The 144,179-nt window shown below is 41.4% G+C and overlaps 4 protein-coding genes across 7 annotated transcripts; all 4 read left to right on the top strand.

Moving 5' to 3' along the window:
- Positions 1-1,611: 1,611 nt before the first annotated feature.
- slc7a5 (solute carrier family 7 member 5) lies at positions 1,612-20,015 on the top strand. Its single transcript, XM_051383233.1, has 10 exons — positions 1,612-2,428; positions 4,256-4,381; positions 13,698-13,803; positions 14,159-14,203; positions 14,294-14,417; positions 14,960-15,063; positions 15,195-15,291; positions 15,671-15,820; positions 17,685-17,862; positions 18,059-20,015. Exons 1-10 carry the CDS (start codon positions 1,846-1,848, stop codon positions 18,109-18,111), a joined length of 1,566 nt encoding a protein of 521 aa, XP_051239193.1. The 5' UTR covers positions 1,612-1,845; the 3' UTR covers positions 18,112-20,015.
- Positions 20,016-36,521: 16,506 nt separating this feature from the next.
- On the top strand, positions 36,522-48,707 carry klhdc4 (kelch domain containing 4). 2 transcript variants are annotated; one of them, XM_051383220.1, is made up of 14 exons: positions 36,522-36,758; positions 37,034-37,125; positions 37,503-37,581; positions 38,109-38,207; positions 38,763-38,899; positions 39,135-39,227; positions 40,261-40,423; positions 40,503-40,581; positions 40,686-40,894; positions 42,166-42,394; positions 42,532-42,720; positions 42,919-43,050; positions 43,422-43,622; positions 44,461-48,707. In XM_051383220.1, exons 1-13 carry the CDS (start codon positions 36,660-36,662, stop codon positions 43,592-43,594), a joined length of 1,773 nt encoding a protein of 590 aa, XP_051239180.1. In that variant the 5' UTR covers positions 36,522-36,659; the 3' UTR covers positions 43,595-43,622; positions 44,461-48,707. The 2 variants fall into 2 exon arrangements, with proteins under 2 accessions (XP_051239180.1, XP_051239179.1); XM_051383219.1 differs by lacking the exon at positions 44,461-48,707 and having other exon boundaries at positions 43,422-44,362.
- A 6,093-nt stretch (positions 48,708-54,800) lies between these two features.
- On the top strand, positions 54,801-105,834 carry jph3b (junctophilin 3b). Of its 3 annotated transcripts, XM_051383185.1 has the most exons (7): positions 54,804-56,673; positions 71,493-71,979; positions 74,917-75,282; positions 89,326-89,450; positions 92,682-93,679; positions 103,470-103,615; positions 104,840-104,928. In XM_051383185.1, the coding sequence occupies exons 1-6, from the start codon at positions 56,292-56,294 to the stop codon at positions 103,485-103,487; spliced, it is 2,376 nt and encodes a 791-aa protein (XP_051239145.1). In that variant the 5' UTR covers positions 54,804-56,291; the 3' UTR covers positions 103,488-103,615; positions 104,840-104,928. The 3 variants fall into 3 exon arrangements, with proteins under 3 accessions (XP_051239146.1, XP_051239145.1, XP_051239144.1); XM_051383184.1 differs by lacking the exon at positions 103,470-103,615 and having other exon boundaries at positions 54,806-56,673; positions 104,840-105,834; XM_051383186.1 differs by lacking the exons at positions 71,493-71,979; positions 74,917-75,282; positions 89,326-89,450; ... (1 more) ...; positions 103,470-103,615; positions 104,840-104,928 and adding an exon at positions 57,045-60,216 and having other exon boundaries at positions 54,801-56,673.
- Positions 105,835-107,601: 1,767 nt separating this feature from the next.
- Positions 107,602-142,168, top strand: zcchc14 (zinc finger, CCHC domain containing 14). The gene is made up of 14 exons (XM_051383374.1): positions 107,602-109,839; positions 112,322-112,546; positions 119,057-119,315; positions 125,411-125,481; positions 125,649-125,720; positions 126,079-126,146; positions 127,220-127,386; positions 131,138-131,174; positions 131,252-131,777; positions 131,972-132,069; positions 134,726-134,823; positions 134,982-135,134; positions 136,387-137,652; positions 138,092-142,168. The coding sequence occupies exons 1-14, from the start codon at positions 109,345-109,347 to the stop codon at positions 138,145-138,147; spliced, it is 3,591 nt and encodes a 1,196-aa protein (XP_051239334.1). The 5' UTR covers positions 107,602-109,344; the 3' UTR covers positions 138,148-142,168.
- The last annotated feature ends 2,011 nt before the right edge of the window (positions 142,169-144,179 follow it).

The raw sequence follows: 144,179 nt of genomic DNA, 5'->3' as shown, positions 1-144,179 counted from the left end.
ACAACTCTTGTGGTTTCAATACCCTGACATGCGCTGCACACTTCTTAACATTTAATCGCTGGAAACCAAAATATAAAAAATATATTTAAAAAAATGTTGTTACATAAAAAATAGTGTTAAAATGTGATGAAAGGTTTATTACACAACTGACACTTGGCTTCAATCCAGAAATGCTGCATAAAAAAGCAGAAATACAACAATGAAAGCACTAAGCTGAACTGTCTGCCATGTTTAACCTCTTGCTGCACATTTGTGTTGGTTTATATTGTCTTTCAATATTTGCAGAATCACTGGATATTTAGGGTGGACTTCCCTTTAAATGAGGGAGACTTTCTATATTTGGTATAAAGTTATAATTTAAATGTAATAAATTGGGTCATACCTGGGCCTTACAGACAAAAGGATTTTAAACATAAAATAACACTATAAGTTATTTTAACACAAAAATGTGTTTGTTTTACTTCAAAGTTGCGATGTTATTAGTTTGAACAATTGTTTTGAGTGAAATGAACTTATCTGGTTTCACAGTGTAGAATAAAGGGTGGGGTCACTGCCAGCTACAGTTGCTTCAACAAACTAATGACTAAATATTGCTGCCTGGTTATCGCCCTGTATTGTATTTATGTAAAGTAGTTTTTGTGGTACCTGTTGTTGCTGCTGTGATCTCAAGGATAGATCTCACTTGTAAAAGAGACTTTAATCTCAATGTGACTTCCCAGTTAAATACAAGTTATATTATTATTATTATTATTATTATTATTATATATAATTATGTTACAAGGTCTGTTTGATTCGTGATGTCAGTTGAAATTCATAATGGGGGAAAACAATGGATCTGGAGATTAATCAATCACTTGACAGTCAGTTGGCCAGTCTGAAGATACTGATCTGATTCAAATGTGGTGCCACGTGCCACATTTGAATATAATTTTGTCCGATGCAAAACACACTCATGCAACCAAGACCGGGCAATCAGATCAGATTTCTCTGCTAGAGAAGTGTGCGAAATAAATACTGGAATTACCATAACAGGTTAGTACTTCACTTTCAACATTTGCATAGCCGAGGATACAAAGTGACATCAGCTGCTGACAGAAACATCACATTCCCTGAATGAGTGAGTGACACCCAATATTTAACTCCTGGCTCAGAGGCATCTAAACCCTGGGCTACACAACGCTTTGAAGAGGATGGTCCATAAAATGGTCCAGATCCATAAAATGACACAAGATGTCTTGAATCCCCATTTCTGGGGGCTTCCAGTTCACGTGCCCTCAGGCTATTATCAGACTCAATGTCTGAGATTAGAGAGCCATAAATCAGTCCAGCTGGTTCAGGTGCTTGGCTGAAAAACTGGACAGACTGCTAACGGTTGAGTGCTTCCTGCTCCTGTGCTGTATTACTGGTATTTCCTTGTCCTTTTATGCAGAGATGAAGCCATGTAGACCCGACCGGTCCATCACGTGGGGCCATCTGGTCCCTCAAACCCAGATCAGATGGGAAGAGTGAGACGAGGCAGTGTGCTGGAGGGAAGCAGTGTCGCAGTCCGCCGCTAGAGGGCAGCGAAAGACAAAACTGACGAGGAGGAGACGCGGATCTCAAACAGGGGCTGGCCTTGACGGAGGAGGGCCATGATGCCAATTTACACGCTTTCTTTGTACGTGGATAGAGTAAAGACACGAGAAAGCACGCTGCTCTGACAGACCCACAGACACACCGCTGACTCGTCGTGGCTGAGCCCGGCCGGTATCAGACCACAGAGCGGACCGAACACAGAGAGGAACAGACCCGCGGGAAAGTGGGAAGCCTCGAGTGAGGAAGAAGAAAGAGGAAACTAAGCCAACGATGTCTGGGCTCAAGAAGAGAAACTCCAATTCCTCGGCAGACAGGGAGGAGGACAAGCAGGTTACGGAGAGGATGCTGTCCCCGGGCAGCGGGGATAAGGAGGACTCCAACCAGGGCGGAGCACCGGGAGGCGACGCCAAGAGCCCCAACAACGCCGCCGGAGGAGAGGAAGGAGTCACGCTGAAGAGGACCATCACCCTGGTGAACGGCGTGGCCATCATTGTTGGCACCATCATAGGCTCGGGCATCTTCGTCACACCGACCGGCGTGGTGAAGGAGGCCGGCTCGGTGGGTCTGTCCCTGGTCGTGTGGGCGGTGTGTGGGGTGTTCTCCACGGTGGGAGCCCTCTGCTACGCGGAGCTGGGGACCACCATCAGCAAGTCCGGGGGGGACTATGCCTACATCCTGGAGGTGTACGGCTCCCTGCCGGCTTTCCTCAAACTCTGGATCGAGTTGCTCATCATCCGGCCGTCCTCGCAGTACATCGTCGCCTACGTTTTCGCCACCTACCTCATCAAGCCCCTGTTCCCCGTGTGCCCGGTGCCGGAGAACGGGGCCAAGGTCGTGGCCTGCCTCTGCATCCGTGAGTATCATGCTGCCCAGGATGATGCAACTTTAGGTGTTGTTGTTGTGTGTTGGGGTGGAGTTACACTTACACGCACTGCCACTGTCGGGACACAGACAGGAGGTAACCCACCGACTCATCTCACACACCTCGGTCGGTGCGGTAGGTTTCGTACCACGTGTGATGTTGACGAGACACGCGCACAGCCTCAAACGCAAAAATGCCGCGTTATTACATCAGGTCCGCTGCTCATAGATGTCCCATTGGGAACAATGTATGCTCATTTCATTTACACATTCTCATTGATTTATAAATACATTTACTGAACATGTTTAATTTAAACTTTATCTCTTTGTAATAATTAATTCATTTAACTGTAGAACTGATGAAAAGACGACCTTATGCCTACAGGTCTAAAGATGCTAATATTATGACAAAGACAACCATAAATCCCAGTCATTCTTTGTGTTTTATTCTCACCAGGGGGCAGTTTGAGTTCCTATTGCCTGAGACCATCTATTGTAGGCTGCTAAATGATCATACTGCCTCTTTTTTAACTCTAAATTTGAGGATAACTTTGCGTTACAAAATATATATGAATAATAAATAATGTGTTATGTGTGAGATATTAATATGGCAGATTATGTATGAGGCTTAAACTCAATGTGTGTGAAGAAACAGGCAATATATTTTATTTATTATATTTATATTTGCCTTGTTTTGTATAGAGTCTTAACAAGATTAACTCTGGATTTATAGCCACTTTAGCCTATTGGCACCAGTCTGGTTGTTTTCTTTGACCGCCACACGCAACAAGTGTCTCCCCCCGCCCCCCGCACTTCAGCTCACACACTCCATCTCTTTCTGAATACATGATTCCACATGACATTGTGTATGCATATATATTTGTGTGTGTGTGTGTGTGTGTGTGTGTGGTGCCAGCTAGTAACCCTAGTGCCTAATCTGCAGATTGACTGAAGGCTAAATCCTGACTGAGACCACATGACAAAGCTGTGGACCGAGAGGCTCAGTTATCCGTGTGCGTGTGTGTTCTCAAGCTTTGCTTGCTTTGGTGTGTGTGTGTGTGTGTGTGTGTGTGCATGCCTGCGGTGTAGGCAGTCAGGGTCACTTAGGGGCTGAGAGCCAAATCTACACACACACACACCACACACACACACACACACTTACACTTGTTGTAAGTTATTGTTCGGTTTGACCTGTTTCTGTGGGAATTGGGATCAGTATATCTGTGTGTTCACTTGCACGCATGCACACACACACATATGCCCAATTATTAGTCAGTTGTGTGTGTGCATGCTTGTGTGAATTCGGATGCCAGCCTTGTGTGTGTGTGTGTGTGTGTGTGTGTGTGTGTGTGTGTGTGTGTGTGTGTGTGTGTGTGTCCAGCCCTCTACTGTACTCAGGCTCCCTCTCTCTTTGTCTTGCTCTCTTTAACACAGAGCCTCATTGTGCTCAGTCTCGTCTCTCTGTTGTGGCCCCCGATCTGATTTAGGAGCTCTGAAGGGACCTGCTGCTTTAGTTAATCACTTTTAATGGGGTCCACAACAGAATTAGGACCCGCTTCGACAACCCAATGAGTGTGTGTGTGTTCAGGAGGGGGTGGTTACCAGCTTTGTACATGTGTGGGTAAAAGAGACTGAAAAGGATTTGATTCCCTTAAGAATTTGTTTATCATCTCTGAATTCTTCTCCAGCTCCCAGCGTGCTTTGAGAGCCGCAAGGGGCCTTTTCATGTGGTTGATGACAGCAAACGGGGGAGGCACACTAAAGCGCTTATAACGGTGCGGCCACTTACAGTCTCCCCTCTCTCCCTCTCCCTCTGCAGTCTTGTTGACGTTTGTGAACTGCTACAGTGTGAAGGCGGCCACCAGAGTGCAAGACTTCTTCGCCGCGGCCAAGCTCCTGGCGCTCGGACTCATCATCATCATCGGCTTCGTCAAGATTGGCCAAGGTACTTTGCACGAGCCCTGACATGTACATGTTGAGTTGCCCCACCCAAATGAGACGGCCCCTTCCCTCACCACGAGTAACACGCCTTCCAACAGTTCTAAAGTATGAGACCTACAGGATCTACACATCAGCACTACAATTAGATACATTAATCATCCTATAATTAATGAACCATAAACAAAAAAAACGAAATTATTTATTTTTACTCATAATTTTAAATTTATATAATGCAGTTCATTAGTTAAACACAGTTCATTATTTGAATTCAATTCAATATGACTCTGTACACTGGCAGTACTATTCATCAGTTAATTATCAGTATTTTATCATAAAATCACATTGTATTTTGTTGAATGCACAATACTTTAGAATACACACATCTGTTAAAGTTAAATAATACCACTTAAATAGGGCATATCTGACATAAAACCCCTTTAAAGTAATATAGTTTACTATTTAAACCTACTACAGGGTTCCCATGCATCCTGGAGAACCTGGACATTTAGAGATTACTTTCCAGTCATTAAATGACCAACATTTACTGGAAATAATCTATGTATTTTAGCCCCTCACTCACATCACATACGTAAACCTAGGTTAGAGAAAAAACTGTGGCAAACTGTTGTTAAATCACCAGAGAAAAAACACTGCAGAAAAATCGGCTTTGGCGAGAACAGCGGAAAGTGAGCTAACGCGAAGTGTCCCGTAAACACTGACCGCCTGCCTGTGATGAAACTAAATCACTTAATCACAAATCTCCAGGGAAATGTCCTGGAAAGGTCTTGGATAAAGATTTCTTAAAAAGAGAACTCTGTGTTACAATTTGAATTAAAATCACTTTTAATGGTAAGGTGTTCAAGAAATCAAAGAATCACCCTTGAAAGCTGTTTGAATGGGTCTGACACAAGCCTTAAAATGTACAAGTAAGTACTATCACTATCCTCATTTTATATATTATCTATTATTTTACGACGCTACAAATTATATCCAGCTACATAAAAAACCTGAGAAGCTGGGAGTTAGATGTGCAGAGAGTCTCTGCTATTGAGACGATGCACTGTCTCGTCCAGTTGCATTGGTGCGAACTGGTTTCTGAATGTTTTACACCATGCAAATGCAATATGCAAATCACAGAAGCTGAAATTGTTTGATAAAGGTACAATGTGTGAGAGATGCCCTGGCCTACAAATCTTGTTCTCAAAATGTAAGAAAACATGTTTGTTTGGTACAGACTGCAAGTTAAATTTGCGATGTAAAAATGATCATTCCCACACTAATCAAGATACAGATCACAATCACAATACCATATATCATACTAATATCAAAACAATTGCAATGTGATGTTTTTACCATATGGTGCAGCCCCAACCTGAAACTGGAAGTGGTTTATTTGACTTGAGCACTTCTGTGTCTTTTGTCTATTTCTATGTTATTTTGAACAAAAAAGATGTTCTGATGACAGTACTGACGTGACTTTAAAATTGGTAATAATTACGAGGGCTTATGTCCAGCTAGTATGTACACCCCACAGTAGGTAAAGAGGTATAAAAAGTTAAACAGTTTCAATAGGCAGCTGGATGTTCACTCTAATGTCTAAAAAAAAGGTTCCATAATTTGTAAGATTAGTTTTTGGAACCCCTCAAAGAAAATGTTCTTTTCTCTAATTTAATGAGAAACTCCCGAAATCAAAGACAAATGAGCTGTGGAGATTCTGTTTGAACCCCAGTCACCGCATTGTAGAGCATTGTAGAGCATTGTAATCCATTCTGGCCAAGTTGATCTCAACCCTCCCTGTTGTCTTTGTGCCATGTGAGCAGTGAATCTGTGGAATCGGAGTAGCCGGTGTTCAGCTTCCTGGAGCAGGGCCGAAGCCTCATTAAGGCCACAGGATGTAGTGAAGTGAAACAATAGCTCCTAAGTAGAACACGGCTCCTTACCTTTGGAAATCTACTCATTATTTACAAGATGTCTGAGTCACACAAACAGTCTGAACAAGCAACAACTCGTGTCCCATTCACTTTTAGAGCATTGAAGGTTTACTGAAGAAGGCATATTGTGACTAATACAGACAGGATGTGGGCTTGGGGAATCAGACTCTGCCCCCTAGAGGAAGACTGTGCAACTCTCAGCCAAGACTTTGGGGTTCATTGGGTTCATGTCATAGAAATTAGACTACTATGGTTTGCGGTCCTAAATATTAAAAGTGGCATAATACCTTTTCTTCTTCCTTTCCAATGACAAATAACACTTCTGCTACCTTTGTGTGTATGCTGCCAAGCCCTATGGCTGGCTCTCTTCCTGTCTGCAGGGGAGCTCTTGGCTGCTGTACTCCTCCGAGAGAGACACAGAGGCAGACAGAAAGCAGTGCTAAATTCCTATAGATCAGCATTAGATCAGAGGGAAACTGCGCTTTGGTGGCACAAGAAAATTCGAGGGGGAAACCCTCTAAAAGGGAAGTCAACAAGCATGTGTGTTGAATGTGAATGAGTCAGTGTGAGGCACAGACCGAGACTTGCAGATTAAATGTAATGACAAAGCAAACAGAGTTACAGATTAGTAGCTGGGAGCTGACAGCAGAGTCAGTTTAGTCTGATTTTTACTCACAGTAAATTGTTGTTTAAAGAGAGACACCTTTGAGGAAAAAGAGTGAAAAGTCACAGAGTTTAAACTGAAGTGGAGCTCACACAGTCTGAGGGATGTTTGTAGAGAGCTGCCAACCACACCAGTAACCTGTCTGTGTGCTGCCTCTGGTTGGAGCTCACATATGACCTGTTACTCTTTGGCCTCACACCTGACATTGACCCTTGCCAAGCTGTAAGGTTCAGCTTTGAAAATCAGGGACAAGACAAGACAAGACAAAAGACAGTTGAACTCAAACTGCAACGCCAAACCTACAGATCAAAGCTCGAAGCATCTAGAACAATCCACACAATTGTCTAAATGTAAATTTAAATGGAAGAACCAAAAAGTATTACAGTGCTAAATACAATTTCAAAGTCTTCTTTTTTTAAAAGAATATAATAATTTTATGATTTACACAGAATGGAGTCAATACAATCAAGTATTTTTTTTCATCATCATTGCACACATTCACAGTGGTTGAACTGACTGAGCGTCTGTTTTTGCGGAGGTCGGAAGGTCACAGGTCTCACATCAGCTGACTGGTGGGCAAACAGGACCTCAACACTGACTGGAATTGTTCAGAAGCGGGCTAGAAAGCGATGAAGCCGAGGGGGGTTGGAGAGAGGGAAGGTTGGAGTGTAAGAGGGGGGAGATAAAGTGTGTGGCTTCTGAAAGCCGGCTTTTCACTGGCAGAGATCAGTAGTAGAGGGTCCAGACAAAACATACAAACCTGCTGCAGGATACAGAATGCATGGAGCATAGGGATGGACTGATGTGGTATTTTCAGGGCCGATACAGATACCGATTATTAGTAATCAAGGAAAGCGATAAAAGATATTTGGAACCGATATGCATTTTCAGTAAGAAATAAAAATCTTTTTTAGAATATAGAATACCCAGCGGTAGAGTGTAATTAATTAATTAATTAATTATTGATTGAATTTACTCACAATATTGTACTTAAGTAAGATTTTGAGTAGATTTTGTACTTTATACTTCCACTCCTCTACTCCTCAGAGGCAAATATTGAGTTACAAGTTGCTTTGCACTTTGGGCCATTCTGCTGTTTTATAACTGGTACTTTAAGTATATTTTGACGTTAATACTTTTGTACTTATTTTTACACTGCAGTAATGCTACTTTTTTATTGAGTAAAAAAAAAAAATCTGAGTAATTAAAGCATATGCTGCAAAAGAGAACTTTTCAGTGTTGTATTTAAAAAAAAAAAAAAAATGACTCTACTATTACTATTAAAGATAGTGCTGTGGATGGGAAATTAAGCAAGACTAATGAGTGGTGACAAACGTCTGCATCAGAGACAAAGTAGGACATTTTAAGATGTACTTATTTTATCGGCAATCAGATAAATCAAGGCCAATAATCGCTCTATCCCTAATGGACCACTGTCCCGTTAAATAGACCATGACCTCTTTATAGGGACAGGCAGTTTTCTGTCAGCTTTATGGAAAAAGTGAGTTAATTAGTTTCTCTAGAGAGACAAAGTTACCCTGATGTAAGGCCTGTTAAAGCCAGTGTGTGGTCTGATGGGTGTGTGGACATAATGATGGTAAACAAGCTCTAAGTAGTTGCACGTTCTGTAATTCAGCAGTGTAAAAGGTTCTGTTGGTGAGGGCTTAAGTTAGTAATTGGAATCAAATGTAGAGACATTGTATGTTGACTTCTGCCCGAATATTCGAATATATAGCCTCTTATATAGCAATGAATGCAACAAATAAACAGTATTCCCCTGAACACTATTAAAATATATAATCCAGACAAAAAGTAACTTTTGCTTATATCACATGTGTAAATGTACTTCATGGCTAAAGTAGGAGGCCTTAACTTACCACTACAGTGGACAAAACAATCAAATTGAGCAGTAAAATGAGGAATGCAGTTGATCCATTTACAGTCATATATGTCATGTTAGTGACTGCAGATGTTAATCTCTGACCTTTTGTAGCTTTATTTTTCAGACAAGTTTATCAGTTTAAGAAGTAACAACCTGAGCTTTGGCCACTTTGACAGTAAAGCAAATTGACTTTTGTGGATTTTCATTCAGTTGAATCCTTCATTTTTAAAATAGGCGCCTGAAATAACAAGCATGAGCTCGAACTGATCGTCCCCCTGTTCTCTCCTCAGTGGAAGAAGGAACTGATCATTCTCCAAGTAAAGTTAAGCCACATAAGTTGAATGCAAACCCTGCCTGTCTAATGCCTGTTTAGGTGTGCAGCCGGAGCATGAAGAGTAATTCTACTCATTTGTAATTCTAGTCCTTTACTAAGTTCAGGTTCAAAAGTGAGCTTGTGTAATCTGATGGCACACTGATCTTTTTCATCACAGTGTTTTTAATGACTGTTTAACAGAGACACCTCAGATTATCTGGATTTAAACAAGGACTGGGTGCGTGGCTGTGATTACATCAACAAACTCCCCTGACAGGCTTTCTTTACTGCAGCGCCACTACAGCTGGAGCGGGGGTTGGTGAGGGAACTATCTGATTAAGGAAGAAAGTGACACACAGATAGGTATTTATAGATAGTCATTGGATCTCTTAAATAAATTAAATCATTTGGTGAAAGTTGGGGAATTTTATCAATGGGTCAAGTTACAGAAACAATCAAGGAATGCCAGCTTTACCAGGTTAGCTATATTCCATTACACAGAGGCTTAAAGTTTAGGGATGGCTCGTTACTACTTTTTCATGTCTGATACCTATGCTGCAACCTTGAGTGTCTGCCGATACCGACACCAATCCGATGCAGTCTTTTTAAGAAATACATAGCACCAAGTTAGTTAACCCTTTGTGTAAAAGTTTAGGCTAATGGATCGTATTGGATTATATATATTTTTAATATATATTATTTATTTTTTATTTTTTTTGCCTATCTGATTGGCACATCTTACTGCCAATAGTTACAAGTTACTTGATAATTAATAGAAAAGAGCAGAACTTAATACAGCGGTATCATAGAAGGAATTCCTGTACAAGTTCTGTTGTGGAAACAGTCCCAGTTAGTATAAACATGGAGAGATATGGCAGCTTCCGTCTAGTCGCCATGGTGATTTGAGTTTGGTAAAGTTAAACCAAACTGACACCACACACACATGCTGCAACGTATTCACCCTTTGTGTGTGTGTGTGTGTGTGTGTGTGTGTGTGTGTGTGTGTGTGTGTGTGTGTGTGTGTGTGTGTGTGTGTGTGTGTGTGTGTGTGTGTGTGTGTGTGTGTGTGTGTGTGTGTGTGTGTGTGTGTGTGTGTGTATGAGGTCAGAGTCTGCTGCTGTCTCAGATTAGTGGACATTGTAATCAGATTAGCTTCAGTAAACTCAGTGTCACACCTGCCCACACTGTTTGGAAGTGAACCGCTCACAGAGACTGATGCCTTGTTGACCGGCCATGTAAACTTCCCTCTGATTTACTTCACTTTCACCTTCAGGGATTTCCTTTCTCTCCTTCTTATTCTTCATCTACCCCACACTAACATGGTTTATTTAATAAAATACACAGTTACACTCACAGATCAATATTTTCGGACCTCGTGTTAAAGTCCCGGTTGACGTCTTAAAGTGGTTTTGCTCTGCACAGCTCTGCCCGAGGTGTTCATGAGTAAAACGTGTGTGTTTGTGCAGTGGGAGGGTTCCATTCATCTCAGCCTTAAGAGTAGGGCTGATCCACGTAATGCCTTAGCTTTTACCTGATCCACTGCCTCTTTTAACTGAATGGAAACTGAGTCACTGCCACGTCTGCTGCCAGATAGTGAAGATTTGCTGTTAGACTGAGCTTCATCCACATAAAGCGAGTTTCTCATCCAAATTCACCATGTTTGTGTAATATCTGTTCTGTAATCCTCCTCCTTCTGTAACTTGTTGCAGGGGGAAACAGCTAGCCCTGGCTCACTCAATGCTTAAACATATAGTACCTACCAGAACCTCTAAAGCTTGCTAATTAACTAAATGAATCCAATTTGTTGTTTTAGAGGGACTTATTGGACGGAGGGATAAAACAGTTTTTTTGTCAAGAGATACTACATTTAATTAGTTTGTGTATCAATGAAACAAATAAGATACAAAATGCTAATTAGTTAGGTTTAGTGGTGTTGGTTTTTACTTTGGACAGAGCCAGGCTAGCTGTTTCCCCCTTCTTCCAGTCTTTCCTCTAAGCTAGGATAATCAGCTCGTGGCTCTAGCTTCACACAGACATAAAGGTGGTATTGATATTCAAATCTAAATTTCCCAAAACTTTTAACTATTTCTTTAAAGCTGCAGCAGGTAAGTTTTATAAAAACTTTGGTATCTTTCTCAGCTCTGATTGGTTGTTTTCATTCAGGCCCCGCAGATTCTTGCACACTCCATTAGGAGCACTAGGAGGATCCAGAGAAACCTGATTTTTTTAATTTTTTTTGTCAGGATATAGTGAAAGTTTCAGCAAATATGACAAAATATAATTTACCTGCTGCAGCTTTAAGGTGTATGCTTTGTAGAACAAGAGCGTATCAGACAAAATAAAGTAAAATTAAAGTGAGTCAATAGTCATTGTGCTTTTTAAAGCAAAAGACTTCAATCTTTCTAACCCCTGTTATTAAACCAGTCCTAATTTAAAGAGGTGGGAACTTGTCTTTTATTCTCTCTCTGTGTGTGTGTGTGTGTGTGTGTGTGTGTGTGTGTGTGTGTGTGTGTGTGTGTGTGTGTGTGCGTGTGCGTGTGTGCTTTGTATGCATATTTCATTCCGTGTGTTTCTCACTGTCACTGCCTGGCACTGGTATCATGTGACCAGCTGATTGCAGTTCAGGTTGTTTCCTGACCAGTGTGGTGGAAGGTGATGGAGGAGTAACAGAAGAAGGAATAAAGCTATAAATGGCAGAGTGTAAGAGCAAAGTTGACACAATGAAGGAAAGATATATTTGTGTATTTCCACCACAAATTTGTTTCTAATACATAGTCGCCAGATCACTGAATAATAGCTGGGCAGAGCAGGGTTGAAGGAGGAGCAGGAGTCAGGGATGAGTCAGACTTTACCGCGATAGAAGCTGGAAAGGTTAGAACCAAGTCAGGTGTGTCGCTGAGATGTGAGGTGAGCTGTAGGTTTGGAGGCAGACGGTCCTGAGCGATGGTTCTGTTTATCTGTGTGTAAAGAAATGGGCAACCAAGGCCTGAGGTGTATGTACGCCACATGAGGTCTTCATGTGTCCATCAATTCTTATCTTGTTAAAAAAAAAAAAAACACACTCCTTTGCACATATCAGTGTGGGAAACAACTTTGTTTAAAAGAAGTGACATTTAGTATTTTGTAATTTTCAGTAAATTGAATCAAAACGAACCACCACGCTCTGTGATTTATTTAAGAGCAAACAATGGCTCTAGGCGTCGCCACAGCTGCTAGGCTTTCTGAATTTTTAACAGGTGGAAGACAACTTTAAAATGAAACGTCAAATATATACAGCAGGCCTATATGTCAACATTTCATTCATTTCTGCAGAGAAAACTTAATTAAAATGTTACTTAAAATTAATTATTATTTAAGATATAAACCTAATTAGATTAGATTAGATTAGATCTAAAAATCTGACAAGATTAGAGCACAGTGAAGATCTGAACACAAGAGCCATTAAAACAAAAAGAGTTAATAGAACAAGGAAGGGAACCCTAAATTTGTTAAAAACAAGCCTATTAAGTATGTTTGATTTGTTAAAAATATGTTAAAAAACCTCCTCTCTGATTAATCTATTAAGGAGAAAGCTCCTGAATGTGATTACTTCAACCTAACTGATAGAAACATTTTGGTGCTTTTTATGAACAAGTTAAAAAAAGGTATGCCGAGCAGCACTGAGCGGGTGGGGCAACAGAGTCACAGGATGCTGTGGTCACACATGTGTTTGTTAGCAGCGCAGTAATAAGGCGTTTCCCACGCTGCACAGTGGCTTAGTGCTAACGCTTGCAGTACCAACACTGCCCCAGGCTGTTGGTTTAGCAACCGTCGCTGTGTCTGAGAATGTGTGTGTGTGAGGGTGTGTGTGTTGTGAGGAGCAGCTCCGTGAGGAATGTAGCACAGAGCCCCTCAAACCATTAGCAACCCGGAGGTCGCGAAGAGGGGTTCTGATCAAAATATCGTAAATCGGGATGGACCACATATCAAGGCTGAGTCGGTCCTGCAGTGCACCCAGTGCCGTCCCTCCTCTCTCTCCCCTCCTTTCCTGTCACTCTCTACTGTCACTATCCACAGAAAGCGTACTGCCAAAGGAAAAAGGTAATAAACGGCTGAAATAATAGAAGTAAAATAGTCCCTCAACTACTGTTGCCCTGCCCGTGAGCAAGGCAATAAACCACCAACTTTTCTCTGTCTGTCCGTCTCTTCCTGGGGCCCCTTCTGTTTGTCTGTGGTGTGATCCGACCATGCCTCAGGTCAATCCACAGAGTCATGCCGCAGTCTCAGTTATTGACCGTCTCAGCCCGTCTTAACTCCATTTCATTCTGCAGGCCTTCACTGATCCGCATACTGAGACAGATTTAAGCCCCCACCCCCCTTAAAGGCTTTTTTTTGTGTGTTGGGTAAATACAGATCATTGTTTTGTTTATAGTTCCACATTTCAGGTTCTCCAGACTGTCTGGTTACTTGCCTGCAGAGCAATAATGCAGACAGATGGATTTGGCCTTTTTTTTTTTGTCTTAACCCAGTTCTTTCTCCCTGTTTCTCCAGGTGGCACAGATGGTCTTCTTCCAGAAAATTCATTCAAAGGGTCAAAATATGAGTTTGGCAGCATTGGCTTGGCCCTCTACAGCGGCCTTTTTGCCTACGGTGGCTGGTGAGTTAACACATCCACCTGCCTGTGTGATCATGTTCCACTGCACTGCCCATTCATGATCCAGTTTCCAATTTAGGATCAGACAAATTCATCATTCATGATTAATTTGTTAGTGCCCCAATATGGCCGAAGGATGGAAACGAACATATAGAAACAATGGATCATTAGTCAATTAAATAGAAGACTCTCGAATGTTCACCAGGCCTACTTCCTAGATTGTAACTAGATTGTGAGTTTATTCCCCTGGGGATCAATGAAGTCTCTATGAGTCTCTATTTCTTTTCTTTTCTAAATAAAGGAGATTGTTTTGTGTAAAAGTTCCTAACTGGACAATGTCTTTGATTGTTGCTTACAGGAACTACTTGAATTTTGTCACTGAGGAGATGATTGAGCCTTACAAGTGAGTGTTAATAAGTGACTTGAATGCTTTTATGATCAAATACAGACTTGTCGCTAGTTGTAACTAAGAGTGTTTGTGTATCTTCCCCAGAAACCTTCCTCGTGCCATCATCATCTCTCTGCCCATTGTGACAGCAGTGTACGTTCTGACCAACCTGGCATATTTCACCACCCTCACCCCTGAGCAGATGCTCGGCTCACAGGCCGTGGCTGTGGTGAGTGCACACACTTTGAGCTACTTTCTTCGTATGAACAGTGCCAAACACAGCAGATACATTTTACTATTTAGTGACCTTTTAAGCTGAACACACAGACCCAGAGGTCATAAATGTTTTCCTCGTACATCATTGATTAGTTGCCTAAATCATAGCTCTGTGGCTTCCCTCTGGATATACTCTACTTTTACAACATGTAGAATTATTAGCAAAGTTAGAGCCAGCATTTCAAATGTCGACATTTCACTGTGGTCAGTATATTTAAGGTGAAGTAAAGCTGCACCAATGTATGGTTGTCAAATTCAACTTCAGCAAATGTATGCCACTGACCGATTGCAAAGCGTCTGAACAGTGTTTCAATGCTTTCTCTCTTTAAGACTTTCTGGTGTGACTGCATCTACTTTGCTACTTGACTTATTTACACATCTGTACTGTGTGTGTGTGTGTGTGTGTGTGTGTGTGTGTGTGTGTGTGTGTGTGTGTGTGTGTGTGTGTGTGTGTGTGTGTGTGTGTGTGTGTGTGTGTGTGTGTGTGTCCTCCAGGATTTTGGTAACCAACACCTAGGTCCGATGGCATGGATCATCCCAGTGTTTGTAGGTCTGTCCTGCTTTGGATCAGTCAACGGCTCTCTGTTCACATCATCCAGGTAACACACACACACATTTAGTCATTTGTGTGGAGTAACCAGGTTTGGGGAAACAGTCAGAGCTCAAAAACACAAAACATCAAGAATGTATCTGTTCATACCCAGTATCCATGTCGTTCCTTCCCCATCAGGTTATTCTTTGTGGGTTCCCGGGAGGGTCACCTGCCCAGTTTGCTGTCAATGATCCACCCCACCCTGCTGACCCCGCTGCCCTCACTGATATTCACTGTATGTACTCTAATTTACTGTACACTGAAACACAGATATCTTACAATGTAATTGTATAAATCTTTTTTAATCCTTTAAATCAGGAGGGGACCACTGCACTGTATTACAGTGGTGTAACTTGGATGTGATTGTATGTTGCTTTTATCTTTTAACTATCTTCAAAATTTTTATGAGCCTATCTAAGTGAGGTTCTGACAGACTTCTGTTATTGGAGCGGAGAGCAAAAAGGGGCGGGGCTTAGGAAGGAAAGCATTTTTTTATGGATGGAGTCTTTGTTGCAGGGCATCCTCAGCAACAGAGTTAGTGTGTATGTGTAAAGCACACAGCTTTACCAGAAAGAAGATTTGCATTGCTCTCCTAATTGCTTTTCTCTGTCCAGTGCTTGATGACACTGCTCTACGCCTTCTCCAACGACATCTTCTCCGTCATAAACTTCTTCAGCTTCTTCAACTGGCTCTGCATCGCCATGGCAATCGTCGGGATGATGTGGCTCCGTTATAAGAAGCCAGAGCTGGAGCGACCAATCAAGGTGAGCTTAACGTGATGGAGTCAACCAGTCAGAATGAAAGAAAGAAACAAGGAGTACTGGTGTGTGGGTATGGCTTGTTTCCCCCTCTGACTTTCTGATGATGATCATGGACAGACACACACAGACAGTGGGAGACAAGTGGACATGAAAGTCTTTGTCACCATCAGCTCCCACTCGAGTTAGCTTTGGCAGCAGGAAATATTTCTTCTTTGGCTCATCCAACCAACAAAGATCCATTCAGCAGAGCTCAGATGAATAGGGACTGATCGCAGATTAACAGACAGAAGAGAAGCTGGATGCTTGTCAGCTGGTGTTGAGGCCTGCTGGGTAGAAGTGTGTGAATGTGTGTGAGTGTGTGTACGTGTACGCACAAGAGGAAGAGCACTATACCTCCTGACTAAACCAGTTGCTGCAGGACTCTCCAACACACAGAAGACCATTGTGCCATTTTTGCACTTTGTTTGCATGTGAGTGTGTGAGCTTTCATGTGTGATGCTAGTGTGTGTGTCCCTTTTTTAGAGCCCTGACTTTACTCATCCGCCCGCTGGCACGCCGTTGTATTTTGGTTAGAGGCGGAGTCTGTTAGGGCAGTGAAGTGAAATAGGCAGATAGATCTGTTAGCCAGCACTCTGTGTGTGTGTGTGTGTGTGTGTGTGTGAGACTGAGTGGTGGGACAGTGGTGGCACTGTCTCTCTGCTGACCTCCATCCCTCTCTTCCACTCTCCCACTCTATTTCTTTCTCCTTTCTTTGTCTGTCACATTCCTGCTGTTCAATGGATTCGGCGCAGAGCTGCCAGACAATCACACAATTAGATGAACTAATTAATCACGTTGGTGAGGCATCAGCAACCTGGTAGATTCATAATATCTTCAGTATTCATTCAGTCTACATGGCCAAAAATATGTGGTCACCTGACCAGACTTCTCAGACTTTCTTTGAGGGCTTTCCACCAGATTTTGATGCCTGGCTGCAGGGATTTGCTTCCATTCAGCGACAAGAGTGTTAGCAAGGTCCAACACTGATGTCGGGGGATAAGGGCTGGCTCTTAGTTGGCAGTCCAGTTTATCCAAAAGGACTGATTAAACGGTGTACAGGTCAAGTTCTTTCATGCCAAACTCAGAAAGTGTCCATTTCTTTATGGACCTGGCTTTGTGCACAGGGGTGTTGTCATGGTGACACAGGAAAGGGCCTTTCCAAATCTGCTGCCACAAAGCTGGAAGCACACAGCCGTGGGATTAAGATGTACCTTCATCAGAGCTAAAGGAATATAGTCTTAATTATGAGAAACATCCCTTGACCAAAAGTTTACAACAGTATATGGGCACAGTCCTTAAAATGGCTACAATCTAGGGTTGGGTGATGTCTTCAAATTTCCCAGCCAGCCACTGCCAGCCCTACAACCGGCAGTTGCCACTAAAGTCGCATGTGTGCCCTGTGCCACCCGCTACCCCCAAATATTTCTCTCAAGAGTTGCTGGAGACCTAAACGACCTAAAAGGAGACAGAGCTACACTGACTTCACTGACATGTCTTTTCCAAATTCCAAATCTCTCTCTCTAATTTCTTTGATGGCTCTGCACAGTTACAATATTTAATACCATAACTGGGTCACTGAGGTCCTCTGGTGCGTGTACTTTGGTTGCACTTTGCTAAACCCTAGCTTAGCATAGAGACTGGGAATGGTAGCCTGGCTCTCCCCCAAGGTAAAAAAATCCAGCTACCAGAATGTCTAAAGCTCATTATTGAACAAGCATATTGTTTGATTAATCCAAAACAACAACAGTGTGGTTTTATCTGACTCTCAAGAAAGTCAAGAGAGTCAAGAGTGCGGTGGAACTGATGATCATGAATCTTCTCCCGGCAGGTGAATATTCTGCTGCCAGTGAGCTTCGTGCTGGCCTGCATCTTCCTCATCATCGTTTCCTTCTGGAAGACTCCAGTGGAGTGTGCGATCGGCTTCGGCATCATCGCCACCGGAATTCCCGTCTACTTAGTCGGCGTGTGGTGGAAGAGCAAACCCGAGTGGCTGCAGCATGGAATCTGTGAGTACAACACCTGTCTCTTCTCACGTCTGCCTTTCTCAGTTACTTCACCTGACACTGTGGTTAATCATCACTCTCTGTGTGTGTGTGTGTGTGTGTGTGTGTGTGTGTGTGTGTGTGTGTGTGTGTGTGTGTGTGTGTGTGTGTGTGTGTGTGTGTGTGTGTGTGTGTGTGTGTGTGTGTGTGTTTTTTGCAGTCTCGACCACAGTCATGTGTCAGAAGATGATGGAGGTGGTGCCTCAGTCCTAAAAGCCAGCGGCCAATCGGGTTGCACCAACCCTCTGACCTCTGGGCTCTGACATCACAGCTGATGAAGCTGGACCTCTGTTGACCCCTCTCAACCCAATCTCTCTCTCTCTCTCTCTCACACACACACACCCCCGTCTGCTGGGTGCTGATAAGGACCTGATGAAGACACACAGGCGATTTTTGGCCACGGTGTCTCAGCGGTCTTCAACTGTTTTCCTTTTGTTTCTTATGTTGCTGACATTTGGGTTGTCATTTGAGTATGGACTATTTTTAGTCACTAACAATCATTTTTCATAGGCTGTTGTGCATTGTCGTTTTTATGATGCATTTCAATGAATTTGTTGGGGTTTTTTTTTTTTTTACTGCTGTTATTTTGTGAATAAGTTCATGTAAAATATCCTCCCTCATCAGAACCCTGTTGTATTTAACAAGCTGTGCCTTATGTGGCAAATGAAGGCGTACCTGTCAGGTATGGCAGTTGCGGTTGACGGAGGCTGCGGTCAGCCCTGGCACTGACCTGCAAACAGCTATAAACGGAGCTCTCTCAAGAGTCAAACCTTTGCAACCAGGAGCTTTTAAAAAAAAAAAAATCCCGGAAGAATTTAATTTCAATCTCCTGCAACCAACCTTTGCTTTCAAGTAGAAGTTGGAGGTTAGCTTAGTCAGATATTCATGAGACTTCGCATTGGAAACCTGTGGTCCTGCAGTATTTACAATTCTTCTAAAAGTATTGTGTTGTTGCTTGCTGGTCGACGGTGCGACATTTCGGTCACTGTAATGTCCGTTACCACTCAGTGTCTGTCTGTCTGTTGACTTTTAGCCCTGCCCTTTGTTGTTTTTTGGTGACCCGGTCTGGTTTTAAAGTCGTCTATGCTGCTGTAGGAAGTGAGTGAAGATGAATGGAGATCTTGGTGTGTTACAGATGTTTCCAATTTTTACATTGAGACTGTTGACAAATGTCTCCTGTAGGCCGTGTTCAGCTTTCATTAGACAGCTGAATTATACACATGCAGATAGGTAGTCAGTAATTTAATGTTAGTTAGTATCTATGCTCAGTTGTCGGGCTAACTAAATTGCTCAGAGCGAGTAGGAAGTTTTCTGTTAAGTCATGTTTTTTGTTCAAAGCCTACCTACATATTTCTGTCTCAAGCATTACACTGGTGGTAAACATGATCCAGTATAGTTATGTCACCTCACAGGATTTCTGGGTATTGGAGTTTAATTGCTATTGAAGTTGCATTGCTCTTTAAATCGTCCTGTGGTCAGACTGAGGGTGCTGCATATACCGGAATGGGAAATTGTATTGTGACCATCGCTGAAAAGTGGGTCAGAATTCAAATTATGTGCTTTTTTCCTGCTGTTGATTATTTTTTGGGTCAGCGATCTCAATTTCACTGGGGATCAATATCTCAGTGTATTGAGCCGGCTCACAGAGCTCCGTTACATGACACTGACAGTGTTTTTCTTTTTTTTAAGAGACAGTATGAACTGTTTTTATTTCTCATCCTCATGTTTTGTTTTTACACGTTCACGCACAGCGACAGTTATAACTGTATTATTAACGTCGACCCTCCTCCTGGCAGCGGACCAAAAGTAAATGTCACTGCGGGGGCGTTGTTTCCGTAGAGACACAGTGTGAGCGCTGTAGAGGCTGTGGAGTTGTTGCCATGGAGACAGCGCTGGTGGATGTAGGAGGGGCTAATGTGTATGTTTTAGAGGTAGAACCTTTCTAACACTCCAGCCATCGCACGAAGCCGATGGGAAACTAACCTGAATAGGACTGTAGAAAGTTTATTTATTTATTTTTAGGAAACTTTGTTGTTCATTGTTATAAGTCCTTCTAATTTGTTTACAGGGCATTTTGTGGAAAGTGCTTTACAAATAAATCTTGAGTTTTTTTTCCACTCTTGTGTTCTGTTGTGTTTAGTTTTGGTCTATGTTTTGTCTCATCTGTTCTATATTATTTATTTTATTTTATTTTTATAAATGGGGCTAAGAGAAATATAATACTGGACTTCCATTCATCATATAGCCAGAAAGACTCCAGATTTATGCTAATGTGTCTGCTGAATGTGTAAACGGCTAATTGTTTGCTAACATTTTAGCCATAACAGCTTTACAAGCTGATTATACCAATATTTTTCTACAGCTTGTTGCACTGCCCTCAAGTGGCCAGAATATTTAATGCAGCTTTGAGGAAGATGAGAAGATGAAAATTCTTTCATTTCATAGCCTCAGTGTGTAAAAAAGATGACAGGCACTGCTGTCTACAGTGAATCTGATTGAAATAAGTAGGAAAAAGCATTTACAGCATCAAATATTACAGACATCTTAATATCGAGTTTCTGATTATGTTGTGTGAGCTTAATTCTTGTTATTTCTTTAACTCCTTTATGGATTTAACTGATTTAAAAAACAAAATTACTAGGGGCTAATAGTCTTGACCCGCCTCACGAGTGAACTTTATAATCATTTGAACCAGAGTTAATATAGTTTTGTATTTTTCATTGGTTTTTATTTTTATTTTGTTCTTAATTTCTGTCTTCAATTTAGTTTAGTTTCAGTTATTACAATATAGTTTTTGTGTTTTTCTTTGTCAAGGGCAAGATTTAAGAAGTTTAGAATATATATTATAATACAAACAAGTTTTAGTTTACTATAATAACCTGGAACTCTGTGTGATTAGTTATAAATACAATTGCCAGTGGAGTTCCTTTAGTGTGCAGGCAGGATGAAAGACAAGACACACCCTGCACAACGTACCAAAAAATAAATAAATGCACTGGAGTATGAACAGTTTACCCTGAACAATTGCACGTTTACATTGTAAGTCTTATTAAGTCTTTAAAATGTAACGGATGTCAAAATCTGCACCACAGAAAAACAAACAATTCAAACAATGGGCCTGTACTAGAGAATGCCCTCTTACTGTAAGTGGTGCCAAAAACAACACGCTGCGCTAAAACATTAACTCGATGACACCAACTTGAACACAACACTGGACCTCTGCCAAAAAGCCGTCAGCTGTGTACTTAGACTGGCTTCTGTCCTTTACCTATCCGTCCATAACTGTTTGCCTTCGTTTATATGAAATTGACAGGTGTAACACTACCAGGCCTAAACAGCGCCAGAGTGGCCGCTGCATTAGATGTGTAAAGACGAGTATGTGAGAACAGGAGGAAGGACGTAGATGCCCACAGCCATTAACAGTGTGATTTAGTTGTACCCTTTTGTCTGTGCTTTCTAGACTGAACATTGCCCCAAGTATACATTTCACATTTTGGTCTAGACGTTTGTAAAATCCAATCTTGAGATCCATTATCCTGGATGAACTGTGTCTGTACGATTCAGTGGCATCCTGCGGTGAGGTTGCAGATAAAATGTGAGAGGCTCTATCTAGAGCCAGTGTTTGGTTTGTCCATTCTGGGCTACAGTAGAAACATGGTGGACTCCGCCAGAGGACCCACTCTGTAGATATAAACGTCTCATTCTAAGGTAAAAAAAAATGAGAACGATCAGATGATTATACTCTAATAAAAACATATCTATGAATATTATATTCAATTTCTGCCAATAGATACTCTAAAATCTTACACACTGCACCTTTAACTCCAGTTTCACTTGGAACATTACTGTGAACATCACTGTGGTCGGTGCCTACAGGAGTATAACTGTCAATCTGCCTCTGTAGCTTCCAAACCACAAACAGGAGGGAGGAGCCAATTATTCTTTTTTTAAAGGGTTAGATTAGCAAAGGGTGTCCGCTAAGTGCTTTTCTGTTCTTCAAGCCTTACTCTGCCTTCAAATGCTCTTCTCACACTCGTCCTCAGTGCTTTGGTACTCCACCATCTATCAAAGACTAGCAAGCAGTCGGAATTTCCTGCACCCCACTCCTGTTCCCATTTGTAGGTCACAAATGAATGGATGTGGAATGCCAAAGCCAATGAATCGCCTTGTCCTCAGAACCTGTACTATGCAGATGTAGCCATTGTAAGAGTTCCCCTGTAACCCTACAGCACAATAGAAACAGCTTGCTGCCTTCTTTCTGCTGAGGAGGGATAATTGCAAACACTATGAGTTCTGTGGTACAGTATGAGCACTTTAAAAGCCTGTAAAAGTTTAATTTCAGATAATTAACAAACAAATACAATGCAGTGAAGTCAGTTGTTCTATGACTACACTGATCTGGATTAAAAATGTGATGAGAGCATGAGAACAGAGAAACATTCAACCACTGTGCTGCTGCTGCTTTTATTTTTCTTTCCTTTTTTTTAAATATTTGTATGACTTTGTATTTCTTGTTTTTATTCTGGAGAACAAAAATAAAGACAGAACAAGATAAAAGCAAATTGTGTTTCTCTCATAGTATCCATTAAAAGTACCAGTAGACACTTCACATTCGAAATGAATTTTTAACACAATAATCAGGGAGTGTTTAATTTAGATTTGTAGGACCAGTGTGTAGGATTTAGCGGCATCTAGTGATGAGGTTTCAGATTGCAATTAACTGAACACCATTGCTGTCCGTATTTGATGACCTAGGAATGAGAATGGGCTGTGAGGTGTGAAGGAGAAACTACGGTGGCCACAAAAACACAAACCGCCCTATCTACAGCCAGTGTCTGGTTTGTCCGTTCCGGGCTACTGTAGAAACATGGTGGTTCAACATGGTGAACCTGCAGCATCTCATTTTAAAACGACTCATTCTATTTTCCTATTTTCAGGTGATTATACTCTAATGAAAACATACCTATTAATATTATATTCCATTTTTTCCAGTAGATCCTCCTGAATGTGACACACTGGACCTTTAATATACCTGTCCATAATATGAATAATGATGTGTACTGGCAGTACACAGTGAAAGTGGGACTCTGTAAGGTTGGTTGCTGAGGTAAACATGACACACAGCTGATGAATGTTCATAGACCCAAACAAGCTAATCCTCTGAAGTATTCAAAGCATTCAGTGCAGCCTGGGGTGGAGATAGATGACTGATCCACAGTCAGTTTTACAGCATCATGGTAAAGGTAAGGTGTGAGGACGGGAAAGCTGAATTTAGGACTTTTTGTTAATAGTTTCAACACTCGCATATCTTTTTCAATTACGAACAAATATGAACAATGAACAAATATATTCAACTGATGAGAAATGTGAGTTTTTGGCGATTAGACCCCCACCATTAGTAGGCCTATAGTAAATCCCCTAATGGAGTCTAGAAGTGTACATAGATGGGCCAGTCACTTTCACCGGCCTATTAAAAAACCTTTTCTAGCTATCAGTAATGACACATTTTAAACAAATGTAAATTAATAAATAGCTATGTTTATTATTTAATTTTAAAAATATATATATATATTTGCATAAACCAGACTACAGGGACACTTGAGCATGTAGACAATAAGTGGATTTTATGGGGTATTTTTTACCCGTGCGTGGAAGTGTAAAGTACAAAGGTAGTGTCAGAATGTAACCAGTCTTTCTCTCAGATTGCGAGAATGTTTGAACGTGATAAATGTAACAGCGATAAAGGAATCCTTTTAGAGCACATGTCAGTGTTTATTGATACTCTGTCAGAGGAGAACACTCCTGAAAGTGATCTGTGAGGAAGTAGTGGTAGCTCTTGCTTTCTTAACAGACATTCTCTCTCTGTATGTAGGGCCCTGAAGAGGTATATGCTGTGGGGTAACTCCTATGCTGGAAATGCTTTTTCATTTCACAAGCTTTAAAGTAGAACTCTGTAGCTGAGAGGCATCTGATCCGGCTCACTGTAAAAAAAGGTCTGTATATTTTACAGTAAAAAAATCTATCAAACCATGACAGTAAAAGACTAAACTAATAAATAGGTTAAATACAGTTTCTGTAACAGTAAAATACTGTCATATCTCATGGCAAAACTTTTTTTAATATAGCATTGATATAATATTTTCACATGAAAAAATGGTTTCTTTTAGTTGTAAAAACTTGTTTTTATACTGTAAAATATGGAATAAAACTCAAACTTTAACTGTAAAAGCAACAGTACTAATATTCATTTACCGTAATAGTAAAAAAGTTCTATAGTTTTTTTAACATAAAAATAAATTATTTGTTATTAATTATATTATTATTTATTGTTTGTGCATACTGTTAGAAGATGTTCAGAGAGCCCTGTTTGAACCATTAAATCCCTGTACCACACACACCAACAGAGCCTAATGAGGACTTGAAACCATGGCAGTCAGAAACTGTATGTTACTCTGAAAGAGTGTTTTAGGAAATTGCGGTATAGAGGTGGTTGCTGCAGGTTGCTGCAACATTTCACAGAGAGGCCTCAGCTAACCTCAGGGTCCCTGCCTGTCTCTCCTCAGGACAGAGCTAGCCAACTGAGGGTTTCTTCAAACAGCCTGAGAGATACTTATTTGAGAGCTGGTCATGAGTCCGTTGTTGGAAGAATACCTACATGTGCATGTGTTGTTTGTGTAGGCATAAGGGTATACACGCCCCAGTTATATTGGCTCAAATGTCTGTGGATCCAGCTGGAGTCCTTGTTATATTGGCTCCTTTACTTACAATGTTGGTTGTATATGTTAACAGGAAATAAAGCTTGGAAAGCAATGGAATTTCTCATTGTATATCAACACATTATGAGGGAACGTTGGACCTCACTGAAATTAATCTTCAGTTGAATTTTGATTGTCTTTGTATTTCCCATCCAATCTTGGATTAAAATGCATCTGCAGACATAGGCCTGCTGTTTTATAGCCCTGCCTCTTGGATCAGTGAAGAAGAAAAAGTCTGTAAATCTGCCTAACAATGATCTGATGAAAGATGAATGCCTCGCCTGAACAAGTTTCTGTAATAAGAAAGACTAAATCCCAGGAAACAAGTTGAGGAATTTGAATAATCTTCAATTCCAAGACATTCTTAATGTCCAGCTGTGGGCATCTCCTACAAATCATCCTGTGATCAGCTTTGACTTGTAGGTCACAAAATGAAAAAGAAGAAAATCGAATAAAATGGTCTGGTGCCTGTTGCCCATACTATTGTGAAATAACCACTTTAACTGAAATCAACTTACAGATATACCACACACTTGTAAAATGATTCATTATGTATAATAATCAGGGACACAATATAGATGAGCAGGAAAATAAACAACAAAATATATCAGCTTTGCAGGCATCTCAATATATATATATATATATATATATACATATATAAAAATATCTGCTAGACAAATGGTTTTACATTTACACAACTACCTTTGACGTCTCCACAATTTTATAACTTAAACTAATTTACAAGTAGCTACTGATAGGAAAATGCTTAAAAAATAGGGCATTCAAAAAGAGGAAGTGGAGTCAGATATTCATCTCTTTTAGTATTGTCCGGAAGTGGCATTGTTTTGGATCAAAGTTGAAAAATTGGTCTCTCAGATTTTGTCCTTTAATCATGGTGATTGGTGATTTAATGAGGGTGTAGAACAACATGATCGCATGTAATCATAATAATTTAAAAAACCCTCTAGTTCAACTAATTAAACATGTTGAACAGCAATAAACAGAACATGTCTATGACATATAGACTGTGTTGTGTTGGGTTTGTTTGCCATTAGAGCACCTTGTTTTCTACTGAAAACACACCAACTGAGCACCATAAAGACACTGTTTGCAGAACAAACCATAAGGAACATTATACAACAATACAATAACAGAAAGCATTAGAACCATTTGGCTGAATACTTTAGCATGTCAACTGTTCACTGCCCCATTAACTTTAAGGTGTGGTTGTGGCTCAGTGGGAGGTGAAAGCATGTGGGTGTGAGCCAACGGAGTGCACCGTACAAAGGATTGAACTCCTGAAAACTCACTGATCTAGCCACATTCCTTACTGAGTCATAACACACACACGTTCTCCTTGTGCTATACATAATCACATGCAGGTTATGCGAGTATGTTTGCTCCAAAACAATCAAGCAGATACATCAGTAATGAAATGATCATTGCAAGAGTAGAAATGAACTATGTTTAGAGGCAAAGAAGCTGGAGTCCAACTGGATTATTGGCGCTCAACTAATCACGTTTGATAGGCTGAACAGCAACAACTCACAAGTACACTAATGCGTAATTGTAGTGATTGCTGTAGCTGCAGGTTTCAAAATATAAATCAAGTGCTTTATTAGGAACTGATTTTTTTCCTTAGTGTAACACTAAAAAACTACTTTATTCATAACTACTGAGAAATTGTTGCACAAATACTCAACGAGGTGTGGGCCTAAACTTATACATATTGTGTATTGTGAATTGAAAGGTCGAGTGTGTAACAATTATGAGGATCTATTAGTAGTAATGGAATATAATATTCATAGGTATGTTTTCATCAGTGTATAATCACCTGAAAATAAGAATGTTTTCGTTATGTTAGAATGAGCCGTTATTATCCGCAGAAGGAACGTGTCCTCTGGCGGAGTCTGCCATGTTTCTACAGTAGCCCAGAACGTATAAACCGAACAATAGATCTAGATAGGGTGTCTCTTACATGCTTTCTCAAGGCGAGTGGTTTGAGTTAGTTGCAATCTGCAATCTGCAATCTCACCGATAAATGCAGCTAAAACCTACACACTGGTCCTTTAATACAAAACATATCAGAACTTTCTGTATAGTTCACAATTTTTTTCACTAAGTTCAGACATATTAAGAGTGCATCTTTTTCAGGGCAACTGTTTCAGCTGCATGTAAACATCATGTGCTCGCAAAACTGTAAATATAGAAAAACTGCCAGCAGGGTCACTTATGCTATGAAGAATATTTTCCTCAGGGTGAATAGATTAATGATCTTTTACAACCCAGTCTGTTGCCAAGTACTGAATAAAATAGATGATGGAAAGCATTTGTTCCAAGTCTGTTGACCCACTCAAATATTACAGACTTACAATAACAGTGAGACTGAATGGAGAGATGTGGTCTCCAGAGAAGGCTAATATTCAGAGTAAGAGCTGTTAAGTATTGCCTTGGGGTCCTTGCATTGTTCATGCTGGTACACTGGCTTACAGCTTACTAAACTGTCAAAACAGGTTTTTAATAACTATTTCATTAATTAAAGGATCACGGTGTGGGATTTAGTCACATCTAGTGGTGAAGTTTTAGATAACAACTAACTGAATACTGCAGGCGTCTGTGTTTTGTGAAATAGGAATGAAAACGGGCTGTGAAGAGTGTAGGAGAAACTACACTGTCCACAAAGAATGGGAAAGGCCCTATCTAGAGCCAGTGTTTGGTTTGTCTGTTCTGGGCTACTGTAGAAACATGGTGGTTCAACATGGCGAACTCCAGTGAAGGTGACGCGAAGCATCTGTAGATAAAAACATCTCATTCTAAGGTAACAAAAACACAATGATTATTATTTTCAGGTGATTATAGACTAATGAAAACATTGTTATGAATATTATATTCCATTGCTACTAAATAGATCCTCCTAAATGTTACACACTGGACCTTCAACAGTGTATGTTCAATGACAAAGTTACATCAATCGATTTTGTAACAAATAATCAAACTAATTGTGACTTATTTATTATATCAGAAGTGGATGAGAACGACAGAACAATACCCAATCTTTATTAAACATGGCCTCACAGCCAGCACAATGACAAACAGAGTTTCCTCTTACTCACAGGCCTATCTGTTATCTGAATAAAACACCAAACTCATTTCCAAGCTCAGCCTTAAACAAGCTGCAGCCTTTAAACCAGATGAGATAAACCAGGCTGTGTAAATGTCAAGAACCTTTGTGTGAAATGAATAAACATTGTGTCATTCTTCAGAACCCAGCAGGGGACACATTTGGCTATTTATCTGACTTCACTTTAGAGTGGACGTTTAGGTCTGCACAAGGCACTGCAATGCAACCCCAACAGGAAACTCCACTTCTTCAGAAGCTGATTTAAGGTGAATATACTAAAAAGTAACAAAAGTAAAAGTATGTACTGTGTAGAATAAAATCATATATATTATGTTATTTGATTATAACTATGGAAAAAACAGTGGAGATAATTGAAAGTACTTAATGTACTGTTAATCTATAATGTTACATCTTAATTTATTAGTTGTTTATTTTTTGTTTTAATAATTTGAATCTGCAAAGTTAGTGGTAAAGCTGTCAGACAGTGTGGTCGATTAGAAAGTAAAAGTAAAAAATATTTTCAAAGTAGAAGGGGAGTGGAAGTACAGAGCAGCATAAAATGGTAAAAGTGACATAAAGTACTATAAGTAAGTAAATTACTTTCTATCAGCGGTGTTAGGTTGGGACATTTGTCCAATTTTCTGATTTCTTTTGTATCTAGCACACAGATCATGTACCTTTTGACTGCTACACAAAATAGACAAAATCACAATACCACCTTCTTTCTATTCCATTTTTCTTCTACTATTTCCTCTGCTGCTGCTGCTGATAAAGGCTGTGTGAGAGGAAACCAGATAGAGCGGTGGCTGCAGGGCCAACAAACAGTCTATATCCACACTGCAGGGAACACTGACAGGTGTGAGCTCTGATTTTCACTTCCCTATATAAACAGAGAGAGAGACACACACACATTGAAACATCTACATGTATCGTCATTTACATGCTCCCTGGGACACACATATGCATGGAGGCTCACGCTATAACGCACAGACACACACTGGGCGGTGCACTGGGATCAAAAAGTTTACTTGTGTTTGTCTTTCTCTATTGTTTGTGAAGTTTAAAGGAGCACAGAGGAAGAAGATGTGACACACAAACACACACACGCACACACACACAAACACACACACACACACGCACTCACACACACCGGACCTCTGCATTTTGTTTGTATTTTTCTTGTTGCTGGATTTTTAGAAAACGTATGCCTTTTGTTGTTGTTCAGAGGTATCAGAATATGTTGTATTATAATCATCATGAACACATAAGGGATACCTTGTAGCCTGTTATTCTAAAGCTAAAAATGTAGGCTACTTATCATTAAAACCATAAGAGTCCAATGTCCCAGTAAAGTGTTAAAGGAAATAGGTTGGATTAGGACCGGGATAAATCTAGAGGGGACCAGTAATGTGGGCTAACTAAAGAGCAACCTCAGTGGCTGGCAAATTAAACCAACACGAAGCAACAAAAACTGCAGTTCCTCTAACGGCCACTTAAGGTTGGTCCCAGGAATGAATGATCGCCATAGATCCCCATATTAAAATGTTCAACTTTACAGCAGAGATAAATAGTACCTGGTTAAAAAACGGTGTGGGTCTCTGTAGCTAAATTCTATCAAGGCTTAAAGTTATGCACAATTAAGGACATGGCCGCTCTGAGTGACAGGTGGGTAGGTGTTTTTGGTAACCAGGCTTCATTCACCCTGTCTTAGCTCCACACACACTCCATGTATTTGCACATTTTTGGATTAGCCAGCGCCACCGCACTTTGAGCTTCACAACAGCTCTTCAGAAAACTACTGCATGGGTGAGGTCCCACAGACTACGTCCATTTTTAAACATACAGCCTATGGGGGCGAACCGTATTGGGCTTTGCTTCAGGCTGTACATTCTTTATTTGTTTTCTTGCTTAGATTGAGAGGAGAAGACTTAGACTCTTGTGTCTGTGTGTTATATAGTTTTATGCTAAGATACTTGACCTAGCTTAGAATAAAACCTGGAAACGGGGGAAACAACTAGCTTGGCTTTGCCAAAGGTAAAAAATATGCCTGATACACCTCTTAAGCTCCCACAATGTATTATGAACAGTTTATCTATCTGCTCAGCACTTCAGCACAGCGCCCCTGCTGGTTGTCTGGCAACCTCGCTGTGACAACAAGACTCTGGGAAGTCACTGTGCCAGGCTGTTGTTCATCTAGAAATAGTTAGAACACATATCTCCCCCTGTTTTCCACACTTTAGGATGAACTAAGATCATTTTGTTCCAGCTCTATACTTAATGCACAAATATGTTTGTATTCAATCTTCTCATCTAAATCTTTCCAAGTATGCATATTTCTTATTTATTTATGGCCAACTGCAGTCAAAGCAAATCAAAGACACACAAGTGAAAATCTCATGGCCAATGAAACAACAGAAACAGATGCTTAAATCTTTATTGGATAGATTGGATTTGGGATTAGACTGATGTTGGGGTAACAGTTATAGATCCAAAATCAGGAAACTAATATTGTGCTGTAAGAGCTGATGGATATTGAATAGCTTATGTGTGTTGGCTTAAATTAAAGTAAATTTCATCAGGGAAGATTGGGTTCTTTGTTTCGGAACAAGAGAAGAATGATATCAATTTTCCATATTAGTCTACAATTCTGTGTGTATTCTTGATCCGTTATTTGTGTGTATGCAGCAGCAATGTCTATTTCTAAAACCTTCATAATCACAGGCTCTTTTCAGGTGTCAACATCTCTGCTCATCTCATCACCTCTGTCCTTTATTCTCTCCCTCCGGCATCAGTCACGACCAGACGTTCAGGCTAACAAGCAGACGGCACGATGCTGAGGGCAGTATTGACGCAAGGATGCTGAGTCACAAATGCGATTGTGTGTGTATGTGTGTGTGTGTGTGTGTGTGTGTGTGTGTGTGTGTGTGTGTGTGTGTGTGTGTGTGTGAGTGTTCATGCAGAGGGGCACAGGTGTAAGCCAGCCATCTGTTCTTCTGTCTTCATCACAGTAAACAACATTTGTTCAAAGATGTGCATGTTCCCTTTTAGCAGGCCGACCTGAGCTTTAAAAGTACCTGTGTTGTCAAGTCCAGTTAAATGATCTTGAATTAACTTCAATCAGATCAGGTTAGGTCACACTGGGTGATGCCAAGCAAAGCCAGCTTATTTCAGGTGAAAACTAGTCAACCCATGTCTTAAACCCAGAGACAAAACTAGCCATGTCTTGTGAAATTGAATAATCAATCAAATCTCAGAACAAGTAAATAAAAGCAATCAATTCAAGGTAAGGTAAGTAAAATCAATCAAATTAAAGCCAAATAAAATTAAAAAAAATCAAGACAAGTGAACTCGAGTCAAGACATGAAAACGACTAATTAAGGCTCTGTTCCATTCAGGTCAAACAGTCAGGGGGTTTCTGTTGTGCATGTTGGCTCACTGGAAAGACACTGCTACACTAAATGGAACAGAACCTCAATTAGTATCAATGGTAGCACCTGTGTTAACCCTACAATTTCATTCTGTGAAAAAGGTATATCAAGTCAAGTCAAACAGTTAAAGTAGTTAAAGTCCAGTGAATCAAGTCGGGTCAAGTCAATTGGAATCAAAGAAATTCAAACCAAGTCAATGAGGCAGATCAAGTCAGGTCAAAAATTCCCCTCAAGTCAAGACAAATCCAACCAAGTAAAGTAAAATTATACTCAAGTCAAGTAAAATCAAACAAAGGCTACAGCAGTCAATTTTGTAGCCACTAGGTTACATTATTTCTCTGTCTGTGGCAACAGGCGTTGTACCAGAGGATTTAAAAGTTGCCAAAGTTATACCTCTATTTAAAGTGGATGATCCGTGTTGTTTTAATAATTATAGACCCATATCTATTTTGCCATGTTTTTCAAAAATATTAGAAAAAAATCATATACAAAAGGATCCTTTCTCATTCAATTTTTTACAAACATCAGTATGGTTTTTGGAAAAATCACTCCACTTATATGACTTTGCTTCATTTGATTGACAAAGTTACCTCTGCATTAGAAAATAATTAATTTATTTGTAGTATATTCATCGATTTCTCAAAAGCTTTTGTTACAGTTAACCATCATATTTTACTGAAAAAACTGCATATATGGTTTTCATGATCTCTATTTGATCGTCTCAAATAGAAGACAGTTTGTTTGTATTAAGTGATGCTATTCCAACAAAGCTACACTACTTTGTGGGGTCCCACAGGGATCCATTCTTGGACCATTATTATTTCTAATTTATATTAATGATTTATCAAATGTCTCAAATATGCTTTCTCCAATAATGTTTATTTATTCTCACTCAAATTTCAATTCTGTGATAAAAAATTTGAATGTTGGTTTAACTAGATATGCTACATGGTTCAGTTTAAATAAGTTATTTCTGAATATAAAAAAATCTAACTATATAATATTTTGTGGCAAAAAATCATACTTTTTGTAAAGTTATAATTCAGTCTGTTGAGTTGTCTCAAGTCTCAACAACAAGATTCCTGGGAATCTTTGCTGATCAGAGTTTGAATTGGAAAGCACAAATACACTGGGTTAGCAAAAAAATTAAAATAAATCTATCGGTATAATTGATTATGATTAGTAATCTTCTTACCACAAACTGTCTTCTTACACTTTATTACAATTTAATTCATCCATATCTTTCATATTGTAAAATAGTTTGGGCAAGCACCTTTCCTACTTCACTCCATAGAATTTTGGTTCTTCAGAAACGTTTTGTTAGGATGGCAACCCGATCTCACATGTCTCATCTCTACCTCTTTTTCAAAAACTCTTGATACTTAATGTTCATGACATCAATATCTCTCAAATATGTGTTTTTATTTATAAGGTATATTCAGATCATGAAAACTTTCCAGAGCACTTTAAAACTTATTTTCAATTTTATTCTCAGGTTCACTCTTATCCAATGCGACAATCTTTAGATCTTCATCCCCCAAGATTTTTTACGTGCAGAGGACAATTTACCATTAAATTTAGGGGTACCAAATTATGGAATACCTGTTCCCATCTGGCAAAAAACCTTTTCTCTATTATCAGTTTGTTATTACTTTATGTAGTTATGATATTCTCTGTATGTCAATTTTCTGTTCCTTATAACTATGAAATTGTAGGTGGAGGCTTTAAATAAGCCCATCTGGGTTTTTTGTCATTTTTAATGTAATTCAAATCTGTGCAAAAATAAAAAAATTAAAAAAGTTAAGTCAAACAAACTCAAGCCAAGTCTAGACAAGTCAATTTAAGCCAAGTCAAAGTAAATCTAGTCAGGTCAAGTTAACTCAAGCCAGGTAAAATCAAACTAACTTTAACAATGTTGTGTGAAATAAAGTCAAGTCATATAACTTCTACTAACGGTTAGCTCACCTGGTAGAGCTGGCGACCATGTACGGAGTTTTTGCTGCAGCGGCAGGGTTCGAGTCTGACCTGCGGCCCTTTGCTGTGTGTCATCCCCTCTCTCCCCCCCCTTTCCTGTCTGTCTTCAGCTGTCACTATCAATTAAAAGGCAATAAATGACCCAAAAAAAATTGTCTCATGATGTCTCACAAAAGAAGACACCATTCACATTACATGTCCTCTTTGAAATGTGCATAATATTGTAGAGAAATGTTTCTTCTTTCACAGTTCAGTGTAAACTCTTACACAGTGTTTCTTTATTTAAGCATCCTTCACACGTGGACAAGCCCTGAAAGACATTCCACTGAAACTGTATTGATGGTGTGGGCAGAAAATGTACTTGCATTTAAATTATAACATGCCTGCTGTAGTTAGTTATAACACCTGCATCTGTTGCATCCACCACCATATGGGACAGACAGTAATTTCAAGCATGGCATTTTCAGCCATTAGAAGCTTGATGTATGATGTTCTCTATGTCTCACCCTATCTGCTGATCTGTCTGATCACACCAGTATAACTCATATCTCAAGGGCTCTTGTGTGCCACGTCTTTGTCTATAGGGCATGCATTCATCTTATTTCAGTAAGTCTGCAGACTGGTCTCAAGAATAACAGTCTGGGAGCCAGTATTGCTAATGGGCCTGTCTCATAGATCCCCACATGACTCCAGTGGGGTGGGGGCACGTTTCGTATTTGAACATAAATACTGTGTGAACATGTAGTTCATCATGTTATTTAATTGCTTAACAGGATCTCTACCAGCACTAAAATGTGTGACTGCCCTGAGGTAGAGAAGATGAAGATGTGGTCCCCAAGGCTCTTTGCTAATCGTTACTTCTGAACACGCTGCTTCCTCCCTCTCTCTCTCTGTCATTTACTACATAAAGAACACAATCAGGAAGAATCATATAAAATACACCTGTAAATGGAAGTAAAACTTCACTTGCATTCTCTCCCTTACTCACATGCAAACACTCTCACTCTCACACTCGCAGGAGCTCATACCCAGGGTGCCTCACAAAAGCACCAAAGGTTAGCAGTCAGGAGTGAGTGCTGGGCAGAGCAGTCATGTGCTGTGTGCATGTGTGGTCAGCTGATGTGTGTGTGTGTGAACGTGTGTATGAGCTTTTGTGCGTGTTTGTAGATGCTGGGAAGGAAAATGAATATCACAATATGTTGACAGATGGCTGGAAAGAGCTGACACCCACAGCAGAAACTGGCCTTGATGAATTCACAGGTCAGTTGTAAACACTGTGTCCTTCGTTTTTAATCACTGTGAACAGATATGAAATAATTACAAGTGATGGAGATGAAGGATAAGACATTGCATTTAACCAGAGAGAGCCGATTCCATTCAAAAGAGCGGAAGGCATGGATGAGACATCCTCACTGATATTGTGAAAGCAATTTATAGCAATATATTGCAATCTTTAAATCAAAGCACATTTAATTCTGCAGTGGGCAATATTTCTCTGTAAACAAAGCAGACATCATTACTCAATATATTGCTTTAGTTGGACACGTTATCTCTTTGAATGTCAGTCACTAACATATTTTTCAACTTCTAATTATCAGACTAGATAAACACATTGGCTTTGAAGTTGTATGTTGAAGGTTCTGAACGGTCCAAAGAAACACACATCTGCCCTCTTCTGGTTATAATGTGTACTGTCATCATGTTTTAAAGTGGTCTTAGCTCCAATTTGCTGCATCTGTATGGTGTTCAATTGATCTTTGAGAAAACGAGCTCACACAAATGTCAGTATCTTCTTATCAAACCATCACATTTTATCAGAAAATGAACAAATGTTAAAGTTGCAACTTCAGTAAACAAGGTGGACCACTGCTGCTGTGTGTGTGCAAGACCTGTCAAGAGGGTTTTTAATGAGAAACAAATGCCATATTAGGGTGTTAAGACACTGTCCTGCTCATTAGTACCTGTCGTTTCTCTCTGTGACATTCCACACATGCTGAAGATAAATGGACACGTGTGTTCAAACATTCAAACAGACCATCAGGGGGTCAACATCAGGTTGTCTGTGTGACAATTACTGACTTTGTAATTTCATTCTTCAATCTCATATGTAAAGAACTAGTTTGAATATTTCCACTGATATAATCCGTACATGGTACATATCCTTAAACAAATTGATGTTCTATCAAATACAGCAAACGTGGCACATGGTAGTATTCCAGTACAGAAATACTGAGACTCAAATGGGTCACTGAAATGTGTGTGTCTCTCTCTGTGTGTGTGTGTGTGTGTGTGTGTGTGTGTGTGTGTGTGTGAATGTGTGTGCATGTGTGAGAGAGAGAAAGAAAGAGAGTGAGAGGGAGGTCAGTAGGGACAAACGGTTATTTTTTGTCCCTGACCCCTAGTGCATTCATCTCTCTCTGCATACTCACATGAATTTGTGCAAATATGTGTATATATTATGTCATATGTGAAGTACATATTACATCAGGGGAATAAAACAACCAACATTTCAACATTTCCTGCTTTTGCCCTGGGTTTTCTGGCAACTAATATAATATTCAACCATGAAAGTAACCACTGTCTTTGAGATAAGACACGAAGGCTCTTTCTGGGTTCAACCAGCTGCTTTTTACAGATAAAGATATATTCATATACATAGGGGTGGATCTAGAGAAATATTCATGGGGTTGCAAGAGGGTGGCATGGAGACTTTAAGGAGTGCCAGAAATATATGTTGATTTTATCAAAAACAATCAAATGAAGATATTTGAGCTAAAAAACTTTACATTATTGTGGCACATTAGTAAAGCTTTGAAATACACTGATCAGCCATAACATTATGACTACCTGTGCACCCTGGTGGTCAGTATGTTCTGCAGCTCTATACCAACAAACTGATGCACTGTGTGTTCTGACACCTTTCTATCAGAACCAGCATTAACTGTTTCAGCTCGTCTGTTGGATCGGACCACACGGGCCAGCCTTCACTCCCCACGTGCATCAATGAGCCTTGGCCCCCCATGACCCTGGCTCCGGTTCTCTTCCTTCCTTGGAGCACTTTTGATGGGTACTAACCTGCAGACCGGGAACCCCCCACAAGAGCTGCAGTTCTGGAGATACTCTGACCCAGTCGTCTAGAAACCAATACATCAGATCCATTTTATAGACCTATATAGCCTACATGTATTACATTTAGCCTAGGATTACCAATTTTCAGCAGAGCCTATTAGATGGCAAAACACAAAACAAAACAAAACAAACAAACAACAAACAACAAAAACCTGAATGCTATATCCTCCCACACGCCAGAGGGCGCTGCTATATACGTCCAGTTTGTTGCCGGAAGTAAATCCCACTTGTCAGAGGAAAGGACTCGAGATTCTGCATGTGTGTTTGTTTAGATTTCCATGTGACACCAACTTCATTTAAAACTGCAGATAAAACCTCCGGACTACCGCCGTCTGTCAGTGTATCACAGCAGTGATGGGCAAAAAGGGCAAGAAAGAAAAGAAGGTGAAGGGAGCGGAGAAGACTGCCGCCAAAATGGAGAAAAAGGTTTCAAAGAGGTCCAAACGAGAAGAGGTACCGTTAACACCCAAACTAACAGTTATATGATTATATATTTGTACTTTCCATATCACACAAATGACTCTTAATGTGTTGTGGAAATAATGTATAGCTTAACTGAATGGTTTATAACAAGTGTATTAAAAATGAACTTCAGTAAAGAGTTAGTGCAAGGTAACACAACTGTCTGCAGTAGTACCAGGACCCAAAGCATTAGCTCATTTTTAAAAAGCCATTTACTTTCTTCTGGTTTTGTTCTTCTCACCTTCCATCCGTCCTTATTTCTCCAGGAGGATTTGGAGGCTCTGATTGCTGAGTTTCAGAATTTGGACGCAAAGAAGACCCAAGTTGTTGAGACAACATGTCCACCTCCATCACCGAGGTGAAACACTGCATCACTTAAGTTCAGCTTTATCATCCCTCACAGCCAAGTGAAACACAGAACACATACAGGCTTGAACACAAAACATAAGACAATCCATCAAAACAAATGTATCATCATCAATAGGATTTAAAGGTCTAAGACATGAGACACAGAATCAGTTCTGATCCCGGTGGAGCTGATGGAGCATCTTCTCGCCACCTGAGAATATCAAACCAAGTAATAATAGAAAATGTAATGACTACTACATACTAGTTTAGCTTCCAAAGGAAGTTGCAGTTGCTGCTGGGCAGATTGGTGTTAGATGGTGTTGTTATGATAAAATGCAGATGTTTGGCCGGTATAACGTTTACCATCTTCATGTTTATGATTTCCAGGTTGAGTGCGTCTCTCTCTGCCCATCCTGAGAAAGATGAACTCATCCTGTTTGGAGGAGAGTTCTTCAATGGAAAGAAGGTAGCAAACAATAACATAGCCAAGACCCCCACAATAAATGTACATTGGACCATGGACCCCCAGTTTGAAAGGATTTTGTCTTAAGGAGTCTTTTTTTATTTTTATTTTTTTCAAGATAATTAAGTGTTTACAGTCAATCAGTGATCAAACTAGTATCACTATAAATTATAGTCAATAACAACAGTCAACTCTATTTCATGTTATTACAACTTCTAATAAATGTGACCCCCTACAACCCACTCAAGGACCTGGTTTGAAAACCACTGCTCTAATAAATACTTCTCTGTAAAGGAATTTATAGAACTTGCTACTTTAGATGCACACTTGGGGAGGATTTTGCTGTAGTAGAAGCTTCTTTAAAATCTATCTTTGTTCTTAATTTTTGATTTTTGTGTATCGCCACTGTTTCACAATGGTCCACACTGTACAAACTATATGAAGCTCATGAGCTCTTCTTTTCTCAGTTAGTACGGTAGAGCATGAATTCTATTAAATTAATTCTTCATTCACATGCCTTTTGTTTGCAGACGTACCTGTACAACGATCTGTATTTCTACAACATCAAGAAGAACTGCTGGGTTAAATCAGAGATCCCCAACCCTCCTCCCCCACGCTGCTCTCACCAGGTAAAGCTCATGGGATCCTTAAGCCTCTTTTGCTGCACACACTGTTAATATTTTCGGCTCTCATCGAAACATCGAGTGGTTTTCTTTTGCACCATTTGACAATCCAGCTGCCAGCAAACAGCACGTTCTCCTCTGTCCCTCTGCGTGTGTAAGAGTATTTTATTCAGTACCACTTCCAAGTAAAAAAAAAAAGGATGTGACTAGTATTAATCAAATAGCAGGTGTTCACAGTAGGTTTACAGCTATATTTGATAGACGTTGCCTGGTAATGCTACATTTGTTTCATTGGAACATCAGTTTGTTTGGAGGTCTTTGATCAGTTATGTGATTCTTCATTTAAACCACAAGGGGGCAGACTACTGTAGTACAGATCAGAGGAAACTTAGAAACTTATCAGCAATGTCATCACTGCTGATGGCCTGTTGCAAGAAAACCAATTAAATCTGAGAACATCAAACCTCCTTATCTCGCTCTGTTCATGCAGCCCTCTTCCTCTACTCCTATATGTTCCTCCCCTCTGTCTCACTTCTCCCTCTCTCTGTTCCTTCCCCTTAGGCAGTGGTAGTTCCCCAGGGCGGGGGACAGCTCTGGGTGTTTGGGGGAGAGTTTGCCTCTCCAAACGGGGAACAGTTCTACCACTACAAGGACCTTTGGGTGCTGCACCTGGCTACACACACCTGGGAGAACATCAAGTATGTGCACAGGGTGATAAAAATAGATGTAATGGTGAACAGAAGGCTGGATAAATGGAAGTAATGATGGGATCTAAGGGTGGCCAGAAATGTAAATGTAATTTATGAGGAACTCTGAACTAGTTCCTCCTGTCCTGAAATGTAAGCCCAATCAGCATGGTGATTTTTGCTTAATTTTGAATCATTTTACAGACATCTGCAATCAGAAATGATTTCAGGTTTTGTGTTTTTCCAGGGCGCCTGGTGGTCCATCAGGTCGCAGTGGCCACCGGATGGTCCTCAGCAAGAAACAGCTGCTGGTCTTTGGAGGTTTCCATGAGAGCACCAGGTAGGCAGAAGGTTACTGAAATATAAACAAGGAGAATGTGTCTGTAATGGTGTGGACGGCGGGCAGGTAACAAGTTTGTTTACATTATTACTTTATGGGTGAAAGTTTTTCTGCTTTTTAAGATAGTTGGTTGAACCTGACTGTTTTCACAGATTATCTGCCTCATGAAGAATACCTGTTGCAATGCTGTAGCTAATGGGGATCCTAATAAACTAAACTCAACTCATGGTAATACTGTCTGGATACAGTGAAAGTTTCAGCAAATATGACAAAAAGTTTTAAAAAGCTTTAATGCTGCAAGAAATCAATTAACCCCATAGAAATCAGCAAAGTTTCATCATCGTATGGACAATACATCAATTTAGTTGAATTTAGTCGTGGGGACCTACTTGTACTGCCTGTACAAGTATAGAATTAGTGATAAGTGCAACTCCAAGTGGTAATATTAAAAAGACTGCAACACCATGGTCTCTTCTATGGATTTGTTGACATTAAGAAAAAGAAACCATAACACTGTACATATATCTGAAACTTAAAGCTGCACTACTCAATATTTTTATGTTAACAGTGGGTCAAATTACTTCTCATCTCTGCAGAGCATTTTAGTGTCTTTCAGCTGATTGTTTTGTTTATGGTTCAGGTTCACTACTTTCATCAACCTTGTTTCTGGCTGCAGCAGTTAGCTACCTGCCCAAAACAAACAATGACAGATGAAGTTAGCGATTAGCTGGTGAACACAGTGGAACATCTAACTAAAGAGACTTTAGCGGCTTCTTTTTCTCAGAAGCTAAAAATAAAGCGAAAAGTAGAGTGACTATTGTAGTAACACTGGACATGTAGACAGAATCACGACTCTAAAAAAGGTTGCTCCATAACTGCTCGATGTGTAAATGTGGAACTGTTTGCTGGTACATATAGCTATATCAACATTAGGCCATAATGTGTAAACAGTAAACAGTAAAGTGTTCGGTTTATTTTTTCAGCCCTCTCCTCTCCTCCTCTCCTCTCCTGCTTCCCCCTCCTCCCCCTGCAGGGATTTTATCTACTACAATGATGTCTACTCTTTCTCCCTGGACACCTTCTCCTGGTCACGCCTTGCTCCGTCAGGCACCGCCCCTTCCCCACGCTCCGCCTGTCAGATGACCCCCACGCCCGACGGCACAGGAGTCATCATCTACGGGGGATACTCTAAAGTGGTGGGTGTGCTTTTCCCATATTTATAATGTATTATGTTTTGTGATGTGGTCTGCCTAATAATTGTGTGTGTTTATCTAGAGAGTGAAGAAGGATGTCGACAAGGGGACCATCCACTCTGACATGTTTCTTCTAAAGCGAGAGGGTAAAGACGGCCAAGGTACAAAAACAATTTAAGACAGCGCAAATGATAAACATGAATAGCAATCAACCACGTCATGTCCTGTTGGTATTTTTTGTGACTCGCCTGATTCTGTCCTCCAGAGAAGTGGTCGTGGTCCAGGGTGAGCCCCTCTGGTAGCAAGCCCCCTCCACGCTCTGGGTTCTCCTTGGCGGTGGGCCCAGCGGGGCGTGCGGTGCTGTTTGGTGGGGTTTGTGATGAGGAGGAGGAGGAGTCTCTGGAGGGCGACTTCTACAATGACCTCTATTTGTACGATACAGTGAAGAACCGCTGGTTCCCTGGCCTGCTCAGGGTAAGCAAGGCTGAACCTGCTTCAGACTGCGCTGTTCAGTGAAAACAAGTGATGCTTAACAAATCGCACTCCATCTCTTGATCATTTCATCAAAAATCATATCAATGCCTTTGCTTTGTGCATCCTCATTACAGCTGTCCCCGACTAAAAGATGCCTAGTCAACTAGTGGTTGCACGTTTATGATATTAATGGAATTTTTAAATACATATGTACAGGTATACATATTATAGCAGCTGCCTGTTAAATGCTAACGGCAAACAGAGTAATGATTCTGAATGTGTCAAAACAACCAGCAAGGAGACTGAACATATAGTATTTATTTTAACACAGTAACATTGCCTAAGTCGCACTGTTCAAAACACGGAATAAATGACTTCCAACTTCACAAAAACAAATACTGGCAAATGTATTGATATGATGGATAATGTTAACAGTTACTTACAAATAAACTCACTCCATTCTCTCACCTCTTCCATTGCTAGTTGTGCAAACAAACCTCTCCCTGTCTTTCGAGCTCCCAGTCCAGGTAGAGTCAGCTGCATAGCCAATGGCAGCTAGAAAGAGAAAAGGTCTGTGTTACAACAATCCCTGGATACTCCTCCTGAACGGAGTTTGATGTTGTTGGAGTTTTTTTCTACGATTATCCGACTGATGAAAAGTGGGTCGACTTAGTCTCTTAGTCTATTGGGGGCAGCCCTAATCCTCGTTACTGTGTATAGTTTTTTTCTGGTTTATCTCCTTGTTGGTCTAAATCTAAAACCCGAGCTTTCTAGCTTTGAAGGAAAACTTACACTTACTCCTTTTATAGCTATTCCCCCCAAGTAGTTTTATGGAATGAATGCTAATTTGTAAGCTCTGTGGTAATTTATAGAGCACCTTTACACCCCCTGTGTTTTTGTTGACCTCCAATGGAATTCGGTATGTGCACTGGTGGCTTCAAGTTTCTACATCACACTGTACAAGTTGATACTGGACCAGGACTGACTTTATAACTATTTGTGATGTCACAAATCCTGCTGGTAGGCCCCGCCCCTTAAAATCTGATTTTCAATGAGCACAGAGAAACTTTCCACTTTCAGCAGATGAATGTGAAAACATCCTTCTAGTGTCAAAGTTCTGTAGGGACAAGAAGAGACACTGATTAAAGAGTGGAGGGGGGCTTTAAACGAAGTCCTGACTAGAACCTCTGGCACGTGACCAAGAATGAAGTAATGCTTAAGGCTTCGACCGCTGACTGCAATATTTTATGGTTTTGTTTCTGTCTGTCAAGGGAAACAAGTCAGAGAAGAAGAAACGACGGAGGGGGAAGAAGGGTGGGGCAGAGGGGGAGGGAGCAGAGAACGAGGAGGAGGAGGGGCAGGTGGCACCTCAAGCACCCACTGAGGTCATCAAGGAGATTGTGACGGAGGATGGCACAGTGATGACCATCAAGGAAGTGATCCCTGGAGCTCAGGAGGATGAGGAGGAGGAAGAGGAAGAGGAAGAGGAGGAGGACGATGGCAAGAACACATACACACACACACACACACACACACACACACACACACACACACACACACAAAACTAATTTAAAATGTAAAAAAGTCAGAAAAAATATACATAGGCTGGACAGCTATCACGTTTTTAATTTCCACAGGTTCAGCCTCGGCCCCTCTGGTGGAGCCATGCCAGAGGTCCAGTGCCATGGCAACGGTGCGTCAGGGCAAGCTCTTCCTATACGGGGGGATGTTTGAGGTTGGCGACCGCCAGTTCACCCTGAACGACTTCTACTGCCTGGACCTCCACAAGATGGACCAGTGGGAGGTTCTGGTTGAAATGGACCCGAGTGAGTAAACAATGTCAAGAACGTGTAGGGAAAAAATAAATGAAATGTATCCAGCGTCAGCTCAGCAGGGAGTCCTAAAGCAGCCAGTGTGCTGATGCGTCTTGTCTGAAAATCTTGTGACGCAGGAGAGCAGTTGGAGGGTTATAAGATAGGAGAGGGTGTGAGGTTTCATTTGGATTTATGATTCTTTCTCCACAGAGACACAGGAGTGGCTGGAAGAGTCTGAGTCAGAGGATGATGATGAAGAGGAGGAGGAGGAGGAGGAGGCGAAAGGAGCAGAAGGAGAGGAAGAGGAGGATGAGTCTGAAAAGGAAAGCGAGGATGAGGAAGGCAAGGGATTGTTCTGCCTCTTCACTGTCTACACTACACTTATCACCAACCTCCCAAACACATTTGAAACCATCTCCAAAATGAAATCTTGTATTATTACCTAATGTGGTGCTACATACCTCTCTCCCCACAGTTTGTAACCGTTATGTCTAAAATAGCTGGAATTCTCCTTTGACATAACATAAGAACTAACCTGAACCTCAGCCACTCCTGTTTACTTGAATCTATCACATATGCTTGTTCGACCCCTCAAAGGTGATGTTTGATTTGGCAGGAAACCAGCTAGAAGCTGTTCTCACTAAATTTCACCGTGATTATATGTATAAATGTTACGAGCAACGTTAACCTCTCTACCTGACTGCGTTTTCCAGATGAAGAAGAGCACCCCGCAGTGCAGGAGGGAGAGACAGTGACGGATTACCAGACCCGTACAGAGCAGTACTGGATAGGACTGGCACGTGCCAACATGGGCCCCGACGCCAAGGACAAAAAGGTCGCCAAGGTCGCCCTTGCGATGTCTAAAGTCTTCTATGAAGACCAGTAGTGGGATACGCCAGAGTGTCTGAGTGACTGTGAGTGTGCTGTTTGTGTGTTTGTAAAATATTTTTTGTAATTACCTTTTATAAAACATGTCATTTGAACTGTACTGAAAATAATTCAGAAATGCAAGTTGAACATCATTCAATTTTAAAACAGAAAACAAAAAAAACTTAGTTTCTTCCAACTGATCAAATGAAGTTTGAATTTATGGACTTCCCTATATTGCTGCTGTCAATTTTGAGACCAGTGTGGTCAGACAAAGTAAAGCACAAAGGTGAGCATTGAAATTAAATTGCATGTGGTTTTGTGCGGAGGATCAGTGATCTCACAGAAGGTGTTTTACTAACAGAGAGCTGTGTAGAAAACCACCAGAAGCACCAGAATTACATTAAAATTAGCTTTTTCTTTTCCCAGCGGAGCAGAACAAGCTGTAAACACAACAGTGTCATACTATTAGCAGCTACATTAGCATTTATTTGAACTCGTTTTTTGTCAACAGTGAGCTGAAAGACACTGAAACATTCTGTAGAGCTTTGGGTTTGTTACTACAGGTGACACCTTCCACATACAGTCATTTGATGCATTGGTATTATGATAATATTGATAAGTTCGGCTTTATGGCCCAATAGTTAAACACATTAGTATCTATTGCATCCAAAAATTGTTTCCTGCTGCATGAGGACATGGAAAATGCAAACGAACGATTATGTATCAGAGTAACGGAAGTAATTAACAAGTAAAAGCAAAAAATAAATTGATGAATAAACCACAATGTGCTTTTTCTTCAAATTTTATTTATAAAATCTGATTTTCAACACTGATGTAAGAAATCCAATAGCCCTACTGTACCATGTGCTTGTGTGTTTCTAGATGGGGTTTGTCCATGGGGTTTTGAGGACAATGGTAACGGCTAGAGCCCTACACCGGCCAAAAACTGCAGCCTGACTCCGGCCAGAGACACCGAATATCACTTAAAGCTCTCTATGATACACGCAAAAACACCCACGCTACTAATGGGTCTATTTATTTGAGGCCTCAAACATAATTACCAATGCCACCAACAATAATGCCCACTAATATTAATAATTAATTAAAGCTGCAAGCAGCGTGGAGCGGGACCTCGCACTCCACGCAACTCGGGGCGTTCTGCGGCCGCGTCACGTGCCGTTGTAACACGTGCGGACCACAACATGAAAATTTCACATAAATCAGCTCAAAATAGCCACGCAGCACTTACTTCCTGTTGCCAGTAGGTAGCGCTTTCACTATATCTGAATATTGTCATGTAGACGTGTTCAGGGCCGGACTGTTATTGAACATGTCAAGTTTCATTGAGATTGGACCATGTACTCTGAAGTTGTGAGGACTTGTTCAGGGTCGAACTGTCATAGAATATGTGAAGTTTAGTGGAGTACTATCTGTTTAATGGCCAATTGGCAGAATTTGACACGTCGTCACCGGCATGCGGGTCGAAGTACAGTCACTAATAGCACAACTTTTAATTAGCACCATTTTTTGACTGTACTGACCAATTTTGAAGTAGATCCGATAAATTCCCTAGGAGGAGTTCGTTCAAATACAACGCAAAAACACGTTGAAAATCACTGCGAAATGGCGGAAATGACATCACTGCTTGACATACGATTCAACCTGGCCAAATTTGACAGCACGCCACGGACACAACCTTTAATATATGTGCATAAATAGCACAACTTTTCATCGGCAACATACTTTGACTGTAATGACCAATTTTGAAGCAGAGCAGATGAATTCCCTAGGAGGAGTTCGTTCAAATACAACATGAAAAATCACAGAAAATGACAATTGCCACGCCACGGACACTCCCTTTAACGTACATGCACAAATAGGACAACTTTTAATCAACAACATTTTCTATCTTTACTGACCAATTTTGAAGTAGATTGATGAATTCCCTGGGAGGAGGAGTTCAAATACAAGGCGAAAAATGGCCGAAAAGGGCTGCGAAATTCAACATGGCCAACTTTGACGGCACGCCACGGACACGCCCTTTAATGTACGTGCACAAATAGCACAACTTTTAATTAGCACCATTTATTGACTGTACTGACAGACACTGACCGAAGGTGAAAAATGAAAATCAAAATTGCCGACTTCCCGTGGGGTTTGGGGTATGGGTCCAAGAGGCTTTTTTGTACGTATCGGCATGTTACACGTGCCTTCCGAGTTTCATACATATCAGTGAAACGTGGCGCCGGGGCTGCTTTTTTAAAATCCTGTAGGGGGCGCTACAAACATGACAAACACTATTTTTGGTATGTGAGCTACAGGCACCACTCTACACGTGTCCTGTGAATTTCATATTCATAACTCTTACGGTCTCTGCATAGTGATGTATCTTGCCACCAGAGCGCCACCTTGACACATTTTTTAGGGAGCCTTAGGGAGCCATGGGCAAGCATCGTACCAAGTTTCTTTTTAATCACACGTGCCGTTGCATAAACTTCTTCATTTTGAAGAGCGCCACCTTGTGGCGATGGCCTGAAATTGTGCACAATGCCTAAGGAAGACATGGGGAACTATCGACCCAAGTTTGGCATCAATTGGACATAGCAATGTGGAGAAATGGTCCACTTCCTTTTTTTTGACGAAAAATCAACAGGTCCTAGAAGTCCTAATTTTATAATGTGCTTGTTTTTTGAAATATCAAAATTCTTTAAAATACTTTTTTATTAGGATGGTCCCCAGATCTTACATGAAAGATTCTGTGCGAATCGGACAAAGCGCGTAGGAGAAACACGAAAAAGTAGTTTATGGACATTTCGCGCTCTAGCGAAGGAAAAGTTATAGGTGACAGTGGGCATGGCCTATATGGGGAGATTCAGCTCCGTTCACTGAACTTGTGGATATAAGGTTTTTGAATGTGTGACAAACTATGCAGAAGTTATTAGCCTAAACACACTTTTTATGATAGTAGCGCCACCTAGTGGCCAACCTGAAAGCAACGCATAAAATATCCCCATTTTTACCAGGCCTGACAACTTTGCCAAATAAAATTGACTTTTCGTATATGTTCAGGGGGGCAAAAATGCAGTCAAAGGGGGCTAAAAATAATAATAAGAAACATAGCAAATACAATAGGGACCTCCAGCGGTCGCTGGCTCGGTCCCTAATTAACTGTCAATAACAGTGAAGCATTAGCATATAGTATAGAATATAGACAATCTATGTCATCCTAGGCTGGGCAATAAAATAATAGTGATTTACAGATGGGTGACAAATTAAAGGAAAAACCAACATAAGTGTTAGAAACAAACACCAGTGTCTTTGTACAACTCTCCGGACCTCTACTGGAGGGATGACCACCATTATTCCAAAAGATATTCTCTCATTTTGTGTTTTGACGATGGTGGTGTAGGGAGCTGTTTAATACGTCAGTCTAAAATATCCCATAGGTGTTTGATTGGGTTGAAATCCGGTGAATGCAAAGGCCATAGCGTGTGATCCGCATAATTGTCATACTAATCAAACCATCCAGTGACTCCATTGTGCCCTATGAATGGGGGCATTGTCATCTTGGAAGAGACCACTCCCGTCAAGTGGACCCAAATCAATGCATGAAATGCAAACCGAAAGAACATAACGAATCAAATACACCCATCATCATCATATCTGTTGAGAATTGAGCGTGCTATGAGTGAATCACCATAACTGCCCTTTGGGGTCTCCACAGGCAGTCCACGATGGAGAGGTACTCAGTAACAACACCATATGACAAAACATGAACCTTACTACCTGTGTGCTTTGATAAACAAAGTGGTTAGATTTGAAATAAAGTAGTTAAATTCAACCTTTTTCCCATCTAGTCTTTAATAAAAAGATCTCATTAAAAATCATCAATAATTACTGATATCAACTGTAATGAAACATTGTATTATGAAAGTCCTACGTGATCCAGTAAGCATAAGTAAATAAAGATTTACCTTTTTTTGATGGTAAATACCTTTACAGAAACTGATTATTTTTGTAGTGGTAATCAAATCAAAAGTCTTCAAAAATGCAGCTTTTCCTCACTCCCTGTGGCTTTGACACAAAATATATGAAACAAAATTAATAATAATAATCATAATAATAATAATTACACACCAAATAAAATAAATCTTTTAACATTTAATTTGCTAAAATGTGCATCATACGTTACGTCCTGACTTTCCGCCTTTTCCCAAGCTAGGCTAGCTATGGATTCAAAATAAACAAGAAGAAAAAGTCTGGGAGGAAAATAGAGAATTTATTACTGCGTGGACAGATTAGTTTGCTTTGACAACCAACTGGCTTATAAAAATAACAATAATAAAGACAACATTAAGGACACAAGAAAAAGATCCATAGCAATAAAAACAGACAAAATATACAAAAATACAACAACAAAACACTGTAAATACATAGCAATACACATGCAACTTCATAAGATAAAGGCAGGTATCAATAAATTGCACCCACATACGAACTGGAGCCAGTGGCTACAGTTTGGATGAAAACCTGAATGAGTTCGACTCAGGATTGGCCATAAAAATGCAGACAGCCTGCACAAACAGTATATTTGTACATAAGATTCTGTATCACAGCAGAGCAGGTAGGCACACCGACATTAACAAGCATTTGGCTGGTACTGCAGCATGATGGGGAATGATGGAAGTTTAAGAAGCAGTTTCATGGCAACATCACTTCACAGTCTGCATGTTGCTTTTTCTGTAGGAGTGCCACAGGTGGGCAGTATATAGCGGGGAACGGGGAGCTCTAAATAAAGTAAACCTTTTAAAAAATTGTTTACTTGATCTGCGGTGGTAAATTAGCATTATAAGGCTCAAATAAATTCTGTGGCTCCAAACTGATTTGTTGGCTCTTTGATAGAAGAGGTTGCTGACCCCTGACCTACCTTTTAACAACTTGCAAATATTGATTGAATGTGCAAGGAAAACCAACAATGTAGTGCTTGAAAATTGAACAAATTAACATGTATGTGGGAGTTATGAAACTTTTCCACTTAAAATATGTTGTGAATAAAGGCCCACAAAAATAGCAGACTGCAGAAAGTAAACAAAAGTACTGGTTAAAATAAAAATGTGGTATTTCTTAACTTTCCTGCTTTACACTGGTTGCCTCTGTCCCCATCACTTCTGATTACTGGGCCCTTCGTTCTCCCTATAGAAACACAACTCCTTCATAGATGTGATGGTTTGGTGTGCCCCCTGCAGATAGCTCGCAGCAACACATTTCCTTTGTCTGAGTTTTACTCCTCTACAACAAGCAAAGGGATATGAGGAAGGTGAGCTGATGATGATGATGAACGATGAGTATTCAGGAAGCATCAAAACATTAGAGGGATGTGAGGGGATGGAGGGCCGGGGTGTCGGAGAGAGGAGAAGGTAGAGAGGGAGAGCAGGTGAGAAAGATGGGATGACAAGACAACGACGGCTGGGAAGAAAACGGAGAGGAAGAGGAGGAGGAGCGAGGGATGCAGGGAAGGAGGAGGGGATGAGTGCACGATGTGTGAGGGAAGACATCAGTCACTGTGCGAGCACCAGCCTATCCCTCGGTGACCTATTTTATCCTCCATCAGCATGCTGAACGAGGGATGAGAAGAGGCTGATGAATAATAGAGGAGAAGGAGAGATGGATGAGAATGAGGCTGCCTCCCTCTCGTTCACTTCTCCCTCCTTCTCAGCCCCTCTTCTCCCTTTTTCCTGCGACCCCCTTTTTTATTTTAACTCCGGGACAAAAAAAGATTTTATAAATAACTAAAGAGATTTTTTTGGGTGCACTGCTGACGTGGGGGCACGCAGCGTGTAATCGTCAGAGATACGTCTGTCGTGAGTTTGTGTGTGTGTGTGCATGTGTGTGTGTGTGTATGTGTGTGTGAGAGAGAGAAACTTGTAGAATATGGTATGTCAGATTTAGGCAGGGGTTGATATTTCTAGCTTTTCTTAACTTTATATATATATATATGTATATATATAACATTTTATGAAAGAACATACCATCAGACTTGGTATTAATAAAGTCTGGTGACCCAACATAAAGTTCCCTTTTTGACCATTGGATGGAAACCACAATATACTATATGTTACTAAGACTTGCAAGCCGATCTTTCATTATTCTTCAGTGTTTTTTATCCTAAAGTACACGATTACAAGCACACTTAGGTAAATACTGACCATCCACAGGAGTGCCCTTATTGATTGCTTGGAGATGTCACATGCTGTACAGACAGACCAGATGGAGAGCAAACACAGTAAGGTGCTGGGTAAGGCTGCCTGACAGAGAAGAGAAAAAGACAATTTGATCTCAGATTGAGCAGTTGCTATACATTTTCTTTAACTTAATTTTCTGATCTAATCCAGAGGCACTCGTTAGAACACTTTTCTGCTCTGGGTGTATGAGGTGTCATATAGGCCATAATTCACCATGCCATGATTTTTACACATATTAGTAAAACATCATGTCTATCATAAGTTAATTACTATAGACCATTTAGCTCTGCATTTTAACTGTGTTTAAGGTAGCTACTAGCTAGCAGTAAGCCACCTACTGCCAGAGCCATCTATCGAGTTATCTAGTGATGGCAAGTGCGGTGATGCCTTTGTTGCGTTTAACATCCTCGCCAGAGGGTAAATATTATAATATATATAAGAGCTCTGGTACCAAAACTGTCTGGTAGATACCAGTCGTACAAGAACCGGTGCAATATTGGCACCATGTTTCATTACCCAAAATATAAACTAAACAGAGCAGGGATATTGCTGGTCAACCGCAGTCAAGAACGCCACCATACACATGGATTAGGAGACAAAAAACGAGAGAAACAACTACTATTTTAGATGGGACACGCCACTGAAATGCTAGTAAAGTTACTGCTGCTAGATTAGTTATGTAATCTTGTTACATCCTCTCAAATATATTCTGAATCACTGATTTAATGGAAACATAACTTCACTGAAATGACTTACAGCTGCTGACTATATAGCTGTCTCAAATGCTATATATATATGTTTTATTTGACAACCTTAACTTTTTTATCCGAGTTAAAACTGTGAATTGAGACCTATACGTCGTCTCATACATATAATTTCACTGATCTGCAAAGTAATTACACAGTAACCATTATCCACGATTGTGTCAGTGTCTTCTTAGCTCTAATTGAAATTCAGATGTTGTCATGGATTCGTGAGCGCAGATACTTGCGTTACTAACTTCTCTAAATCCTAATCCCTTTGTCGTGGTCAGGGAATCACACTAACCATGTCTCCCCCCGCCCTCCTTCTCATTCACCTGCTCACCGTCTTCTTCCTCCACTTCCTTCCCTGTCTCTCTCTCTTTCTCTACTACCAGTGTGTTTAGAGGCCTAAGCTTTAATCCCCTAGCCTCACAGTGATTTTATTACTGTAATCTGGGTTGGAATTGGCTTAGCTCTCCCAGACACTGGCAGACAGAAGGACAAGGACAACAACAGCAACAGGACAGCTGTAGGGAGGAGCTGAACAGGAAAAGGAGGATAGTGTGAAGAGAGAGGAAGGGACTTTGTGTTCTGAGAAGGAAGGATGAGAGGACGTCAGAGAGCAAGGAAGGAAGTCGGCAACGTAAATAAAACTTTAATACATTACCTCAACCGTGAACATTATTTCTGCCTGAGTCATGTCAGACAGATTTTCTTCAGCCATGGTGATTGTTTAACAATGATGACACCAACTCCCATGATCCCACACTAATTCATAACGTCATCAAACTACATCTTTTATAGTTTTGATGTGAGAGCCCTCCAGCTGCAGAAATGACAAACTATGTTTGAAATAACTTTAGTAACATTTGTATCACCTGGTGTTTCTGTTCTGCCCACACTGAGATATAAGGATCGGTCAAGTGATGCACTCCTCCTCCCTCAACTGAGATGTCCTTGAGCAAGGCACTTAGAATAAATCCACTATGGATGACTCAGACCAGAAAAGTGCTGCTCAAAAACCCAACTAACACAATGCCGGCAAGTAAACAAAAGAAAAAACTCAATCAAATAAATACATATTTCTCATGGTTAGTCATGGCTGAATCCAAATAAAAAAGGTACTGCTACTGTCTCTGCCAACACTTAAAACTGAAAAAGAAAAGATGAAATAAAAGTCACACCGTTGTCTCCACCGCCTGCGCAGCTCCCAGTGGGCTGTAATTCCTCATGCAAACCAACTTTAGCCCTGTGAGAAAAGTACAGCCCTCTCACTCATCTGAATAGAGCCGATCCGTCTTCACAGCGGGGGCGCCAACACCAACTATACAAAAAAGTTGAACCAGTCAACTTTTGCTGCAACACAATACATGCAAGCATATATTCCTGGAGGATTACCTTATAACATGGACATATTACATGAACGTATTTCTATGTTTACCTCGCAACCTTTACGATGAAACATAAGAGTTGTAAAATCCTGTCTGTCTGTGACTGTCACAAACCGTTGTGTTTGGCATCTGATGAGCCTTGAAAAGCATTAATCTGTTCATTGTCTCACACCTACCTTAAACAACACACAGCCCCCTCTGCTTCAATCGGTACCTCCAGGAAGTTGCAATGCTGCAATCGCGACAGTTCCCGGGAATTCTGCACGACCTTGCCATTTTGTCCTATCACCGCACATTACCGCAAATTTGACCAATCGTTGTAGTTGTGAAGATGCAGACCATGCAGACATATGTGACATGTGACTGTTTTCAGTCTAAATCCTTGCTATAGTGATTTTGCCTTAGTGGCCACAGTTGGTATTGATTGCAGGTCATGTGATGCCCTGTGGTGCCATACACAGTCTTGCTCAAAAGTGAGCGCTGCAAACCCTCTGATATAAATAGTTTATCATCAAAATGTAATCCAAAGGTCCAATAAAGTAAGTTAAGTTAGTAAATTATTTTTGTGCCATTCATGTGGGTAGGCAGCCAGCAGGAAGGACTCTATTGCACATGCTCTATTGGCTCAAAATGTGAAAACCTTTCCGACATGTCCACCCAGTTAGCAGCTTACATTAGAACTACTGGGGCATCATCTGGGAACATGGTATGTACTTTTCTTAATACATCCATAGTGTGCCCCTTTGTGCAGACATCTGCAGCTGAAACGCAGTGCAACCCTCAAAATGACTATCAATTGAAAAGAAAAAAGCTTCAGCGTTGCATTGCAGCGGTAGTGCAATCTAATCACAGCTGAAACTACATATTGTGTTTTAAATTCAAGTAAACCCCAGTGTTGGTTGAACACTTAGACTTGTGGTTTGTGACGTGTACAGAGTTTCAGTAGTGAGCAGTGCAGCAGCCGTTTTCTGCCTGATGTGATGATTTGCCCTTCAACCCTCAACTGTGAAGGCAACGCCCCTGAATGGGCACCAATAATAGACCGTGCACTGGCTGACCATTATAGATTAAAATTAAAAATCGGAATCAGTCAATGGTGCAATCGGTCAATCATTTTAAAGACCCACTTAAACTGATTTCTTACCCTCAAAACCATGTGCTGTAAGTAAATAAAATCCATTTTACACTGACGTGTGGGTTTCCCTGAAGCATCATATTTCTGTTAGTGTCCATATCAGCTAATCAATAGGAGGTCTGTGTGCTGTTTCTTTCTCAGAGAGTAAGCACTGCATATAGACCGTCATTAACAAACATCCCTCTTTCTTCTCTGAAAATATCTTTAGCATTAAATATCCATTGGGGAACCGTCACCTGTATAATCTCACATTATTTAATTTTATCTCGGATTGAATAAATGTATTTGCAATATGACAAGTAAAAATATCTGATTATAGAAAGCTTTTTATTCACAGGGATTAATCTCTCAGACTATATGGAGTTGTCATCTGGAAAATTGGGATTAACAGATGGAAAAGTGCTGCAGAATTTTGCACATGCAGTCAGTAGCAAATATGACACACTGTTTGCCCTTAATCTTTTCTGTACAGAAACAATGCCCTGGTTTCTTGTAGTTTTTAAGTGGAACTACTTACTCCTACTGAAAAAAAAGTTTTCTCATAAAGACAATGAGCTTTGTAGACTATGCAGTTTAACAGGGAGACTGTCACTGTAAATATGTCTGTAATTTTTAAGTGCTTTCACCATAAAAAGCTGCATGGCTACGCAGCCTCTGTCTACAATGACATGTTTCACATGTGTTTTTTAGTAATCCATCTGCTGACAGAACAGATGTGCTTTGGTTTTAATCAATTCAAAATCTTTACACCACTACTACGATTACTGTGCTTGGAGTAAATGTGATGTCTTGGATGCATTACAAGGCAGTATCACAGATTTTTTTTCAGAATTTGTTTGGTCTCAAGGGCAAAAGAACTGTTGTTGCACTGTCTGTTATAGACTGTGACCAGAAGAAATTGATAGTATCATAAAATGACTACATATAATTGATGATGAGTGTCGATGAGTTTAGCTTAGCATAAAGACTTGAAACAGCGGGAAACAGCTAGTTAACCTTCCAAGGCAGTTGGATTCATGAGAATGCATCTTGCCAGGCTTAAATCTTTGCGTTTCTGGCCAAACTATGTGGTACCGGACCAATCAGCATCTTTTGAAGAGGTACTGGTGCCTGGTTAGCATAGATGCTGCTAACAGAGAGTATTTCTTCATTGAAAGAAGAATGACGACTTGATGGAAAAGATGTTTTCGCTCTTTGACTGGCTGTGGTAAGAGTTTGACTTTGTTATATGGTTTATTGATCTGATTGGTTGAAATTTACCTATGATAGACGGTGATAGACAAATGGTTCATCCAGTCAGCTGCCAAGTATTTTTTTGAAAGTGTCTGCCCTTTTCCAGCAGTTTCCAATGACGACTCCCCATATGGGTCTGTGTAACAAATCATCAGACACAGTCAGGTTAACAGAGTGGTATCAATCTTCTCATCTAACTCTCCACAAGAAACCAAATAGACGTATTTGGCAAAATGTTGAGCTGTTCCTTTAAGGTTCACCTGTCTGCTGACTGGAAATGCGTATCGCTACCACTGCAGTCATCTTTAGACTCTTAGATCAAGCCAATCAACTGAGACTGAGACAAGATGCTGTAAGAAAAGACAAAGGATGAGTGCATGATACAAAGCTACAGGTGAGGGAGGCTTGTGGCATGTGTGTGTCTCTTTAAGAGCTGGAGCGTGCTATTGAGCAAGGGTGGGGGGGGTGGGGGGGATTGGTTGGCTGCATTGGAACAGTCCTCTCTAATGAGCAGATTTTCTGAGAGAGACATACACACACACAGATCAGGAGAGAGAGAGAGAGAGATACTGAGATCCAGCCATAGGAGAGGAGGAGAGGAGATTGTAAGACCAAGACAGCAGGCAGGAAGGCAGGCTGTGCGTCAGCCGGCGCTCCGTAGGGAAACATGGAGACAAGCAGGAGATGCTGAAGAGGACACAGCACACCATAACAGGATCATATAGATGGATGTTATTTCATCAAGCAGGCAACTGAAGGCAACCCACGCAGAGGATAAACCACTTATGGACGCAGTGGATTAAAGACCTACAGACAGACAGAGAGAGAGAGGGAGAGGGGGAATAGAGGAGGAGTAATTAATCAATTCAGTTGTTTATTTTCGTTGTCTGTGTGTGTGCGCACTTGCTGTCAGAAAGAGTGTGTGTGTGTGTGTGCCTGCCTGCATAAGGCAGCAGACTGCATTGCTGTTCTCCAGCAAGACAGGACAGACAAAAAAAGAAGGCAGCCAAGCAGATTACCTTATGTGTTTCCCCATTTTTCTGTCTCTCACACTCTCTATGCATGTGTGTGTCGCCTCGCTGTGCGACCAGGCACAGTGTGTGTGTGTGAAGGCTGAGAAGAGGATGTTGAAGCCTGAAGTGAGCTAAAGATTTTGAGTTTGACTTTAAATGGTCTTTTTTCTGTCTGATCATCAGGAGCGGGCTCGAAGAAAAAACTGTTTCTGCGGAGGAGAGTCTTTTTCTTATTTTTTTTCTCCATCACACAACATGTCAAAGCTCCAGTTTGGGCCGTGGTGCTGATCAGGGAGCCTAAGGGTGGCTTCTATGCTGGAGGCTTGGAGGTTTGAAGGGCTGCCACCGGGGAGGCTTCTCAGCTCTAAACCCCAGAGAGGTGGAGGCATCATCAGGTAGGAGGCGACTGAGCGGAAAGCAGGAGAGGGGTAGGAGGAAGAGTTGTGCGTGTCGTAGACTGTGTAGGCAGGCCGATGGCAGGACCGGTGGAGCTGTCTGATGCTTTAAACTCCTGCTGAGAGAGGATAATGGCAGCTCTGGGCCCACTCTCCTCCTCTCTCACCCGCATCTGCCACAGAGGAGCTGGAAAGTGCTAGCCGATGCTACAAAGATCTCACCAAGAGGATGGTGTGAACAGCGTCACCCTTCCCCACCACACCGGGAGACCCCTGACACCGCTGTGAGGGGCCAAGTCTTCTTGTTCACCTCGTTTCTCCTTCCTCTTCTCCAAACCAGCTGAAAACGAGGGGTGGCGTTGTTTGATTTGTGTGGGAGTTCTCTCCCTCTCCCTCCCACTCTCTCCTCCTCCTCACCCCTGACCTCACCGACCTCCAAACTCAGCTCCATGGATTGGTTCTAGCACCAACCTGTCCTTCTTTTTCCTCCCTTCGTTTTCTTTTTCTTTTCTTTTTCTTTTTGTCGAGGCTTCAGGGGAATTGCCAAGACCTGTTTCATGCATGTCCACTGGCGGCAGGTTCAACTTTGACGATGGGGGGTCATACTGCGGAGGGTGGGAGGAGGGCAAGGCGCACGGCCACGGGATCTGCACGGGACCCAAGGGCCAGGGCGAGTACTGCGGGTCCTGGGCCCATGGCTTCGAGCTGCTGGGCGTCTACACTTGGCCCAGTGGGAACACCTACCAGGGCACCTGGGCTCAGGGCAAGAGACATGGCGTGGGCGTCGAGAATAAAGGCCGCTGGGTGTACAAAGGCGAGTGGACGCACGGCTTTAAGGGGCGCTACGGCCTGCGGGAAAGCACAGGGACGAGCGGGAAGTATGAAGGGACGTGGAACAACGGGCTGCAGGACGGTTACGGAACAGAGACGTACTCAGATGGAGGTAAGAGGGGGAGGAGAGACACACGGGCAGATGCATTGTGGGTTGGTTTGAGAGTGTGTATGTGAGGATGTGTGAGGATTTGAGAGTGAGTGACAACTGTCCTGTATGAAAATGACTTATTAATGGAGAATGATTGACAGGTCAATGACAGTTACAGACGTGATGGATGTGCAATAGGAGGAGTTTGTCTAGAGGTCTTCTCGGGTCAACCTTTCTTCTGCCTTGCCACACGCACACACTCGTACAGAGGCAGGGTTTGCATCAGGTCAGGCTTTGACAAGGATTCTCAAACTCTACTCTAATTTTCTACATCTGACTCTTCCTTTCTCTTTTTTTCCCCTCCTCATCTTCTCTTTCCTCACAACCTTCAGCCCTCACTTCAACTACATGAGGACACACTGTGTTTGGAGGCCTTCGATTCAGGCCATGCATTCTTAAGGGATGAAAAAAAGGTTATAGGGACAAAGGAGGACAACAGCTCCCAAGTCCCAAGGAAACAAAGTGTTTTAGAAAACAGATTGCAATGTTGTAAAAATAAAATCCACGCTGAAATATGTTTTCACCCTTGATTCTCCCACTTATATGAACCATGCCAGTTTAATTACTCTTGTAAATAATCCAAATACACCACAGAACAAAAGATTCACACTTCTTCGGCAGTGTAGGTGGCTAATTTTCAAATATTCTTTCACTACAAATGAGATGTAATTAGTTGTGTTTTTAGTTATTCCTTATCTAGACAAGACAAAAGTCTACAGCCATTAGTGGCTCTGTGTGGCTACCTGCTAAAGTCAGCATGCTGACATGTTGATGCTAAGCTGGTATAATGTTTACCATGTTAACCGTCTTAGCGTGTTTAATTGTAATTAGACCTACACACAAGTAGTACAGCTGAAGCTGTTGGGAATGGCATTCCTTTTGCAGGTATTGGTCATAAAATATTAAGTAAATTAAAATTTTGACCTGATGGTGGCGCTATATAAAAGTTAAAACAGTTCATTCTTCTGGGGGAACATGAATATCTGTTCTAAATTATATGGCAATTCATCTTAACATTTCACTCAAAACCACAAGTGTGAACCTGATGGTGGCGCTATAGGAAAAGTCATTAGGCTTGAACCAATCTAACCACTAGCTGTTGAGGTATTTTAGTTTGGACCAAGTTGGTAGATTGCCTGACAATCCACCTGACCAACATCACTAGAGCCCTGCCGCTAGCATGGTAAAAAGGTACAGTTTAGAATAAGTACAGTATCTTCTGGTGGAAATTACCAGAAAGATGCAACTGCAATACGACTGTGACACACACATATCCCTGAATCTTTGTTCATCAATTTGATGCATGTAATATATCCGTGACTTATGCTTTATGATTCGCAAGATAAAATGTAAGCCTCTTTGCACATGTAAACATATTCCAAAAGACCTTTAATTTATAGAATATCTTTGGATTAGCATCAGATTTGCCCTGAAATTGAAATCAATGAGTCTCTTAGACCAGGGCTCAGTTCAGTCACACACCATATGGATTCCGGCTGAAAATAGATACACACACCCGAGCATACACATTGTGTGTGCAAAAATGCACACACACACACACACACACACACACACACACACACACACACACACACAAAATCTGGTGGCGTGAGTTGAGCAACAGAGCTGACAGTAGCATACATGCAGTTAAAGCTTTGTTACATAACTCTACAACTAGCAGGACCACACACACACACACACACACACACACACACACACACACACACACACACACACACACACACAGTCCCGAGCAGCCCGATGAAATCCTTAGACCAGACTGGTTTTGGGGGTTGAATCAGGACAAAGGAGAAGAAGTCAGCTTGATAGATAACCAGACAGATGGGGTGGACGGACAGAGGGAGGGATAGATGGACGGACAGATGTACAGATTGATGGGTGAATGGATCAGTTAAATTATGAACAGATAATAGAAAGATGGCTGGCTGGATGGTTGGATGATTATCATGATTGCTATAAGAGATAGGCTCTAATCAGGGGACGAGTGAGATCATTACAGAAAGAAAGGGAGACAAAAATGGACAGCAAAAAAAAGGTGATAAGAAAACCTCCCAGAGAGGGACGTGTTGGAGAGACACTGTAGCTATGAAGTATTTGAACCTACATACTGTAGATGCAGCAGAGATTGGCCTAGTAATGAATGTTTATCTTGCTCTAACAGTACACAGTGTCCTTATTATAACAGCATGCATTTGTCCTTTCATATAAATCTATAAGGAGACATCCTTGCATGTCAAACATTTTTTTTTCATAGAGAGTAACTGATCAAGCTCAAAATAAGTGTCCAAAGGGGGGATGTATTTTCTGCATTGATGATCTGTTTCATGCATTGCCAGGACGAAGCTTACCTCGCTATGGCTGACTTACTCAAACATGTCTCTTTCTAGTGATTTTCACATGGCACATTTCCCTCCCTGGGTAATCTTAAACTACGTTAATTCAGTCTCTTTTCACACTGTCCGTATCAGTTATCTTCATTCTGTGTTCTTTAAAAGTCAGGCATTCACAAAGATGAGGTAAAAGACAAACCATATAGATGTCAAGGGGCTAATGGTGCAGTTCTAACAAATTCGAACAGCTAAAAGTTGAAGTGAAGCATTGTATAGCATGGAGATCTATGTTCTGATACTATTTTCTCCTTCTTGATACTGATTCAGATTCCTGAACTTTGCATATTGGCCAATACGGAGTACCAATGCAATAGCTGTGCATTCAATTTTCTCTTTTCTTGAACAATCATTGTAATCATACTACTAAGCCTGTATGATTGCTATCATTGTTGTATGGCTTGGTTCAGGTTAAACCCTTTGTCAGAGTCAGGTCAGGGTGGGCGGGCCATAACTTCACTATCCTTAGGGGAAAAAACTGCGAACAGGAAACTGCTGGGACGTAGCAGGGTCCCTTCTCGGGGCTAATACATTACGTGGTATCGGGGTAAACACGTGTCCTCACCGATACGCAATACCTTATTTTAAGCAGTTTTAGAGGAATTTCTGACACTGATATTGGTATTAGAACAACTCTAGTTGCTATATTTATTAGGAAGATTAATTCTATCACCTCATAAAGTTAACACACTATTGCCTAACATTTATACATTCAGCGGACAAGGGCACCATTAGCATCCATTCAGATTTGTGCTCTTGGCCACCTGACAAATTTAAAGTTTGAAGTTGTTCATTTTATAGTAGTAACACTGATTTGGCAATGTCATTTGCTAATGTGTAATTATGTGAATTATATGTTGGTTGTTCAGTCATTTAAGAGTTACTGTAGTGAAGTATTTTGCTGCCATCCCATGCTGCACATTTGTTCTTAAAGGGCTGTGACAGCCATGTCATCAATACAGTTTTATAGTTACACTGAACTCTGTCATAATTTAACAGAAATGTATTGCCTTTTCTTTGAATTACAGTAAATGCCTGAGAAACTGTTTGCTTAATTTGGCTTTAATAAAGAAAATTAGTACCACCTAGAAATAAAACTCACTTGTCAGACGTAGTTTTGTTGATTTAATGGATCTTCATTGTCTACTGGCATTAAAAGTACAGTAACTCCAGACCAAAGTCTTCTTGCAAATAAGGAATAAGGGAAAAAGGTGGGCTCATATTATGCAGACTATATATTAAGTAGGGGTGTAAGAAAATATAGAAAAATATCATATCGCGATAATTTGTTTTGTGACACTGTATTGTTTTTATGTTTGAACCCCAAACCGCCAGATAGCAGTGCTATAAATGTAAACTGAGGGCAGTATATATTGGATGTTGCAGGGACTGTGATAAATACCAATGTAGATGCCCACTGTTCTGGTTGCATAACAAACACAGATTGTATGCATATGGTGGTTTGTTTTCTTTATACTATCACAGTTTTCCTAACACTAGATTGAAAAACATTGCGATATATCGCCTTACTTACAGTATTGCAATATATTATGTATTGAATCGTAACCCCTGTATAGTGATGCATATTGTATCACCAGATTCTTGCAAATACACTGCCCTAATATTAACACAATTTGATTGTTAAATCAAAATGACAAAATTGTTGAATGTGATGTCCAAATTTGGCACACTGAAATAAACTTTACCATGGAAAAGTCATAGTTCTTTAAGTAATCATCTGATATGGCCAAACGCAGGTCACTCTCAGATTAAAGCTGACAGTCTATCTTCTATCATGTCCAAAACAATAAAAGTAAGGAGTCAAACATTCAAACATGCTCTGCTGCCTACATACTTTTGGAACATGCAGTGCACTTTGGAGCCAGCTAGATTCCCCACAGTCAGGTCTAAACTGACTGCCAGTCCCCCCTCCAACTACACCTGATGCCACATTTCTAGGAAACACTCCTCCTCTATCTTATCATTGCTGTTTGGCTTTTTCGTTCTTCTCCTATGTTTGCCAACATTCCCCTCTCCTCTCTCCTCCCACCTCTCTTTCCTCCCTCGCTCTACTGCCTTTCCTCAGAGCCTCTCTGTACAGTAGGGTTTCCATAGCAACGCTCACCGACATGCAGCAGGTCAGCGTGTCACGAGGGACTCAGTGTTCCTCGCTGCTATTGGCTACCCAGCCGGCTCTGCTGGGCCGTGATTGGCTGGCTTGGCCTTCCGGGCTAATGGTGTTTACTGAGATGAAGAGCTAAGCTGACTGATTACCAAGCACACACAGAGAAAGAGAGAGGGAGTGAAGTAGAAAAATGAAAAGACAGCTTTGGTAATCATTTTAGTGAGAAATGAAGTGAGTCACAAAGGGAGAGGCAGAGATTACAACTGTCACTGTGTACAACAGTGGCAACAACTAAACATTGCGGCAGTAGTGGCTGTGGTGTCTGACAATCTAATACACCAGAGTCAAACCCACAGAAACTCTTTCCGTTATCCCTTCTCACACCCTAAATGAAGACTCCACCAAACACTGAAAAGATAAGACAAGTGTGACAGCATTCATACCAATGCACATTAAATCACAGATGCTTCATGAAACTAGGATCGTGACATCTCAGCAGCATCCTGGAACCTCTCTCCTGTCCCCCAGCTGTTGGCAAATACGCTACAACAACATTATAATTGTCCCACATTAACATATCTTGCTAGCCTGCTAAAGGCTGCTATCAGTGCAGTAATTATTCAAGCTCGGACCATGTTATGTAAGCTGACATAATAAATTCTCTTCTCATGTTTAAATACAACCAGCAACTTCATAAATTATTATCTAGACTGAGATATGATAGGTGAGCCAAATTAAGTCAAAAAACCTGCTTGGATTGGGTCATGTAATGGTGAGACATGAGCTCCTGATGGCTGAATTTGCCGCCTATTTGAGTGTGTGGGAGGAAACTCTTCAGCTAACAGCACCACTCTGTTTTCTATCATGCTGTAACTAAGACATGTTTCTCTGGACCACTCAGCTATGGAATGTAATATGCATAACTAAGTTTTCATTAGCCTATAATCACCTGAAAAAAAGAATAGTTGTGTTTTCGTTACCTTAGAATGAGCCATTTTTATATACAGAGGGAGCAGGTCCGCTTCTACGGAGTCCGCCATGTTCAACTGGTGTGTTTCTACGGTAGCCGAATACAAACAAACCAAACACTGGCTCTAGCTAGGTCTGTTTGTGTATTTTTGTATTTTTTTGCGTCCATCAAAGTTTCTCCTTTGCACTTGTAAGGGGAGGGTGAAGCGAGGGAGTTGCTATCTGAAACTACGCCACTATATGCCACTGAATCCTACATACTGGTCCTTTAAGCAGCTTCCCAACACACTCAGTGCTATATATCACAACTGTGTCATACTTATGACATTGAAGACAAAATTATTTTAGACAAGACCAAGACACATGAGGTCAGAGTCTCAGAGGACACCAACAGGCCACAGTTCAAGTTGCTCTGTCAGCATACATGAGTGCTGCTGAAGTGTCCTTAACATGACAGTAGGTCCCTTTGGTCCTGGGACGTAGGTCGCTAACAAGAACCATCCAGACTATCCAGGCCATCTTGCTGATTTGACCAACCTATCCCTATTGTCTTTTTATCCTTGCGTCTTGTACAGGAATATTATTAGCCAAGAATTCTTTCAAGACATGTATTGAGTAATTTAAACTTAGCCTTGATACTAAATATCCTAATGCAATTGTGGTGTCTTGACATTTATAATGCTGTTCCAGTGCAGAAATTCTGCACTTGGTCTTTGCATATTGGCTGTTGAGGCTAGTATATCCTAAAAGTTAGGTGCAACTCTACTGGTCTTCTCATACATCTGTTGATATGCATGGGACAGTTATGTCCAAATTCTTGTGTGCTGTCAGTTGTCTGCAGGAATAGAAAAGGGGACAGCAGGTATCCTTGACCCCAGTCCTCTCTTCAACAGCATATGTGAGTTGCCCTCTATGGACTACTTTGCACGCGACTGATATAACACAATATTGAAGAATAGTCCAAAGGGTCTCTCTATCCATGCTGTCAAATTAATCAGTTAAATGGATCATTGCTCAATCACCATACACAGAGTTGTAATTTGGCCAGCACAGTACAGCTCTGTGATGCTCCTGTCTGAATGCTGACTAATTCATTTATTCTGTTCAAGATGATCCTGTTAAGCACTTTGCCTAGTATGGATATGAGTCTGAAGTCGCTCAGTTGCTGAGGTTGCCCTGTTTTGCAATCTTAATCTGAAAGTGAAGGTCTCCACCCTGGATTTAAAATATGGATGTGGAAAGGTCCTGCTGCCTTTCCACATTTCTTCTTTGTTTGGTTTATTAGATTTTTTTCGTTCCCATAAATGTTTCTGGTTCCTTATATTTCACTGGTCTTTCTGACTTCTTTTACTTGCCTGATACTTTCTTAGCAGCCATGCTGCTTGGTCTAATTTGACTACCAGGTCATGAGTGTAATATACCTTTTTCACAGCAGCCATTTTGACATGAAATAGTAGGGTAAATACAGATTCAGTTCAGTTCAGTTATCTTTATCATCCCCATTGGGAAACTTGATTTGCAGTCAGGGGCACAAACAAGGAAGCAAAAAACAAAAACAGCAAGTACAGACAAAAACGTGTTACAGTGTAGTTAGTGTAACAGAGCCTTTACACTGAGCCAGCATTCATAATAGCAGCACCCTGACTTGAATGGAACGGAGCCTTAATTCGTGCCATTGGTAACACCTGTGTTTACCCAACTAATTCTGTATCAAAATGGCTGCTGTGAGAAAGGTCTATTGCTTTTGATTTTTTTATGCTCTTCTTCACTGATCTATTCATATTATCATTTTAATTGTGTGAACATTAAGGGCACCATAGAGTATTTAAGTACTAGCTGCACTGGTGCACTTTTTTTGTGAGCGGGTCCCTGATTTGTTTTGTATCTTGTGCACATGCAGTAGCAGCAGTGACACAATACACTTTCCTGCCAGCAGTTTCACGCCTTTCCAGTGATCTACATTTGGTGTGGTAAAGCTCCAAGTAATGTAGACATTTGCCAACAAAAGGCAATGCAAATGTAGATGTAAACAATGCAGGTTACCTTAAGGTCCATCCTCAATACTTGATACACTTGTTCTTAGTAGATACAATATGTCTTTTCTTTAATAGACCTTTTTCACAGCAGCCATTTACTAATGATCATTTCATTTTAAAACCTGTATTTACCCTACAATTTCATGTCAAAATGTCTGCTGTGAAAAAGGTCTATTGCGCCTGTCTTCTCTGATGCTCTTCTTTACTGATTCACATTAGCATTTTAATTTACGTGTGAACATTAAAGGTACCGTAGAGTATTTAGGTACTAGCTGCACTGTGATGCAGTATTTTTGTGAGCAGGTCCGTGATTTGTTTTGAATCTTGTGCACATGCACTAGCATACAGATACATGCTCAGTGACTAAATACACATTCCTGCCAGCACTTTGATGCCATTCGGTGTAGATACTGTGCCAAGCAATGTAGAAGCAAATGTGGACGTAAACAATGCAGGTTTCCTTTAGATCAATCCTCAGTACTTGTTGTTAGTAGATACAGCATGCCTTTTCTTTAACAGCAGCCATTTTGACAGGAAATAGTAGGGTACACCTAGTACACCAATTTACCAATGATACTAATTAAGGTTCAGTTCCATTCAGGTCAAACAGAGTCAGGGTGCTGCTGTTGTGCATGTTGGCATACTGGAAAGGCTCTGCTACACTAAATGGAATGGAACCTTAATTAGTATCATTGATAACACCTGTGTTTACCCTATTATTTCATAATGGCTGCAGTCAAAAAGGTCTGTTCTATTGGTTCAGAGCAGTGAGTGGATCTTGATGAAATTTCAAATACAGTACTTTCTCAGAAGGCAAACATCTAATAGATCAATCAACCCATTTGTTGCTGAAGGCACTGTATGTGTTCTTACCAGCCACTTGATGTCACCTTATTTTAGGTTATTTTCCATCCTAAAAGGCATAAGTGAAGACTATCCATTTGTATTTGGACAAGTGACTATTATATACAGTGAGCTCATCAACACAAAAAACATCGGTCACAAAACGTCAAACAAGTGTGGACATTTTTAAATGTTCAGGCAACAGCGTGTGGTCATGGGTCTTTTTTATGAAATGTTCATTGGATAAATAATCCTCAAATGGAAATCTGAAAGACTCAGACAGAAAAAGGGCCTAAGCAAAATCTCTTAAACGGATAACGGTCCCACACAGTGATTTACACAGGCAGAGGTTTAGTTTTGAACTGACTTCCCTTGCTTTTAGCGTTCAGTGATTTAACCATAGTTCAGCTTGTTTGTATGCATGCCTGTCCAGCGTATATCTGCTATGTGTCTGTCTAGCTGTTCATCCTGCCTGTCTGTGTGCCTCTGTGCCTGTCAGTTGTCTTGTCTACATGTCTTCAGTTACCATCTGTCTCTCCTTTTGCCTGAGTAGTTGTTGCTTTTCTCCCCAGCGGATGTTTCTGGGTTACCTGATCTTATGGGTTATCCTGGCAAATTGTTTGTCTTTTCTTTCTCTCTGTCTTTGGTATGTCTTCCACCACTGTATGCACTTCATAGCAAGTGATACAAAATATAAACCTACTGGCATTCAAGGACATACACTGTATGTGTATGTGTTGTGCACTAGATATACTTTCTCCTTAAAGCATCGCACATTATACCCCCACATCACTTCAGAAAAAAGTAAAACCATAAATGGTGGAGTCAGAGAAAATCCGCCTCCTCAGCATTTGTCGTCTTTCTTCCCACAGACGCGCTCCAATTGTGCAGCAAAGAAAGTATTCAGAAGTGTCGCTTGCATTCTGCTTTGGTGTTTTTTTTTTTACAGGGCCATTGCTAATACGCACCTCCTCGACCAACAACAACAACCCCACTGCAGGCTTTAGCTTATGTAAGGAGAGTGGTTTGATGTTTGTAGTGAGGATTAGCGGTGCTGTCTGAAACATGAAAACTCTAAATATCTATCTTGGAAGTCTGCCCTGCACCACTACTGATACAACACTGACTGGACATACTAATGAGGGAGTTTGCCCTGGAAGCACTTGGGATGGCACAGTGCTGCAACCTCTCTAAAACTCATAATTATTAGGGGCTGCATGAAAATGAATCGCAGGGGAGGAGGGTTAAGAAGGGTTACATATTTTTTGCTGAGGCTACTCTGACTTTTCTTTTGGGAGAGCAGGGGAGGGTCATTTTTTCTCACCTCAGTTTTCTATTTTTGTTGTTCATTTAACTGTTGCAGATTAATTGAAGAAAGAAAATTGTTATTCCATCGACATATTAAGGTTAAACGCCTCTTTTAGTCATTAATGGTGAATTGTATTGTATCATTAGTTTTTATTTGTATTTTCTTTTTCTTTTTGTTTTCAATTCAGTTTAGTTTTAGTCAGTTTCCAGAGTCGGTTTGCTCTTTTCAGTTTAGTTGTACTTGTTTAAAAATGTTTGATTTTGGTTTAGCTTGTATTCATTTCATTATTAGTTTTAGTTTTTTTTGTAATTATAATTATGAGCAAACTGAACACATTTCCTGAAAATTTTTAACTTTATTTTAGTTGATTGTTTTAGTTTGTTTTAGTTTTTTCCCCAATTCTAGTTTTTATTTTTATTTCAGTTAAATAAAATTATTTTTCCCACCTAGTTTTTGTTTTGTTTTTTTGTAATAATATGTATGTAATAATAATTTTGTAATAACCTTGACCAGAACTACTATTAAATTGTTTTCAGATACTGGGGGAATGGCAGTATAAGTCAAGGGGAGGGTGTAAATGAAATAAACTTTTTTTTAAAGTAAACATAACATTCAGCCTCCCCTTCCCACACTCCTAATTGTCCTACAATCCCTTGTGTTATTCATAATCTGTTCATTGTTGTTATAATTACACATTTCTTAGCTGTAGTAATGGAGCGAGATGGATGGATAAGAAATGAAGAAGTAAAATCGCCACAACTGAAACCTCTACTGGCACAAATGAGCTGACAAAACTGTGTGAAACTTGACCTTGTGTTGTCTAATCTCACTCTCCCTCCCCATTTCTCCCACATACACAAACACAGACACTCCTCTGACATGCAAGTGCTGACATGGTGAAACAACACATTAATAATTCATAAAATAACCAATTTCAACTCCTTCACCAGCCCTCTTGCTCCATGCTTTCTCTTACTTACTGCTGTGCTTCACAAATCAATAGTTTGAGGTGTTAAGTAGTAAACAAGGCTACTATGCAATAATATAGGTGCGCATGAAACGATCTATATTACTGCATAGTAGCCATAGTAGCCTTAGTTAATCTTAAGACTTTGACTCCTCTGGAACTAGTGAAGTAATGAATAGTGGTCTAGCAGAATTTGCAGATTTTGAAGTGTCTCCTGCTGCCATATCCTTAGAATGAAACACAGACCCTAAGAGACAGTAGTTTTTAACCTAGAAATAGAGAACAGACGCGCGCATTTGTTAAAGAGACAATTATGAATTCAGCCTGGGGGTTGGCGCGTGATCAAATCGCTGTGCCTCTGTGATGTTTCCGCAGCTTTGATCTCTCCGCGTTAACTCTTTCCGTGCGGCTGCCTCATGCCTGCAGTAGCCCCGGCCTGGGTTACAGGCCCATATGATTTGAGAGTGCTTCCTGTTGGCCTCCAGGCAGAATCAGTGAAATCGTTTTGGCATGTGAATTCTGAAGCGGATTCTCCTCACAACTGTAAGCCTGGGGTTGAGGCCTTTACACACTTGATCTAGAAGTCTATTTTTTTCAGTACAAGTGTGACAGGTTCATATTGAAAATGATGAGTGGAGGACAACCTCATCTGAAGCTGCATATCTGACAAAAATGTTCTGTTTTTCTCTGTGTAAAGTGTGTATCTCACTCTGCCAGACACTCACCATGTAATGCACTGATTTCAGATAAAAACTGCCAATGGGTTTTATTTTGAAGGGAATACCACCACCAGCAGCCTGCCTCTCAGACTGTATTTTTCAGCACCATGGAGAGCGACAGGCCCACATTGGAAAAGCAGCCTAGTGCCCCACTGAATATTTTATTTACTCAGGCATTACTGATTGAGGGTGGTATAAGCTTCCAAGAAATCATGAAAAAGCAAAAACCCACACACTGCTTCATATATATTTATTCACTCACACACTCAGCTGCCAGTTTCTTAGGCACACCTAGCTACAACCAATGCAGTCTGATACAACAGCCGTGCAATAAATTCTGCTGAACTTTATTGTGTTCAACTGAAGGGTTTTCTGCTATTTACAGCAGTCTAAATGGGGTGGACAGAGTATTAGAAACACTTACTAACCCTTAGGTTGCTATAACACAGAGTAGTTTCATTCAGTGCTGTACAAATGAGGGAAACATTATTATATAACATTTCTCATTTTATCCAACATATTTATTGGGATGAGTGACGTCTGAAGTTTTAAAATGATCTTTAGGTAGCTATAAGACAACCATACAGAAAAAGTGTAGAAAGTTTTATATTTCAATTCTATGCTACAGTACATACTAACTCTTTACAGTATAAACTACATACTAATCTTTATACTGTGTTTTGCAGTTAGTGTACAAGATATGTACATACTTGACAGTTTTATAGTAACAGGAAATTAATAGCTGCGCTCTCAGACGTCAATCAAACTGCAATTTAAAGGACTAGTTCATTATTATTTTATTTCTTTCGGATAATTAGATGGAAAGACTGATACCACTCTCTGTCTGTATGGTTAATATCAACTTACAGCCAGCAGTTGGTTAGCTTAGCATAGCATAAACACTGGAAACAAGATCGAGATCACTAGCCTGTCAGTGCATATAAAGCTCCTAACGTGTTGTATCTTGTGTGTGTGTAATCTGTATATTAACTGAAGTGCAAAAATGCAGGATATGTGGGTGATGTGCATGACTGTTTCTTTGCCAGGAGTAGTGACTGGCAAAATCTCTGCTGGTTACCTAGCAACACAACAGTAATTACAGTCTTCAGAAGTGCCATAAACTACAACAGGTATGGATTAAAGAACAAGGTTTAACAAGGTTACTTAATGAGCTTTAGAGATGCTGATAAGTAGATTTTGTTACCTTTGGACAGAAGCAGGCTAGTTGTTTCCCTGTTTTCAGTCTTTATGCTAAGCTAAGCTAACCAACTGCTGGCTCCAGCTACATATTAAACAGACATGAGAGGCACTTATATTCTCATCTAACTTCTGGCAAGAAAGCGAATAAGCATATTTACCAAAATGTTGAACTGTTCCTTTAAGAATACCATTGCCAATTAAACTTGGCAAAATGTTTTTTTTTCAAAAATGTTGTGGTTATTTTTGGTTTTCTGGGTTTTTCTTGATCTGTTTCATCACTATTCACAGTTGAGTTTTATTTTTTCCCCAGCCATGAGCAGCCCTTCCATTTCATTTCAAGGGGTTTTTAGTTTGTATATTGTTGTGAGTATACTTTATTTTGTCACTTTTCCGGTGTGTACTTAGAACCTGCTTCAAATTAGTACGTAGTAATTATTGGATTTGGGACACATCTAGTGTTTTGTTTTACTTTCAACTCTCAGTATGTTATCAGAAATGTGACCTGTGGCACACAGGTCTGATTCTACCTCTTTCTCCACTGTCAGCAGAAACTCTGTCACACAGAAACACAGGTGATGCTCTGCCTGTCTCTGGATACTCTGGACTGTCTCACTCCCCTGCTCAAGTGTGCTGGTGGCCATTTAATGACATGGTGATCTTGTCACGCTGTTGCACGGGTGTTTTTGTGTGGGTGTATGTGTGTGTGTTCTTTGATCTGTCTGTCATATGGTCGTACAGCTGTGCACTGACATGATTACAAAGGCTTGGCCAGATGTGCTGGCCAGCTGTCTATGACACAGACTGTTTTTGTTTGTGTGTGTGTGTGTGTGTGTGTGTGGGGGGGGGGGGGGGGGGGGAGGGATGAGAGGCAGCATATCATCCTAATGACGAGGGCAGGTTCGGAAACAACACCACTCAAGTTTTTTAACAGCACAGTGGATGTGCCTGTTGTGCCTGTGTGAGTGTGTCTTAGAACGTAAGCAGGAATACAATTGGCTTATAACATTGGCTTCATTCACCACTTCCCACTTCACTGACACTTGAGCCCACAAGGGAAATGTGTGTGTGTGTGTGTGTGTGTGTGTGTGTGTGTGTGTGTGTGTGTTTTGCGATAGAGACGTGGTTGCAGTCCTTATATGGTCATGTAGTTTGGTTAGAGCGGGTGCGTTTGCTACAGAATGAATCAGAGTGCTGTTACATCAGAGGTACGGGCAGGCGGGATGGATCACTTGCACTCCTATTGGAACACACACTTCCGTTTGAGTGTGTGTGCAAGAGAGAGAGGAATGACGGAAACGCACACTCAGATGCCCTACTTTTCAGCAGCATGGGGATGTAAGGACTATTATGCAGCAGTATGTGCGGGTTGTGCAGAGACATGGTGTGAATGAATGGGAGTAGATGGACCGACAAGAGGAAGCCACTCCCATGTACAGTACTACTGCTCAACTTCTCCTCGACTTTCCACTTTCTCAAATTATTGAATCAAAAATACGACTGTAAACACATCACTTCATAAAGCACATAAAGAAACTTATAGTGGAAACATATAAAATGTGTTGCTGAATTAAAAGACCAGTGTGTTTAGTGGCATCTAGTGCTGAAGTTGCAGATTGCAACCATTTGAATACAGCTTTGCCTTCCAAGTGTCTAGAAACAGAAAGGCCCTATCTACAGCCAGTGTTTGGTTTGCCCCTTCTGGGCTGATGAAAACATACCTATGAATATTATATTCCAATTTCTGCCCATAGATCCATACACACTGGACCTTGGCAACAAGGAAAAAAAATCCATACTGTGGTCATACTGCACCTTTCATACAGCCATTGGCGGGTTGACCTGTTAGGGGGCTCCAGGGTTGCTGTTAAACCCCAACTGACCCCTAAAAACACTCATTCATTCAGGAATATCCACCAAGTAAGCACAATATAAAGTATAATATGGGAATAGACTAACAGGGCCAAGGATTTGATATTGGATCTTGATCCACGTTTCAAACTGGTCTGGTGTGGCCACTGACCGCTGTTTGAAAGTGGGATTAAAGCCTAGCTACCCACCTAGCGTTAAAGGAGCACTGTAACAGAGGCAGTTAACCAGACATACACCTGCCAAACCAAACTTCTGAGTCTTCATCCTTGAGGTTTTTTGTCCTGTAAATAAAATATTAAAACATTTTTTACAGAAGTTTTCTCCTGTTTTTCCAGGAACATTTCAGGGCCAGTGGGTTGGCGGGATGCGGCATGGCTACGGAGTTCGTCAGAGTGTCCCGTACGGCATGGCGGCCGTCATCCGGTCCCCGCTCCGTACCTCCATAAACTCTCTCCGCTCCGGTTCAGAGCACAGCAATGGTACAGCTCTGCTGGACCGGACCGGGGCGGTGGTTCCTGGTCCTCCTCCTGTTCCTGGCACACTGACCACCAGCGTGTCCATGTGCAGCACGGGCAGCAGCGGCAGCAGCCCCGCTGTGTCTCGTGGAGGTTTCGTGCTGACGGCACACAGCGAGGCTGAGCTGCTGAAGGGGAAGAGAAAAGGCGGGTTGTTCCGCAGATCCATCCTGTCCGGGCTCAAGCTAAGGAAGTCCGAGTCCAGGAGCTCTCTGGCCTCCCAGAGGTCTAAACAGAGCTCGTTCAGGAGCGAGGCGGGGATGAGTACAGTGTCCTCTGCTGCTTCTGATATCAACTCTACTATCAGGTAAAAACTGGAGAAGATGATGGTGGGGACGGGGCTACCTCTACTGCAGGTCAGGTAGCCGAATGGTCAATAGTTAGTGAGGTTGTCTTCAAACTGAAGGTCTAGAAGAAAATCACAAGGGTACAATGAAAGGAAAAAAATTCATTTTATATTACAACCCAATACCCAAGGAATAACATCCATATTTGAAGATTCAGCACCCCCTAATTTACATCCAATGGCAACGTTCAGTGCTAATTCAGGAAATGTAGTAAATCTGACTATAATGTAGGAGACTGGAATTTGTGTCTTATCACAAACCCACAATTACTGTGTATGAATGTCTTTATACTGACTATAACTATGATATTTCCGGTATTGGCTGCGGTCTGCACAGCTATTGGCCACTGCCTGCCACATACTTCTAGTGGGTTATTAGTGATGATTGAGATTTTCTTTGCCATAATTAAAATATGTCCCTAACATTAGCTACACTGTAATGTCCACGCAAAGCTTATGTAGAAGGCAAGAATTTAATAATAATGTTGGCATTGAACGTAATCTAGGTTTTTGCAGAACTGCCATTGTGGAGGTTGTTGTCTGCCACTATGGTTGTATATTATTATACACAAAATAAAAGGTTTTACTGATGCTTCTCTTACCTGAGCAACATATAGAGAATTTCCATCCAATTTTGGTGCAAACCAGCCAACCCTTTCTCGAGTTCCCTGGCCAGAATATTCTGTTTCACACAAAAACATGTCAGTTTCAAGGCCAATTGAATGGCAACCTCATGTCCTGCGCATCCTGGCTGACACTGAGAAGAGTGTGTCGTATCAGTTCTGTCATGAAGTAATGAAATGAATGAAAGTAGGGAGCAAGGTGGATGGAGAGGACAAGGAGGGATGACGTACTGAGAAACTGAACTGTCCTTCATCTGGAGGACATCAAGGCAACAACAGGCACCTGTCCTACTTTAGTGTCTTTAAAAAGGATTGGCATGCAGTCCAAAGAGGCCTATTGGTCTGTTTACTGCTCAGCTGGACCAGTGCCTGATAAAAAGTTTCCGGTTTAACATTGTAATGTCCAGTAATAAGCCTGTTATCTTTGTTACTCTGCTCTGCTGTTGTCCACTCCAGTTTTCTTTCAGCATTTTCTCATCAGTCATGTTGGGCATTGTCAGTAATAGTGTATTTTTAGAGGCACCATTTACTTGACGACAAGAGTCAGCTGCTCCTAACCTATGTGTTATCAAAGTGGCTGACAGCAGCTTATCAGGTCTGATTAATTATTGGCTCTAGAAACTTCTAGTTAGCTAAACATGTAGGAAAAAAAGCCTCTGTAAGAGCATAAAATACAACATTTATAATTCATTTGCATGTAATGTATTGCAAATGATCAATAATTTAATTATGTGTTAGTTATTTTTATCATTTGATGCTGCATATTATGAACATATTACAGCGATAAATCTTATCGCGGGCCAGTGAAAACTTACTAAAGGGAAGTCGAGATCTAATTAAATGGCCCGAGGAGCCAAGATGAAAACAAGTCTATGTGAATCTTAGCTCAGCAAGACACTTATTATTCCCTACCAACTTCAGAGGAACTGTACAGTGGCTGATCGTGAGGGAGTGTTATACCAAGGACTGGTACAATATGAATAGACAGGGACAAGGGAATGGGGGAAAATATCTGTGAGGCATTGTCAGTGTATTGTGTGTTCTCAAGTTTTTTTAGATGCTTTCTTCATAAGACATTCTGAAAAAAAGATTTTTTTTCATTTTGTGACTGTTGGATTTGATAATCTGATTCAAAAAGTTGTTTCTGGATGTTTTGCATTCTAACATTATTCAACAATAGTTCAACATTTTGCAAAATGCCCTTGTTTGCTTACTTACTTACAAGTGGAGATCGATATAGCTGTCACATCTGTGTGAAGTAGACTTGAGTCAGGACACGGTTAGCCTAGCCTAGAATAAAGACTGGAAACATCAAGCCTGGTCCATCACCTTAATTTACAGGTTGTATCTCATTTATTTGATTTATACACAGAAGTCGGATGGATAAAGTAGTTTGTCAAGAAATTGCTTCAACACGCAACTCCCCCTAAACAAATTAAACAAACAAGATACAACATATTAGATAGTTGAAACAAAATGTAAACATCCTTTGAAGTAAGGTACTGATGTTATGGCACCTATGTAACATAATATACAACCTTTTCGTAATCCCAACCAAGTAGTTTTTGTGCCTAAACTGCGATCATTTCACAGCGTCAACCGTGCAAGCTTTATTTTGAAAGTGTAACTGAACATTGTATATTTATAATTGCTAACTTGATCTCGGAGGTGTGTGCATCCAGACCGTTAGAGGGACACCTACAGCATCATATTTACAAGTGGAACGCCACTGACCAAGCGCCAGTATTTGAGGAGGTGGGAGTGAAAATGTGTTGTCATCAAAGAGTATCAATGATATAAAATGAAGTAATTAGTTTATCTTCCCAGTTTCAAACTGCGCCTTTAAGAAAATACGAACCGGCTTGATCACCTTATTTTGTTTGTAAAAAGACCTCGTCTTAGGTCCACAGCGGATGGTGGTCTTGACAAAAATAGGCACTACCTAAGTTCAGCTGAAGTTCTTGGGTGAGTTTGAGAACAGCAGGATCTTCCTTTCAGTAGAAGCTGGGTGTTCATTTGATGAAGTATCAGGTTACAGAAAAAAGGACGGAAGATGATGGGATGTGGTGAAAAAGATACTGGGAGGCTGGTAGTACTCGTTAGCAGCCACTACTATTAAAGGGTCTATCTGTCATTGATGAACAGCACTCTCACTGTCACATTATAGAGCTCTCATAGCTCACCTGCCACCAAACCTCTTTGTTCTCCTCAAGGTTAGATGTAGGATTGTTGATTGAATACGCAGCCAAACCAATGTAACCTTTCACCTTTCCAGTCTTGGAGATGCAGACACAGAGTTGGCTGCCGCTGACGACGATGTGGACGCCACCGCAACAGAGACCTACTGCGGGGAGTGGAAGAACGACAAACGGACAGGGTTTGGTGTGAGTCGGCGGTCTGACGGGCTGCAGTATGAGGGGGAGTGGCTTAGCAACAAACGTCACGGCTACGGCTGCACCACATTTCCAGATGGCACAAAAGAAGAAGGGAAGTACAAACAGAACATCCTGGTGAGCGGCAAGCGGAAGAACCTGATCCCCCTTCGGGCCAGCAAGATCAGAGAGAAGGTGGACCGAGCGGTGGAGGGAGCGCAGAAGGCAGCCGACACTGCCCGGCAGAAGGCTGAGATCGCTCTGTCCAGGTAGAGGCTTTATGCTGGTTTGTGGATGAGTCTGTATGTCTGTCTTTCTTTTGTTTGTTGTATCCCTCCATTCTTTTCCTTTGGTTGGAAAAAATGCAAAAAGGCCTGGAATTTAGGGTTAATTGTCTGCCTGGAAAGAACATCTCATCTTACCCAAAAGGCGATGATACTCTTTATAAGCCAAATAATTGACTGAATGGCTAATTTCCGTCTGTCACTGAGTTCATTATAGTTGATTTTTGTTTAAGGGACATGGGAATATTTTGTTTTATGTTGCCCCTCGATGTCGTTTTCTGTTGACATGGAGACTGTGGTAGGGGATGCTAGGTGCAGTTAACTTAATGTTTTTCATGACGATCAAAGAAATATGTTGATTTCAGTCAGTTTACAATAACCTTTGCAGCTGTGTCAATCTCTCTTTGTATTGTACCAGTGTCCCCTCCCTACTGATGGCTCCATTTGTCTGAATCGTTGGGGGAGTTGGCTCTAACTGTAAACACTTGTGGATGGCTCAATTCCACATTATAATTGAGATCAATTAAGAACGGGATTAGGGTTAAGGTGAAAGTAGGGTTAAGGAGGCCGTGGTACAAGTGAAACAGCAAGCGAAGCGAGACCGTCAGGAGCGGTTAAGACTTTGATGAAGCTGCTCTGCTAAATGGAAATGAGAGCCTGCTCTCATCGTAACTCTGCTCATTGAACTAAAACAATGAGCACAGTTGGGGTTATGATGTTAATGGGCGTGCCCTGACCTTCTTTACTGTAGCTAGAAACTTTTGAACAGGAATATAAAGTAAGAATTTTAGTTTTTCAGCTCAGGACTCAAAGCAAAACTTAATTAGCTGTCCTGGGACTTGCAGTCATGGATACACATTGATACTCTTGTCACAGGGGGACCCATCAGAAGTAGGCCTATAACCCATTTTGGTCCCAGACCTTGTTGTTTCGAGGAACCAGGTTATAGGGCCATGGATAGGCTACAGTAAAGATTTTTTAAAAACATCATATCAAGGCTTTACAGCAAGGTTTGGATAAGAAAAGTGTCAAGGAGAACATTTACACCACAGAGACCAAGACATGGATGCAAACTGAGCAAGCAATTTGGCTGCTAGCTTCACGGGAATCCCAATCTACAGTTAAATTTATACCCGAGCCAGTTCTGAAAAGTAATACAGAAGACAAGTAAAATCTCTAGTTCCCCAATGGCTGTACTGGTATTTAGAAGTGACTTGATATGATGTATTTTAACAGATCCTCTGGCCTAAAGGTTGGAGAATCAGGCATTTGAATGGAGGGTCAATGGTTAAATACTTTGGCAGGGAAAAACTGGTGAACAGTTGAATCAGTGCTCGGTACATCAGTTCAGTACACATAGCTATGAAAAAGTAGGACATCCCTAAAAAGATGTATTTACAGAAATAGTTTGACATTTTGGGAAATACACTTCACTTTCTAGCTGAGAGTAAGATGAAAAAATGTATACAACTTTCATGCCTGTATGCTAAACAGTAACTAGAGCCAGCAGGTGATTAGCTTAGCCTAGCATAAAGATTGAAGGTAGGGGGAAACCGCTGGCTTGAATCTGTCACCTCCAAAACTCACAGATAACAGGGTGTGTCCCGTTTCTTTAATGGGTACACAAACAGAAATCTTAAAGATACAATTTGTGGTTTTGAGGGGGAGTTTCATGCTAGTTGTAATGCAGCTGCCTCTAGTCTATCTAAGCTAAGCAAATCTAACCTAGCTTTATATTTAAAGCTGCACTACGTAACTTTTATAAAAAATAACTTGTTGTCATATTTGCTGGAATCTTCACTATATCTTGACAGTAGTACGTGATACCAATAATCTCTGGCTCCTCCTAGGACTTTGATTTATTAATTTTTTTGGCCTTTTATTGCCTTTAATTGACAGTGACAGCTGGAGATAGACAGGAAAGGGGGGTGGAGAGAGGGGATGACACGCAGCAAATGGCCTTGGTCCATGGTCGCCAGCTCTACCAAGTGAGCTAACCGGGCGCCGCCATCCTAATGACATTTGGAAGTATCCAATGGGGCTGAATGAAATCAACCAATCAGAGTCGAGAAAGATATAAAAACGCTTTTGGTTGGTAGCTTGAAGATTGGTGATTTTTGAGTCTCATTCCCAAGGTCCCAAAGCATCTGTATTTGACGCCCTGAGAATAAGACTCAACTTTGTCAGACTATTTGTTTAAGGTGCTGGCCATTGACAGTTGTCCCACACAGATTGCAGCTCTAACATAAATGGTTTGATTATTATGACTCCTAGTATAACGGCAAAACGTAATTTTACTGTAAAGTAGGCTTTAGATTCCTGATGAGATTGTTTTTCCCATGCTAGACTTGTTATGTAGTTGAACCTCAGGTTACGATTTGTTTGCAACGAGTGCGTATGCTAAGTTGACCCTGCAGTTGAAAGTCTGCTAACTCAGCATACATTCAAACCTGATCTGAGCTGTGTAGATATGTGCAAGAAGCCGACACTGTAACTCTCAGTGTTATCTAGGTAGACACCTATCCTCACAGCGCCAACCCACAGGTTTGCCTCTGCTGGGTTATCTTGAACAACAGAGGTTCAGTCCTCCGAAGGAAAGATGTGAGCATCAGTTGGGATAAATGGCTGCAGTGAAAGCAGCCTCAGACAGTGTGTTAATGACACTGAGTATGTGAATGACCCGGTCGTTTGAAAAGGGGTTAGGGTTACTATCTGATTAGCAGTTGACCTTGTGACAGATCAATAAAGTAATAACATGTTGCACACTAACATCATGGTCATTGGTCAATAACTGTAATGTACAGTGTACTATATGTCCTTGTGTTTGCATGTGTCCAAGAGTAGATCACCGGTTCTCTGTCAAGGCATAGATGGACAAGCTTGTTAAGATGGGAACAGAGAAAATACAGAGACGAGCAGAGTTAGAGAGAAAAAGACAATAAGAAAGTGAGACTGAAAAAGTGGGAGAGAGTGAGAGAAATTTCCGCATTATGCCAACAGTGTTGGCAGGCAGCCTGAAAGAGAGCAGAGAGGCTGAACTAGAGGCTCACTTACACACACACACACTCTCTCTCTCTCTCTCTCTCTCTCACACACTCTCTCTCTCTCTCTCTCTCACACACACACACACACACACACACACACACACACACACACACACACACACACACACACAAACCTGCTCTTCCTTATATGCTTATAAGCTTACTTGCGTACTAATGTATGTGCATGCAGCTGCAGATCAAGCCTGTGTTTGTAGAGCGTACATGCAAGAGGATACATGGGCTGAATGACTAAAGATCCAATCCTATTAGTCCTGATAACAGTCTGCTTCTGCTGAGGGCAGTCTGACCACATCTCGCTACAGCTGCTCACCTCGCTCATCTCACACTGTTGATAAGTCACGCACAAAGACAAAGAAACACGAAAAGAAATGTAGTAAAATTCAAGTTAAAGAACATGTCAGTCACTTGGTTGCTGTGATTAGGTCTCTCCCCTCTTGTATAATCCTACATTTCAAAGTTCCATTCGTAGCTATTCATATGTTTTACAGCCATTGTAACAGACCTGCAAAGAACAGATTGTCATATACCATAATACTAGCGCACTCATACATAATACTCTGATGGATGGACCAAAACTTCACATGCCTAATTTTATTAGAAGCTCATTCAGTACACTGTAAAAAAAATCTGTAAGTTGATGAGGTTTTTCCCCATTTATTTTACCAATTTTTCTGTATTTTTTTTAAATACATGGAAATATTAACAAGATTACAAAAATAGCCTGTGAATTTACAAGTCTAATTTAAAATAAAATGAAAAATCTGTTACTGTAAATAATCATTATCTTACAGTACATGTGTAGACATCTTTAAACTTTAAAAAGTCAATAAATTACACAATGTTTGATGTAAAATTAAAGCTAAAAACAGTATTTTAATTATAGAAAATTACTTTAACAATTTTTTGTTATTTTACAGTTTTTTTTTACAGTGTATGAATGACTGCCAGGAGTGACAAGTGCTCAGTTTTGTTAGGTTGTATCTAATATACAGCAGACTGTCACTTTCACTTTATAAATACCAAGACTAACTGAATAGTGCAGGCTAACTTCCCATGTTTAAATGAAACTTTAATCCAATGTAGGAAATTCATTTTGTAAACAACTGCATCAACAAAGACAGTACGCATATATTAATGTATGAATACTGAGTAACGTTGCAACAAAAAGTGAGTGGGATCCAATCTGTCTGTGAAACATCAGGGCAAAGTATTCTGCCATCACAGGCCAGCTGGGGCAGCCTGTCAGCACATTTTTTTAATATTGTAATATTCTTCAGAGACTTCAACAGAACATCACGGCTAAGCAAAGTTAAGTATCCTGTCGTAAAGGATGCCAAACTTCTCTGCCCCTGGTTCACGTCCTCTAATATGTAATCAGTATAGTGAATATGAATTATATTTTGAAAATGTCCTGCTGTGTGTACCTGCACAGCAACAGTTATATAAAGAGTTCATAGGCGTGATTTATCCTTACTGTACTAATAGAGTAAGTAGGCAGTGATATAAATTTAATATGCAAAGTGGGTAAACCAAGACCTGCAACTGGTCATCAATGCAAGGCAATAAACAACCACATCTATAAACATTTTATTGCCATCAATTTGTGGTTTTATATTCTTATGTTATACACCAATTTAACGCTGCTAGCCATCCTGTGCATATTTGTGTTTAGTTTAAGTCAGGATAAAATTTTGTGTAAACTCTATTCCCTTCAATAAAAGTGGTTGATATTTTGTAATAGTTTGACAGCTCTGGTTTTGAATAAGCTCATTATTTGTCTGCATATGTTTTTTATGTTCACTGAGCTTGTTAGAACTGATCACAGGAAAAATAAATGTGAATTCTGTCTCGGCTGACGGAACTGAAACACACAGTAAATGAACCATTTCCAAAAGAAAATGAGCCTTTTTGTTGTGCATTAGTTTCCAGTGTGAGCTATGGTGTTATCCACCAGAATGAGTGAGTGCTACAGTAATTCATGACCAAAGACTTGTGGTTTAGCCAGGTTGGCTCGCACAAATAAACAAGGCAGAGAGCCACAAGAAGGCAAAGATAATGATCCTTACTAGCTTCTTTATTATTATATCTCTTAATGATGAATTTCTCATGAGTTAGAATAAATAAACTGTATTTATCTGTCATGTTTTTGTGCTTTCTCACCATCCTTCTACACTGCAAAAACAGCCCTTCTAGAAACAAGCCAAATATTCTTAAATATAATGAAAAGTTCTTGTATTGAGCAAAAGAAAAATCTGCCAATCGGGTAAGCCAATTTTGATAGACTAGAATTCTTAAAACTAACTAGACTGTAATTGGCCCTAAAACTAGGAAAAATGCCAACAATTTAAGCAAGTTGTGCCTATTACAAATAATGAAAAGTCACTTCTTAAAAGAAGTATTTTAGAACCTAATGTGTACCTTAATCTAAGATGATTAATTAGCAAACAAAATGTACAATAAGACATCATTTCTTCAAACAGCATAATAAAAACAGATGACTTAATCTTAGATGAAGGCACTATAAGCATTTCTTTTTCAAGCTTCATTTACAACACTGGGACAAGACTTCTTTCTCTTTAAGGTCCAGTGTGTAACATTTAGGAGGATCTGTTGGCAGAAATGGAATATAATATTCATAAGTATGTTTTAATTAGTGTTTAATCACCTGAATGTAAGGATTGTTGTATTTTTGTTCCCTCAAAACATTAAAAAACTAAAAGTCCACCATGTTAACTACCATGTTTCTACAGTATCCCAGAATGGACAAACCAAACACTGGCTGTGCAGTAGATAGGGCCTCTGCTGGATATTATGCACATCATTGTTGTAACTTGACAGTGTACCTCAGAAAACACACAAGATGTCTTCTACTTCACTGTAAAGTCCGTCCTGAAGTTGATACTATTTGTGATGTCACAAATCATGCTGGTAGGCCCCGCCCCTTAAAATCAGATGTTCAATGAGCACAGAGAAACTTTCCACTTTCAGCAGATGAATGTGAAAACATCCTTCTAGAGTCAAACTCTGCACAGACACCATTCACACAGCACACTGTAGGGACAAGAAGAGACACCGATTAAAGAGTGGAGGGGACTTTAGGTTTTATGTCTTATTAGTACAGGAATTGGTCCTACACTTGTTTAGCCTTGGCTAAGAACAAACTCAGGTACAAACATGCTAGCTAGCTACATCAATTGTCTTCCAACAACAAAGCTGTCCTATTTACATATTGTATCTTGTGTATTTAACATGTAGATGTAGAAAAGAAGACACTGGTTTAAAACATTTGACAACACTGAATTATTATTGGCTACTAATCGGGTTTTCCCACTTTCCTGACCAAACTCCACCTCAGACACATTGGCAGGGAGTTAGCTAACACGTTAAACACATCAATAAAACAATTTTGGAATTGTTGGAGAGCGTATTTCTGTTCGGTGGAGCTGTTTCCCACTGTTTCCTGCCTTTGTGCTAAGCTAGACTAACATAGGTTGGACCTTTTCCTGGAAAGAGATAGGTGAAATTGAAATTGATCTTGATATTGATATGACAGAAAGCAAATGACTTATAATGGTGACATATTCCTTTAAACGCTATAACATTTATCTCGCAGAAGTTGTATTTCTCAGAAATACAACCATCTTCCCATACACTCTGGTTTGGACCGGTATGTTTACAGTAGTTATATATATGGCAGATATTATCTGTTTGTTTTAATCTGCCCCTGATAATCCCTTTAAGTTTTTCCCTGAAAAGCATTTAAGTTTACAAGTAATTCTTCTGTTCTGTGTGTTTGAACAATGTTTGCCTGAACCACATGAGTTGTAATCTGGTCCCACAGGTGGATCTGGCAGGTTTAAGACATTAAAGGGACATTGTGTAGTGTTTTAAGTATTTCATTAGCTAAAATCAATGTCTTCATTCATAAATGTGTCCTCATTGGTGTAAAATTACCTCTGCCAATGATCTGACTTATCCTCATAAGCAAAGAATTTCTTATCTGTGTATACATTGGACGGGCAAGTCCATGGATTGATTTTTTAAAAACTATAATCGCAGAGAGGGACATAAAGCACTAGCCTACCTGTCTAGCTAATCCACAACGCGTTTTCGTTCAGAGCCAGCGTCACGTGACTGAAATCAGCTATAACGGAGAAGGATATCAGTGAGTGAGATCAGTAAAGGAGGATCATACTTATGCCGAGCCACAGGAGAAGGAATCCTCATCGCCAAAAAAGCGACAAAGGGAATTAAAAAGGCAACGTGACCGGCAAATTAAAAAAACAAGGGTAAACATCGGGGTAGCTTTTCCCAGGTGGAAAGAGCTAATGAAGGAGAAAGACTTTGAAAGGGACGCTGAAGTTACCTGCTTTCTCCTCAACAGGTACGTTAGGCTTCTTGGTACATAACGGCTACCGTAGTTGCAATACGCATTTGAAAAGGCGAGGCACTAGAGAGCACTATTCGTTTGAATGCAAAATACAAGTTCACCGCTAGATGGGAGAAATTCCTACATAATGTCCCTTTAAGAAGAGAAATGAAGACACACTGGCAGGTCATGCAAACTTCAGCTAATGTATGCTGAGGAGGATTGTGCTCGGATGTTTGGAGGGCAGGAGCTCATGCACAAGGGGGGGCTTAAATTATTTTTGGGGAGGGACAGAGTGTCCTTGTTTAAAGTAGGGTGCCATTTTATGCATGCTTAAAGCAGATAAACCCAGATCTCGATACAAAAAGTACTTAAGTGAACCTGATTTATGACCAAGAGTCTATAGCCATGGTCCCAGCTCTGTGAGGCACAAAGCTAAATGCTAACACATCAAAATTGCGTACTAACATGCAACCTGCATTAGATAATATAGCCAGATTGGTTTTATATCCATTGAAACATCTCACATCTACATTTAGAAATAGTCAATAGACTACATTTATAATAGATTTGAAACCATAAAATGTTTTTTCTGTCTGAGATGAGGTCTTTGAAACAGAAGCAGCATAAAGTGAAATTGAATCTTGTGGGAAGGAGGAGGTAATGTGCAGATTTAACTAATTTGCTGAGTATCAAAGTGGTGATGCTCTGAGCATTTGCCAAGTTCAGTGCAGAGAGTCCAGGTAGATGATGCAGGTTGCTGGTTTTAATGGCAGAAATCCAACTACAACTGAAGTGTACGTACAGTACAACTGTAGCCTGGTCTTTAAACCAGCTCTTTCTTTGTGGTACAGCCATGCATACACACAGAAATGTCTAACCCAGATTTAGACAGCAGCATAGCCCGGGACAGGACAGCCTCTCTCTCTCTCTCTCTCTCTCTCTCTCTCTCTCTCTCTCTCTCTGTGTGTCCCAGAACAGAACAGCAGGGTATTTCCTTGTGGAACACCAGGAGAAACCCTGAGAGGTGAAACACAGTCACAGGATAGTTGCTGCAGATACTCTTGGAGCTAAATGAAAGCAGCAATCTGGTTCAAGGATGATGTGGCTCTTCGTCCGACTTTGCTGGAGTGTGTGTGTGTGTTTCTAAAAATGTTCATCGAGTACTTTTGAAAATGTATTGGACTTCTTAATGTTGATGTGTGCAATCCATGTTAGGGGGCAGAGAGGTCAAAGGTCAGGCTTCGGCTCCAGAACAAAATCTTGGAGCTGGTAGATATTGTGTGCCAGCTGACCACATGCCTGAAGTAAATCCTGGATGTGGATCCTGGTGTGTGTGTGTGTGTGTGTGTGTGTGTGTGTGTGTGTGTGTGTGTGTGTGTGTGTGTGTGTGTGTGATACTAGGCTGATGTGTCCTGATCGCTGTTGTTACATGCGCTGATGTAACTGATGTGGCATCAGACTACCTGTGATTAGCTTGTACCAGAGAAACACACCAGTGACTCACTGCGCTTCGTGGACGGAGCCATTCACTGCAATCCTGTGACCTCGTTTCATCAGCAAGCCTGAAGCCCAACGCACACACTCACTCGCACACGCATGCACCACACACATACACTTAGCAGTGATGCACACCGGAAAGCTTTGTTAGATATTCAGGTATGAATCATCCTCATCATCATCATCAGCTGGTTCAGAGTAATGACCGAGATGATGGAAGAGCTTAGCATCAGTCCTGGATTAGACTTTCTCTCTCCTCACCTCACCTCACCTCACCTCAGTGTGCCTGTGTTTGTCTTCCTCTGTGTGTATCTCTTCCATCTCGTGTTTGGTTCTCCTCTTCTTTTCTCCCTCTCTCTCTCTCTCTCTCTCTCTCTCTCTTGTCCTCCTGGCCTTGGTATCTGCACAGATTCACTCTGTCCTCTAAAAGGTGCTACATGTAGCATTTTAAACATCAATATAACTTTGTCAAAGTGTGTGTGATACTTTACAGCAAGCTCCTGTCTCCAGGCCTGTCAACCTTTGGATTTCTCCACATGTTGAGGTGGTGTGCACTGGGCCTGTAGTTAGACTGATACTTAATACAAAGAGCTTGGAGAGTGGTGTCTTTTCTTTCTAGCTTTACCAAAACCAAAAACATGATACGGAATTGAGCGGTGTGTTTGTCTGCTCTAATGTAAGCAGTTGGCTAGAAATGAATAGCATGCCCGGTTAACTTTTGTAACCTTGTGTTATTTCCAAACCCAAGGGTCATATCATTAGCTTACTACATTGTCTTCTGTATAGTAAGCATCCAAACTGGGATCTGTTGGGGTAAAAAAAGATTTTGATGCATTTTTATCTTTTATACTGTACGATTATACCAGAGCTAAAGACTGTAGCTTCACCCTGAAATACATGAACGCTGCTATTTCTAGTTTCTGACCTACATGTGCTTTTTTGCCCGGCACATGTAGCTTTAGCCTTAGGTTAAAGCTTAGGTTATTACCTTAGGTAATTTCGAGTCGTAAATTTGCCACAATACATGCAGTATAGAATGGGAAGCTTGACAGCTGTAGTTAATCAAGTGGGCGGGGCTTACTGAAGGATCCATCAGCCTACTATATGAAACTAGAGCTGGGCAACTAGTGATTATTTCCATCATCAGTTGATTTGTCAGTAATTTGTTTGTATTGTTTTGTTTTGTCTATAAAAAAATGGAAAAGTAAAATGGTAAATGTGGTGAAAAAAAACAAATTGCTTGTTTTGTCTGACCAACATTCAATACAGAACCAGGGTACAGTTTATATTATCAAGGCTGGCCCGTGTGGTCTGATCCAACAGATGAGCTACTGTAGCTCTTAGGCCAACACCTAACTAGCCACCTAATCTATTTACTGGCATAGTAAATGGCATCAGAACAGTAAGGAAGTTGTAAGGTAGTAAAGCCTGCCTCTTGCTTGATTTGATTGGCTGTCTGGGCCAAGTGTGACACTGATGAGCAGTGCGACTTGTTCTGAAAAGTTTAAATATTTTAACTTTTGTGTGCGTCTAAAAACCGCTAGAAAAAGCGCCACAAGAGAGGAGTGTGTGGTGCATTTCTAGTAATGCGTCTCTGTTTGATCGGCCTCTTAAACAATAACTTGATTATGAAAATTGCTGACAATAGATTTCCTGTTCTCAATTAATTAATTGTTTTAGCACTAGTTGAACTTAAAACATATTGATAGTGTTTCACTGTCATTCTTTACAACCTTTTAAAACTAAACCTTCAGTAACTAATTCTGTTGTAATTTGTATGTAATTACAGTTTGCTTGGATTTAACACAATCTTGTGATATCCTCACTATAAATTCCCACTGAAAGTTGATACATAACCAAACAATGGGCAGCCCTCTCCAATGCCAGTGGTATTTGCAGTGCTAGTGGCTCTCAAAATTACAGTAAAACCACATCTCTCCACTTTTTCTTTCCTGTCACAAAGAAGACATTGCTGCTTGTCCCCCCTCCCCTTCTTTCACTTTAATGTAGAGGTTGTCCATCTGTAATTACACTCTCTTACAAATAATCTGCTAATGATTCATTGATTTTGAATACCTAACACCTGTTAAACACCATCTTCTGTTTTTTTCTTTCAGTCTCTTCCCATGCCATTTTCCATTACAACCTCTACACCTCTTCTTTGTCACACACTCCTCTCCCTCCCTCCCTCCCTCCCTCTCTCCCTCCCTCCCTCTCTCCCTCATCACCCATTCCATCTCCTTCCTGTCTCTCTTCTTGCCCTCCATCTGCAACTCTTTTTTTCTTTTGGACGGGATGTAGTGTTGTATAATCAAGCTGCCATTGAACGGGCTGCTTTTTTCTCTCCAGGCAGTTGATTCATCCAGAAACAGGTTGTTCCCGGGAAAGACAGGAGTGGGACAGGGAGTTGTGGAGGACAGGATGAGAGAGAGAGAGAGAGAGAGAGAGAGAGAGAGTCTTTCATGTTGTGGTGTGAGCACCAAGGTGAGAGCAGGTTGTGTCAGATTAGCAAAGTGCGTTTGCATGGGAAACATTCTATTCATGACATTTAAACCTTGAGAATATGAGACTTCTGTCAAAATTTCTACATGTGATTATGTCATGTGAAACAGTCTTCTTCTCTCTCCTTACACCTCACCTCCCCCACAGCCAACAGGCACGCACTCACACACATGGTGGTGTTGAGTATACTGTGGGCCTGGCATAGCAGTGCTGGCAGAGAGTGCAGAGAGGGGCAAAGAGAAACAGAGAGGCGAAGAGCAAAAAAATCAATAGCCATCGACATGCAACACTGCATCAAGACTGTTACTGCCCAGAGAGAGAAAAGGGAGGGATGGAGGGAGGGATGGAGAGGTTATTTTACATGAGTCGAGAGCCCTTTGGAAAAGACAGAGAAAGATAGGCGAATGGAAAGAAAGAGACGGAGGTTGTGATTGAGAGAAAAGATCCATTTGATATAAGCAGAGAGAAAGAAAGAGAGGGTGGGCCAAGAGGGAGATGAAAAGGGGATTGTGTTAAAGAAGGTAAGGAGCAATTAGAAAGAGGCAGAGAGGAGCATGGGCAGAAATAAAAGAAAGAGTGAGGGAGAGGAAAGGAGGAGACTGTAAAGGAGCAGTTAGAGAGATGAAGGAGATGTGAAAAGGCAGGGAGATGAATTATGTTGTGATAATAAACACATTTTCAAGCAAAAGATTACAGTGCCTATAAACAGAGGAATATATACTACCTCGTCATAGTGTAGCTGCTTTGTAATAATTGTCCTCCCATAGCTACTGTGTGAGGTATCATGTAATATGCTGATGCCTACATGCTGTTCACGGTCTTCTGTCTCTCTTTGTGTGTTTCTCGCCCTCTGATTCAGCTGCAAACGTTTTCCCAAAAAGGGTTATACACTGAAATGAAAGAATAAAATTGTTCCTATCGTGACGAATTTGTTTAAATAATGTATGGCTAAGATGAGAGACAAATTTAATACAACATATTCACATTAAAACTGAATTGATACAATCCTGGTTCATCTAAATCACTGCTCACATCTCAGATTTGCTCACTCATATGAATCCTGTGTTGTGCTCAGTGACGGCTGTTTGTAGAAACAGTCGATCAATCAGATAGTAGTGGCTGCGATTAAGGGTGGGAAGGTCATCTGTACCTAGCTACCTTTGATCAAACCTAAATTGCTCCAAGCAACCGCTACCGCTGCATCCGTTTCAGCTGAAAATGATGCTGGTGGCAGGTAGGGAGGGACTTTTCACAGTAGCAGCTATAGTGGATCCAGACTGGGACCGAATACAGCATCTAATGCCGAAGGAGGACAGTTTGACGACAGGGAATAAAATACTGAGGTGTTTTTTTTGCCGGTTTTGGCTCCTCCAGTTTCACCCAAATCACTCTGTCTTTGTACACTTTGTACACATCAGTGAGGCCCGGCCTGAATCTGCGCTCCGTGTCGCTAAAAGTTGTGGATGCAATCTTAAAGGGTTAGAATGACATTTTTCATTTCACCTGGACTATAAAGTGAAGTGAAACAAAATGGAAATTCAGTCTGATTATCAGGCTACAGACAACGATGAGTGTCTACACAACCCTGCTGAAAAAACAGCCTTGTCGGTCCCAGCCTTTTTTCACAGCAAGGAACTGTTTTCTGGTTGTTTTCATAAAGTTTTCCATCCACACTGAAACACCCAAATGCAATGAAAACAGCTGCATTTCGTCCTCTAAAAGCTGGAAACTGCGCATCACAGCTAACTGGTGAGGAGTGTTACAGACAGTCCACTTACTCTCAGCTGTTCGATGCCCTCATGCTCTCTCTGATCTACTATGTTTTAATACAGCTGAACTCAGGATCTACAGCAAGATAAAACACTGATTTATTTGCGTCTTTAAAAAAAAGCTGTTTTCAGGTGAGAAAAATGTTGGGCTAGTGTGGACAGAGGGTCAAAACAGACAGAAAACAATAAGTTGTAGTTTGCTCTGAGTGCGTGTAGTCTAAGTCGCGTCCACCCCGTCAGGTTTATTGGTTGTGGGTTGGACAATAAAGATTACCAACTTGTTTTTTTAGGTGGGTCTCAACGAGGTTAAGTTAAAAAGTTGTGAGAACAAACAGATTCCTCAATTAGCACAAAGTTTCCTGAACTTAAACTTTTCTTTTAACCGTCAAAGGATTGGGTTGCAACGTATCCCATCACCCTTTGGGCAGCAAACACCAGAAGCCAACACAATGTTAATGGAGTTGATCTGGTTGCATTCTGAGGGTCTTGTGTGTACTGAGTAAATCAGAGCTCGACCACAAATTCCCCTATATCAGTGAAAAACTGAAATACTCCGGTGCACTGTTGGCACTTTTACTGTTACAAAAGGTCAGTTACTGTGTTTTATTATACCTTCAGTATTTTAGGACAGTATTTTTCCATTCTGTTCTGTTCTTTTGAAGTACAATTCATTATCTCCTTCCAACCTGCTGTACCTCTTGCTTACAGAAATTAGTTTTGGACACCACTGCCAATGATTTTGTTTCTATTGTTTTATTATTTTAAAATATTAAGAGTTGGATGTATTTATCGTATTCTGTACATTCTGTCTTTTGTCTCTCAGGACGGCTCATGCACAGGGTAAAGCGGAGGCAGCAGTAGTAGCAGCTCAGAAAGCCCAGGAGGAGAGTCGCATGGCAAGGGTCACCGCCAAGCAGTTCTCCCCTTCCTTCCAGCACCCAGGAAATGGTGGGCACCCACTCTCACCAAAACCACAACATACATACAGTATATACCCATATGCCACACATGTCCATAATCTACAAACCCAGCTAAGCTGACATATATGGAATATCACGTGTGTGTACACATGCATGAACAACGAAACACAAATGCATATGTGTGTGTGTATATGTGTGTGTGGGTTGGTGATAAAGGTCAGTGTAAACCTCCCTCCAGCTTTGTGTTTCTGCCTCTGTCACTCACACCTGTACAGCACTGCAGGTAGCCAACCCACAAGCACTATGACACACACACACACACACACACACACACACACACACACACACACAATGACTTCATGACACGTACTGTACACTCCCACACACAGATACCTGAGATGACAGCGATTGTTCTTTTGCCATCTATTCTACTCTCGGTGGCTGTCTGTTTCTCACACAGCTAAAAAACAACAACACTCCGTGCTATTGTGAGGACATCTATGTCAACAAGAATCAGTGCTGACATTTTGCAACATGTTTGTCTTGATACGTACATTCTGGACATCATTGTGCACACTATTGTTTCCTTGAATTTGTTCACAGATAAAAACTAAGGGACAAAAAATGATTTGGGGTGGTAGAGGGTGGGGTCAGAGAGGTATGGAATGCATTCATACATTTTATTTCCTCCGTTTTCCCGTAATAACGAGTTAATTTCATTTGTTTTCCCGAGATAACGGGATAATTTTCTCGAGATCTCGAGATAACGAAACTTTGTTTTCCCGGGATAACGATATCATTAATTTGAGATCTCGAGATAACGACTGTGATATGATAACTGCGGTCAAGCCAGCCGTTACTCCGATCTCCATGGTCAAATCAGCCACACTTTTTGAATTTTGAGTGTACAAGTATTCTCAGCATTATGGTAATTGCGGAGAAACAGCGTATTCACTTCCGGTTTTCAAAATAAAGGTATTAAGAACAGTAAGCTATGATTTGAACCTACATTTAAAATAAAATATGTTACATTAAAGTGTTTCATGTGCCCATGATGAATAAAAAACATACTTAATATCAAGCATTTCTACTGCACCAATGTTGAGAAATTCAACAATAAAAGACCCATATTTATACCTCCAGATTCCATATTTTCTTATATTTGAGCCACTGTAAAAACACATTGCTCAATAATTCCTGGCTATCGATGGTATATCTGACTTCTACACATATAAGACTACAAGCATACTTAATATCAAGCATTTCTACTGCACCAATGTGGAGAAATTCAACAATAAAATTCCGTATTTGTATCTCCAAGTGGCATATTTTCATATATTTGAGGTACAGTAAAAGCAGGTACAAATATGGAATTTTATTGTTGAATTAATCCAGATTGGTGCAGTAAAAATGCTTGATATTAAGTATACTTGTATTCTTATATGTGTAGAAGTCAAATATACCATCCATAGCCAGGAATTATTGAGCAAAGTGTTTTTACGGTACCTCAAATATGAGAAAAGATGCTGCTTGGAGGTACAAATATGGAACTTTTGTTTTGGCATTTCTCCACATTGGTGCAGTAAAAATGCTTGAAGTATTTTTTTTATTCATCATGGGCGCATGAAACACTTTAATGTAACATATTTTATTTTAAATGTTGGTTCAAATTATAGCTTACTGTTCTTAATACCTTTATTTTGAAAACCGGAAGTGAATACGATGAAAATTCGAAAATTAAAGTGCGGCTGATTTGACCACGGAGATCGGAGTAACGGCTGGCTTGACCGCATCATATCAAAGTCATTACCCCAGATCTCGAAATTTATTATATCGTTATCTCGGGAAAACAAAGTTTCCTTATCTCGAGATCTCGAGAAAATTATCCCGTTATCACAGGAAAATGGAGGAAATAAAATGTATGAATGCATGGCCCTTTAGGGCTTCCGTAGAGAGGAAAGGGTAGTTGGATTTTTTTTTTTAAAGAGCGGGGAGGGTCTTTTAACTTTAAGATCCAAGATTCATTCACTGGCTTTTCATTTTCATAGCTTGTCTGGAAGAAACGTATCCAGCACACCCAGCCATGCAACTCATGTAATTATCTTTGTGGACAGTCAGATCTCATATATAATCTACAGCATCCATCCATCTATCCATTATCTATAAACGCTTATCCTTCAGAGTGTCGTGGTAGGTTGGAGCCGCTCCCAGCTGACAGGTGGGGTAGGCCCCGGACTGGTCGCCAGTTGGTCAGTATTGTACAATATGTAATTTTTGCCACTTAGGGGTCTCTCACATCAAAACAATAACAAAAGACGCAGTTTCTTTTTCTCCCGGTTAGGATTCCTTCAGTCTTCATCCACTGATTAAAACTGGTAAAAACACAGAATAAAGCAGTTTACCTTGTCTTTACTTCTCCAACTCTGTTTGGCACAGATAAAGGACGTCTCAGAGGGGCTGCAAGCTGAGCTGCTGCTAACGTTAGCTCAGCTTATTTCTCTGATAACTTATGAGCCGGACGTGCAATGACTAAAATCCTTCATCCGGTTAAATGATATAGTTAAAAAACACCAAGATATAAAAAGTATATTGTAAAATGTGGCTTAAATCTTGATAAAAAATTACATTTATGACAGCAGACAACAACAACACTGATGCATGCACAAAGGGGATAAGACACCATTGGGAGCGTGCTTATGTTCCCACAGCCCTATGTTCCCACATTTCAAAGATTTTTTTCAAAATTAGGTCCTATGTTCCCACATTTCCTTTTTCATAAATTTATATCAGATTTTATTCCTCTTTCTCCCAATTTGGTAGCCAATTACACCCAACCTATTCCCTATTCCCTAACCCCTAACCCCTAACCCTAACCCAATGTAGGAATACAGGACTTAATTTTGAAAATGTCCTAGAAATGTGGGAACATAGGGCCTAATTTTCAGTGAAAAACAAATTTCTTAGAAATGTGGGAACATAGGTCTGTGGGACCATTGGGCTGACCCCGACACCCATTGAAAGGCAACTGGTGAAACGTAGCGTTACCTGAATAAAATGATTTTGTTCGAACATTGAACATTGTTGAAACTAAATAAATAAACATAGGTCTAAGGGGGTGGGGGAAAATACTGCAGTGCTCAGGTCCATCAGCAGCCACATCGATGGTGCTTGTGCTCCTTGGCTGTACGAGAAAGTGGCGGTGACAGTGTAATGCCAACAAGCATGGAGTCATCTTTCCGATGTCATCTGTCTTTTGCAGGCATGGAGGTGCAGCGTCCCAAACGCCAGGTGTCCAGCGAGGTGGAGGGCGAGGGGTTGTCGAGTAGCGCCGGCACCGCTGACAGCCCTGACCTCTACGTAAAGAGCGCAGGCTCTGACGACCCCTCCAACGATGCTGCAACCCCAGACCTCAGTCCCCCTTCTTCCTCACCGCCACACACGCCACCTCCCCCTGCCCGGCCATCCCAGCGCAGCAAGAGTGCCCGTTTCCATCGACAGAGCGCCGTGGACCACGGGGACAAGGGGAAGGACGGAGGAGAAAGGGGTGAGAAAGGTGGTGGAGGAGGGCAGACAGAGATCCAAGTGTTGATGGAGGGAGGAAGCGGGGTAGGTGAAGGCGGAGGAGGGAAGGGCGAGTACCCACGGGCCAACAGCTGGAGTGAGGACAAGAGGAGAGGGGTGTTGTCGAAAGGAGGAGGTGGGATCAGCGGACGAGGAGCGAGCCGAACCAACGGACACAAACATAGCTCCTCCAATCACAAGTCCCGAGAGCACGGATCATCCAATCACAGACAAGCCAGAGGGGACAGGTGGACAGAGTCGTCCTCGTCTGCCTCTTGGACATCCGGGCACAGGGGCGTGCACAGCAGAGGAGGCCGGCTGCTGGAGCAGGATGAGGAGAAAATTAGCAATTATGAGATGGAGATGAAGCCTTTACAGCCCAGAGACTCCACTACCCACAAGCCCCATGGGCACGGGGAGGAGAGGCCAGGGCACAGTCATGCTCACGGAGAGGGGCGCTCGCACACCGTGCAACGACAGAGGCATAAGAACCGCGACGGGAGGGAAGGGAGGGAAGGAAGAGAGGGGAAGGAGGGGAGGGAGGGGGGTAAAGAGGTGCACAAGCTGGACAGACCGGGTGAAAAGATGGATTCACGGCCTCTGCGTCGGGACCTCACCCTCTCCCCCCCTCTGAAGTCCTCCCCCATCACACCCGAGCAGCATGACCACACCCTCACGCAGAGCAAAGGCAACTCGGTAAGAGTCACAGTGAGCACACTAACACAGCTCTGTTACACACACATACACTCTTGTGAGATAAGATTAAAGCTGCACAAGGCAAGATTTTTGTTTCACAGAACTGCTGATGGCTGGGATACACAAATTACTTTCAGGTGGTTTTTATGGTCACTGGCTGAAAATCCACCTGGTGCACAGGCAGAGTACGTTTCCACTGAGGAGGAAAATACAAAACTAAACTGGCTCTTAAACAACAATCAGCGAGCACTGTTTTTAGCACTCACCTCAGTCAGCAAAGGTTGAACATCTTCATCACTGCCTTCACCTCATCAGCCACTGTGAATAGTGACATCAATAATATCAGATTCCTGGTCCAAATGTTCCTATTTTTGTTTTTTACAGCAATTAAGAAACGTGTCCTGATTGATGAAGCAGCTATATAAAACTGTTACAAATGTAGACATAAATTACAACACAATAAAACCCTGTAAATATTTCCTGGTTTAAAACACTAGACTAGACTAGTTTTTTTTTGGGCGGGGGGCACTGTGGCACGGCATGAGCAGGGAGCCAAGCAAATGGCCTCCACTCTGATCGAGTGTCCTTCAGTGAGACACTGAATCCTTATCAGCTGCAGGGCTGCTGTTGAGTCTGATCTCTGACCTCCTTGTGGACAGGGTCAGGAGGCAATTTTCTGAGGATCAAGAGCTTCTTTCAGTTTATCACGTCAGCCAAAAATTAACCAAAAACCTATAACCATATATTTAGAGTGTTTCATCACAGCAGGTTCCCAACCTTTTGTAACTGAAAGCCCACTTCTGATTGTTAACACAATTCAGGACCATCTTTCCAAATAATAAGTGGATTCTAATGTTGCTCTGCATTAACCTAACTGCACTAGATGATTTGTTACACAGACCCATCTGGGAAATCTTCAGTGGAAAGTGTTTGGAAAAGGGCAGGCACCTTTAAAAAAAAAATACTCAGCAGGTGATTGAATGAACCATCTGTCTATCAACGTCTATCATTAGAAAATTTCAACCAATCAGATCAATGAACAATATAACGTAGTCAAACTCTTACTGAAGCCACTCTTTAATTAGCAGTTGCTTCTCGCTGCGCCACCCCTAGTGCCAACCCCCGAGGCTGCCAGTACTTTCTCAAAGGAAGCCGATTGGTCTGCAAACGTCCTGGCAAGATGGATTCTTACGTGATTTCACGGGTTCGGCTGCTTTGCAAAGTTATCTCTGTGTATACTGGATACAAGTGTTCGCTAACAAGTTAGCCATATTAGCTTTAACATATGATAATATTTCTGTGCTCTGTTTACAGCTTCCACTACAGTAAAAATTCAGTAGCAATTAGACTTCACATTTAAAGGACCAGTTACACACTGGACCTTTACTATTCAGTTGCTTATAAGAATCAAATCCTTGTGGCCTTTTTTTTCCATATTTCCATATAAAGGTTTCTAGAATATTTTGAAATAAGACATTTTGTTTAGATGGTGAGGTATAATTTAAATAATTTATGAAATAAAATGAATTGATGCTTATGTGAGGTCTGATTGAAAACCCAAGAACATAAACATAGTCCCTGGTGATTACAGGTGTAATGGTCTAACAGGTGCCAGCATGTGTCAAATATATAGCACAAGCGGCGCCTGATCAGAGAATTTTCAGTGACAGTGATGAACTCTGTCATTTATGCTGTCAAGCCTCACACTGACACATTTGTGCTGAAAGCATTTTTAATACACACAGAGACAAACAGCTGCAAAGTATACTGGCACAGTCAGAATATTTTCTCTGCTTAGCAATGCACATAACAAGGTATCGCTCAGTTTCTACACAAATACTGTTACTCTTATTTTTAGATTATTCCTTTTGATTATGATAATAATTTAACCATCTGTTTCATTGCTGATATCTGGGGACCTGTTGCCTCTGCTGGACTCCAGGGTTGAGTATAGTTAAACTGGGGCTTGTTTAAAACCTGTCTGATTATTTGTGTTGCTAGGCCTAATGAACCATTGCAAAATTATGTTTCCGCATCGCTGTATCGCTGTATCGCTGTACAAATGAACCTATGACTAAATTATTATAATACAGTAACTGATATAAAGGGTGGCTTAAACAAAGGCAACATTTCCTCAGTAAATGCAGAGAGAGAAAAATGAACATGCCAACCTTGGAATTTGTCAGTGATTTGTAATTTTTAGTCACCATGCTACTCTACATGGGTGAAATGTATGGACACATAAACATAAAACCCATATGTGATTGTTGAACATCTCTGTCCTAACACATGGGAATTCATCTTCTACTATAAAAGCCTCCACTCTTCTGACAAGGCTTTCTACAAAATTGTAATTCCTGGCTGCAGAGATTTGTTCCCACAAGAGCATTATGGAGGTCCAACACTGAGGTTGGGCAATGAGTTGGGGGCACTTTAGGGCAGGACAATAGGCTGAAATCACACCATTGACATTATTACCTTAAAAGTTGATATAGCTGATGTTTTAGAAAACTATTTCCATTGACACAGCGGACATAGAGCAACATAAGCATTTATTTGTAGTCATAATTCTGGCCACCTGAGTCCAATATTCACTCTTCTTTTAGTTTGTTTTTGGTCTTCACTATGGATGTAATGGAGAACTGGACAAAGCATTGGAGGCCGTTCTTCCCCCAGCCGAGCCAGCTAACGTCTGGTTTAGCCCTCTGCTAACTTAAATGGGGATATAATGATTTATATGTGTGGGTCTTCTAGACTTTCCAATTCAAATTCTGATCTGAAAAGTCATTTTGCAAGAGTAGTGAATTTTATCCACCAGTTTACAACCGCTTCTGTCACAGTGTAAGCTTATAACAAAGGGTTTTGTGGACAATGTGCATTGTCGTGATGGACGTCATTGCTGTCATTATACGGTTTGGCCACTATGTCAAATCCTGAGAGAATTATCTGACTCTTTAGCAGCTAAATGCTCCAGTGTGTTCACCAGCTAGTCGCTAACTTTATCTTCCATTTGGTTCTGGGCAGGTAGTTTAAAGCTAGGGTAGGTAACGTATGTCATCGCTAGCCATATGCAACTACCTCTCTTCTCATTCCTGCACAGTTCTTCTACCTCAGTTCTCACCATCATTGAAACTGTGGTTTGACCTGTTGCTTCATCAAAACATTTTGTTCGTAGTCTTTTTTTACTTCTGTGTTTCTTTTCTTGCTTTGTGTAGCAGTGCAAGCTGTAGTTAAAGGTGGGACTATACATTCTGGCTGCTCTTTCTCTGCCATTCTTCAGTGTGCTCGGTAGCTTCAGCAATACGGCTTGAATGAAAAGACTGGCTGCGCTCATTACAGGCCTGTGACTGCTTCTTTTTTTCTTCAGAAAATTTGACTTATTGATTTCTGTTGGTATGTAGAGAGAATTTTAACAAATATAACGAAAATGCTTCTGAAATACATTCCCTACCCTTTTTACTGTAGCTTCTGGAAACAATGCTGATAGGAGAGCTGAGACTGAACCAAAACATTAAAGTTACAAGCTATAAAACAAAACCACATTTTTAAAAAAAAAAAAACTATAAAGCTCTATAGAACTGTAGAGTTAGTTGATAATTCTTTGTAGGTTCATCATATAAGCAACCCATTTCGCTTTACAGGTAGTCCTTTTATCCATTGTTGGTATGAAAATCTTTGTTGTAGCAGCTTTAAATTTCAGTAGTTTGAACCTCTGCAAGCCTCTGTTTGGCCTTAATATCCCCCTGGATAGCAGCTGTATGGTGCATTTGTCATATCTGTCATGTCACTGCCACACATTGATTTGACTAAAAGGATTTGTTGCCCACTGTAATGAGGATACATTCCATCCCCAGTGACATAACACAATGTTATCCCACATATTAAGATAATCCTGGGGAAGAGGCACGAGGTTTAACCTTGTGAAATAAAGAATGATTTTTTTGTACTATGAGCAAGCAGGGAGGATTACGCCACTATAATATAATTTTTTGGCTACGTCTTGACTCAGGCTGGTGGACGGCCCCAGCAATGCTAATCCTGGATGATAATACGGCCGCAGCATTAGCTAATGAAACTAACAGGAAAATCAGCAGCAAGTGAAAGCCACACATCGCACTCTACAGACATGCAGGGAGCACATTATGAATACAAGCTCTCTCTCTCTCTCTCTCTCTCTCTCTCTCTCTCTCTCTCTCTCTCTCTCTCACACACACTCACACACACACACACACACACACACACACACTACTTGTGTGTAAACTGTTAAAGACAGTTCCACAATCCTCACACAACTTGCTCATTTTAATACAAATTTGTCTGCAACAGTGTGATGACTGGCTCAGTGAATGAAGTCAGTTATTTTGTAATTTAATAGCTGCTGCTACCTGCTACTTGAAAACAACCTAAAACACACACACACACACACACACACACACACACACACACACACACACACGATATACAGGCGGAGAGAGAACCCCAGCGGTCCTCTCTGCACCTTAGTAACAGCAGACTGGAAAACTAGCCCCTTCCTCACAGAAGGCCCCCTATTGGTTAACCAGTGCTCTGTTGCTAGGGAACAGCTTATGCCTTGCTTCAACAGTGGCCAATCGGTGGGCGTGTGTCAGTGACAGGGGGGCGGGGTGTGGGTGTAGGTGGGGTGTGTGTGTGTGTGTGTGTGTGTGTGTGTGTGTGTGTGTGTGTGTGTGTGTGTGTGTGTGTGTTTGCAGCCGCAGAGAAGCAAGTAAGATTTGTGTAAGGCAGGTTCACAGCATACACAGATACTATCACACTCAGATAAATACACACAGGGAACGCGGCGAGCACCACCGGAACACTGGGGCTGTGCAGCTATACACACACACACACACACATACACACACATACACACAGGACCTCTATTTTTATCAATCAGTTAATCAAACGTTATTGATATTGTGCTTATAGTGCAAGATTACAACACAAAAGTGCATTAAATAGAAACAAAAACAAGATGCTTACTCTTTGACTGTATCCAGTATAGCATTAAACCTCCGTACCAAAATAGCACTGCACCTCTGTGTCCACTCAAAGATATCAACCAGTCATCATCATGGAACATAGAAATGAACCTCTGGGCATCCCAAAGGCTCATATTTACAGGAACAACACCTCAGTAAGATGTGTCCCCAGATGACGGAGCCCTTCATGGCCCACAAAAACAAAAACTAACATGATGACAAGGAGATCTTAAAGGTCCACAGGATCTATTGGCAGAGATGTAATATAATATTTATAGGTATGATTTCATTAGTGTATAATCACCTGAAAATAAAAATCTTACCTTAGAATGAGCCCCTTTTATCTACAGATAAAACAGAGTCCGCCATGTTAAACTGGTAGTTTTCTACAGTAGCCCAGAACAGACAAACCAAACATTGGGTCTAGATAGGACCTATTACATTTTACACTGTAGTTTCTCCTTTGCGCTTGGAATGGGAGGGTCGGTGAGGGCGCAGTAATCTGCAACTTCACCGCTAGATGCCACTAAATCCTACACACTGGACCTTTAAAAGTAAAGAAATAAACATTAAAAATGACAGGACAGGTTAGCAATTAGTTAGCTAAAACTAATATCTAGTATTTAGCTTGGAAATGTTAACATGCTGCATTGGCACATAGACACTAAAACCTGCTTCTCTGTCAGTGTTACAGTACTGGTAGATCAAGGAACAACAGAAAGGCCAGTGCCAGATGAATGAACATATTTAGCAGGGACACATGAGTGTGTTAGACATGCAGTCAGCCGCTACTCCAAACTAAAAACAGAATCTTAAGCAGTGTGTAGGATTTATTTTATCCAGCGGTTGCAGATTGCAACTCCCTCGCTTCATCGTCCCCTCCCAAGTGCTCAGGAAAAAGTACGGATAAACACGCAATAAACCTAAACGCCCCTATCTGCAGCCAGTGTTTGGTTGGTCCATTCTGGACAGACTTCAACTCCATGGAAGGCGACCCTCGATCCTCCCAAATATTACACACTGGACCTTTATGTACAAAGATGAGTCTACTACTAAATGTTCAGCACACATGCTGCTGCACTGCAGTTGGTTTTAAGCTTTCTTAGGTGGGCTGCAAAAGAAAGCATTACAGTACTGTAGTCAAGCCTGCTAGTTATAAAAGCACACATAGGGGCCGCCCCAGTAGCTCAACAGGTAGAGCACGTACCAGGCAAGTCAAAGCTGAGTCCTTACCTCAGCACAGCTCAGGTTTGAGTCGACCCAGAGGCCATTTGTTGCATCTCATTCCCTCTCTCTCCCCTGTGTTTCCTGTCACTCTCTACTGTCCTGTTGAATAAAGCGAAATGCCAATATATAGGCTGTGTGTGTGTGTGTGTGTGTGTGTGTGTGTGTGTGTGTGTGTGTGTGTGTGTGTGTGTGATATATATATCTGTATCTGTGTGGGAGAGATATAGCAGTACTCTTGCAGAATTTCCTGAGATGATGCCGGTGATATTTTGGATGTGAGCTTCAAAATTTAGATGAGGATAGCTAGCTTAGGGCCTGATGTTTTGAGTCAAGGATTTTCACTGTACAACTTCTGTCTTTCTTCTGTGCTCTAATTATCTAATTATTATTACAACATCTGTCTTTGATCAGAAAGTTTGTGATACAGAATTTTCAGCCCATGTGGGATTATGTCCGTATTGGCAAATCCTGCACCTCACGATGTTCGTCCAGTGCCAGTGTTTAATGCCAAAGCAGGAAGTAGTGTGCACACTTTATGTAGTGAGGCAGACTGTTAGGGTGTGGGGGTGGTGGATGGTGGTGTAGTGTCACTTTCATCCTCTTGGGAGCAACGGCCGTTGACAGATGTCCTCCACCTACAATCTTTCTCTAACCTTAGCCAAATGTTTTAGATGCCTAAACCTGCAGAATCGTCCAATAGCTGTATATGGTCTACATGGCAATAAAAACTAAGTCTGTGTTTTTCCAAAGGCATTTAAAGTCTGAACTACAGTGGTCCTAGAATGGAGCCTTGGGGTCACTAAGAGAGCAGACAACATAGTCTCTGCCAGACAGACAAGACTTAAGCCAATTTCAAACTGTGCCATAGAGCCTCACATATCTCAGTGTATCAAAAATAGAAATTGTTTTATGTCTTTCTGCCTTGTTGAGCATGAAAAGCCAGAACAAACTTGTTTATGGTCACTTGGGGGCAACGCCACAATAAGTGAAACACTCCGAGCCTGACATGTTATCACCTTATGGAGTTGCTGTGGCTAATGTAGCAACAATTTGTACAATTTACATTCATTCTGGCTCATTTCTGGCCACTGTAAGTCCAACATTCATCCTCCTTATAACTCTGTTTTGGTCTTAAACATTTGAGTATTTAACTACTAAATGCTGAGCTATCCTCACCTGCTAGCTGCAAACACTGTCTGCCATTTAGTGCTGGGCAGGTAGAGTACATTGGGTTTGTCATAGCTGTTTGCTGAAAGCAGGTGCCTGCTGCTGCTGTAGGGTTGATGAGAGTAGTAAAATATGTGGGCCATGAAACTAAAGATTAGTTAAAGGAGACCTAAGCTAATTTTCTAAGGATTTGTCACAGCGAAGGGCTATTTTCACATTACACATAGTCAATATAGGCGTTAAAAACCTTCTTTCCTATGATTTCCCTTAATAATTGTTTGAAATTGGCCTAAATTTGGCCTGAAGGATCTAAGAAACTTTTCTTCAAGAGATGCTTCACAATGGCAGCTCTCAGTGCCAGAGGAAGATGCCAGTAAGCAGCCAGGAAAATTATTTTTTCTTTGCCAGCACTTTATCTTCAGGATAATAGGCATTCTGTTATAAAGGGTGTTTGGTAGGGTCAAGAGAGCTGTTGGGGAGATGTTGCATTTCTCTATTAATGACAGCAAAGTGTTTTATAGTAGTTTCAAGCAAAGGGAAAAGAATACCAAATGGGAGCTCACACAATTTGTATCGTGATTATGCATAACCTGATCTTTGTTATCTCTGAAGAGTACTGCTTTGTGCTCTGTACATTTTCATAATTTCACACCAGGAAGAGTAAGAATAAACCGGGTCTGTAGATGTGTATCTGAAAGGTAAATAGTAGTAAAAATGAGTTGTGAGCTAAGCATTTTTGGTTGCAAGTGTGCAAATTCACTTTGTTATAATTAAAGATGAAGAAATAATTGTAGAAAATACTGATTTCAGTATATAAATTATAACATTTAGAAAAGATTTGCATAAAACTTATCAATGTACACCACCATACATTTACTGTAGTGACAGAAAGAGTTCCTTTAAGAATTTTGGTAAAAAAGGTCTTTAAAGGTCTAGTATGTAGGACTTAATGGCATCTAGTGCTGTAGTTGCAGATTGCAACTCACTCACTTGTTCGAAGCGTGTATGAGAAACTATAGTGGCTGTGAAAAACACATGAAAAACGCTAAAGGCCCTATCTAGAGCCAGTATTTGATTTGTCTGTTCTAGACTACTGTAAAAACATGGCAGTTCACACGGCAGAAGAGGACCCGCTCCCTCTGTAGATAAAATCGTCTCATTCTAAGGTAATGAAAACACAACAATTCATATATTCAGATGATTATACACATACCTATAAACATACCTCTGAATATTATATTCCATTTCTGCCAATAGATCCTCCTAAATGTTACACAATGGACCTTTAAGAGAGAGAGTTTCCATAAGATTTGAGTCCAACTGTGGCTCTTTGATCCTTATCATCCCCTCTCTCTCCCCCTTTCCTGTCAATCGTCAGCTGTCCTATCCAATAAAGACAAAAAGCCCAACATATATATATGTATATATAAACACTTATTGTGAATGACTTTGCTCATTTGGCACAAATGAAGTAATTAGACTGAAAAATAATCTAATTATTCACTAATAAACTAACGATTTGTAAAAAGTGTAAACTGTAAATATATATGTACTATAATTGTACACACACGTAACACACACATTTCATACTAAATAGAGGTAGAAACTGCTGATTATCAGCAGATTTCACCTTCCTGGTCTGGTAATCATCTATGGCACAGATCTGTGATAAGCCTATCACCGGATTGATCAATAGAAACCTTGTTAGCAGCCACTCTGGACAGATTCATTTACAACAATGTTGCACTAATGCTGCTTAATATCAGTGTGTAGTGTTACACAGAGTCCCATTTTCCCTCTCCCACTGCAGCTATTGTTAAAATTATTTTAGAAGTAGACTTAATTAAAACCATAGGCCTTCTGCACCTCCCCTTTTGGTAAATCCTTTAATAAGACCAAAATTCACTCTATGTAAATACTGGTAAAATGTTTAAGAAACTATTTATGAGGGATTCTGTGTAAAGTAAAAATAAAAACTACTGCGTCAATGATAATGTTAGTGATTAAACTAGATTCACTTTCACATATTTACCCAGAGTAGACAGGTGGTCAGAAAGATTGGCCTTCACCCACATGACCCAGGTTGTCACCGAGCATCTGCTGAAGTGTCATCGAGCAAGACACTGACTCCCCACCAGCTCCAGGCTGCTGTTCTGCAGCAGAGCTTGCCCTCTGACCTCACTCTGTCAGGGAAGGTGGGCTTCCCTGTGGGATTAACACTTGATTGTATCATTTATTTAAGATGCAAATTGCTCCTTCATCATTGCACATGTATTGTCATTGCTACTGGGCACTTCATGTCAAAAATACACTGCAAATATTAAACACCATTACAATTTATTCATTTTTTGACATTTGCTTTTGATGTGATTGTTTGTATTGTGTCATGCTTTCAGAAATCACCAATACAATGAAACCAGTAATATCTTAGGTCTGAGGCAGTGGGTTAGCAGCTCTTGAAACGAGTTCCTCTGAGCTGTGGAGAACCTCAAGGCTCAATCCTGGGACCTGTCTTATTCTCCCCTCACATGCTACCTTTGGGGTATATTATTTGTCAGTTTGTGTCTCTTTTAATTTCATGCCAACATCACTAACTGTCAATTTAGGATGCAATTCAAAATATTTCTAATTACTTAAAAGGTGTTACACAATTTGGCTCCATCCTGTTGATTGTGACTAGCTGTTCATAAATACATACATACAGGTTCACTATCTCAGGTAATGCTTACCCTAATGTGTTATTATTTAACAAGTTTACTTGACTTTGACTTAAATATTCATTCAAATGCTTTTTTTGTAGCACTTTGTAACCCTGGTTTTATAAAGTGCTACAGAAGAAAGTTTTACCTACTCTTTTTTTCCTCCTGTTTTCTACAGGAAATAGATAGACATTTCTAACTAATTGGTGAGTACACCCAATAGTTAGAAAAAGGATGTGGGTTTTCTCCACATATTTGAAGAGCAACCACACTGTGGCTTAAATTAACTCAGAAAAAGCTCCAACGTCATCAGTTATAGCAGCACTAAAGCCAGCATCAATATCACTGTCGTCAGGTGGAAACCTTGCATCTTCAGAATGTCAGAGCATTGTATTTAACTTGACACCCATGTGTTTGAGTTCATTTGTGATGTTTTGAAAAGGTTTTATAAACCCCAGGGCTGGAGGATTTTCTAACCCAGTGAAAGAACCTCCTCCAGCTGAAGTGACAGTTACCAGAATTCACCTGACAGCAGTGGGATGATTGATGTGCATGCTGTTGTGCAAGGTCCATTGAACGGGATGTTAAAAGTATAAAATTATTTCAACAACAGAAATCCTTTAATCACAACAATTTCATATGATACATTGATAAAATAGAGGAGAGTCGTTGACCTTTATGTAAAAAAAAAAGTGGTTCGGTCCTTTAAGCTGTGTTAAAGCAAAGCACTTTACAACCTACACTTAACTGGTTGGTTTGTGTTCCACTTTTTGTTCTGCATATATTGACATATGAATAATAAAAAGTGTCTCAGTTGTTGTGCATTGCTTTGAAAAGGTAAAGGATGGATATAAATGACTGTGTGTACATTGATTAGCAGGTTAGATATACTGTCTGTATGAAATCAGGCTTGTGTGTGAGCTTTGTGTGTGTGTGTGTGTGTGTGTGTGTGTGTGTGTGTGTGTGTGTGTGTGTGTGTGTGTGTGTGTGTGTGTGTGTGTGTGTGTGTGTGTGTTCTTATTATTATCACTCAGCCTTTTTTCTCTCGTTCTCTCTCTCCCACGCAGGCCTACAGCTCTATCCTGGTTGTCATGGTGATTCTGCTCAACATTGGAGTGGCTATTTTGTTTATCCACTTTTTTATTTAAGGACAGCACCACTTTCAGAGTCAGCCTATCTATGCTACAACAACTATAAATTCATATGAGTATTACGACGAATCTGCTGCTCCCTCGTGTTCCTGGCGAGGGGACTGCAACTGGCCGAAGGAAGACTAGGACCAAGGAGGGCTCCGCCATCATTTGGGCTAAAGTTGGCTGACCCGGGCTAACCTCAGCTATGCTTGGTCCAGTCTTCGTGAAAGAGATGCTGAGGTGTGGAGCCCAAAGAAGTGGACGAAAGAGGGGTGAAGCAGTCCGGGTAACTGGACTACATGGAGATAATATAGTCCAGAAACTGGACTTAAGTGAGCTTCAGTAGTTCACATATAGACTCAAATGGGCTGAACCGGTCTGATCCCCAGGCCATGAGAGCTACAGCTGGCGTTACAGCGAGATGTCTGCTTCCACTGTCTGCAGACAGGACTGACGAGACAGACTTTTTCATCTTCAAATCATAGTTTTCAACAGATTTGTAACTTATAATTTATTTATTAACATTTTCTCTCATGTACAATATGTTGATGGATATATTCTTTATTTTGTAACCCTCCACCCCTCTTTATATAACTCCTGCCTTTTGGTTCCTCTTCCTGCCCAGGTGTTGTTACTGATGGTTCAAGGTGTGTGTTCATGTGTGTGTGTCTTAAGACTGGCGAGTGTGTGCTTCCTGCATACATGGCTCCCTGTCCACACACACACACACACACACACACACACACACACACACACACACACACACACACACACACACACACTCACATACACACACTCATTGCTTTTACCCCATCCCTCTCATCCATCCATGCAGGCTCTGATGTCTGTCTCCTCTCATTCTTCATCTCGTGCTGGGAGTGTGTGTGTGTGTGTGTGTGTGTGTGTGTGTGTGTGTGTGTGTGTGTGTGTGAACAAATGAATGCAGGCTTATGTGCTTCTCTGCATAGTGTATATACAGTACGTTTGCAGTGTGCATGTGTGTAAATGGGTTTTTGTGAGCGTGTTTGTATCAAGCTGCAGCGTCTTTTCCAGCAATGTGTGTGTAGTATGTATGTATGTGTGTGTGTGTGTGTGTGTGTGTATGTATGTATGTGTGTGTATGTGGTCTCCAAGTAGCTCAGTGGCCTTTCACGCTGTTCATGAACTTTACAAGAGCATCTCATGAGGACACAGTCACTGCTCATCCACATCCAGCCTACTAGCATCAGCTGACAGCTGTGCTCTCTCCGTCTCTCCCTCCTACTCTCTCCCACCTCCACACACACCAGTCAGAGGATGGAGCTTCCTCTGAGTTGGTGGTAGTTCAAGACAGACCGTCCTTGGCAAAGCCTTGCGCCTACTGTACCACTAGCAGAGGTGTTTTGAGGCAATACTGCATTCACTGAAGCAAAGCTTGTAACGTGCACCACCAGAAATACAGCTTTAAAGACAATATCACATTGATAAATCAGTGTCTCCCACTGCTTCTCTTAAAACTTAACCTGAAGACAACGACTACATCTTTTATACTATACTTGCAAGATGTCTGAAAAAAATATTAGTCGCCACTTGCCTTGCTTTTGTAGCGCAAATTGATAAAAGTACAACAATGCATGCATATGTACTGTAATATCTTAGTTGTGCGTCAAATCTGAAAGTGAAAGAAGCGTCAGAAGCACACGCTACATGTTAAGTTTTGATAGGAACAGTGTCTGGAGAAGAAGCCTATTTGGCACTGATCATGAAGCTAAGATAAAACAGTTATTGATCTTTTCTGGGTTAAATGAAACAAATTGAAGCCTCTATGTGGAGCAAAGTAATTCCCCAAGCAGCCTGACAAGAACTAACTGTATGAAAGGAAATGATGCGAGTCTGTTGTAGTGTAGAAGCAAGCAGTGGCAAGGATCGAGGTCGGGATTCACCGCCTCCATTCCTCAGATTCTCCTCCACCAATCCAAGACCCTGAATGACAGACAGACAAAGTACAGTCACAAATACCAGTCACAATTTGTCTATTTTTATAGTCCAGTGAAGACACTGGGTGTGTGTGTCTCTCGAACCCGTCTGGCAGACCAGCCTCTGTGTTTGTTTGCATGTGTGCACATGAACGCTCATCGGAGTGTCTGAACATGTGTGTGCATCCTCCTCCTTCCACGTGATGGGATGGCTGAGCCTGTTGCCATCGGTAACAACTTCCAGGGGGCAGGGAGGCTCGCTGTTGTATTTTCTGTCTGACAGCGTTTCTCAAACTATGGATAGGAACTCAAACTCGGCTGTAGGCTCATTTCTGGTGTTTCCCCACATTATTACAAGAGTACAGTCTAATGTGCCTGCACCCCGAGAGGCAGAACAATATATTTTCATTTCATTTGGGTCCCAGACTGAAGCTCTGCTGTATGCCATCAGCCTGGTGACGATGCCCTGCACCACCCTGTTAGTCCGCAGCATGCTACAGCATGCCAAGCTCTCTCTCTATAGTTTGACTCTCCTTTCTTTCTTTCTTTCTTTCTTTCTTTCTTTCTTTCTTTCTTTCTGTTTCTGGGAATTACTCTGTTTTGTTTTTGAGTTATGTGGAGAAAATAATGAAAGTGTTTGAAAGAAAATGAATCTTGGCTTTTGTCTCTTTCTTTGTGTTGCTGTGTTGTGTTTTCATACTTTTCATGAGTGGGGTTGTGTGTTAGGCAGCATCCCTGATGCAGAGGGAGTGGTACATGCCTGGTTGAGAGGGAGGGGTACGGTTACTATAGCAACCTTAACTGAATTTTCCTCCGTCAGCGGAGGGGCGGTGCTTGCGCTTGGGGGGCGGGGTTTACCTCTAGAGACCAATGTTCTCAATGAGAGGGAGGATGGAGGGAGGCTGTATTGATGGAGAAGAGGAGGAAGTAGAGAAGAAGAACACAGAAGTGCAGGATGGGGGAAACTACAGCTAATACATGTAATGTCAAGTTATATCACGATGTTTTTATCATCTGTGATGAAGCATGGTCAGGTGTCATTCTGGATGCAACACCACATCCATCAGCAAGTGTGCTGCTGCATCAGGTTTCAACATGGACCTCTGGCGCCATCTTCTGGTCCGAGATATGAACTACAAAATGTCATCATCAAGGGGCTTCACTGTAGCACACTGAGGAGTTAACTGTAAATATACTATATAACTGTAGTGTATATATAGTCAGTAGTGGCTGTCATTGCACTTTGTAAACTTTATTTTTCTAGTTAAAGTAATGTTGCTGTCATATCTGAGGAGGCTAGCTTACTTCTGAAAACTGAAAAAGTTAACGATACTAAAAGTAGGAACTTAATTAGTCTTGGGGGATATAGACCATGGCTTCCCTCTTGGTGAGACTGTCATACTAAATAGATTACAGTTCAACGTGTATCTGGCACTTTAAAGCTCCAGTGACCAAGCTGAGATATGTATGAGCGCATGAGAAAAAGATGTGAAATAGCAGGGCAGCGGATATCCCTCTGAACCAATCACAAGAGAGACCTCGAAAAATCGACGGAGCTCGCAGCCAATCAGAGCAGTAATGTCTACATGGTGGGCTGGACTTGCTGCCAGAGTTGGGATAATGTTATACACAGCTGTTTTTTTCTGGATTTCAAGACTCATGGCAGAATGCAGGGAGCGTACAACTATATTTTTCACGGAATTCATTCATGGGCAGTGAACAAAACCTCCAGTATCTGTGAGTTTGTTTCTTTTTTAGATGAGGTAATGTCTCGGAAATGTTATAATGTTATTTCCAGCGGCAGCAGCAGCAGCAGCCTCGGGCCACACTAGTTTTGTTTTTGAACTTTAACTCCAGCACAGTCTTGCTAGCAGTCGGGACTTCAGCCGACGGCTCCTCGCACAAGTTGTTGAAAACCATGAGGACAGAGTACCAACTCTACAGGGAGGGATTGTTGTGCCGTGCGGGACAGGACAGCGGGGCGGCTCCGATCAAAAAGCGTCTCCTTGAATGGGGCGGTGTGTTTTGATCCCCTCTGCCTTTCTGCAAGAGCTGTTTCTGGACCGTCAGGGGGACAGCGGTCCGACCGGCGGAGAGGGACACGGCGGAGGGACTCCTTGCTGCCGTGCTGCGTGCTGAACACAAACCAGACCACTTTGGCTTCTTGTGAGGCGACTTGGTGAGATTATGGTTCGGAAAGGCCTCCAGCTCGGTCCGCCAACAAAGGAAACGACTGTTGCCTCTTTTATTCCACTGCTGCGGCCGCAAACACAGACAGTCACTAACTTCAGTTAAAGTTGACAAAATAGCTCTCGAGAGTAGTGCTGCTCACGTGCGCATTTACGCACGCACGCACGCATACACACGCACGCGCTCCCTTTGTTTGGAAGTTTTCTGTCAGTTGAAAGTCTGACATTTTGATTCCAGCTGTTGTCCCTAAAAAAACAAAACAAGTTCAAGTTCACTTTGAGTGGATGTGTGAGGATGGTGGAGAGCCGGAGCTGTGTCCAGAGGGAGGGGGTGTACCGCTGGTTCTCCTCCCTCACCTCAGCCCAGAGAGCCGAGTTCCTGTGCGGCCTTCTGGACCTCTGCGTCCCCATCGAGCTCCGCTTCCTCGGCTCCTGCCTGGAGGACTTGGCGCGCAAGGACTACCACTCCCTCCGGGATGCGGAGATCAAGGCCAACAACCCCGCTGACCTTTCGGGCCTCACCAACATCACGGACGAGGTGGTGCGCAGCAAGCTGCTGGTGTCCCTCGCCCTGCTCGGCTCGGACAACAGGGAGGCGGCGGGGGTCCTGTACCGGACCCTGACTCACATAGACACGGTGATCAATAACTACGGCCTGGCGCTGAATGACGGGAGGACCGAGGAGCAGTTTCTCTTACTGTTCACCATGGCCTCGCACCACCCGGCCTTCAGCTTCCACCAGAAGCAGGTGCTGAGACAGCAGCTCGGCCAGATCCAGGACATCCTGCAGGTGAGAGGGATGCTCAGAGTGGAAGTTCACACCTCACCTGCACAGGGTCACCAGGAGGAGGGAGCAGCTGTCAGCACGCAGAAAATATCATTTCACATTAATTTGCTTGTGGTTGAAATAATTTGGCTATTACCAAATGACCCTCTTCCTTGAAATCATTTGAATGCTAGCTGAGTGGAGTGTAGAAAATACTTGGAAACAAGCAAATGGTGCTTTAAAACCCAACACAGAGTATGACATGGAATCACTTGCCAAGTTCTACATAGATGTCAAGAAACTTATGGAAAGACATATTTGAGTACCACCATAGTACTTACTCAACATTTAGATGATCTGTTAAATGCCATTTTACTAAATTCTTCCACTCAGATGTAATGGGCACAGGCTGTATCAGGTGATAGAAGTGTAACATGGTGAAATGTGTTCTCATGCAGGTTGTCAGAGGAAGTGAAAGCAGCTCCAAAAACACCCATATATACCTAGTCCCATGAGTGTGAACGACATATATAAAACCCAATAACTAGTGAGAGTTTTGCTCGGTGGCTGGCCGAGAACATGCGGTAACCCCACTGTGAGAACAAGAAGTTAGATGAAAGAGGTTGTGAAGCAGGTGACTGCATGCCAACCTGCTGCAGACTGCTACTCTGCTACAAATCCACATCTCTCTGACACAGTGCCTCCTTTAGGATAAAAGAGTCCCCTAAATCCAAAGCGCTAGGTGTTGTTAACAAGTGCGGGGTGCTCAGAGTTCTCATAGCGTCCACCCTCATCCATCCGGCCCCCGGCCACAGGTGAGCTTTTAACCTGCTCGGAGGATAAGAAGAGTCATTATAGCAGGTGAAACACCTACTAATTCCAGTCCTGCCAGAGGAAATATGCTACAGATGAGTACAGCGCACTGACATGATGTCTAACACCAAAATTACAGGTGAGACTTAGTCAATGACAGGCTGCCTCAGTCATGTGTCAGTCAGTGGTGAACAAAGTAAATGACATGCTTGTAGGTGAAAGCTGAGTTTACGATGTCGACCACAGCTGAGGTCACATTAGAAAGATGTTCTTGTTTGTTGACAGAAGCATTTATGTCCAATCTTATTTTGTTTACAGCTGAATCTTGATAGCTTCTGTGATTGTGGGATACATCTTTCACCAGCTATAATTGCATGGCTCTCACAGCTGCAGTTTCTAATGATATCAGGCTGTATTGGATTTATTATGAGAAAGTATCAGCCCAGAAACAACCAAAATAACCAGGATCCACTACATTTTGGGCAAAGACTGGAGCAAGAACTGTCCTGGGTCCCATTAAACTGCTCAAAAACATACTGAACATCATCACAGTGCTCAGGAGAAATACTTTGGACGAAAGATTTCTGACTGATGTTTTCAGAAACTTATATTACAGATGACTTCTGTTTGGGAGAACCCAGCTGTAAAACATTCGTCTGATGTGTTTCTTCCACAAAAAAGCATAGTTTTCACAAATCCTTAAAGAGGCATCCACTCTAAAAAGGCTTCTACCTAATTAAAAATGTCAGAATCTATGAATATGTAAATCCTTTAGTCCTTTTTAAAGTTTCCCTCCACTTCTGGACACAAGATGTCTCCTCCTTCACTGTAAAGTCCATTCTCAGTGGATGTGCACTGGTGGATTCAAGTTTCTACATCACACTGTACAAGTTGATACTGGACCAGGACTGACTGTTTGTGATGTCACAAATCCTGCTGGTAGGCCCCGCCCCTTAAAATCAGTACAAAAATTTCCACTTTCAGCAGATGAATGTGAAAACATCCTTCTAGTGTCAAACTCTGCACAGACAGCATTCAGACAGCACACTGTACAAGAGGAAACACTGATTTTGAGTGGAGGAGGTTTAATGGGGGGGCTTTAATACAATGGATCTTTATAAGCTCTATATCTGTGGTTGATGTTGACAGTACTATTTATGCAGCACTACCCCTCCCACATAACTCTTCTTGGAGTTCTAATTGACTTCAAACAGAATGCAGAACAACACACTGTACATTTAGCAAAGAAAGGGAATATATATCCCATATAACATGTAAAGCTTGAAAATTATTTGGAGGAATAACGATACTTCCTTCATCAAATGTGCATCTGTTTGTTGCAAAGGGAAGGGTTCCCACTTCAATACTGATGACGCATGTTCAGATATGTTTTCCGGGGCCTTTGCATCATCTTTGCTCTCAATCTTAATGATACAGTACAGGCTACGTCACATTTGGACTCTTTTAAGACTAAGTTCCGATCTGTAACTGTCTTTTTGCACTTCCTTTCTCAGAGATCAGTTCAAAGTTTAACAAGTGGTGATACAAGACAGCAAAAGACCTTTTTGTCTCTTGTGATTTTCAGACTAGAGATAGGTAGAACAAGTGATGACACAACTGTCACATCTTCCTCCAGCTGCCTTTCTGATTTTGGCATCTGACCAAACATGCTGGTTGTTGCAGGTGAGCGGAGGAGGAGGAGGAGGAGGAGGAGGAGGAGGCTCAAGCAGCTGGCCCCAGCGGGGACCGAGCTGCTGTCTGTTACGCTCAGCCACACCACCACTATCACCATCAGACCGTGTCCCTGCCTGTGGCCTCGTTGTCCCCCGCTGCCTGCTCCCTGCCTGATGCCAGCGCCGCCTACCTGCCTCTGTCTGCCTGCCAACCCTGCCACACACACTGCACCTGCTGGCACAAGGTAGGGAGCCACACAGCCAGAGTTTAGGGGGCTGTGTTATTGTTCATGTGCATTTGACAACAGGGTGAGTTTCCGTTCTTAAATAAAACAGTTATGTTTCCACGAAAAGGATTTCATTGTGGTTCTGGTAGTTTTATCCTGTGTTAATAATATTATATTGTATGGGTTAATTGGTTGGAAGGCAGTTTCATTGTGGTAGGGGGTGCATGCTTAAGTGTAGTATGTAAAGTCTAGCTTTCATTGGAGTGAATGGGCTGCTGTGTTTGCCGTTGTTTAATATGTCCATTAGATGTTCCTACCAACTGAACACTTTCTCCATGGAAATTTTAATTAACATTAAATGAAAAAACATTTAGATATAAAGTCATTGATATTATTTTATTACTGTATTATATATTTCAAAATTGTTGCAGCACTTTATATCATCAATGCAACATTAACATCCTTTTGATGATGTGTGTTAATGGCAGTTTGATGACTAGCCAGTGGAGCTGGATGTGGAGTTCGAACCATCAGCCTTATTTTTGGTGATAAGCCAAATTCCTGTCCTGCAATAAATGTTTTGAAATGTGCCGAAAAGTACTCCTCTCCTCTCCTCTACTCATCTGTTCTCTAACAACAAAATCAGTGGTCAACCATAAAATGTCCAAATATTGATGATAGAAGAAGACAGGAAGACTGTAGTTGTTTATAACCAAACGTTGTTCCTCCGTCTGGATGTTTTGTAATGAAAGGTGGAGAATATAGGGGGAGGGAGAGGAGGGGATTTCCAAGTGATGCAGAGAGCTGAGTGGTTCATGAACCCTGTGTTACTGTAACATCTGGGATTATCCTGCAGAGAGCGGGGGAGGGATTATTTAGACATGAATCAGGACGTTGGAAAAGAAAGAAACTGATACTCTGTCAATGCCAGCCAAGTAAAGAGAGACGTGAAAAGAAAGGTGAAGGAGCAGGACGTTGGGAGTTTTGTGCTTCTCTTTCACACAGACGTAAACACACACTTATGTGCTCCCACAGAAGCAGACAGGCACACTGTTTAAACATGTGCGAGCAGTGGAGGGAAAGTACCCGGCTCAGAGAGGAGCGTTTGTATTTAGTGTTTTGTTGCCCTTGGCTCCTGCTTAGTGCAGGTCAGCACATTTCTCTATGCTGAAATCAACCCTCTGTGGTGTGTGTGAGTGTGTGCATGTGTGTGTGTCTCTCCAGTGAATCCCCAGGAAGTTATAAATGCTCTCTCTCTGACTCTCTTTCCTTCCCTCAGCGCTCTGAAGGGAATGACAGGGTTTCGCTGTACACCAGAGCAGTCGTGCACATTATCTACAGCAGGGCAGCTTTTAGCCAGACCTACTGTCACCTACTGTAGATGTATATTTGACACAGTAGCTTTCACTCAAGGCTGCACCATCTCTGTAGGGTTAACATTAGCCACAGTGCTAGTAAGCTGGAAGGAGTGCAACAGAAATAAGTATTGTAGTAGTACACAGAACCTTTACAATCAGATGAGTATATGTAACAGCTCAACAGAGCATTTTAGCGTCTTTTAGGCCACTGTTTTGGTTTTATGTCCCACAACTTTTACTGTGACTCTAGCTGTATTTTAGCTCAAAGGGGAGCTCATTTTTTGAACTACTCTATATACTATTGGGTTATTGCATAATATTGCTCATCATATCTAAGTCAAAGCCACCTGTGACTATGGCTGTAAGTTAAATGTAGTGGAATAAAAAGAACAATATTTCCCTCTCAACCATAGTTGAGTAAATGTGTAAAATAGCCCAACATGTAAAATCCAAGTACCTCAGAGTTGTATTTAATTACATTTGAGCCATTGTACTGTTACTTTCCACCACTGCACATAAGACAGACTTCAGTGCTGCACCGGACACTGCAGTCTGTTCTTCCTCCAACATTTTGAGTCAACTTGCAAAAGTTTATTTTAACACGAAGCAGCTGGATGACAAGTCACTTTACTTAGGAAAACAGTTGAATTAGATTTTCTCCAGCGGGATCACAACAGAAGAGCAGTGGTATAAACAGCAGATACTATACACTGGCCACATCTGTTGGGCCTGTACAGACCGGCATAATCACCCGATCATATGACTGCTTTATGTATCTATAAAAATCAATGCCAGAGTCAGAATTAAGACTTTTTTTAGGATAGGGAGGAGGAGTTGCTGTTGAGACACAGCCTGTTTTCTTTTAATAGTTTTCATTTTTTTTACAGCACGTTTGCTACTAGCTGTGATTTCATTTCAGCACTTCTTGTTTTTCTCTTTCTTCCTTGTAATCCTTCCCGCTGATTCATGTTGTTCTCATGAGTGCTTTTTTAACTTTATGTAGCTACAGTGTAGCAGAGTCAGACTCTGCTTCCCCTCGCTAGCATTCTTCAGACGAAGCAGAGAGTTGGCAGGTTAGGCGAGTAACATGCGGATGTGGCAGTAGCACACTTAATTGTTTTCAGATCCACTGCCTCATGCTGTGCGTGTGTATGATTGCAGGCAATAGCACATGTTGGGTTTTCCCTCTGTATAATAGAAAGCCACACACTTCTAACTCTAATGTAATCTTTTTGATTTCAAACTGTTACCCTGATTAGCATAATATCTCATCAACCTGACAAGAACGACCCTGGAAGAACTGCAGTGTGGGGTTTTTCCACAATGACTAGATCATTTATATGTGGCTTTGAATTTCCTGTTGTGTTTGCATCTCATAGGTAATATGTAAGTAAAGCTATAAACTGTTTATTATGACAAATTATTTACAGTACAGACTTTGAGTTGGAATAATATTTCGTAATCTTGTGGGCACTAGGGATTTACAAACAGTGCTGCTTGGCTTACAGTCTGAAAGTCATGGTACAGGATTGCCATGTTAGTGTTTTGTTTGGAGTGAAACATGTATTGACCTTCAATTCATGAACAATAAACAGGCTAAACCATCTTTTGTAATTATACCAACATTAGTTTTCCCCCCCTTTTCCCTTAATTTGATTTGATTTGATTTGATTCAACTTAATTGTCATTGCAAGTACAGGTACAAAACAACGAAATGCAGTTAGCATAAACAAGAAGTGCAGAGTAATTTACAAATGTACAGAAATATGTAAAGTAGTAAAAAGTAGTAACAACATTATAGATATATGAATGAATATACTGGCAAGTTTACATTATGAACAGTATTAACAGAATAGATATATACTGCAATAAGTTAGGATATTTACAGTATGAGATTGAGACAGTTCAGTGGGAGTTCAGGGGGGTGGGGGTTCTCCTCGACCCAGAGTTTAGCAGGCTGATGGGAAAAAGCTCTTCCTGAGCATGCTAGTTCGGGAACGGGGAGACCTGTAGCGCCTCCGAAAGGGGAGGAGGGCAAACAGTTTGTGTCCTGGGTGGGAGGTGTCCCTAGCAATGCTGCGTGCCTTCCAAAGACATCGCTTGCTGTGGACAGCCTCAGTGGTGGGGAGAGGTGAACCGGGGATTCGCTGGGCAGTTTTCACCACCCTCTGCAGAGTTTTCCGGTCCGAGGCCGAGCACTTTCCATAGCAGACTGTGATGCAGTTGGTAAGGATGCTCTCGATGGTGCAGCGGTCGAAGTTCACCAGGATCTGAGGAGACAGATAGGCTTTCTTGAGTTACCTCAAGAAGAAAATACGCTGGTGAGCCTTCTTGATCAGGGTTGAGATGTTCAGGGTCCAAGAGAGGCCCTCAGAGATGTGGACACCCAGAAACTTGAAGTTGGAGACGCGCTCAACCTCGGTTTGGTTAATACGGATGGGGGTGTGTGTGCCGCCATTCTTTTTTCTGAAGTCCACAATGATCTCTTTGGCCTTCTTGGAGTTGATGGCCAGGTTGTTGTTGGCGCACCAGGTCACCAGGTGCCAGACCTCCTCCCTGTAGTCCGACTCATTGTGTCAGTGATGAGGCCAATCCCCATTGTGTCGTCCGTAAACTTGATGATGGTGTTGGAACCATGTACAGGTGTGCAGTCGTGGGTGAAGAGGGAGTAGAGGAGGGGGCTCAGCACACAGACCTGTGGGACACCGGTGTTCAGGGTTAGGGTTGAGGAGGTGTGGTCGTCTAACCGAACAGATTAGAGTCTGTTGGTTAGAAAGTCCAGTATCCAGTTGCAGAGGGAGGTGTTGATGCCAAGGTTGCTGAGTTTGGTGATCAGACTGGAGGGGATGATGGTGTTGAATGCTGAACTGAAGTCAATGAACAGCATCCTCACATAGGTGTTACTGTTGTCCAGGTGGGAGAGGGCAGAGTGTAGCGCTGTAGAGATGGCGTCTTCTGTCCTCCTGTTCTGGTGGTAGGCGAATTGGAGGGGGTCCAGTGTGGGTGTTGAGGCTGTTTTTGAGGTGTGCCAGGACCAGCCTCTCGAAGCACTTCATGATGGTAGGGGTGAGTGCAACAGGGCGGAAGTCATTGAGGCTCGCTGCAGTTGAGTGTTTGGGCAACGGCACGATGGATGTGGTTTTGAAGCACATAGGGACAACTGCTTGGGCCAGTGACAGGTTGAAGAGGTCAGTCAGGACCTCAGTCGGCTGTCCAGCACAGGCCCTGAGCACACGTCTAGGGATGCCATCAGGACCAGCAGCCTTACCCTTACGTGCATTAGTCTTGCTCAGAGCAGCACACACGGCGATGGTGGAAAGTGTGAGGGGTTGGTGGTCTGCAGGGAGCGCAGCCTTGATCGCCACCTCCTGGTTCTCCCTGTCAAAGTGAGCATAGAAGTTATTGAACTCATCTGACAAGGAGGCGTCGCCGGTTGGTGTGGTTGCGTTGGTCAGCTTGTAGTCTGTGATGGCCTGGATGCCTTGCCACATTCGCCAGGGGGTCGGAGTTGTTGTTGAAATGCTCCTCTATCCTCAGCTTAAACCTGCTTTAATTGATGTTTTGGCCACAAGGCAGTTCAACAAGCTGTAAACACAATACTGACATTTTTCCCTTACAAAGTTGATATGGTGAACTTGTAAGGAAACAGTTGGTTATTTACGCATCCAGCAGACTGTTCAGTTGATTAGCAACTATTTTGTTAGCTGATTTATCTTTTCAGCTGTTTTTCAAGAAACAATACTAAACATTCTCGGAGCTCGGCTTCTCAAATGGGAGGATTTGGTGTTTTTCTCTGGTTTAGGTTTTTAAATTGTATCTCCAGGCTTGGTAGGATAAAACAAGACATTTGTAGACATTTGTTTCAGAACTAGTACACTGAGACACTAGTTCAGTGTCTACACAATTTCAAAAGCTAAACTGCTAATAAATCTATCTGCTGATTGTGAAGTGTTCAGGAAATAATCTTATAATCGATCTGTGTCAGCCGTGTATATATTTATGGAAATAGTTTGGTATCAGCATGAGTGTGGGAGTGTGACCTGATCAATCAGACAGTCAAAAGCAGTTCAAACTGTGGTATGTGTCTCTGTTTACTTTGGTTAGTCAATTACAAAGTGTGTGACATAGTACACAATAGTACCCGTCATTGCGGTACAAGACGCCTCGTCCTTCCCCACGTTGGTCCTGATGATGCAGGATGGCAGTACTGTCTATCAATCAATGATTCACCTGTCAGTCTGTATAACTTCATGTTTACAGCTCCTGGTTCGTCAGTGTGACCGGAGCTAAAATGCAACAATGTACCGTATTTCCTTTTGGTCTGGACCAAATGAACCAAACTGCAGGTGTGAAATCAACCAAGGAAACCACCAGTTGAAGGAGAACTTACAGGAAAGTACATCCAACACAAACCTAAATTAAATTACCAATCTCTGAAAGATTGTTTTGATAACAGGAGTCTTAAGGTGGAGTTTTCCTAAATCTAATTGTAAGGGAATTACCAAAGTTTGGATTGGTTGCAGTTCCTGGACCAGGTTAGAAACGTTTGGTGGGAGATCTCAGATCAAAGCACATCAAACCCTCTTTCAATCAGAGCAGCAGTCCATCCACAGTAAAAGGCGCCTCCAGGTTTAAATGTGTGTTTGGACGTCAACTCTTTCCCTACAACTGCTACTCGTGGACGTTGCTATAAATAAGAGCGCCCTCTCAGTGGACGAGCCTGGTTAAATATTGGTTTGCTCTGCGCTGCCAGATCTTTCTCTTCACTTTGTTTTAGCACTGCGCCAGCCCTGCAGAGAGCATTGCTTTGTGTTCGAGTTTGTTCAAGCAGTGACAGCACAGAGCTTAAGCATTGCATTCATCTATGGTTGTTGAATGTTGCCTTGTGTGTGGTTTTGTGCCCATGCGGGACTGTGAAGGCAACTGGTTGAGAGGTGCTGCTCGCACAGGAGGAGACGCAGAATTTGCTATTTGCTTTTTTGCAGTGGACCCAGCTGTAAGCAAAGATATACCACCTTGAGGTCACAGTTATATTGGTATGCTCCAGTGTGCAAACAAGCTGTACTTGAGTCTGGGGAGTTAATGCTGTACTGTATCTAGTTATCCCTGACCTCTGTTCTGTGGGCTTAACCTCTCCTTTACTGAATGATCTCTCACCTCTCCGCTCCAGAGCCAGACCAGAGAGGCCGGCACTGTCTCAGGGCCGGGTTCAGGGGTCACCATGGCACGACGAGACCAATTTGTCAGCCAGGAGCTCACCCCTCCTCACCCGGACCTCCCTCCACCACCTCCTCCTCCTCCTCCTCCTCCCCCCCCTCTTCCTCCTCCTCCTCCACCACCACCTCCTCATCTGCCTCCTCCTCTACCTGCTGGGCAAGGCCAGGATGCAGCAGCACCAGCCAAGAACCACCAAGGGAAAGCAGGAAAAGGTGAGCTGCTGGAGAAGTCATTAAAAAGTTCTTGTTTTTATATTCTACTACATTTCTAAATGATTGCTTCACTCAAAGAAGAACACTTACAATAATCCTGTACTATTTACAGTACATATGGGCTCCTGTAATGCAGTCCACTCCAAGATTTTTCAGACTTTTTTTGGGATTGTTGCATTCTTAAATGTGATAAAAGAATTCACGGGGATTGGTTGAATTTGTGTTAACTGTTGCGATCATAACATCAACTTCCTGGAGGGACTGGTAATTGGAAATACTTTCTGCTGTACTGTGCTTTTCTTGATCGCAGTGTCTCTCTGTCTGACTTACTGTATGTTCGTATGTGTGGGCTCACCCCACCCCCCATCTGTGCATATCAGCATGAAGTGTGTGTGTGTCATTCTATATGCTCACTTAAGCCCGGTTAGACAAGATGTGGCATGCTGGCACATCTGAACACTAAAACTAAGCTTAAAGAATGCTTCCCTAAGGCTTAAGTGTGTGTGTGTGTGTGTGTGTGTGTGTGTGTGTGTGTGTGTGTGTGTGTGTGTGTGAGTGTGGTGAGTGAGTGAGTGAGTGAGTGAGTGAGTGAGTGAGTGAGAGTGAGCTGCAGTGTTGTATATCACTTAAGGATGCATGTGGTTTCAGGTTCAGAATGATCAGTCAGGGCAATCATCACTAAACCTTCAACAATCCCTGTTGTGATAAAACTTTACGATCTATATCAGTATTTTCTTCAATTAAGATAAATCAGCCTGTCAGGCATTTCTACAGTACATTCCCATGTTTTCCCCCCTTTGTCTAATAAGTCGAATTATTCTGTTTCATCCATAAGTTCGCCTCCTGTGTATCAGGGTGGCAGAACACATCTCAGAGGTGTATAGTGGTGGTAGCAAGTGGTGTTAAGTGTTCTGACTACTGTAAGAAAGAAGATGTTTTTGAATCAGGTGGTATGTCTTGATATGGACCTGTAGTGCCTTCCAGAAGGGAGAAGCTGAAGAAGAAGAAGAGGTGGTGGGCTGGGTTGGAGTGGTCGAAGGTTATTTTGACTACCCTGTGGAAGGTGCACTTAACTACCACTGATGTTGGAGGCTTAAGTGATCTTCCGCCCCAGTTTGGTCCTGTTTGATAATGTGGTTGGTGTTGATGGTCCAATTTGAAGGAGTGGGAAGAGTGAACCAAAACAGTTAAAGGCTACAAAACCAAAACAATGAGCTGAAAGACACTAAAAATGTTTTGTAGCACTGAGGGGAACTGCTGATTCATACGACCCCTGTCACATTACTAGTGCTGTCAGTTAAACGCGCTATTAACGGCGTTAACGCAAACCCATTTTAACGGCGTACATTTTTTTATTGTGAGATTAACGTTCTTTTTGACCTAGCAAACTTTGTAGTTTTTTTCACATGCTGTTGCAACAACTAGTAACGTTAGAAAAACTACAACACCACACCGGATCTAGCTAGACCGGAAACAAAACAACAGGCACGCCGCACACACTTGTTTAAGAGTAGTAGACGTTACGTTTTGAGTGGATGGCGAGTGCGAGACGCCGAAATGGATACCAATAATATTCTGAATGGAAAGTTTACTTTTAAAAAGTTTCCAAATGGTTCCATTGACAAGACCAAAGTGATCTGTGTGTTTTGTCGTTGTGAACTGAGCTATCATCGCAGCACGTCCAGTCTGAAATACCACTTGATGGCCAAGCACACAGCTGATGCGAATGCTCCGCCTCCTCGTCAAAGCCAGGCGACAATGGATGATTTTTCAATTAAAAAAAACATTTGCACAAAGCAAGCCGATCCACTTTTCCATGTTGATAAGAGTATTACAATGAGAAAAAATAATGGGACAAAAAGAAATCAAGGGACATTTAGAATAGATAAAAATGTGCGATTAATTGCGAGTTAACTGTGACATTAATGCGATTAATCACAATTAAATATTTTAATTGTTTGACAGCACTGCACATTACACATAGTCATTTGACTATTGTAATATAGAAATATTGATTAGGGACGTTTTAAGTGTTACTTAACATGTTAAACATTCAGCAGACATGGAGCCACATTAGCATTCACTTGGAGTTGTCTTACAAATGTACTTCCGATATCCTCTTCGGTTTTTGTTCTGTTTTGAACTCCAACAACTCTACTTGCAACTAGAAACAAAACAAAATCAATGTAAATGATTTTTATGATTCTATAAATGTGCAGTAAAACAAAAACAATTACCTAAAAAAGGCTAAAAAGCATTCTGTGATACTGATACTGATTTGTAACTGTGGGCGAACCATATTACACAGATTTTTTTAACTTGCGGCAATTTAAACAGAGAGAATGGATCAACATTTTTTTTCCGCAATGATCCACCATAAATGTATCATATTGTTCTTCAGTAAAATTGCCCCTAAATAGAGTCACAGACATTTTTGACAGCAGACATGTCGTCTTGTCATAGCAGGAAAAGCACAGTGTAACTGGTAACATGAAAAATCCATTTAGGTGAGCCAGTTCCAAGGTCCTAGTATTGTGCATGCTGGCCTGGCTCACTGTCATGGCTTACTAGGACACTTCTTGGAACTGAGCAACCTTTTAACGTAATTAATTTTACCTGCATTTCCTGCTATGACGAGATGTCTGCCATAAAAAAGGACTGATTGATTGAGAAAGGTGTAAATTGTCCCACATTAGGTGGCGATTCAAAATGAATCAGGCACTGTGGTTTTCGTAATAAACTTTTAATAATCAACATTTGGAGAATTGCAACCCGGTCAAACTGCGCCACAGTCCTTTGGTTTGTGTCTGTTTGAGCGAGAGAGAGACAGCTATGGTTGAGTTACATAGACAGTGAATGAGGGAGGGTCTTTAAAAATAAATGGGGCAAAAGAGTAAAAATCTTACCCCAGCATGATAGCATATTCTAAACACACATTAAGACAAAGTTGACAGCAGTGTGTTGTACTGATTCTAGGTCACACTCACTGAATTATCCGTTTTCATAAGACAATTCGATCAGATTATCTTCCATTATTATTCATTTTCGATCAATCACCCAGTGACCCGCTGGTGTACAGTATGTGGTTTTAGGTGGGGCTAGCCTCTCCAGTCCAGTCTGTTATTGTCTTGGCCCCCTGCCTCTGTCTGTAACACAATTCTCAACTATCTCACTAGCTCATGGTCATACTACATAGCTGTCACCAGCAGAAAACACACACACACACACACACACACACACACACACACACACACACACACACACACACACAGACACACACACACACACACACACGCACACACACACAGTTGTATTCAGTGTGTAGAAACACATAAAACACAAATGCAGAGAAGTGTACTCACACATTCTCACTGGCACACACAATTAAGTTTACAGCGTTGGCTACCTCAGGCCAGGCAGAATGAGCCACGCCTCATGGGTTGGTTTTACGATGTGTGTTTCTAGCACACACACACTTAAACTGTAGTTGTAAAGTAATAAAAACACTAAGGAAACGTGAAGGATATTTATCAATATATAGTATTATCTCTATAGCAAATAACTGAAACTCTTCTTTGGATTACATCATCATGTCCTGCACACACACTCCTGGACTTCATAAAGTGCGTATGTGTGTGTGTGTGTGTGTGTGTGTGTGTGTGTGTGTGTGTGTGTGTGTGTGTGTGTGTGTGTGTGTGTGTGGCAGCCTAGATTAGTAAGAATGGCAGGCGGCATTTAGAGCCTTCTACAGCTGCTGTCTAACAGGCACACAGCTAGGTGGTGAGGGATGTGTGTGTGTGTGTGTGTGTGTGTGTGTGTGTGTGTGTGTGTGTGGTGAGAGCTCCTCCTCTCTCTTTACTCCTTTATCCCCCTTTTTATTTGTCTCCTCCCTTTCGCTCATGTTTCCCCCTCCCCTGCTGCTTGTTCCTGCACGCCTCGTGGTTTCAAATGGAATATTTTGGAGTCTAATATGTCTGAATCGATACCTGGAGGTCTTTTGCACGCACACACGCACACACACACACACACACACACACACACACACACACACACACACACACACACACACACACACACACACTGTACCCACTATTTCAACTCACCATGTATCTAATGACATTAATGTAATGGCAGTGGAGCACCCATAACCTGCCTCTGCACACATATGAATGCGTCACTCAAATGTGAGTACAGACAGATTTATATATTTATTGTAAAAAGTGTTAAGTACAAAAGTCGTAGCAGCAGCAGTTTCAGCTTCATAGTTTCCCTCATGGAACAAGCTCTCATAGCTTTAATAAACAAAATAAATCCACAAAATGTCAAGAAAAGGAAGGAAATATATAAAAAATACTCCTCATTAAACAGAAAAATACACTTTACACTTACACATACACTTTCTGAATTAAAGTTTCTCTGTTTACTGAACTAAAACCAGCTTAATGGCCTTCTTGAGCAAGCTTAAAACACACTTCATTCAAACTTGACAGAAACAAAATAAACTCACCAAAATCATTTTTATTAGTCTTTTCACCATTCCAACAGTCAGCAACTCTAACTTCTCTAACTAAGTTAGATGTGAAAATATTCCGGCTCTACAGCTGTTTTTCCTCTCCCTTGTTCGTTGGCTCAGTGTGTGTACTGTGCTGCTAAGCAGCGGCACTCTTCTTTTGAGGCACACCATTAAATTAAAAAAACTAAAATCGTCCAAAAAGTTGGCTAAAAAGAAAAACCAACAATAGATCAGCCAATAGCCAATATAACCTTAGGTTGAGTTATTACTCAGAGAGTCTTAAGATGTAACTGTGTTAATAGTCTTGAAGGCCTGTACCAGTGTTTTACATGTAATACAAAGAGCTACAGGCAGTCAGTGGTGATAGTAAAAGGTTGGACCAGACAGACAGCAGAAGTGGGGGAGGTCGAATCCAGTACCATCCTGAATGAGTTGTGCAGGAGCAGCTGTGGACAGAGTTTCTGTCCAGATGGAAAATTAGAGTGCATATATAGTACGCGGTAGTTAATGCCAAGATTTAAGCCTTATCTAAAGGACAAAATGTTCAGTCAGGTAACTGCTGGACAGTGAGTGTACAGAGCCAGAGATCTCCAAGTGTCGATGAGTGGGTAGCCGACAAATCTTCAAGGATGAATCGGAAAGCAACACAGATTAGTCTGGTGCATTTGACTCATTGGTAGATGAAGATGGAGAGTAACAAGAGTTACTGAATTAGCAGGATAGCAAATAGATTTGCAACTATCAGAATACTAGTGGATTATTCTTTCAGTTAGCTGATTTAATGTTTTTTGAATGGGCAATATAGTTAAATTCATGTATAAACATTATGTACTTTTATATCACTGTATTGATATATATTGTCCTCTGACAGTATCTGTCATCTGACACTATATATTAGTAATAGTGTACACCCCTAAAATGTTGAGTCTTTAATATGGTGAAAAGTTGTGAAAAAACGCCCATCTCGATACGCCCAACTCGCCCATATTCAATTTCCAAGTAATATAGTGACAACACACACTTGTAACCAGGTTTTTTTTCTGCAGCGCAGGATGCATATGTTTGTCATATGACAGTTTTTCTTGAGAACTACATGTCTTGCAATACCAGCCACCCACTCATAGCGCTGTCCTCCATCTTTGAACCATTAAAATGCATGTAGATGGGGAAAAAGAGCGTTAGTCAGCAACATAATAAAGGAATGAAATCTTAGCACCTGGAGAAGTCATCGACATGTAGTCACTGAGGATGGTCAACAATCCCTCCAACCTTCTGCACTGTACACTATACTAACTGTACACTGCTATGGGGCAAAGGAGTTGAGACAAAGCATGAACAGTACAGTCGGCTGGCCAGTTCACATCACAGTCGGTGAAGTTACACCCGATGACAAGATTAAACTATCTTCTGGTTTTGTCCTCATCTGATTTATTAGTGAATATATAGTATGATATAGTACTGAGTTTAAATCCCTCCAGGCCATTCATGCTAATCAACCTTAAATGACTGATGTGTTAAAGCAACTGTCTCAAACCTGTGAAATGTGGTTAATCATCTGTGAAACAATCTGTGCTCCTTTCAGTGGGGATTGAGAGGGTGGTGCTGAGAGGAGTGACACACAAGTCAGAAGACACCAGTGAATATGTGTTCGAGGTGGGTCTAGTGTAAACACAGAACAACACATGCTTTTGACACGCTTTTCCAAATGTTCTCTGTTCATTTCTTCATGTTTTTACCCCCTTATTCCACCTGGTTTTCTACTTCATCGCCTCCACCTTCCCTTTCTCCTTATCCTTCCTCCTTTTTATTCCCGCCTCCAGGCAAGCTGGTCAGATGGTTTTGTGTCATCCGTTGTCAGAACTCAGCAGGAGTTGACGGAGCTGCTGTCCCAGGTCAGGACCATCTCTGAAACAAACTTCCTTGATTGATAATATTAATAATCTCGGGCTACACTCAAGTTCAGCGACTGGTGACACCTTTTAGTAGTGTTTATTCCACAGATTGACCTTATACAAGTGTAAAGGCCCCATAAAATGATGAATGAATGCATTAACGACTTCCCACTCTGTTTCTGCTTTAATGATGGTAAACAGATAATTTCTCTTAATTACGTGAAGTATCATGCTGTTTAAACATTCAGGTTTTGTAGGAATGTATAGCTTGGTATCATCAGCATAGACGTGTAATGACACAATGTGCTTGATTTAGTATTTGTTATTTCTTAATTGTTGTTGAACATTTCTCCCGAAGCTGTCGCAAGCATTTCCTGATGAAGCAGTGGAGAAATTCCTCCCTCAGTCCATAGAGCTGGACCCCAGGTTAGTCCCAAAACCCTTTGTTTATTTAAAGGGGAACTTGGCAACTATTTCAACTTAATAAACCCGTTTTGAAATAATTTGGAAGGTTAAATGGCCTGTTCCGGTGAAAATGGTGACTTTTCCCACTCCCCCTAGCGTCCCCAGGCGGAAAACCAACCTTGCAACTTTGGGACTACCGTCCCGTTAAGTTGGAAATAGGAAGTATCGTGAGAAGCGTGAACGAGCGAGAAACACAAACTGCTTTACGGCAATTCCACATAAACGCATGTGCGCCCCTCAATACCGGTTAGCCCGCCGGCTATAAGAACAAGCGACGATGAATGTATTACCCACCTCGGTAGACATTGCTCCACATGAAAAAGTTGCCCGGCAACAAATGCACATCAGCAGCGGTAGGAAGGGGGAGGAGGGTGCCACAAGTGTGTTTTGAAATATATGTTCTAGAGCTGTAGGGGGAGCTCGTTGAGAAAACATGCGACGACAAAGGTGAAAACCAGCAAAGAAATGGCTAGAGTTGCCAGGTTCCCTTTTAAGTCCTTGAAAAGTGTTATGTTGTGTTGTGTTTTTGTCCTATCATGGTGAGGAGCGTTCCAGCTTAATTGAACTCTTTTAGAAATGAATGGCTCATGAGCAAATTTCTGGAATAATTAAAACCCTGCACTGTTAATATCTGTGTTTGCTTGCTTACAGTCGTCTTCCTCACTGTGTTATGTTGGTGCATTTCAGCATTTCATGGTGTGTTAATGTCTTCATCTAACAGAATAAAATAGCATGAAACTTGGCAGAAATGTGTATTGTATCACCACGTGTGTTTACATGTCCATCCGTGTGCACCAAATTGGTCAAAAACTCCTCAGGGTACCTTTAATCCTCCAGCATTCTTGTTGTAAACACATCATCTGTAAAATACCATAATCACTTTGCTTGCTTGTCAGTTGTCTGGCCAGCAGTGAAGATGTGCAGCCTTTTTCTTAATCCAACCTCCGAGCAGTTTTTAATTCTAGTTGACTTTATTTGGCCTCCCTGACTCCCTGTCTGTCCCCCTGCTGTCCTGTCTCTCTGCCTACACCCAGGTGTCTGACAATGCTGCCCTGCCATGTCCTCCAGCACCACAGCGTCCAGCTGTTCTTTACCTCCGCCAGGCCTCTCTCACCCAACTGTCCTGCCTCCCTCCCTCCGTTATCCCCCCCTATTCCTATGGCCCCTGTAGCCCCGACCTGCCCGCTCACCTCCAGCTCTAGTAAGTCTTTGTTTTCTATTATTTTCAATGACATTCCCTTAATTTATTTTTTATTTATTTTTTATTTTGTGAGACGAGACATAACAGGTGAGACAAGACAAGACAGACCTTAATACACTGGATGACGAGACAGGATTAGCATGACGGTGCAAAACATGCATTGCGTACATACAATGGCACTGGCAACTGCTTAGGGGAGAAAATAAAAAATATGTTTTTCTTTTTTTTTAGATGTTGAGAAATAGATGATGACGTACAGCAGAAATCATTAGATATGTTTCAGGTTAGATCAGATGTCATGAGCGTGTGGCAACAGAGTCTATAAAACCAGTGAGTCTTTTACAGAGGGCAGCAGGGATATAAAACAGGAGGTCCCTATTCTTAGGTGCAGGGAATGAAGGTGCCAAGGAGGGACAGGGCAAGATAAAACATTCCATGTCTGGGTTTTGATGTTGGAGGTGAGTGAAAGAGAAGACCGAAAAAAGAGGTAATGCATAGGACGAGACCGTGAGCGTAGGTCTTGTTGGTGGGAGTGCAGAGGTGAGACTGCAGGCAGGATTTTTAGTTTGTGTTTTGGAGGTGTCGGAGGGAGCGGAGAGGGTCTATTTTAGTCTGGTGTGGGAATTCACCGTGGCATGTTTGTGTTGGGAAGCCTGGAGTGTGGTGACCTCATGTTGGTGTGTGTGTTTGATTCTGTGAGTGTGACTTCATCCCGGAGTATATTTATAGCCACCAGTGCAGTGTATATCTGTGTGTGCTTGTACTTTTTGCATGTGTTTCTACCTCACGGTGTTTCTGTGTGCACATGTGGGCCCCCAGGGACACCAGGGAACAAGGCTAATATGAATGTGTATGACTCTGCTGTAATTTGCCTCCACAAACACACAAAGCTCTGCCCTCCACCACAATATATCATAGTCCGTTCTTCATAAGCTGAATATCAGGGCTGCAATATCATATTTATTGCGATGAACACAAGGGTCACTGCATGTGTGCTTCTGGTTAATGGGTTCATCTCAATAAACACACAGCTGACACTGCTTTCAGACGAGAATAAAATGATGCCTCACCAAGTCTGCAAGGTCTTAATAGGTTGTCTTATTGGTAAGACCCTTTGAAAGGTTGCAGTTATGACTCATACAGTCAAGATTTACATTTAAAATTCTCATATTGCAATTGGTAAAAATATTTAATACAATCGTCTAAGTAAGCAGTATAGTGTCTTTGCATTTTAACTTAAAAGTAATCCACAATAACAAATTATGTCTAAAACAAAAATGCATATCCAGTAGTAATTAGTTCAGTTTCTAGAAGTTACTTTGTGACAAAAACACTGAATTCCTGAATCATTGATATTAAATATATTAAAATCCTTGAAGAGTTTTTAACTGGTCTCAATGTAATACTGATGTCTCAATATTACCTCCAAGACTGTCGGCAAGAATATGGATATTTCTTCTTTTTTTACAACAACTTTTATTTTATTTTCCACAAGTGTACATCAACAAATAACATTTGTCTGTAGAATAACATATAGGCATACCAGGGCATTATAAGACAGGCAAATAAATAAGACCTTACCTTTTTAAGTAAATTCATATGTTAATGTTTTAACTCCAATACAGTCACACCATTATGACTTAGACAGTAAAGATACAGCTGTGCAAAAGAAAGCATACACCTGCAACTTTGATCGCTCCTTATCCCTGACCTAACCCCTTCCCCCATAAATTCCAGCAGCATAGTGCACTGCAAAGTAAATAAGTTAATAAAAATAAACATTTATATCACGGTTCTAGCTGCATTGAGTTCCTCCTTCCTAGCCCTGGGCATGACCTGGCCTGTCCCGTTCATCCTGGCAACAGAGCGCTGCATAGATAAAATCTTTATTAAAGATTCCAATGATTAATAGAACGAATGTGTGGTTGCCGCCTGACCTCCACCATCTTTTTAGCAACAATGCATGCTGATAGCCACAGCTGTCTTTGAGTATAGTTAAATCTCTGTATGATCTTAATCTCTGCCTGGAATCATCATTCATCAGCATCCATTCTGGGGAGCAGTCAATCTCTGCACCAAGTGGTTCACAAATAGTTTTTGTAAATTGTTCCCAGAAACTCCAAACTGATGGACACTCCCACATGATATGGGAGGTCAAATTTGGTCCGATTCCCCTTGAAATCAATTAAACGAAACACTACCGCCTTTGTCAGCTTTCAATTTGTGTTGAAAGTTTCTTGCAGGGGCTTAAGTAAACCATAAAAGCAGTACAGGAATTAGATGTTGCTGTCTTACATTTTTACTGTAGGATCTAGAGATGGCAATTCCATTAGCACTGTGTTTGCACTATTGTCAATTATAAATGATGAAAACAATGTTACAAAGTACACCACCGTGAATACTTACATACTAAAGAAGTTACCATTTTTCCATTGCATATTAAATAACCAACAGAGCAATCCCAATAATATCAAAATATTCAAGGCATAGTATTAGTATTATTATATATTTATAGTATTTATTATCATATTGATTCTATTTATTGCCTCACACTATTGGACTAATGTATTGTATTGTCCTGTTTCAACATGTGTACCCAAACACTGACAACATTTGTCTGCCAGTAGTAACACTAACAACAGGTACCTTTACAATTAGTCACTATTGTCTCTGTAAAAATATCTTTGATTTATCATGAACCAAGATTCCATTGCAACAAAAAGAAGTTTACTTCTTTGTGTGGACTGTGCTGCCTTACAGTGTCAGAAATCAATCAGTGCTGCAATATGCTTAAATAGGCTTTTTTCAGAAAATGAAATTGAAGTAATCCCAGCAATGCAATACAAAACTACACATATTCACTGTACACTCTTGTTTGTATGCTTAAAGAAATACAACAGTGCTAGTCCACCCTGTGTTCTGGATTTGGCCATACGTTTTCATAAATATCACACCTCATGCTCTCTCATGAAAGAATCTTGTTGCATGTCCGATCCATCCCTGGCAATCTTCTGCAGATATATCCACACTCCCAGCATGCATTGTGTCCAACAGGGACATCTGATCATGTGGCTGCTGGTCATAAACTTTCCACCTCCACGAGGAAAAGAATTCCTCTGTGGGGTTGAGGAATGGAGAGTAAGGTGGAAGGAAAAGTGACACCACACTGGGATTGGCTGTAAACCTTCTGTGACTGGAAGAGAACGGTGAAACGCCACATCGTCACATACAACTCCAAAATGTTCTGGATTCTGCTGCACTGTCCTCACCTGCTGCGAGGAAGGAAACCAGACGCTCAGTGTCCCAATAAGAGTTCATGCATGATTTCTCTTTAGACGTAGAATGCAACTAATTTCAGTCCAATTTACAGTCACTGTGCGTTATGTTGGGTTTTCAGTGTGAATTTAACAACTTCTACAATATTAAGTAAACATGCAAAATGGAGTGTAAATATGAATATTATTTTGTTTAGTGACAGTTCATGCATTTTGAAAGCTGGGGTCATTGAATGCATTTTGTATCAAAGCAATGAAAAGTGATTCACTGTTTAATCCACACTGCCTGCTGCTGTGCTCACTGTGTGAGGAGCTGTGAAATTAGTGAAAAATGTGTGTAACCAACTGTAAAAAATCTGTAAATCTACAATTATGGAAAACCAATCAGTAAACTGATGCAGTTTTCAAAATTCATTCCTTATCTACATCCTTTCAGATTACACTAAAGATGATGAAGATGTCTTTTTGTCTTTCAGATCTTGGCTGTATGGTTCAGTACAGAGGAACCAACAGGTAAGATTTCTTCTCTCTTTGTCTTTCATTGTCATCATCAGCATTTGTGCCTCATCAGACTGTCTTTCCTCTCTCAGGGCGGTATACAGAGTGGCCAGCGTCCAGCCCGTCGTCAGCACCCACAGCCCTGTCTTGACTCGCCCTTCTTCTCACCTCTCCTCCCTTCCTCCACCTCTTCCTCCTCCAATTCCTCCTCCACAGCACTCACCCCAGCTGCCCTCCCTCCCTCCCTCTGTGCCCACCCAGTGCTCCATGGCAGTCGGAGGTGATCCCTCCTCCCAGCCGCATCCCCAACACAGTCAGTCACACTCGTACTCTCAGCCCCAGCAGCACTCCCAGCACCACCTTCATCCACAAACCAGCAGTCAGTCCACCGCACAGCCTCAGTCCCTGCACCTGTCCCATTCCCAGCCAACATCCCACTCACATTCCCAGTCCCTTTTATACACCCAGTCCCATTCCCTGTCCCGTTCCCAGTCCCATACACAGGGCCCATGCCAATCCCAGCCCAACACCCCAGAGCAGAATGGCATCCTGGACTGGCTCCGCAGGCTTCGGCTCCACAAGTATTACCCCGTCTTCAAACAGCTCACCATGGAGGAGGTGAGTCAGCTTTACATTCTGTCCTGTAATATGTTAATTCAAGATATCATTCAGGAAACAACTAGTACACTCACCAAAATATGTATTCCAAGTTGTGGGTCATGTGTATGCTTTTTACACTTACAAATAAACCTGTAAGTCTCTTTTTCTTATACATATACAGTTTTCAACCTGTTCCTCTGTGTTACCGACAGTTTTTAGCGCTGACAGAGGAGGACCTGAACAAGTACGACCTGACCCAAGGAGCAAAGAAGAAACTCAAGACACAACTAGAGCTACAAAAGTCAGTAGAGTAAGCTGCAGATATCACTAATCCAGTGTTTTTATATTTTTTTACTTTGTTTTTGTCAAGTCGGAAACTTGCCAGAAGGCAATTAGGGGCAAATGGCAAGCTTGGCTCTGTCAAAAGTTCAAAAATATGCCTGCCAGCACTTCTAAAGCACACATAAATAAATAACATGGTTAATCTGATTTGTTTGATCCATATACAAACATGAGAGATGAAGCTATAAAGTGAATTTATATGATTTGTTCTGTCATTGTAGCTACATGTTGTAAATATTTTTTGGTGAACAACAGATTTGTTTCCTGTCAAGACACAGTTACATTATGTTACACCCTCGAAAATCACAAACAGTCATTTATACCTATATGTCTGTTAGTGTACAAATTTAAAAAAGGAGATAATGTATTAAATACTGAGCTTTAGAGTTGCTGGTCGGCGTAATTTAGAACTTTTTCGAAATCTGTCCACTAATATTGTTAGGCCAACAAAAGCAGCACTGAGGTTTGATAGGAGTATAGTATAGTGTGGCATTATCTATGTTCATGGTATAGTACTACATAAACTTGTTTATATCTAATGGATGAGAAAAAATTTTTTTGCTGACTTTTGTCAGCTGAATGGATCGTTGATTAGTTGTTTGTATGGAAGCTGAAAAACAAAACCAATAAAGAGCTACAGTAATTAATCAGTAATTCAGTGTGTGAGAGGACAGATTTATTTAGCCAGAAAGCCCCCCTTGAGATAACAATATTTCCTGTTCTTGAGTCAAGGCAGCAAAAAATAAAATAAAAAGCTTTCATATAAAAGTACAGACAGGGACAGATAACATCACAAGAACATACCAAACTAAAACACAACAAACAAATACAAAACATACTGGGGTCAGGGGCTAAAAAATATCATCAAATAATGGCACTTGTTAAAATAAATAACTGTAACTTCTGTAAACACTGATTTTAAAATATTCCTGAACGTGTCAAGAGACGGCAAAGTATGCCTTGCGGCTCATTCCAAGCGTGCAAAGCGTGAAAGGAAAAGGCAGCTTTACTCAGCTCTGTTTGGGTGTCTGGAACTATGAGGGTAGTTATAACCAAGTGTTATAGCTAGTGGAGTAAAATGTCAGTAAAATGGATATGTACTGCAGTAATTTACCCAGTAAAGCTTTTGAACAAAGATATGGGTTTGTTTCTTAAACACAGTGCTCATTGTTTCCCTTGTGTGCAAACTCCAGAGAGCAAAACATTTTTGGATTTGATGTGAAAGTAAAGTGTGAGCCTGTTAGACCCTGCTTTCAGAGTGACATCTCAGTGGCTTTAGCATGCATCCTCTCACATGCTCAGAATGTGCCAGAACATCTGGAACAAATCAGGAGAGCAGATTTTGAACTCAGGGCGCACAAAATCACTCAGAAAAATTCTGCAGTTACAAATCTGTCCACTAATCTTGACTAGCATATTAGTTACAGCTTGAATTTGTTTTCTGCTTGCATAATGGTTTTGTCAATATGAAATTCCCAAATGTTGTAGGTGCTGTGTGTGGATACAGCTTTGAAGTACTGGAAAGTGATGCTGTTGCTATACAAAGGCAGCTTCAGTTAGAATAACTACTCATTTTACATTATATTCAGTCAGTCCTCATAATGAAGATATGTTGCTGTATATGTTGCAGCATTAGTATATGTTATCTTATCTGTTATTTAACAGAACTAGTGACTTAAAATGAGGCTTGTATTCATTTCAGTACCCTTTACAGTGCAGATATTTGTGGCAGTCTATGCTGAAGTCAGTATATGCTTCGTCCTATTAATGTTTAACAGATGGACTGATCGGCTGCTGATTTAAACAATAAATATTCAGCGCTAACGGTCCATACAGTGTCAATGGTTAACCAGCTGTAGGTGGGCTGCAGAGATAAGATGTACTTCTGAAGAGATAACCAACAGAAACACATGCAAATACACAAAAACATGGACATCCAAGCAAATGCGCCTACACGCTCTCTTACACAAACACGTCCACCCACACACACACCTGGGTTCCTCACATGTGAACCTGCTCTCATTATCTGTTGATCTTCTTGTTTCCATGCCCAGTATCAACAGGTTTCCATTAGGCAGGTGGCAGCGTGTGTGTGTGTGTGTGTGTGTGTGTGTGTGTGTGTGTGTGTGTGTGTGTGTGTGTGTGTGTGTGTGTGTTTGTGTATGAGCATGCTTAAACAAGACACAGAACATGGAAAGTTCCTGCAGTGGTTTTCCATGTGTCAGGTTTGCAGATGTTTAGTAGAGGAGCAGTTGGGATGCTGATGTTAAGGAATATGTTGAGTGGACAATGTCTCCCTCTGGTGGCGATAGGTGGACAGAAGCTGCCTTTTAACTCCTGTCAACAGGTTTCTAACATAACTTTAAGGAGATTTTAAAATGTTTAATGCATGGCATTTGGGATGTTCTGTTCCAGTCTAGAAGTAAAGCATTTTTGATCCATCCACCATCCATCACATGAACATTCCTTTAAAAACAGCAAAAATCTAGCTTTAAAAATGATCATAAAATGATTTGCTGCCTTATATTTATGCTAAAAAATAGCTTCTAAATATAAACGTGATGATGCCAGAACAGAAGGAACCACAACATGCGTCAAACCTCTCTGCCTGTGTGTGTGTCCAGCAGGGAGATGAAGATGGAGAAGCGGTCCTGCAGCGGCATCGCCAGGGTGATGCCTTCCAGTCACATGGGACCCTCAACACATCCCACCTCCACTGCAGGTAACAAAGCTGCTTTGGGTCACATAAGTTTAAATGTGAGACAGGAAAAAATATTTACTGCCAGAGAACCAAAAAGTGGTCACAATGATTATGAAACAGCTACCATGCTCAGTTTAAAAAAGACTACAACAACCGCGGTGTATTGAAATGTATTTCAGGTGAGCTGCGAGTGGAGGTGGACACCGTGCCGCACCATCACCCCGTCTCAACAGACAGCAGCTCGTCCTCAGGCTATTCCAGCTCTTCCTGCTCCCCCAGAACACCCCTCTGCTGTGACCCCACCTTCGACAGGACCAGAGACATTCACAGGCGTAAGATTTCTCGCAGGGCTCCTGAATCATCACAGAATAATAATGATGAAGGAGGCAGTTTTGAAATGTATTATTTGCTTATTCTTTATCGATGTATCACCAGTCATGTACAAAGTAATGAGGATAGATTGACATCAGTATGGACTGAACAGAAATCTCCCTACTTTCCCTGTTGTTAACACACACATGTAGTAGCAAATGTTGGACCAAAAGATACTTCCTCTGTATTATTATGGAAGTAAAAAAACAACAAACTGAATATATACTATACTATACAATACTATACAGTACTATAGAAGACTATACAATACAATACTATACTATACTATACATACATATCCTAGGGAAGGGGCCATATATGATATATGACACTGGTGAATTTCCATTAGCGAAATCATTGTGAATCGGGATAATGATGAATATCCTCCCTTGGCAGCCCTATATTGATTTCCTGATTTATTTTTAACAAAGCCTCGGCTTGCCTGTTGTAAATGGAAATGGTATAAATTCCAGGGACAGGGAGATTAGGTGCCTATCTGTGATGCAATAAATTGTTTCTTAACTAAATGTAAGGTAAAGTGATTCCAGTATGTTTGCTGCCATTTAAAAAAAGAAATTCATGATTATGCTGATAATATCGTGTATCGCACTTATTTTGGCCAAGATAATCGTAACATGAAGTTTTCATTTCGTCCCATACATCCATGTACCAATCCAACATACATTATATATACTACTAATTATATGTATACTAAACACCCTTCTTTTCTTCCATACAATATCAGCAATACCTCTATTTATCCCATTATTTTGTCCTTCCATTTTAAAGCCATTACACGTTTGGCCTGTAACAAAATGAAAAATGAAATCCTCACAGGTTATATGAAATAAACTCAAATTCATGGACTTCATTGAAACAGAATATCATTTACATTTTATACGTTTATCTTAAGTCTTGAGCAGTCATTTATATTGTAACAGTTTGTGTCTGATATTAATAACTTGGGTTTGGGCCAGGTGGGTGTAATTTGTCCTGTACAAGCCCAATAAATTAATAATTAATGAGAAAATGCAATATTATTATTATTAATACCTTTTTTAAAGAAACATTTTTGATATTGTGTACTTTTTATTGGAACCTACCATATTTATACTGTCTGTGAGGTCAGGCAGGATCCTTCCTCTATCTGATATTCAGTCATACACACATAGAGATTAAAATGAGCTCCACCACCATGTATGTGTTTTCCAGGTGTGTCAGGTCCAGACGCAGCAGGAGGGGGTCCAGAGAAGGACCGGTCCTGCCTCTTCATCCTGAACTCCAGCTGCCCCACAGGCTCCAGTCGCCCCACAGCCCAGGTCCTACCTGTCCAAACCGATCCAGCTCCTCCTCTCCCTCCCTCCTGCTCCTTTGGCCTCCCGCATTCTCCCTACCACCCCCAGGCCAGTTACCCCCAAACCCTGCTCTCCCCGGTCTCAAACCCAGCACGGATCCTGACCTCCCCGCGCAAGCCCAGGCCCCCTCCACTGTGCACGGAGGACAGGACTAAGCCGCTGGGCTCGGGCCTGCCTGCAGCTGGTGCGGGCTTCAGTACGGGGCTCAGTGTGGGGATGGGGGTGAGGCTGGAGAACCTGTTCCCTGGGCTGAACACAGACAGCTCCTCCACGCTCCAGGACTCGGTGGTTTGCCGTGGCCTGGCGGGAGGTGCTGTGGGTCTGATGGTAGAAACCAGTTCTGCTATGACCTCCACCTCCAACAGCCTCCACCACGTCTCCCACCCCCCTCTGCACTTCCACCTCTCGTCCTCTTCATCCCCCTCTCCATCTGGATACTACTCCTACCCACCTTCCTCCTCCTCCTCCTCCTCCTCCTGCTCCTCCTCCTCCTCCTCCTCCTCCTTCTCTTCTTTCTCCTCCTCCTCCTCCTGTGCCTCCACAAAGTCTGGCTCACAGTCTGGCAGCTCCAGTAGTGATGGTGGCTTTGTTCCCATGGCAACCGCAAGCAGTGTTCCTGTGGCTGCAGTGCCGGGCAACACATACTACCCGCCCCAACCTACCTCTAGCCCCTCCCCTTCCCCCTCCTCAATCTCTTCATTGGATCAAAGTTCAGGTCACACCCCCTCCGTGTGTGTCTGCAGCTCCTGCGGTTGTCGGGGGAACTGCGGCACCTATAGGGCGTTGCCTGGATACGCAGCAGCTGGCTACCTGCAGCCGTTCTCAGCCGGCCCCTCCCTCTTTACTCTGGGTCCTCTGCTCCATCTCAGCCCCCTGATTGCCTCGTCAAACGCTGCCGGCACCACACCCTTCTCCTACCCGATGATGATGCCACCGCCCCTCTACCGCCACAGCCCTGTGTCACATGACCAGCAGCAGGGCTTTGCCCTCTACCAGCCCCATGGCATTGTGGGAAATGGAGGGCAGAAACGGGCAGCTGGGAACTTGTCGTGTTATAACTGTGGTGCCAACGGGCACAGAGCAGAGGAGTGCAAACATCCGCCCATGGATTCAGCACAGCAAGGTGAGTCAACGAGTGAACAGATGGACTATAATTACTTCCTGATAGACCTTTTCAGTGTTTAATTCAATAATGATCAATCAAAGTCCCTTTTACTAATGTGTGTGTTCCATCTCACAATGCCTTTATACATACAGTTTCACTTTCTTTTCGAGACATAAAAACAAGCAGGTCTGTCACCTAAAAATGTAAATGCAGTTCAAGCTCTATTAATAAAAGCACCTATTGTAATTGGTTTACACAATTCAATGTGGCCTTTGAAACATTAGAATCCACTTATCTTTTTTCTGTGGTACAACTTATAATTTATCCATAAATACATAAGAATAGTTTTTTTTCATCAAGCACAGAAGGTCTACTGCTGTATGTCTTACTATTATCGTACTATTGAGGCATTGTAAAGCTTCACACAGCAACTGTATTTCTCTGTTGTGTTTCACAGGGACATTTCGACTGAAATACACTCCTCACTCTGACAGTAAGGACTCAGGGGACTAAGCAGCTGAAACACCAGTGGATCTGAACTGTCATACTCCTGACACAACTGTACCTCATGTTCCTGCTGAAGCCAGCAGGCAGCAGCCACAGAGTTTATAAGGGATGAGCAGACAGACAGCCTGATTCTGGGTACAAGCAGGCAACACGAGTCTGTTTAAAGACGGTTGATCTGGTGACACAGACCCCTTGTATCCTTTGTAATACTTTAACAGCAGCTTACAGTGAGATGAGAGGAGGACGGGAAAGAGACGAAAATGTAGACAGATTGGCGAGAAGAGGAGAAAAGAGGAGCGGCTGTCACAGATTAGCTTGCATCCCTCCTCAGATCTCCACAAACACTGCTCTGCCTCACGTCCTTTCAGAGACGTAGCTGGAACTCACGCTCAGAAGAAACACTACAACCAGACAATCAGCCATGGTGCATTACGACCAGAGAGTCTCAGAATCTGCCTCCCAGCTAAATGACTGAGTATTCATTGTCTTCTAGATGGTTCATAAGCCAAAGGCACAGCACTCCAGTATCCTGGCCACTCCCTCAACTGATTTATACTGGGTCTAAAACCCAGCTTAATGAAACAGTGCCCTGTTTGTGACAAACTGGATACCTTGGATATATACCCATCTCTCTGAACCCACAAAGCTACAGCAGTGTTATCTTCCCTGTGACTCAATCTGCTGGTATAAAACGTCTCATCCTACTCAAAGTCTTCATACTTTTGTTTTATGCTAACTATCAACATGTGACTCCAGAATGCAACTGCCAATAAATCTTGGCAAGAAGTTGAACTACCATCCACAACACGTTTTTATGCAGCTGTGAGCCACTCTTCTATTTCCTTTAAGTATTGCATTGTGGGAGATTAGTGCCCATGTGTTTTTAGTGTGCATATCAACTGTTTTCACTATACTTCAATTTGTCATATTTCCAGGGTGAACACAATACATGCTCAAAACCTGTATTAAGGATTTGTGGATAGTTTTCAGATATACATGTATCACTGTCTCGGTCATCCTCCTTTAAAAGGAGCAAATGAGGAAAACAAGTCCAAGAAAAAAATGTAAAGGTACCCTGTGGTGTTTTGTTTTACCACTAGTGCTGTGGAGCAGTGTTTTTATGAGCGGGTCGGTGGTAAATATGGATGTAAACAGGGCAAATTTTTCAATCTTTGAACAATCGGCTTTGTTTAATGTGGAAGGAAATGCACTCAACATGTTAGTTAGACCTGAAGAATACAAACAAAGAAGCACTTTAATGTAAATTTAACTTTTGTTTCTTTACAAGAAAACTCCACAGAGTACCTTTACCTTTACCTTTGGCTCTGTATCAACATGCGTCTTGGGTGATCCGATCACAAGTAGACAGCTCTAAGTTCTTCACACCTGGCATTAGAGTGCGTCTCCACATTCAAATAAACAGTTATAGGGCTGTACACTACTCTGTATTTTGTTAGTCAGTCAAATCTTCCGAAAGGACGGTAATAATGAACACTATATGTTCCTTTTTTTCAGTTCAGCAAACTCCTGCTCCTACTCTCTATCAGCCTGAGTTAGATGCTTTATCGGCACTAACAGCAGCGCTACAGGAAGTGGCTGTGGGATATTATAATTGAACTAAATGAGCAGGACACACTTTTACTTTCTCTGACTACGTGGAAACCAGATGTTTTCACATCACAGATAGAAGAATAAAGGCATGAATGCCAGAGAAAGAAAACGTGTGCATCTTGCTCGCACCATGGAGCGTCTCCTGCCAGGCTCCAGCCAACATGCCAGGACGAACAGAATTATTGTGTAACGTTTGCTGAATTTGCAAGAAGGCCCAAATAGTGTTTCATAGATAGTGTTTCACAAAGTCTATAAAGTTTCTCCTCATTCAACAACTCTCAAAAATGTGTGATTTTTAAAGGGAGTCTGGGGATATTGCAGTTACCAGTTCATCAGTCGAAACAGTGTGTACACAAACATCTGCTGCTTATCTTGGCAGCTAGGAGAGCCCAAACACATCACTTGCATTACAGTGAACCAAATGGAAATCAGACAGCGTGTTTCGTGTGTACTTACAGGACGTCAGTTGTATAGGCGGTCCTTCAGTGTGGACACATTGCGTACACACTGCTAAAAGAATGTGATCACATCCAGCCCAGACCACCTCCGAATGTGGTTTGAGCGATCAGATCTCAGTGTGTCCTGTCACCTGTAGTTAGAGCTGTCAGAGACGCATGTTAATACCCAGGGCAAGTGCCCCTGATTCAAGGGCCTGATCACCGAAGGAATCAGCTGTAGAAGGTGGATCCTTTGCAGGATCTGAGGTTTCTGCTGAACCTGCTGCCCAGTCCCACAGAGACCAAAACAGATGATGCATTCAGGCACTCTCATGTCAACTTGTTACGTAAGTTGATGACAATGATGTGGCATTCAAAGGCTGGTGAAGTGTAGAGTCCAGCAGAAAAGATACCAGGGATTACAGAAAAAGTTGTGATGTTTCAAACCAACATCTGATGGACAACCGGGGCTCCAGGGTAATGCTAAATACAGTCTATCCATACAACTTCAGTATTTCTCTAATGCCCTGTGCTAACTGCCTGTCCAGGCTGCTAACAAGCACATGAGAGTTAATGCCTGGATTCATTGGCCTCATCCATGTGACGTATTTACTAGTAATCAATGAGCACCACAGCACCGATCACCTGAATGCTTCATTAATAACTGACTGTAGATTATCAGATACTGATGGCTGCAAAGGACACCCTCCAAAAGAAGGTCTGAAATGGCCTTGTTGGCTGTGTACGTATGGGTGAAGAGATGCAGACTCCAGCCCCTGTGCTGGGACACTGAGGTGTGTGTGGACTGCTCACACTTGGAAACTGGAATCAGCAGCTGGCAGTCACAGAGGGAAGCCACACCATCCACTCTCTTGTCCATGAAAGCCTGTCACCAGTGCCTGGGGAGAAACCCATAGCAGCCTCTCTACCTCAGAGCCAACCTGAGAGCAAGATGGCCTCCAGTGCCAAATACTGTCCCTCTATAGCAGGACAATCATGCATGCAACTGAATATTTTCAGACACTTCCACATCTCTTTCAGTCAGTACAGAATGCGTTTGTATGTTCACTTCACGCCAGTGTTTGTGTGGTCATTCAAGCTGGGTGGACATTTCAAAAGTGCCATTTTCCTTTTGAAGTTTGATGTTTGTGAATGAATGAATGTTGAGCGTCCTGGATGTTGCTCTCTTGATGGAGCCGACTCTTTTTTTTTTTTGTAATTAACATGTACAATCTTTATGCAGAGGAAAATTCAGGACTGTTGAATTGAAAGAGTCTAAGTATGTATGTAGGAAAAGTCTCACAGTGTACTCCTGTGTCAGACTGCGAGTGAGTTGCCGGGCAGGACCCCGAGTTTTACAGACACGAGGACAGCTGGTCCTTCAGATGAAACTCTATCTGTGCCCCTGGAGGGCACAGCACAGGGATGAGGGGTGTTTATTTAAAATGCTAAATACTGAATGTTCAGTATGTATAACAACTTCTGTCTGTTGATTAGAATATGTCAAAAATGTGCTTTTGTATTGTAATATAAACATCTGTGGAGCTCAGAGTTCATTTATCTGTGTGTAACAGTGCAACGGTCTGTATGAACAAGGCTGCATAAAAACACTTTATACATTTTCTTCAGTGGTTGCACAGTACAAGAACAACTGCCTCCATGGGTCTCACCAAAGAATGCCTCCCACAGAGCTCCACTTCTGTCTCTTTTTGTTTTTTTGGAGCTATTTAGTTAAAGCCAGTCTAGATCTGTAACAATCACAGTAGCCTGGTTAAATCATGCTCCGGCATGCATGTTGCTTCATCTTTAGTAAAAATGTGCTTTTGAAATATTTGTGTGCAAATGTTTGAACAGTTTATAATTATCCAGTTGAGTTGTAGGTCAGGTTTTATATTGCTTATTGTGTTTCAAAACTTGTTTTATTGGAACATTGAGGGAAAAACATGTTTGAATAAAATATTTTCTGATTCTGTCTTTCATCATATGGTGCGAATGATTCCTTTATGAAGTCAAAGGGTAATAACAGCCCTTTAAAGAACTCAAATCAAAAAGGCCTTTTTCACAGCAGGCATTTTGTTGTAGTAGGACAGGCACAGGTATTACTTATAACATTAAAGTGTCCCAGGAAGTCATGACAGTGTGACGGAAACTGAAGCTAAATGGAATTAGAACTTTGATCGGGCACAAAAAGTCAGACCAGAGCTGAGCCTGAAAGAATTGTGTGAGAGCCCGAACCACGGCACAAAGGTCTGAATGGAATTCATCATCACTCCTCTTACTGTTTATGCCTGTGCTTGTTCTACTGATAAAATGTCTACAGTGAAAAGGCCGTTGAATTGGATTGAAGAGCTCTCCATTGATTTAGCTTCACACTCCTGTCACATTGTCAGCCTCATTGATTGCATTGGAACCAGATATATCGTCGTTTTGATTCTAAGCATTCTTCTTCCTTGTCAAACATGGCAACTACGTTTCCCACAATGCAACTCGAACCCGGTGTGTCATGTTAGTAACGGCTAATGATGCCACAAGCAGAGATTTGGAGAGGACTACAGAGGTATGGTAAATTCACTTCTTTTTAACTCCACACCCCCAGATAGAACTTCTTCAGCCACAATACAGGGGCCACAATACTCCCTGAGACCTGTAAACGGACTCTGATGTGTAACATTGGTGGAATTGCCCTTTAAATGTGTCAACTTTCAATTATTGTTTATGTACATCAGATGTTCTATTTCTACAACACAGAGAACCAAAACCGACAACCGCATCCACCTTTCTGGTACAGATCTGCTCTTTATATATAATCTCTCATTATATATTTTCTGAATACAAGTCCAATAATAGTTCATTCGAGTTCTGTCTAAACAGTGAGATCTAAATCTGAAAACTGAACCAGCAGACCGGAGGACTTTGGTGTTAAAATTAGCCAGTGGAGCCACACTGCGATTACAGCTCTAATTTTGTCAGGATAAAAACCACCTTTCTCATCCATAGAAAATTACAGGGCACAGTGGAACAGACCCATATTTACACATGTATGAATAGATGTTTCAGAATGCTAAAATATACATACAGACACATCTTTAGTGTTGCAGAACATTACCATTAACCTGCCTTTCATTTATTTTCCATTGTTACACTTAAGCTGAAAAGTGGTCAACGTTGTTTTTATTACTCAGACATCCGAACGCAAGTAAAGCCAGATAAAGGGAACATTTTCACTGCTCACCCTTCTGGGTTGTTCCCTATCCACAATGTGTGTTCCTTAATGTAACAGTAATGCAAAAATGAAAGTACAGCAAAAACAAATTCATGTAGGAACCAATTATTGGAAATGAATCCCCTCACTCGGGTTACTGTAATCTGATACAGTTACTGTAGTGTTACCTGTCAGTAACCTAATCCAAGTATCACAATATTAAAGTAACATAACTTGATTACTTTCTGTTACTTTGGAAGAATGTATGTAAGAAAGAAAACAGAAAACTGTAATCTCATTACATCTTACAATTACAGTTACCTTTTTTATATGCTGATAACTCAGTTACATGTAATCCATTACTCCCCAAGCCTGGCCTTTATAATGCACAAAGAAATATATTATTATATTATTATAGTACTACTGGAACTGTGCAACCCTCCACTACATGTCTCTGTCCACAGAGTATTTTATAACATGCCTTCTATATGAGAGGCCTGTAATTCAATTCAATTCAGTTCAATTTTATTTGTATAGCACCAATTCATAACAGAAGCTATCTCAGGACACTTTTCAAATAGAGCAGGTCTAGACCGAACTCTTTATATCCCTCCATGTCTGTCCATTTCATGTTCAGTATGAAAAATTCAGCTTTGTCCTCAGTTGTGTAAATGTGTTTGAGAAAAGATAGCAGAGGAGTTGCGTGATAAGCCGCGTGACGTGACATTATGGTGATGCCAGAAAATATGAGACATTTATGTCTGCAAGAATGCGGCTGGCGGCTTGCT

Source organism: Dicentrarchus labrax, unplaced genomic scaffold (genome assembly GCF_905237075.1).
Source record: "Dicentrarchus labrax unplaced genomic scaffold, dlabrax2021, whole genome shotgun sequence".
In the NCBI taxonomy this organism is placed as follows: Eukaryota; Metazoa; Chordata; class Actinopteri; family Moronidae; genus Dicentrarchus; species Dicentrarchus labrax.
This window is presented reverse-complemented; position numbering and strand designations above follow the sequence as displayed.

Bases quoted from the DNA above. Each gene is read 5' to 3' on its own strand.
- jph3b (XM_051383184.1), top strand. From the start codon at position 56,292: ATGTCCACTGGCGGCAGGTTCAACTTTGACGATGGGGGGTCATACTGC. The intron at 75,283-89,325 runs GTAGAGGCTTTA...TTTGTCTCTCAG, and splicing joins GCTGAGATCGCTCTGTCCAG to GACGGCTCATGCACAGGGTA. The intron at 89,451-92,681 runs GTGGGCACCCAC...TGTCTTTTGCAG, and splicing joins CTTCCAGCACCCAGGAAATG to GCATGGAGGTGCAGCGTCCC.
- slc7a5 (XM_051383233.1), top strand. From the start codon at position 1,846: ATGTCTGGGCTCAAGAAGAGAAACTCCAATTCCTCGGCAGACAGGGAG. The intron at 14,204-14,293 runs GTGAGTGTTAAT...TATCTTCCCCAG, and splicing joins GAGATGATTGAGCCTTACAA to AAACCTTCCTCGTGCCATCA. The intron at 15,064-15,194 runs GTAACACACACA...CTTCCCCATCAG, and splicing joins TCTCTGTTCACATCATCCAG to GTTATTCTTTGTGGGTTCCC.
- zcchc14 (XM_051383374.1), top strand. From the start codon at position 109,345: ATGGTGGAGAGCCGGAGCTGTGTCCAGAGGGAGGGGGTGTACCGCTGG. The intron at 127,387-131,137 runs GTAAGTCTTTGT...TTTGTCTTTCAG, and splicing joins CCCGCTCACCTCCAGCTCTA to ATCTTGGCTGTATGGTTCAG. The intron at 137,653-138,091 runs GTGAGTCAACGA...TGTGTTTCACAG, and splicing joins CATGGATTCAGCACAGCAAG to GGACATTTCGACTGAAATAC.
- klhdc4 (XM_051383220.1), top strand. From the start codon at position 36,660: ATGGGCAAAAAGGGCAAGAAAGAAAAGAAGGTGAAGGGAGCGGAGAAG. The intron at 37,582-38,108 runs GTAGCAAACAAT...TTTTGTTTGCAG, and splicing joins AGTTCTTCAATGGAAAGAAG to ACGTACCTGTACAACGATCT. The intron at 42,395-42,531 runs GCAAGAACACAT...TAATTTCCACAG, and splicing joins GGAAGAGGAGGAGGACGATG to GTTCAGCCTCGGCCCCTCTG.